The sequence below is a fragment of the Acyrthosiphon pisum genome, chromosome A2 (genome assembly GCF_005508785.2).
Source record: "Acyrthosiphon pisum isolate AL4f chromosome A2, pea_aphid_22Mar2018_4r6ur, whole genome shotgun sequence".
NCBI classification, from domain to species: domain Eukaryota; kingdom Metazoa; phylum Arthropoda; class Insecta; order Hemiptera; family Aphididae; genus Acyrthosiphon; species Acyrthosiphon pisum.
Window position 1 is genome coordinate 52,869,587 of NC_042495.1, and position 116,029 is coordinate 52,985,615.

Here is a 116,029-nt window from a genome sequence, read left to right on the forward strand (position 1 = left end):
GCGCGTTTGAAAACTATTGGAAAAATTTTACTTTTGACCCCCCAAAGTACCAACTAGATTCACTTTCCTATCAGAAAAGGTACTGTTGAAGAAAATCCAAGCACTTTTACTGTCCTAAATCGTGATGACAGACACAAAAATAAAAAAAAAAATAAAAAAAAAAATAAAAAAAAAAACACACATCATTGTAAAATCAATACATTCATCGTTCCACTCAGAATCTAAAATATATTTGTTAAATTATTAATTTAAGATGAGTAGAGTTTAAATTAATAAATAATAGTAAAGTAAAAGTAAAAGTAAATAGTGCACATTATGAAAGTTCAATAAAGTTTATTTTTCTGATTTAAAAAGATAGATTAATTTTTTTTAAACTGAGTTAAGTTAATATTTTTTTCTATATTAACTTTTAACTTATCGATCTTGTGTCCTCTTAACTTAACTTAACTTGAGTTAATTATTTTCATTAACTTGCTCACCTTTGTCCTTATCTACAAAACATTACTGAAACCAATCTGGACTTACAGCATCCAACTATATAGGAAAGTGAAAAAAGACAAATTTAAATTACCTTTCAAAACTTAAGAACATTAATTAATGCCCTCCCCCTTACATATCTAATCATACTCTCCACACAGACCTGAAATTAAAAACAATCTATGAAGAAGCCAAACACTTTTATAAAAGATTCCACAACCGTCTTTGGGTGGCTTCTTTACTCACTTTTTTTTTGTACTCACATGTTATCTGTCTTTTATCATATATACCTATTATGTCATCCAATATAGATGGTATATTTTGACTTGAAATAAAAAAAAAATATAATTTGTTAACAGCTGTCGATGTTGTGTTCTCTTAACTTTAGTTAATTATTTTCATCAACTTGCCCACCTTTGATTGCTATTTAATACCATGGTAAAAAGTCAAATTAACGATATACCTACGAGTGATTTCAAATTTTCAAAAATACCTAAGCTACGAGATTTGTATTATGAATTAACTTTAAAAAAACTTTTATCGCTCTTCGTATGACTTCGCATTTAAATAGCGTCGTTTCAATTTTATAAACATATTTATCCGGCCACCCCGTTGCCATTACCTCTCGGGGAAATCGTATATGAGCCGTTTCTATGGGCTATTCTAAACGCAGTTTTATTTTATATACATATAATATAATATTATTATGTATATGTCTCTGCAGCTATTTTGTGGTCGGAAAGCGACTGAAAAAAAAACACGCACCGCATAATAATAATATTGATATATTTTTCATCCCTTTTGCGCTAGGTTTTAGGATAAAAATATTTTCGGAAGTCGGAAAAAAGAACAGCTTGGCACTCTACCAGATCGTGTGCGTATAAATGCGTCGATAAAATAGAACATTCTGCGACGACAACGGTGGAAATCGATCCGCATAGTACAAAAAGATAAACTTTATTTTTTTTCCAATTTTGTTTCGCTTTTTTTTTTTGTTCGGCCTCGTTTAATTTAAAAGAACAAAAAAAACCCGCAAAAAGAGTCGCAATGAAATAATGCAACGGTCGTTTGTTCAGATGCATCGTCACCGTCCACCGGTTTGGCACCTAAGCCAAATTACACCATTAAAAATAATATCGCCGAATGAACGCAATGGTGCAAATTAAGTAGCCTACAAACGTATTTAGGTGTATTCACACGCAGTGGCGGCGCAAACTTTTTTGCCGGTGAGACGATAAAATTTCAGCTGCACAACCCACATAATAATATATTGCCTCACACCATCATGATTTGTGGCGAATATATTCTATTGCAAATTCTCATTATATAATTCGATAAGAATAATTTTTCATAGCTAACTTCTTTTATTAGTCTTGTAATAACATTATTACTGACGAATAAATTAAAATAACGAACAATTTATAGCTTTTATTATTTTTTTTTTTTTGTTACAATCTGTAACTGTGTTTTTTTTTACAATAAGTACAAGCGCTGTGGGAGATGATGGGTTGGAGGCTTGAAGGAAGAATCCACCCAGTGATGGAACTTCTTGACAGATTAAATAGCTTTTAATTAAAAAAAATATAATATATATCTAACGGTGCTGTAACAATATAGGTAGATATTTTTGTTTTCCACGTGCAAAATTAATTCACAGTATTATTATAGTTTTTGACATTTAAGAAAAACATTTTATGTACAAAATTTATTTTTATTACCCATTGTTTCAGTAGATGGGTACGTAAACAGTTTTTTCGCATAAATATAAACATTTTGTTGTACTCACTGTTTTAACTGGAGTTTTGCATGATGGTCCATTCTTCTAACTTTCGAGTTAAAGTTTCTATAATGTTGGATATTTATGAACTATACAAGAGACAAAAATCTATTATTCAATCTTTGTGTTCGAATCTAATTGTTTCAATGCGAGCCAGTTGTCAACTTGAATGAATAATATATATAATTGGTGGGAAAATGTACAGAGCTTCAGTTCAGAAAACAGTCGGACGTCGATGATTACTTAGAAGTAATATTAGATTCTGAAATTTAATGACCCTGTCGAATGATTTTATTCCAATTTATTTTGTTCTCATCGTCGTATAGTACTAGAAATAACAAAACGCCAACTGTAATAATATAATGAATAATATAATGTACGGCGTTGGTTTTTTGTCACGTATTTTTCACCAGGAACATTTTTCATTAATAAGATTTTTGAAAAATTACTGTGGAAAATTATTACTGTATTCAAGAGCCACAATGATGTAATGTAGTTTTTAGTTTTTCTTGGTCCATCTTAACTTTAAAAATCTTTAACGGCTAATTATATAACTAATTGAAATAAATATTTAAAATGCTAAATTATTAATTTCCATTGGGTATTCAAATAGTTGTGTAAGTTTTAAAGTTTTGGGCATGAAGAGATTACATTTAAGTAGGCAAGCGGGTGTGTTCCAGGGTAAACATGACGAGGCATTCTGCAGTATAACATAAATTATAAAGTACACAAAAAATACAGTTAGTTAAATATTTTAAAATGTTCTCGAAACAGTGAAGTACCTATTTTGCCTATACATTACGCCGCGTCGAGTTCCGACGCACGCTGTGTTACACATAAGATTAGGGAAAACTCCTGTGTAAACTATAAGAGTTGAAAACTCGGATCAACTTGGCCAAGAATGTTTTAAAATAGCTGTTTTAAATGTCTAAAAAATTAAAATTTCGATTAAATAAATTGTTAAATGCCTTAAAATATATTGTATACAGTATAGCGTAATATACAGTGAAAACATCACTGTGAAAATTCTAAATATTTAATTTAAACAATAAAATGATAACAGTTCAATACATTTTGTATTAGTAAAAATTAAGCTTGTCAATTATTTAATTTAATCAAAATTCGAATTCGTTTTGAACTACCCAGTACCTACGATACTTAAACCAGAAAATAATAGCGAGTAAAACACATAAGGTAACCCTGATATTTTAAGAGTTAGAATTTGATTCAACTACATATATTTTATATTAATTTGTTGTCAGCAATGGCGATGGTGATTTTTTCGCAGACAGTTTGATTTTACTTATTAATAATAATTTCAGTTAGGTATTAATCGACGGTAAATGTGGTAGTTTAATGTTCAACGTAAAATTAGTATCTGGCAGCATCGTATTTTTGAGCGATGAATTTAATTTTAAGCATTAAACTGTTAAATTAATAACATTGCACTTCGTTATCCAACATAAGATATTTCAAGTGAATCGTATTTTTATAAGTTATAAAATTTGTATTATTAAATGGTTTTGAGCATTCATGAACAACGAGTTATGCTTTTTATATTATTAATTTGATGCGATTGGTTTATATTTTCGTTAGTCATTACTAATCATCACCTTTGATCCAATCAGTATAATACTGTTTCGTCGTCTTCGAAGATTAAAAACATATCGAACAAGAACTATGTCAATGGCCAAGGTAGGCCAAAGGTACTTTAGTAAGAATCGTTCATGTTGTGAGGTACAACATTTGATATTTCAGGTAGTTTGAAAACCGATTTATTCTTACAACTGTAATATTGATCATCCGTCATTTTCATATTATAGGTCATAGGTACTCGGGGGTACTGAAATATTTGAAAATAATATCGCGTTACCAGTTTGCCGTGTTAAAATATTTTATTATTGAACCGACGCAACAACGTACTCGACGATTAAAAATTGTCGTCGAATTCGGTCTCGAAGATTTACAATATACTGTAGCGAAGTAGTGAAGTACGTATACATGTTATAATATTTTACGAAATCGGTATATTTTGAAAAACCATAATAATAATGTAGATCGTTTATTTGATCAATGATAAAACGGCGACCGATTGATAATTGGGGCCAAAACCATATCTCGAGAATAAGAACGAGTTGATCTGCACAGTAGGTATTTTTTTTTGTAACTTCAAAACAACGGTTAATTATACTGCAGAGAGGAAAGGTACTCGCAGTTGAAGTACCACGACCCGACAATTTTGATAGTTATAATTTTATTTCCGTTGCGGCAAAAGTCTATATTTTCCTCTTACTGCGCACCCGGCTTCGCGCATACAAATGTAAAGCTCCAATAGTCCCGTGACGAATACAATTACACGCGCGCGCACGTTCTTCGTTTTTAAAACTTTTTTCGAGTGGTTTATGCATAGTATACCGTTCGCTATCCGTGACACTCCCCCGCGTGGGCACTCCAGATTTGTTGAATTTAAAACCTCTCGCGATTTCGTCACGATTTATTTACAGAATCACTCGAACCGATTCTTGCGTGTCTTGCAATATTATTATTATTCTACTTGTTGTATAATAGTTATATTGCGAGCACGCAGAATACCCGAAAACGCGTATAGGTATAGGTTGTCACCCACCTACTATGTTATCGTGTTGGACGTCATGTTGCTCAAAAAAATATTATATCTAACTCGAAACGCGTAAGACTTATGCGCGTATGCACAAAAAAACACTCTGGTCACATTTTAAGTGGCTCGTATGCAGTGCCTTGCTAATTTTCATCGGCGTTCCGTGGCAATAATATGTGGTACCCTTATTAAACACACATATTTAAACATTTTCCACCCTTTAAAATGCTACTTCTTCTGACGGCATTGGGACACTTGCCCTATTTGCAACCCCCCTTAGCAAGGCTCTGCTTATAACATGACGTATAAACATGACCGTTATGCACCCCCATATTGCAGCAACATAAAGAAATACGACGGAATATATAAATACGAAACGGTAATTATCTACAAAATATGACTGGTTTAATAGTGAGCATTATAATTATTTCAGAAATTGTTTTTTTCTATTTTCTGAGACGCGTGCGATTTTCACATTTTGTATTGCTTTTAGAGGTTTCACTCTAGTTTGTTAATGTAATACACTATCAACTTTTGATTTTCAAATGGCAACTTATATTTTTTAATAAATATTATCTCTAAGTTGAATAATATTCTTATAACAATGTCGATGTGCATACAATTTAGATAAGATCTGCAATCTTACAGTTTACACATTTTCAATGGTATACCGTATACTGCAATTGGCTTTTTAGTTAGTTCTAAAACTATTGAATGATTATCATTCAATAATATTCGATATCACTAAAAATAAATCATTATTATTTAATACAGAAAAAAGTTGCCGTTAACAAATAAAAAACTGATAGTGGACCCAACAACAAACATAAGGGTGAAAAGAATATCGGCAATCTAAAACACTAGAAGGGTATATTAATACATCTAAAATACCGATTACTAATTCGTTTTCATAAAATAATATTATCGTTTTAGAAATAAATTAGTGTCCATTGTTAACATAATAATTATTAATTAATAACCAAGTAGGTATATGATTTATGATATAAATATATATATTTCTCTATTTGCATCATCAAACGGAGGATAATATGTTTTGAGCATTAAAAATCACCAATAATTTTTATTACTTGTCATCAATAGTATAATATATTATTAGGTTAATTGTCGCGTTGTTTATAATAGATAAAAACATATTAGCATATTTGAAGTGGTGTATAAGGTGGAATGGTATCGATAGATTAAAAAAAATAAATCAACAACCGATTTATTAAGGAACTTTCGATTTTTTTCTTTGATTGTAGTAAATTATTTACGGACAGATGAGATATTAAAATACTCTTTCATATACTATATACATTTTTTTACAATTATTTGTGTGAAAAAAAATTAAAAGTGTAACTTATGGCAATATAATATATATAGTATAACTGTATAAGGTACTCAAAGTTTAAATAAAAAATCAATAATAATAATGATGAAAATATTCTATCGGTTATCAACTCGACGATCTGGTAAAAAAAAAAAGTAACTTCGACCAAGGCTTTGCGGTAAATTGAGAATTGGTGGATATAATTTGAATGCATTATAGCGAGTGGTGTGTGTATACTTTTATTGTAATTTTACAATAATAATCAGAATAATATTGAGTTATTATTGTATTGATTACATTACATAATACTTATTATAATATTACAATAACGATGCAATGCTCAGAAACGGAATTTCGGCATTTTTCATTTAAATGTACCTATATATGTAGTTATTATTCGTGTTGAGGAAAGATATTATGGAAATAAAAGACAAGTACCAAACGTTACAACGTATATAACTTTATTACTTTTCAAATAAATTAAAAATATCATGTCCGTACATTATATTATATTGGCAATTGATTCTTACAAGCAAATTTTTTTTTTTTGACTGGAGCTATACAAATTATTCCTATCGATAAAAATATTATATATCTGCACGTTATTTCGGATAACAATAAAATGGTACGACATCAAATATTAATAATACAATTATTGTTTTAAATATCAAACGGTTACAACTTTTAAAACCTACTATTACGATATTCACGTACCGTGCAGTTATATATTAATATATAGATCTAATATATATTGTATGTAGGCATATGAAAAATTGTTACAAATGCAATCGATTCGGTTATATCGTCGTTGTCAACATCATTGATTAGTCTATAAAAAATAATCTTACAAGCATACGAGAGATCACAATAAAACGTTATAATATCTTCTATACCGTTATACTGATTTTTTCGTAAAATATATATTCATATTTTTTATAATCATAATAATATATTCATATACGTATAGGTAAGTGTACTAATGTGTATAGTCAAAAATTTGATCTGGCATTAACGATAGTCATACTACCAATAAAATAATAATAATATTAATAATAATAATAATACAAATAATAAAAGTATAATATAATGACTGTATATATTATTCTTGTGTGTATATTAAATAACTATTTATCGTACATATTTTTCTTATACGCTAATTAGGTTAACTTAATATGCCTACGTATTTGTTTGACATCATCAATACGTATGCATATAATAATAGATCAGCGATTGATTGGCAAATTATAATTTTATATAATGGCATAAATATTAAATCACAAACTACTTAATGATAGTATAATAATAATAATAATAATAATAATAATGATAATTGTATACAAGAAGGACTTAAAACAATACTTATGATCGCATCGAATAGCATAAACGTTTTGATACTCAAAAATTGACTAAAAAAAAAATAAATAAATAAAAGGGTTCTGACGATTTAAGTGTATGCGCTGAGGGAGAAGGACGAAGGGTGAACGGTTCGATACTAAAAATGTCAATGGAAAATTGTCTAAACGTTTGCAATTGGAGGCGATCCTTTTTATCCCTTTGAAAATATCCCGAACACCAAAATGAAAGAAGTACAATAGTAATAAAATGAAATATATTGCGCGTTTAAGAAGATGTATGATAGAAAAATCAACATAATATAATATAGAAGACGAATGAAAGTGAAAAATAATATTATGTAGCGGAGCATTAGCGTGTCGAGTGGTGTGCTCAGAAAAGTATAATAATTCCGTTTGATTGAAGGCTTCAAATGTACACGTACCTATAAAACTAAAAATTGGCATCTATTTTGTACAGGCGTTAACAAAAAAAAAAAAATTTTAAAAAAAGTACAATTATATTTTTTTGGTTCTCGACAAGAACACATACGATACATAGGTTAGTAGGTACTATTATGTACATCGAGCTATTTTATATGTGTATGGGCTGTGTGATAATTAAAAAAATTTAAATAAACTTATTTTACACGATAATTTTACGATACAATATAATAATAATAATAAAAAAAAAAAGTGACGCGAGAGATAATACCGCGGTGACGCGTATAATTCCTTATCGTATGTCGCTGTCGGAAATGAAACACTCGTCCCAATAAGTACTGTACACCAACCCACATACACACACGCATACACAGCCACCACGTGATTGTACGTATTGAATGATATCCGGAAGGGGGAGGGGGAGAGGGAAAATAAAGGAAGCGTATACATTTAATCTATCAGTCGATGAGTCTATCTGAAAAAGAAAAACAAACGCGTAAATTAGAAAAATAAAACTCGGTTAAATATACGTATATAAGTACATAATAATATTATAATGATATAATTTATTAAGCATGCACCTTGCACAACCTATTTTTAATTTTTATGCGCTTCCGTTGTGCAAAATCATCAAAATGGTGAGAGCAGAGTGTGCCTAAAAAATCATTTTTCACTTTGCATATAATTTTATATTATTATGAATTATATTATTTATATTATAACAATATATAATAATATAATAATTATATGATAATATTATTATGGAAACAAAAGCTAAGTAAAATATTGATGCAATAGTCCGGACGGACATTTCACTGACCTGTGGTCCCTAACGCGCCGAGTGTGCTCGGCGCGACCGTGCGTCCCTATATATAATAGATGTGTGTGTGTGTGTATGTGTGTGTGTGTATATATATTATCATATAATATTATATACAATACGTATGCGTCATACGTATACGCACTACACGGCGCATCCTTTTTTCACGCCGTACAGGACCTTGAGCTCGGGGAGTATGACTTTCTTGATGAGACTGTACGTCTTGGACGCCAGCACCTGTCGGGCAGGGTCCTTTTTCAGCGTCTTGATGCCCGGCTTGTGCGTCAGGAAAGCGTTGTCCAGTATGTGGAACTCATAGTCGAGCACGCACAGCGTGTAACCCTGTGTGCACAGAATAATAGAACGAGACAATGAGAACCAATCGCACTAATTATTATATAGGTACCTAGCTATCATATTATCGTGATGCCTTTTAACCCCCTCTCCGCCCCAATGATAACGGAAGGAGCGCGGACGGAACATTACGATCCCGAGGGCATTACCATGCGGTAAATACATTAATACTCGATATGATAATAATATAATATTATGATATTTTTATGATGGCGAATTAGCATATTATATGTACCTACATTGTGTTATTATTATTTTTATTATTATTAAGAGACGATGATCGATTAATGTTTTATTTTCGTGAAGACGTCCGTCGGGACCAATAAACCCCTTCGGTATAATATAATACGCACAACGATATAATACGTTTATACTTTTATGGGTATAGGCACATAGAAATACTCAGAAAATGGCATAAAATTCTGAAAGATTTTTAAATTGGGACTTGAAAGGTATTTTTTAGTGATTTTTATCAATTTATTGCGAAACAATTGAAAAGGCATTAATAACAATAATATTAGTAATGCGTACGTTTGGTATTGCATAAAATATTTTTAAAATTATAAATTTATCCTGAATATAAAATATGGGACTATCTACTATTATCTAGAAGTATCAGCTGTATAACTTATATTATTAATGTTTACTCGAATATGCAAAAACAAAATATTACCAACTATCGAATCTACGTGTTACAAAACGTCGACATATTCAGTCAGAATTACTTCAAGTTAATAAAAGAAAAATATGCACATATACAAATCCGGATCCTATACTCACTACTGTAAATATTACAATAATTATTAACGTTTTTGCTAGTGACGATCTGTACACACGCTCACATACCTGAGTCATTTTGTCCATTTTACCCTCCCAGCTCAGTCTCTCGTCGTACAACGGATCGTTGTGTGTGCCGATGAATATCGGCTCCCAGTGCAGATGATATCCGGTCCGCTTTCCCGTGTGGAACACACTGACACCAGGTTTGGGCTTGGCACTGGCCCATTCCTTGAACTTGGGCACCGTGTGACAGTCAGGACACACTTTTTTGTGAAAAGTGATGGCCGAACCGTTTTTAAGCATCGACACCTGTTGTAGAAAAAAAAATGATTTAATCAAAAATTGCAAAGGCCGTCGTATGTATGTAAAAAATGAAATTATTGCAATGTATTGGCACGCATAGTATTTTAATATGTTATACTATCACGATTGTATCAGAGAAAACGAGAGACCGGTATAGGACGATCAAAAGCCTGTAAAAACTGCAGAGTGAAAGTTTATAATATCGCAACGTTTGTATTTTGTGCAAACAGACGTGGTTATATAGACGGGCGCCAGCAGCCAGAGGACGAGACATTGACAGTAACAAGGAAGAGGGCAATCGTCTTGGGTCGAGCTCCGAAGAATAAAATTATGTAGATATCGATATTAAATTACGCATACAACATCAAGTTGTAGGTCTTAAAAAAAATTTTTTTTTCTAAAACTAAGTTTAAATACATTTTATTCTTATATATTTCTCATTTTATTTTAGCGGAACGATGTATAAACGGTCGTAAAAGTCGTCTGATTATCAATTTATATAAAAAGGGTGTGATTCTCATCTGAGAAAAAAAGAAGTCGGTTCCTGATTGTTAAATTATTTTATTAAAACAAATTATCTTCCGGTTGTTTTGCGGTCAAATTAATTTCCACCACACTCGTCAGGATTAAAATGTAATAATGTAATCTTGATAAAAGGCGAATACCATGGACTATTATTTCATTAACAATATTATTTTAATGGTACGTCCACCAGGACGAACGATGTCACGGATTAATGCCGAACACCACCGCCTCCACGCCGCCACCTACGACCCCGTCACAGAGCGACTCGGCTTTTGTTTCATTCTATCCGCGTCGACACGTCTCTTCACTTCTCGCCGTGCCATTAATATTATTATAATAACATCGATGGTGGGGGGGGGAGATGAAAATTTTATAATTCTATAGCCGGGTGGGGTGGCAAACCACCAGTAACAACCCACCCCCACCTGACCGGTGGAGTATTAAAAAGCGCTTTATAAGGATTATTACGCCCGGGAACTTCACCGCAGCGTATTATAGTCATTTGGCATTCGCGTTTTCGCGTACGCAAATGTCGTGGTACTCGTGAGTCGCGATAACAGTTTTAATTGTTATTTTTATTATTCCTATAAAATAATAAATAATTAACTAAACAGAACAATAATTTTACATTCGCTCGGCGTTCCAAACTAGTTTTTGTTATTTTTTCTTTCAATAATAATTACAACGAGGCTTTATTAAAAACTATAGAGACAAACGGGTTTCCTTCTCGTGACCGTTGGCTGCACATAGATCGTTTATTATAATATTATCAAGACTATGGCCCCACGGATTCGGGTAGATGGATAACTCTTATAACATAAACACAACCCACAACGACATAAATCATATGCCTTTTGGATAATATTATTATTAATATTTTAATACGAGTTCGGCCGCCTGTTAATATATATATATATTATATAAATGTGTAATAATCGACATCGTCTCATTATTATTATTATGCGCTCGTAATTTACGACGGAATCAATTACGCTCCGGAAACGCGTATTTTCCATGTATTAACCGGTGAATATTCTGTCCCGGGGAGGAATTCATTATGACAATATAATATAGTTAATAGTTATTATCCTACACTATAGGTATGTACGAGAAAATAAAAAAAAAAATAAAAAAGTAAAACGACTAATAAATAATAATAGGACGCGGTAAACGCCAAAGTAATCGTTTTGAATGTCTAAAGATGATATTAATATCCGTTATGCGAGTTACCTATATTATATACGATAAACATAATAATATTATAGTCACGTGGCAGAGTATCTATTTATATCGATCGAAACGTCGTCTGTGGTCTGCAGTCGTGGGAGGGGGTGTGAATAACAAAAAGAAAATAATGCTGTAAAAGTTACGACGCGATGATACATATTATATTATATTATAATTACCTACACGCTTGTGCTTACGATGTAGTATAATATTATCATCATCAACCTTGGAATGTGTTTCACAAACGGCGGCGGCGTTTGTCAATTATTATTATTTTGTAGGTGTAGATATATATACAGCTCTGAACTCATTATAAATATCGTAATAATAATATGTATTATAATTATTAGATATTATTTCGTGGTGTTCCGTCGTTTTTTTTCGGTGGACAATCGCGTTTCACATCCAAGCGAAGACAATACTAACTACATCATAACACGATAAATGAATATTATATTGTTACAATATAGTCGGAAAGTGTAGCGATATGGCAAAAGTGCTGCCTGCCCGTCGACGATCGTAGTAATAACAATAATAATATAAAATATTAATTTTAGTGAAAAGTTTTCCCCACCTCGTTATAATTTTGTATCGGTCCAGAATTGTTTTGAACTAAATCGGTTTCCATCAATCAGAATTATTATTAAAATTAATAACAATTTGTTTGAATTTCAAATCATTATGACAAAACGTGAAAAATGTATTATTAGTGTTTCGTTAATATTTTATGATCAGACTTTTTCAAACAGGTTATTTTTGTCTACTTAAAATTGGATAATACAATTGATGACAAGTAAATTATATACACTTGTCATCTGGCTCTTGCAGGTCGTCGTCGTCGTCGTCGCCGTCCCTCCAACCGGACCCGCGACGAATTTCAAGGCAGCCAATTCCAGAAAACATTCGTTATGGTGTCGTACTAATATAATAATATAATATATATTTTTTTTTCGCATATTATATAAATTATACATATTAAACTTGTGCAATTTCATACATGAAGTCAGGTACCTAATAGTAGTGTTAACAAAAAATATATAATATTTAACTCTAAAAGTTAAATTAAATCACAAAAACAACGCAACAATATGAGAAGTTAAAAAAAAATCTAATTTTCAATGCCTGAAATTTGAACTTCTAGCGTGTACCGAACGAGCACTTACACGAGGAGCTATGGACACTTGAAAGTGCAGTTTTTCGTTCGTATTATATTCTACAATGTCGGCTATAGTGGAAAACCTTAGATCAGCGTATTGTTCCCGTAAAAAACGACTGAAACGAACCGACTGAAGATTTATTGCAAAATATAAAAACGTTTTTACTGGTATTTCTACGGGCAGCGGCGGATACCTGCGCTCACCCGAATTGGTATAATAATAATAATAATAGTGATAATAATATAATGCATCCTTTTCTTTTCTTTATTTTTCACTCTTGCACTCTATTGTGTATCCACAGAGCTACAACCTTGCGGTTCGTCAATGGAACCATAATTCAAATATATACGTATTTGTTTATAAAATTCCTATTGTTCTGCGGACGAGTGTATTTGGTACCCAATGCAGTAGTATTATTATTATTATTAATACAATACACTCGCATAATAAAATATACCTATATAACATCGTTACATTGAGATGCCCGCGGCCGAGATAATATTATATCCGCGTGAGGATGGCGATGACACGATAACGATCAGATTATACACTACTAGGTACTTATAATATACAGGGTGATTCATCTAGCACGCGTACCTCCATTTTAGTCTTTTATTTATTCAAATTTTTATTTTTAAAATTTTCAGGAAGATAACCTTAAAGACAATTGCTTTATAATATACATACACAAGCTTGGTGAATCACCACCCTGTATATACATGATATTATTATAATAGTATGTATAATGTGCCTAATAATATATTAAGCACTCGCTCATATTATTACTATCTGTATTCTGTACCTACATTCTACATATACCCACCCATAATTAATGTGATGCGTATATTCAGCCGCCGCCGTTCTCGTACCGTTAACTGATTGTTTTTACATTTTGATTTTTTTATAATAACATAATATTATTATTTCCTGTAGTCGCGGCCGATAGGCGAACCGTGAAAATATTATACATTATACCTACGCGCGTGTATAGCGTGTGTATTATTATTGTTAATTATTATATATAGGACATAGGTATTGTTAGCTGTGTAGGGTTTCGTTTCTTTGAACTTGAACTTTAGATCCGAATCGAAGACGAGAAGTCGTCGTCGTCGTCGCAGTTGTCATCGTCGTTCTCGCCGCGGTCGCGGTCGGTCGTGTTTTGCAGTGGCGGCGGAGGCCTTGAATGATAATAATAATATAATAACAATATAACATTATATGCTATACTATTATATGTCTATATACATTACAGGCGTAATGTGTCTACGCGTGGTTTTGCCGGAAAATCGTAAAATAAATCCCGCCGCCACCGCTCCAGCGACTTTTAATAATACACCCATATAATATATAGGTACCCGACAAACAGAAATTACACCGCCGGCCGTTGCAACTGGCTATATACGTTGGGCAGTAAAACCGAAATTAGTTTTTCCCGCCGTTAAGGTATATTTTTTTTCCAGCTAATTATTAGGTCCTCGCTCAAGTTTTATGACCGACCTCTGGATTTTATTAATATACGCCGTGGCATTTTCCGAATAATAATAATAATAAAAAAATAATCGTGCATTGTATACAAAACGGTGTATAGTTTTTCCGAGACGGAACTTTTCGTACGAAGAAAATGCTCGATACTCGCGGTGGCGTAGAGCTTTCACGAACATAAAAACGTTTCGGTCGAGAAAAAATCAAGAATTAAGCCAAGTTCTCCAACTACCGATGCTAATATTATATAACACCTATACCTATATAATATTATGCTGTACATAATATTCTATATTGGCCAAACGACCGGAATTGGCCCAATCACCTCAACGTTCTAGGATATACTTCAGAAAATATAATGTTCCCGGAACAATGCGCTGTTACCATTACTTCTGCAAACGCAGTTGATTTATTAATACAATTTTATGAACATAAAAAAAATGTAATATATTTATCCACCTCGAATTCCCGGAATTTTTCTCGGATATGTCGTTGAAAAACTTCTACCGATCGTAAGCGAATTATGACGTGTACAGTGACGCCGAAGTCCAAGTTGTCCTCTTTTTTGAAAAACGTGACCGGCGAGCTACATTTTATTTGCATCATAACCTTATTATGAGTATATTTAAGCCATTGTTATGAGTATATGTTTATTAGGGTACCTATCTCTATTTACTAATATTAAGATGCATCGAGGCCGCAAAGTTTTGAAATTGCCTAACTACATTTTAAAAATTTGGCGCCACTGTAATGGTAGGTAGGTAAGGCGTAGTTAACGCATCTAACCCCTTTAAAACAATCACTGCAGTATGTTTCTAAATCATCTTAAATATATTTCGTCGGTCTCGGATGTCGTCGTACCGAAAAGCTATGTCAGCAGAACACCTTTGACTCAGATAAATCATTATAATGCAGCGTGCGCGGTTTGTGTGCAAATTCATATGGTACACCGAAGACATAATAATATTATAATATTATACGTGTAGCTATATTATATAGGATGATTCACGGAGCATTCTCACCCCGTTTTTCTTTTAACAGTTTTCAAGTTCTGATTTTTTTTTTTTGTATACTCAAAAACAGTTTTTTTTCATATTCTTGAATTTTTTTGTACTAAAGGAATGTCCTACTAGTAGGAACTAACTACTTATGGAATATCCTGTGGCAATACAAACTTCTGTTTTTCAAATGTGAATCCCCTCATTTTTAATGTGAATTATTTAGTGGATAACTTTTTGGTGTACTTAATTCAAAATGTGAATGAGTAGTTTCTTAATTTTTAAGATGTTCATACTAAGGATAATCAGTGGCGCCAAAATATATATTTACCTATGACAATTGTCATAGGTGATTTTAGTAGTCTGGGGGTCACCTTTGTTATTCTATAGTTATTTTATGAAAATTTGTTTAATAGACAACATAAAATAAATTATACTTGGTGTATGGTAATGTAATTATAAGAAATAGGTGGGTGTCAAAATTTTATGTGGAGGTTTCTAATGTCATTGGTGAAATTTTGGACTTCAGCGCCACTGAGGATAATAGTCCTTAAAAAATATAAAATAGAGATACATTGGAACTAGAATATATTATACTTGGGTGATTTTTATAAACTATTAACGTTGCTAGACTAAGATTAATTAATGATGTGGCACTAAGATTTTTAAATCACTATAGCCTTCCTTATCTTATAAACTCATTACAATGGTTCTTTTATCCTTAGAACGCTAAGTTGAATTACTCAAAAACTACGAATTTTAATTTTGATACGTCGAGTTTTTCAGAAAAATTATCCACTGAATAATTTACAGCTGAAAAGAAGAGGCCGTGCTCATTTGAAAAACAAGTTCGTTTCTCCACGGGACACTCCTTAACCAGTACAAAAAAATTTCGAGGATTTGAAAATATGGTCTGTAAGCATATTTAAAAATTCCACAAATCAGATTTTAATAACTGCGTCATTGGTGAGTCACCCTGTAGACACACTGCACCAAGTTTTAATGCCAATCCGGTGCATTGCGCGTTGTAAAACGGTCGGACAATGGCAATATAATAATAATATACGACGTATAAATTACAATAATAATAATATAATGTGCGAGCCAAAATCCCTGTCGTTTTGCGCTTTGTATAATACATTGCAGCGCTTACGTGACTTAATAATGATAAACAATAATAGGTATTATAATGACGATACCGTGAACGCGGTAGGTAAACGTTTTGAACAGAATATGATGTAATATTTTTGAAATTGCGGTCCGCAACCGACCCGATTCGATTTGTATATTAATTTTTCGGAAGTGTGCGATATTGTACGTGAATGGAAATAATATGGGAGAAAAAATAGTTTAAACGAGCCGAACGATGTTTGGTGGTAATAAATACTCGTAATCGTCAATATTGCACCAATCGTTTTCAAAATATACAAATTAATATAATATGTTAATATAATTTCCGAGAAAGTATTATAGTAAGATTATAGAGGAATAGGATGTTTATAGTAGGTAACTATAGGTGAAACTTAAAATATGTGATTTAATTCATATTATTTTCTAATTTAATCAAAATATGCATCATAATCGCATCGTGTATATTTATTTATTAATATGTATTTTTTAAGCGATTCGTTTTTTAATTAACGCCTTAAACGTGTTTTTTTTGTTCTTATCGTTTACTTGATTTTTGTTTTACCGTAAAATATGTATTATAATATTACATAAATGTTGAGATTAACTAAAATTTAAATTCGATCGATTATTTATTCATAATTAACCGTATACGGTGTGATGTGCTATTTTATTTTTATGCATGAAAAAAACTATATTATTTAGGCATAGTCTAAAATATTCAGCACGATTAACGAACGCCTTATTTGCCTGATAATGTTACAAATTTGCACTCGTGTGCTTATCAAAATTATAATGTACTTTAAGATTTTGATTTTAACTTAAATGTATACCCTGCACTGCACGTGCAGGTATCGAATGGTATACTTGGTTTGTTACCGTGGGTACAACACCATAAAACGCATTAACGTGCATATCACAGTCGTGTTCTTTTGTATTTTGTTTTATCGTTAAAGGAAAAAATCGTTAATTTTTGTGTAATAGCTTAATAGGTATACGAGTATAACCCATTAAAAGCGGTCTTATAATTATGTCATTCTTCGATAGAACATGATCAGAGATAACTATTATATATTATTATTCCTAAAATAGACAAAATATCTCGCTCTGATCAGTGGAAAGTCCTGCTATGTCTAGAGATCGGACTTGAATGCCATAAAAATCTATTGAATATATTATATAGGTGCATACAGCTATATGCGCTTAAATAGCAACAAAACGGTCATTTAAATTTTTTTATTCGCGGACTACAATATTTTTACATTTAAAATTAAGGTGAGTGTATTTTAAGTTTGTGTGAATTTTAAATTATTTAAAATATTAACATAAATAATTTAACTCTCTACGCTTGATGTCTATACAATCAACTTACGATATAGATATGGTACATTATACAACAGCTATACAATATTATAAAATATATTGTTAGTCATGAATTCACGAAATAGGTACAAGATTAAAATCTCAAATGAATATATTTATTTTTATTTGCGAAGTTTTAATTCAGTATATTATTATTATAGTACTTCTATATCGACAACAATCAAGTGCTAAAATCTTAAAATGAACAATATAAACCGTAAAATCAGGAAATATAGGCACTTTAAATTTAAAGTCTGAACGTACAATAATCTACTATATTTTTATTTGTAGGTAGTCTTAGAATTAATTTTAAAAAGTCTAACCTACAGTCAGTGGCGCAAATAGGAAACATTTTTAGGAGGGACTCAAGCCCCAACACATTTTTTTTTAAATTATAATTTATAGGTACATACCTTTAAGAATGGTATACTATTATTTTTTGAGGGGGCTTTGAGTGATTTTTAGGGGGGCTAAGCCCCCCTATTTGCGCCACTGCCTACAGTAATAATATATATAATTAATAAAAAAACCACACGGAATTCAAGATAGTTCGAGCCCTATAATCTATGACGTATTTACTTTATTTGAAGAAAATTCTAATTAATATTTTATCCCTTTCAAGATGACAAAAATTATTATTATAATGTCTACGTATACCGTCGCCCGAATCACGGAAGAATATATTTATGATTGGGCAGTGATTATGGCTTTTCGGACAAGCAAAATCGAAATGTCGTACGACGTAATAAGCTATATAGAAAAAAATAAAATAAGAAGCGTTTAAAATTTAAATGCTACCGCAGACTGTTTGTACCTCGCGATATTTAATATGTGCTAGCAGATGTATTATAGTTGTACGCAGACGGAATGAACGCAGTTTGAATAATAAAATCTTCTGTGCGTTATTTTTAATTTACACGAATCTAACTCTCGCGAAAGTAAGTATAGGTGTGCAATGTTTATTATTATACCTTGGCAGCTATTCGGAATCTTAACTCAAACGCACGGATTTCAAAACAAAACGTTTTCATTTTCAGTCGAACCGTATAATATATATATTGATTAATCATATCGTCGTGGATATTCTACATATACTATTTTTTCCCACCTCATATTATTGTGTCTCGCTGATTAGTGATCGGAGATCAGTGGTCAGTGATTACAACGCCATACCGTATATATGTTATATTTAACGCTTAATGCAGACTATAATAGAGATTAATATACCGAATATTGAAATTTAAAGTAATAATAACATACAATATGTCGATAAAGAACTTCGTCAAGACACGGTGGATTGTATTTAAAATTGAACCATAGTACGCATTTGCTTTCACTCGATAATTGCTACTCGTGATGTAACAGTAATAATGCACAGTAATTTTGCATATTATGCGATAATTGGTAAGTAAAATGTATTAAGGTTACTTCGTGTATAAATGCACAATGCACAGGATTGTGTGTCCATTTTCAATATCACCAAAGCGCGTTGTATATAGTATAATAATCGTCACCTTGAAATTTTAATTAAGCTCCTAAATACATGTTATTTATCATAAAACTCAGCCATTTGAAATGTTTGTTTGGACTATATAATTTTTTTTTGCAGTATACCGCTATATACCACCAAAGTACTATGTTTACACTGTAAAATTATTTTTTCCCTCGGTGCCAGTGCACTATAATATTATAACAGAGCGTATTTTTATTGTTCGGCACATGCAAAGAAAAAGTTAAGTTATTTTAACGAGGTTTTCATTCAATAGAAAACTTATACTTTTTAGCTCTTTCAATGATTTAAAAACTCGTTTAAAACCGTAAACTGTTGCGTAAAAGAAATATAATAATTTCTCATATAATATATTGTAGGGTCTTAAACGATTTTCGGATGAATATAATAATATATTATAATATGTTACGCGTATAGCTATGAAAAGACGGCGACGGTCGATCGCGGTAGTAAATCGTCGGTACCGACGCGATATTGGCGTTGAAGATATTGTTATAAGAAATATCAGTTGCGGTGACTCGTCACCACCTAGTACAATGATAGGTATATAATGGTATAACAACAACCACAACTACAACGGTACAACGGTAGTCATAATATAATATAATATGGATCCCTGGTCACTGCAATATAGATGGCAACGAACAAGCAGATACCAAACTCGCCCACTCATCTCCAGATGCTCTCATCTTCTCCTATAACGACTTAAAGAGAATAATTGAAAATGACACGTTACTGCAGCGTGTGAAATGGAATGAAATGAATTGTCCACCAAGCTAGACGAAATTAAAAAATCCGTTCAACCTATTCGCTTCCCTGTCAACACCACAAGAAAATACTAGACTTCCATCGACCGTCTTAGCGCTTGACACACGCGCCTCTCACACACACATGTAATGAAGAAATTAGACCCCCCCCCCATATGTGTTCATGTTGTCCCTTACAGTAAAATATTCAGTATATTCTAACTGAATGTAGATTATACGACAAGGAGAGAAGACAATTCCAAATATCCGATCACCTAGCTGAAAAACTCAACCCAGAACCCGCAACAACGTATCCAATAGCAGCTCATCCAGTTCCCCCTATCTCAGAAACTCAGCTTACAAATAAATTGTATCTTATACTTAATATTTAATCGTTTTTCATTATTCGTTATAATATATATCGTTAGTTAAGCAACAATCATGTAATTTATAAATTTATTTGCAATGTAAAATGTCTACAGCCGAATGCCGCGGACGGTTTGCTTGATGGTCATCTAAATAAATAGATAATATATTCACTCACCAGTTCTTTCTTGTCGGCCGGCAATTTCATGTGGGACGCCAGCTCGAATATCGGTAACGGGAACACCATTGGCTTTGGGCGTCGGAGGGGAGGGTCTTGTCTCCGGACCAGGTCCATGAACCCCTCGATGACGCCCGGGCTGGGGTACAGCTCGATGTCGGACGGTAGCACGTAGTGCGTGGTGGCCGACTCGCGGGCCACGTTCCGGCCCACGTTCACCGGGTACAGCAGCTTCTTCTGCACCTTGTACGCGGCCGACGCGTTCGTCCACGGCGGCGGTGCCGAGCAGTTGGCCACCGGCGCATCGATGTCGTGGTCCGTGTGTGGCACCGACTTGGGCACGTGCCCCGACCCGAAGTACATGTGGAACGTGACGTACTCGGCCACTAGCGGCGAACCGCACTGCCGCAAGTACCGGATCGAGGCCAGCGTGGGCACGAAGTCGTTTCCCGGCGTGTACAGCGCCACCGATATCGGGCCTCGCCACCTGTGGATCATCGGGTATGTGATAGTGATTATCTATAATATTGTTATTATGTACGGCCATAATATACGAGTGAATGTGTGAGTAGCGTCATATCATGGTGTGTGTTACTTCCTGTACGAGGGTATTTCTGAGATGAGATATTTTTTTACTATACACAACTTCGTTTTGGCTCTGTGATTTATAGTGGTATGTTAAAATTTGGCACCTTTAATGTTTTGTAATTAATACCTACGTGTTTTTTGAAAAAGTTTACGACATTTTATTGTTTTAAATATATTATGTGGGGGTTGCAGTTGGTGAGATAAAAGTTCAAAATAAAATCCAAGTGAAAACTTTCGCACGCGTTTGTTCCAAGTATAGATGATGTCCGAAAATCCATTAGCCTATAAATATTTTTACGATAATAATGCCGTGTACGGTGTACAGGAACTATACATTAACACAAATGATAGGGTTAGGAAAATTGATTTTGTTGGTCTGATCGAAAAATCTTTTTTATTATCTTTTGGTGTTGAAATGGAATAACAATGTAAGTACGGAAGAAATGATAAACATCCGTTTAAAATGTTTCCACATCGTGATCATCATCAAAATCGTCATCCCACCCACTGCACTTCCTTCGGCTTTCATCAAAAACTTTCCTCTACAAGCCAAAACCGTTGACCCACGTTTAGGGTCAGGATAGAACCACTTTAATATTTACCTCTCCAACAGCGGTTCCAGGTTGTCGAGGAACGTGAAGTCGGCGTGCGTAGTGTACGTGATAGACTCGTCACACCGGAACCAACGGCGGGCCGGCACATAGTTGTACAGCACCCAATAATCGCCGCGCTGGGCGATCCGCCGGCGGTTGGACTTGTCCTTACAGCCGAGCAGTTCGCGGAGTGGCCTGACCTGCTGTACAACAGCGGCCGAGTTCGCCATCGCCATGGCCACGGCGGCCACAAAGGACGTGCCGGCGGTGGTCGTGGCCGACGTGGTGGTCGTCGTGGTAGACGTCTGCTGCTGTTGTTGGGTGGGCGCGTCTTTTTTCTCGGGCGTCCACGATTCCGCCGGTGCGGCCGCGGCCGATCCACCGCCGCCTGAAGCAGACGAAGTGTCGGCAGCATCCAACGATTCGGCCGCAGCAACCACTGACTTGGGTTTGATGCGCATCACATGACCGTCGTCCCGCAACGTCGTCCCTGTAAACAACGACTTAAATTATAATAATATGTATGGGCATATAGGTATGAACAAGGCCCCACGAGGAGGGGCATTGTTGGACCAAGAGTAAAAGGCCCCGGCTATTATAGGGGCCCGTTGAAATTAACTTATATTTTTAAATGTTGATAAGAATACTTATTTTACGATATAAATGTATACCTATTATAATAATATATTAAGTCGTTATTTTAACCTTTTATTGCCTAGACATCTTGTATGAGACACCGGTATCGCTTGTAATGGGTTATATTTTATCGAAAGTTTTGGATAGGGCCCGACAAAAGCATTTAGTACACTTGATGTGATAGGGTGGCTGGGTATGAACATAGCTGATATAGTGGCGGACACCATTATCATGATGGTCTTAAACGATGACTTTGCCATTTTAACACTAGTACTGCTCGACGCTCGACCCAGAAATAATTCAACCTCCTAATATTATAATTTAAATATTTTAAAACCGAATCGGTCCAACTCACTGAAAAAATTTCAGTCTACTAGTTGGGAATACAACATTTATTTTGGCACCAAAATATGAATAATTACAGTACCGCGGGAGAGCTCGAAAAATGTTTCCTAAAATAATATATTTTTGTTGATTAAGCCGTTTTAGCGCTCTACGCTTCAATGTCATAGGTACGTAAAAAGTTCATTATGTATGTACATTTTTAAATTTAAGTATTTAATAACAATGTTGTTGGTTTTCTTTATTATACCTAACTTATAACAGTTATATGTGTTTGAATAATTAGTTATAAATTTGACTGTTGCAGGAAGACAAGCTCATATTTTTTTGTTTGTGGAGTTTTATGAAAATTATTGGAGAGCCATTTTCGTTTCATATATTTTTAAGTAAAAATTCGAAATGTGCTGAACACTAATAATAATGTTATTAGTTAAAAATCACTAATTATTAATATAAAAATGTTTATTTATTATTATATCAATTTTTGTTTTTATAATATGTCTGTGTATCTATAACGAAGAGAATTGTTCGTAAGTATCTACCTATACAGTTTCTTCTTTAATAATGATGAGTACAGTTCATAATAATGTATTTTATAAAACTGAAATATACTTTTATAGATTCGGGTCACAAATTGGTTTGCAAATAATGATGTCGCGTCTTTGGTACTATATAGGTAAATTATTGATGAGCTGATATCAATTGCACGTACTTTCACGGTGAATGAGTGTCTAAATTATTATCTCCAAAAATCGTTCAAACAACCACTTGTCGATAAACGCGTTTACGAAATGATAAGAAAAATCTCAACGACTGTGACGGAGGGTCAACGGGTTAAATTGTCGGAAAATCATAATACATGAATAGTCCGGAACCTATTAATATACAAAAAAAGACCGTTGAACGGTTAACTGTTAAACGTATTGTCACTACGAAAACAAAATACCAAAAATTAAAAAAAATATATAAAGAATGCTACTTGATATTTTTCGCCTACAAGGAAAATCTACGAAAACCATAAATATTGTTTTGTGAAAAAGTAACCATGACAACGAAAAACCGGTCAGAAACGAAAAATGTGTATCCAGCCAAAAAACGTAAATTTATGTTAGTAGCCTTTATCCAACCCCTCGCCCATCCCCCTCAAAACCAGAAACAGTGGATGTCGCCGACGACGTCGATGAGTGGACGATGCGGCTTGCGATCGAATGTAAATATTACTATCAAAACATTTTTCACAAGGTCGTAATGTGTAGTAATAGTTGTAGCAACAGCTATAGCAACGAACATTACGTTATACAGTGCCTACCTATAATGAATAATAATAATAATAATCGTCGGGGTAATGCGCGCGGCAGAAGGTTGTGTGGTTTTTGGACGCGAGGGAAATCGGTAAATCAGGGCACGCGTCACAATTGAATTCCTTCGCGCACGGTTTTCGTTTTAATTATGCGCTCGTTATACAATTATTATTGCATATTGTGCGATTTCATCGTCGTGGCGGCCGACGAGCTTCTATATAGGTACGTATTGTGATGATCAAACGTCTCATAGTTGTAGTGTAATCGGTCGGTCGAATGTGTGGATGTTTCACGCGAAAACCACAAAACGTTAGCGGTCGGTAGGTGGTAGGAGGGGGAGTTTGAACAAACTGCATGTGTCGTCGTAGTCGGTGACAATTATCATTTTTTCGATTTGTTTTTTAAGTCTGCTGCAGCTCAGTCCGACGAACGCCTGTGATCATGAACCGACGACGTAATAATAGTATTATAATATAGTATAATAGCTCCTCGAAATACGCCATCACGCATGTGACCAAAAGTAATTGTATAAAATTATAATAACGACACGAATTTTCGTAGCTAAAAATAATTATGTTGTATATTATATACATTGCGCATGTACCTATATTATATACGTACTTAAACACTATACCTATACATTGTACCATAATATTATATAGCAATACGACGATTACACGGCCGAGATAACGTACGAAAAGTCATTTTGTTTTGTGGGTTTGTAGCCATGGGGGTGGGGAAATCGCCCTTGACGACGACTGCCGCGTGACAAGTCGCATTCAGTGGTTTTTTTTGTCAGTGCGCCTTTAAACGATGATCTCGATTACTTAGCACCACACGAACGTCGTCCACGCACGTGGGGGGGGGGGGGGAATAGTAGGTATTATACGATGTGTATTTACAGTATACAAAATATAATAGTATAATATATTATCACGGATAGCATACAATACGCGCGCATTGAACAGTCAGTCAAAACAGCACGTAACGAATATACCTACCTACCTACCGTTTACGATAATGTTATGTAAAAACTTTGCGTTTTTTTTTTTTTTTTAATTCGAGGGGGAAACATATCTAACCCTGCGGCCGGGGCCCACGAGGAAAACACAATACAATAACGACGATGGTTTTACTTTGATTAAACGTAAACACACATAACTCGTACCTCCAGCCATATGTATGCATTATATATTATGTAAAATGTGTGCGTAAAACGGATAGTTTTGTGTCGCTAAAACGGTGGTGTATGTACATATTACCTGCGGCGCGGCAGCCAACGCGATACTCGAGTATAAATAATAAATATGTACTTATATGTACTATGTACACCGCGTTTGTGTTGAGCAATTTATACGATGTACATTTTTTTCCTATTCGGTTTCGACGAGCAGCATTTTACAGAGATTAGTTTTTGGTTTGCTCCCACATTATGCGGGACAAAAAAAAAATTTGTGATTTTCGTGTTCGATAAGTATATATTGACTATATATATATATATATAGTCAATCGGTTTAATCAGGTGAACTGCACCGTTAGAATCTGGTACGCATATTTCCATGCTAAATATACATTAGCCACATCGAAGAGTACTGTAAGATGCGTACATGACGTAGGAACCTAACACACACAGTGTCTAACACTATAATATTAAAATATATATAAGTATACATAGTATATATATAACCTAAAACTACTACGCCGCCGTACAATTTATTTAAGAAATAATGATAGACTGCCGTGCAATGGAATCCAATTTACATTATCGGGGATAACACTATGTGGAGTAGAAAAAAGTAATTTCTTTTCGAAGATGCAGTTTTTTTTCTTTTCAATTAGCTAAAATACGGTAAAAATAGCAACGGGCGAGAGTAGACGCATATAAAATGTACCTATATCTTTTGATCACCTCGTCCGTTTAGTATATAATATACTGTACAGTGATTGTGGATTGCCTTGAAGTTCAGTTTTAATTTGTTTAAACTAGTTATGATTTTATAAACATGTTTTTTATATATTATATTCTAATGTTTACGATATGTGTATTAGTGTTACAATACTCCAACAGTGTATAATAATATTTACAGCGTTAATAATATTGTATATTTTGCAAATTGCATGAACAAAATGTGTACTATAAAATCAGAATCTGCAATGGCTTAATTTGTGGATTACCGTATCTGTATCCCGTAGATAATCTACGGATGCATTTATTTTTTTGTACCCATTTTTAATGTAAAGTGTTTTAGAATGTCTAGAGTTTACTGGGACGGTGATGATGCAAGTATACCTAATTCTCTCGGGAATTATTTGGCCACTTGTACGAAATCCTTGAGAAGTTTACCCAATTGTTTTTTTCCTTTTGAAGTTAAGCTATTTATAACTTAAAAGTTAAACACCAGAAGCTCGAATTAAATATGACATTATAACATACTACTATTATTATTTAGTGTCGATTGAACTGAGCATAATACCTACTATGTTTTCTCTTTAGAAATTGGTAGTTATTGTAGCTGAATATTAAGGGAATGCTATGGTAATTAAATGATTATTATTATTCAACATTTATGATGCATATTTTATGATTTATCAATGCAATTATAATGAGTTTTTGTTTTTTAACCGAATTTTGTTTATTTAAGGTTTTTAAATTAATAATAAACTCATTTTACTGTAACCCAATTTTATATCGAGTACTGGAGTTCGGAGGTTATAATATATAGATTTTATATGCATAATTTCACCTGTTGATATATGTAATGCTATTGCAATTTGCAATGTCGTAAATGATAACGGTTTATCGATGAAAAAAAAAATCAGAAATTGATGTTGATAATATATAATATATCGACAAGTTTTCAATGGATAAATAGCTATTTGTAAGTGTATTCTAACCATATATTATTATAATAATCAATCGGAATTATATGATCTAAATTGTCGTATTCTGTTACCGTCGTAAGTTTAATGGTTATCTATACTTGTCTATCACGGTATACCAATATGTGGTATTATTCATTGACTACATCGTACCTATATATATATATATTGCAATGCACACCGTCGTTTCGGTTTTTTCGCATTAGTGATGTCATCCGTTTTCAAGACCTTGCGAAAAATTACACTTCCTATTCAGAATCAAATTATTATTCGGCTTTGCGCATCAATCTTTTAAAAACAAAATAAATCTTATCCCTAGCTGTCGCCTTGGCGGGTGAATGCGTCTGTATACTGTGTGCACTGAGAAGCGCTATCGCTGTAACAAGCGGCCATATTATAGCTGTAACGTGTTTTTTTTCCTCGAAGGCCGACCTCTGGCCAGCAGTGAGTTTTATTAGCACGAGGTAATTTGACAATAAACGTAATTAAAAAACAAACACCGTCCGCCGTTTCAGATAATATTTTCCCCTCGCATCGCGCGCATTACGACAACTACTACGATGGCCGTCCGTCGCGTTTTCGTCATTTTGCGTGGGTACGGCACTTAACCCCCCCCCCCCCCCCCGCCGCCGCTGCCGCCGCGACAGGTATGCCGACGTGATCATGAAATACCATTTTTTTCCCCCACTAAACACCTGCGCCCGTGAGGGTTTTAGGGCACACCGAAAATGCGAAAAATCTTGTTTCCAAACTATCGCATAATATAATACAAGTACAGTATAACATGATGTATAAGCGATATTACGGGGCATATTTTAAATACTATGTATTTGTTTGAAAGTTGTAGTTTAAAATTTAAAAATCATAATCATAAAAATGTTTACCCCCAACACCCCCCTGTACCTAAGTGTCTAATGCGTAATAGCAAAATAAATATTATTCTATCCAGTACCATGTCCAAGTAACTAGTCGTAATAATGATCGTATATTATAATAAAACGATGATATAACATAAAAGCGAAGAATAACGTATATGGTACGTATCATGAAGAACGACATACGAACACGGTAACAATGTAACGTCATATAGGTTGCCTACATGCGTTGAGAAACGCATGGGATTTTTTTTAGTTTAAGCTTATTTTTTTATCCACTAATTTATAATGAAATTCCGAGGTGAATAATATTTAAGAGGATTGGAGTGCCTATATATAAAACGAGTATAATATTGTGGGTGTGTTGCAGCCATTATAAGTGTATCGAGAATATTATTTATCGTACACATTATATTGTTAAGGAAAATGGTGCACACTCCGACACTCGTTACAGTCTGCCACCCAGAATCGCGTAGTATATCGTCTACCATGAATTTATCGCGTTCGTTAAAGTTGCGTGTTAAAAAAAAAAATCTAAATGATATATAGACATCTTAGAGCACGTCCTACCTGCAGGTAAGGGGAGCGGTCGGGGTACGCACGTACATATAATAATATTATATAAAATACAAACGCTTATCGTCGTGGGCAGCAGCTATATTATAATATGATGCTGCTGTCTACAGGAAACCCTGACGTCGTCGGGTCAGGTGGGAGGTTGGTGTATTTGGCATATGTTTGCGAGTTTGTTTGTTTTCTTTTTTTTTTTTTTTGGAGAGGTGCAGAGGGGTGACAAGTAAATATAATGAGTGGGGAAGGTTCGATAGTGTCTATATATGATAATATATCAACCATGATGTTGCTGTATAAAATACACTGAAAGTAGACGCGACTGAAGTGGATATTAAAAGTGATTCAAGACGACAGGCGCACTCGAAACCGAATAAGGTAAGGTATAGAGGTGTTCAGTTGCTCTCGCGGGCAAATACAAACTTAATATAGAAATTATGTACATTATACGATGTCCTGTCGGTGTGATTCGTATAGAAAACTTTTATTATTGTACTTTTAACATAAAAATTATTTTTTTTTTGGGCTGGATACACGATAAAACGTTTCCGATCGATTTTTTGTAAGGTTTTCGTTGTCATGGTTACTTATTGATAAAAACATAATTATGATTTGAAGATTTTCTTTGCAGAGGAAAAATATCGTGTAGCGTGCTATGGGTATATTTTTCTTGGCGTACCTTGGACCGGTGTTTGGACAGATGAACCCTGTTGTTGTTGCTGTGGTTGTCCAGCGATTGGCTGTATGCTGGCCAAAAGCGCTAGCTCAGGATAATTGGCCGATCCACCGGACGCGCTCTGGTAGTAATACGCCGCCGTTTCTTTTTCCCCATTTTGAGAGGCTTCGGCGATGGAGGCCAAGTTTCTTCCGGACATCTGCACCTCCTCCACGATTTCTGAGTTTCCATTTCTATAAAAACAAAACCGTTTCGAAACATTACACGACGGTTGTCGTATATTATTATACAATACTACAAAACAATAAACACGTTGGTCGAAGAGTATAATCACAGATTATAATAAACCAGATGGTGCACTCCCTTTTCAGCTCATGTAATTCTCAAAAATGTAAAAAAATCAAAACCCGCCCCAAATCAGTACCAACACTAATAGAGAAAAATAATTTTTATGAAAAATGATTGATTCTTAACTATACATCACTGATATTTGGCACTCGCTTCAAATTCCTAACAATTGTCATATTATTTGATACAATATATACAATAATAACTATAGTAAAGGTGTTGTACAATAATTATTTTTTATATGATCCTACAGCATTGAGGTAGGTTTTCGTTATCAGCAAATTCAGAAGTACACCATCTAGTTTTATATAATTTGTGGTATAATATTATATTATTTTAATACACTCTACGATCAACGCGTTAATTGAATTCGCGAATTCAATAGAATTAGTATAGTAGAGGTATAATAGATCCGACGAAGGACGACAACGTAAAGAATCTTCGTCATCATCGTTTCACATACCCGATGGTCAAGTAGGACCCGAAATAGAACAATACGGCTACATTCAAAACGACACTCAGTCGTAGTAGCCAGTTGCGTCTTGTCAGCATAATCTAAACTGCTCGCTAGCCACGACGTCTTGTACACCATTACCGAACCTGAAACACACGACATTTACATAAATACCAGATTGCAGACGACGTGTATAGTATTTTATTATTTTCCGGCTATAGGGAGGGGAAAGCGAATCTCCGAATCACACGCGCGCGTGACACCAAAATCTGATGGTAATAACAATCGTTTCCGGAACGTCCACGTGACGGCGGTATATATTATTATAACATCGTGAATCACGTCCCAGTAGACCTGAGGAGCTGGTTTAGTGTCTTAATATATCACAATGTAGGTATATTATTATGACTACCGGCTGCAGTTACTATAACGTTCGTACACCGATCCGACACTGCAGTTGTCGTGGGCGTCGTTTGACTTTCGACGACCGTCGTCCGTCGCGAGTCACTCGTTTCGGTCCAGCTAGGCGTTACGCCAAACCGAACAGCATGCTCTAAGCGTATTACTTATAAGTGTACGATGCCGTGTTTTCAAACAATAAATGGGGATATCCGGAAGATCACATAGTGATTAAAAAATAAACATACCTACCTATATTCATTATTTAGAGAAAAAAAAATATATATATGAGAGATGATTGAGTAGTACACGCGCTTAGTACTCGAATATTATATTTATTATATGATGATAATATTAATATAATATATTGCGTGCGTATACTTTATGAATAGGTTGTCGATATCGGTTGTGTCATATTGTGCGGCCAAATTGGATTTTTTCGTGCACAAAGTGTTTTTTATTGCCCATACTATTTTTATTACTATTATTATTATTATTATTATTTTATTTTACGCGTGACCTAGAGATTAGAATGTTGGTTTGTCGTCGATACATATTTAACGATTGAATTATACCGATCGTTGTATATATAGCGTACAACGATATTATATTAAGCCCACGTACCAAATATTTCTCCCAAAATAGTGATACACAACACAATAATGATATATTATTATATTATGTGCGGTATATTAATAATAATAATAATGCCATGTGCCGTGTGTAGATCGAATGCGACCTGTATAAATCTCGATCGAAATAACAATATAATATAATATCGATTCCGCTAAATATCACATGCGTACATTACACGACGGGGCCGTTAACATTTATTTCGATTGTCCGCCTCTGTGCCATGTCATTTGCATTGAATTATATTCTGATCTCGTCCGAGTTGGGTTGTCTATCCATTTAGACGGCGCCGCCGTTGTTTGAAGAGATTTCTCTTTACGGGTTAATTTTTTTTTTCATACCATTATAGCTGACACGTAGGGATTAAAAGGGTAAAGAGTTGGAACCAGGAATCAGGTGTCCGCTATACCATTATAATTAGAATAGTCCTCAAACACAAAAAAAAAATGTTTAAATTTTCTTTCACTATCGACTTGTGTATTCACTATTCACTCCGTTTTTGCATTTCTCTGAGTTAGTTTGCTTATTAATATGTGTAAACGACATTCGGTCCTTTAGTCAGCTGTTTGCTCAAATCATACGCTGAGGTATATATACTGTACTGAAGACGGGAAAATCAACTTAACAATGGGAGGTCTTAAAACGCCTCACGGCCAGGTTGTATTCAAATTAACTTTCTTCTTGCTCAATTTCCAATAAAAATTCTTAAACTATTTTTACTTTTTATTTGGCACGGGATTCCCACCCCTGAGTACAATCAAACGTGTCACCAATACCAAATCTAAATTCTAGTTTCAGTATAATATTATTAATTTGTACTATTTCTTATTTGTTGAAATGTATGTAAAAAAAGAACAACTTGCAAAAAATGGGTTTTAGTAATTATAGATATCTTCTAATATTAACATGCGCAAAACAACCATGTAACGGTGAGAGTTTATTTCTTTTCAATCAAATTCTAACGAAATATCACTATATTCGTATTACTTATATTAGCTAATATAATATGCAGGGTGTCTAAGGTCTGCTGAAAGTATCTACTTTTATGAGAATTGTTTTCTATTCACCTCAGTCTACAGAGGTTATCCATCTAATTTTTTTTAACAAGTGTACCGTTAAGTCGGAATGACGGAAAATGCAATGCGCACGATCACAGTGCCAAATAATTGCAATACGCCATACGCCAGACGCCACTTGGGAAGTCACGATTTTCTCCCCCCCCCCCCCATATTCCCACTATTTTACTTTGTTGATCGGCTATTATTCTATTTAATAAAATAAAATTTAAATAGTTTATTTGTATGATATTCCTATACCGCAAGTACCTATATAATATTATGTACCTATAACATAAAAATGTTGGTACCTATTCATATTTATATAATGGAGTACCAATATAAAGTTTAGTTACCTATGCATGTTAAATTTTAAATATTAGTTGATTTGAATGTCCTTACTCCTTTGTATAAAATGAGTTTCCTTCAAACACTTCCAAAACGTTTTGAGGTGCTATATTATATTATTATAATATCACCCATTTTACTTTTGTCTATTTGACTAAAAACCATTTAAAACAATACCTAGGATGAGTCATTCAAAATTACTTTAAAAGGGTACTATTAAATTTCGATATATTTCTATGATACTAGTATTATAATATCGTGTAACTAACGAAGTGCATAAATTACAAAAATAGAAGAATATAATATACATAATAATTATTGTTTTGTTTTTTAATGATTTAATTTCTCAACAATCAAAATAAATGCACAACATTAATTAAGTATAAATACCTATACATATTTAGGTCGTGTTACATATTTTTTTCCCATCCAATTTTAATTACTTTTTATAGACAATCATTATCAATTTACTTTAAACGTGTTATAATAATAGATTATGGGGTAATCTTATAGTTTTGATATATTTTTATCATACAACTATGTCAATAAATTATGAACAGATTTGTATAGATAAAATAATCAAGTATTATAGTGTTTATTTCAAATATCTAATATCATAAGGTTTAACGTACCGTACAAGTGTAGAATATAATGGCTAGAAAAAAAACCCGTGGGTAATGATATTCGTTTAAAAACCGTATTCCGTATTGAAATTAGTCACCCCAACGTCCCTAACACCGCAAATATTTCGAAGGTAATTTGATGACTAATATAAACAGAATTCTTCAAAAACCCATTGTCGAAAAAAAAAACTGCAATCGGAATAAATTAATTCATTTAAACAATGCGTCAACATATTTCGACTGGAACGAATAATTCCACTTTATGTACTTTAATCAATGTTTTTACGGATCATCGGAATTTACAATTATCTTAAATAAATATATATATATATCTGCTAATCATCATGCTGCAACCAAGTACCAACTACAGTGGGTACTGGTAAGTGGTTGACATTTAAAACTATAAAGTTACTACTACACGATTACACTGTCATCATAATCCGTGTAACCATGTGGTCCGTGTTCAGAATTTTCTTATAATTCACCAAATTAAACAACGTTGTTTGATTAAAACGATTTCACTAGTCATTAATAACTACATTTAAATAACCACTTAACCTATAGTTGAATAGTTGTACATTTTCAACTATTATTGGTATACTTTGGTAACGGGTTAACTACACGGTTTACAGAGATAGTGTAATAGTACCTATCTATTAAGACGCTGTTAAAATTAGTTCATTTTTAAACACACACACATCACTTAATTCGCTGTTTCAAAATAACTATGTTAACAACCAAGTTGGGTCCCAAATACTATAATCACTGGTAGTATACTAGTTGGGTCCCAGATTTTTTTTCGGTAGGTAACTATTAACCAGATACTTTTTTCTTTGGTTCCAGATTTTTATTTTGGTTAGACTACACTAACATTCTCCAACTTATTTTAACAGACCTAGGGTTGTCCATGATATATTTTAGACCACAAATATGGTTAAATATGTTTTTAGCCAACAAAAATATAGATCATTAGAATCTTACAAAATATAATATAGGTACAAGTTGTACCGTACAACGCAAACGAAAAAATAATAATAATGTTAAAAATCGAATATTAAAAATACATATTTTATAATACGATTTAAAAAAATCATTTTTATGTTGTCAAAATGTATGTAAAAATAAATTTATATTTTTATTGGCAAAAAAAACACTTTTAACCATACATGTGTTCAAAAATAGATTATAGACTCGACTGGACTCAACTCAGGTACAGCCGTTCATTTTTATCGATATCGTAAATCGAAGTGTATTCATTTGAAAATTAATCATTTAAGGGGGCTGCAGCAGATGAAAAAAAGTGACTTTTATACCAATAAGCTAGACAAAATTGGACGAATTTGTTTTGACACATTTAAATTTTGAAAACGGATTATGATTGATCAACAAGTTTATTAGGGAATGATCGAGGCGATTTTGAATATTTTTTTTTTCAGCTGTGATATCCAAGAATAAAAATATCGAAAAAATATGATATTTTTGTATTTATATTATTTACTATGACACTAACAATAATCTGTCAAACCAAATTCTTCCAGTTTTGTCTAGCTTATTGGTCTAAAAGTCACTTTTTTTCATGGACTGGAGCCCCCTCCAGCCCCCTTAAGGTTTATATGGTAAGGAATTTAAATATATTGAAAAATATTATAGCAAACAAAATTAATGTTTAGATTAGTCAAATCAACATTAATTTTGATTTTTGACAAAACCTGCTGCAGCCCCCTTAAGGCATTATTATCATAATATATAAGTCATAAAATGTATGTAAGTCATGTTTATTGTGACAAAATGTAACATATAAGTAATAGTTGCTTATTGATTTGGTTCTTATAGAAACTGTAAGTTTATACTGTTCACATAATATTGAAATGTGACCTTTATTAAGAGTATGGTATGAAACTTTCATTAAAAAAAAAAGTGTTATAGGTCGTCTAAGCGTAATGAAATGGTCATGCGTTCCAATTAATGATATTTTATTTATATAATATCATCGACAAAACGAAAACATTTTTGTTTTTTAAACAATCGTTTTTTAATTTGATACGCTTACGTTTTTTCCCTTTCTTTTATACGAATATTCATATTTTAATATTTAAAGCCATATACATTCATATTATATATTATAAATGCACTCACTCGGTTCAACGATTGCCTTGAACTAGAAAAGCGATTTTTTTTTTCATTATTTCGGGAAAACATTGAAACGCGTGTTAATGACACATTATACACTATCTATACATAAAATACGTTTGTGGTTTTTCACTCGGTGGGGAAAAATGATTTCGATGTTTATCAGTATGATTCACAAATATTAAAAACGGTAAGTATACATAATAATATATACATGACAGAGAAACACATTACATATACAAACACACACACACGTCACACACCCATACTATATATAATATACGTATGATTTATTATATTTTTTGCGAGTGCGAGTCATACACTGCAATTAGGTCAGATGGTCTTGCAGTTGGTCATTGTTATTTGTTATGAATCCGAGAGGAACATCACTTTCATCCGACAACCTTTAAACGCATATGCGGTTATAATATTATATACCCACTGCGGTTATAGGCACCTACGCGCGTTTAATGTCACGGACCGGATTTTTCTTTTCCGCTAAAAAACCTAACTGTATTAGTCCTATCGTACCTATAATATAATATGACGTTTGGTTATTTTTATTCCGTTTTTTGTCACTCGTCCGACCCGTTTGGTGTAAAACTAAATAATATTACAGAAATATCTAAATAAAAACGTATTATTTCACAAACTTCGCGTAATAACGACGTTATGCAAAACTCGGCGGGCGCCGCGCCGGAGAGAAAACTAACTCGTACCTATACCTATATAATACGCATCCATTGTATATTATCCTCGCGCGATGTGTATTATTACTGTATATTATTATTATTATATAGAAGTCCGTGGCAAAAAGCAACGGGATGCGTAAACCTTAAAATCAAACGCGTCTTCGCCGTGCCATATAATAGATAGAATTAATAATAATGATTAATAATACGTATAATCGCCGTGTCGTTACTCAACACGCACACGAAACTAAAACCGTTTCCCGGTAGAATAATAATAATAATAACACTATAGTCGGCTAGTCAGACGACGGTGGGCAATACGTATATTATAAATTATTGTATTATTTAGTCGTACAACTCATACGCAACGTGCAAATATCAGCGGAGACGTGGGGTCGTCTAGTGACATTGGTAAGATTTTTTTTTTAGTAGTGGGGCCAGATTAACCCTAAGCCCTTAAATGGCTACAAGTTATGTTACAAAACTATAATACCAGATGTGGCCTGGTGTGGCTAGGTGGCTGGCCTCAATCATCAACGTGTTCTGAGGTCAAGTATCGGCCGGTGCGGCGTCACTATAAGTTCCCGGATGGATGACCACTCGGGATTTTAGTGACAAATCCTCGCCCCACTTACTCCTCAACCAACCCTAACCCCATACAAAACGCGTATGGTCACGAAGGCGCTGTAACTAAAGTTGCTGATGTTTAAGAATAATTAAAACAAAAAAAAAAACTATACTTATTATAATATATATAGGTACTATTATGGTCGACCATGGAAGAGCTCGTGGCCAAACGAGCACCCCCCCCTCCCAAAAAAATAGTGCCCGAACAACTCGATGTTATTACGCAAACCGGTGTTGTGTCGACGTGTTGTAGAGTGTAGACGGTTGTGGCGATTTCGCGTTTTTATCACCCGTGGCAGAAAGGAGAAACGCGACCAGCAGAGAATATTATAATATAGGTATACAATACGATATATCGTTGTGACGTCGACGTGATCAGCTGCAGTCCGCGTGTTGAAAGGTCTGTCGAGACGGAGACGTGACGTTCGAAATAGATTATATTAGGTATATTTCCTTTTTTTCCTTTCTCGAAAACGCAATTTAACCCGACTTTCAGCGTCCAAACGCGGCGGGAAAACGTGATGGTAAACTCGCGCGCGTATGATGGGAGAGAAAAATATTAAACCCCGTCAATGACATGTTCTGTTTCCGTAGCCGTGGTCATAATAATATACGCATCACATATGCGTTAGGTTTTTTGCCTCCTTAAACTGCATCCGTACACGTTACATTAAGTATACCTATATCTTATATCTGTCCAGATTTTTTGTTTTGAGAAAATATGTTTCCGAGCGTCTCAGATCGCGTCGAAACTTTTTGTCCACGAAGGAAAGTCACAAAAAAAAATTCCACGTTAAATATGCATATACACGACACGGACTGCCTGTGAGACACGATTCATTGACACGGCTGCAGCACACTTTTCACCTTCACAATATTGACGTACATTATTCGTTGTGCCGGCCATCCGATGCAAATGTAATTTTCTATAAATGTTGTTCGATTGTATGCCAAAGGCCACACTACAATGCGGACACCTCGGAAACATACACAAAAATATAGACGTCTGAGACAATATTGTTGTCTATGCTAAAATCTGAATTAAATGGTTTTTGGCATCGGTTTATCGTTTATCCGTTGGAAATTTATAGCGTTTCTCGACATTCGTTTTCAAGCTAACAATAGCAGTACAGTCGTGTAAAAGAATGTGAAAGACAATTTATTATTTTAAGTATGGTTAGAACAATATATTTTGATCTATTTGATTATATTATTATTATATTGAAACCGTTTCAAAACAAGATTTTATTTTACATCATGATTTGTAATACTTATATTATTACTATATCAGTTATCTATTTTATACTAATATGCTGTTAAAACATAATAATATAGTCTACCTATTTAAAATAGGTATATAGTTTTAGTCTAAAATGTGCTATGCACTTATGCATAATTATTATTATTGACTAGGTATCGGTTTACAACGCTATATAATAAAATGTTAAACTGCAGTTGAATTTTTATGTTCATTCTAAACGAATGGATTTCAATTCTATAGGAATGTCCTGTATTTGCAATGCGTATATGTACATTATATTGTATAGTGTGTCTAGAAAGTTAAAATATAGGTTCATTATTACTGCATGCTCGTCAGTATGCAGCGCAGAACGTTTACAAACTTTCTAGACACATAGTACCTACCTGTGTAATGTGTACAATACAGGTAGGTATGTATATTATAGGCTTTTTTATTAAAAAATATATAAAATAATATGTACTAAATAGAACGGTGTATATACTATTCATTTCAGATATTTAATTGGTTTTTCCTAGGTGTAAGATAGTGTAACTATACCGTTGATAATTGATAGTGTTTAGAACAATATGTAATACATTATATACCAGCTACCTACTTCTACATTTCTTTAAACAATTAATTTATACATTTTTAAATCAGTGTCGACACGAACACACAAGCAGTATATTATGATATTCAGCTGTAATATGTATTGTAACTCTGCGGACAATGGGCACTAATGGCTCCTATAGGAGTATACTTTGAGACATCTAGGAGATGTTGATTCCCGTTCGTTTTTGATTGAAGATTTAAATGTGATAAACCGAAGTGTAACTCGAACCAATTTTTAAATCATTTCGGATCAGATGCCAAATTGTGCGAAAAATATCTTCAAATGTATATAGTCGTTAATCAAATCTAAGTAACATAATGATGATATAGTAGTATAGATTATATAGATACGATATCATATCATAATTATTATACATTGACGTTTCAAACGGATTGTTTTTCTGCTCCAAATATATTTCGCACGTGTGTATTATATACTCGGCAGCTCTGTGCTGTGCACAGTGGATACTGCAGCTGGTTCACTGTTTTCAAATTGGTAATTTATTGTAATAAATTGCATCTTGATACGCCCAACGTCAGAATTGTACGTACAATTAATTTGCGTTAAATGTACAGGAAAAAACACGTTTTTATAAAATAATAATTTTATTCGCGTTCCGTAATACTCGATCTGTACGAGGCATAATTGTCATCACTTCACGGACGGTAATATAATATAAAGTTGTAATGTATAGGTACTCGATATCTGTTATGATAAACAGATAACAAACGGCTGCAGTCAATATAATATTACACCGTTTAGCGTTTCCACTCGATTGCCCCACGATGATGGACCGATCACAGCATACGTCTTGGTAAAAAAGAACTAATGTCAAGTAGGATTTTTTGTTTTTCAAAAATAACATAATTTACTGTTTATTAAAATCAAAGTTGCCAATCACATGTATCTTAAGTTTTTCATAATATATAGTGTGTTTCGTTATACGCATAATTTTGGTTTTCAAACAAGTCAATTTACGTTTTCAAATTATCTCACAAAATAAGGAAATTGGCCCTGCAAGTTTTACCGAGCAACAGTAATATTATAAAAGTATACTTATAATATAAGGCACCTATAATGAATAATTATAGCAGACGGTACGGAATATACAATAAACATTCTTCCAGAAGGCCGTAAAAATTCGACGACATTATGTATCCGATTATTATTCTTATTTCTCGCACGAAACAAACTTCGCGTGTTCTGAATGCACGACGGAACGTGTATGGAGATGGTGTACGTATACGTGGAAGTCGCCGTCGGTTCTGAGAGTATATAATGTACAATATTATACGTATAGATTGTACGTCTGAGTATTATATTACTATTATTATAGACGCGGAAGAAGAGTAAGAGAAACGACCACAGCAGCAGCAGCAGCAGAAGATCACGACCCAACGTTTCCACGGCAAACAATTCGCCGAACCGGGTCATCAGGACTCTGCGATCACCGTCGCGAATCAAAGTTGCAGTGGCGAGGGCGACAGCGAAAAGCAGTCTATTCGGAACGACCCGTGTAGGTTATAATCACGGTTATCTACGAGTAAGATAACCGCGGTAATGATGTATACGAATCGAAATTTTAATGACGTTACCGTCGATAATGGTCAGCCCGTCTAATATATTATGACATCAGTTGCGTAGTCAGGGGGCGCCAGGGGTGGTCATAGGACTGAGGGCCGAAGGGACTTCCTCGAAATCTCAGCAATATTGGAAAATGCTTTCAGTGTTTTGTGAACATATCATATTTTTCATGATATCGCCGATGGATAACAGACTAATCGAACTACCACTACAAACTAATCCTACATGGCTACACGTCTCTGTTGTATTAAGGTAATATACAATACACATTAATAAGGATTATTATATAGGTATATTGTAATTTATAATAATATTATGTATTATTGAAACGGCGGTGTATTTAAATGGAACCAGCAGCGACTGATGGGACGTTTTTTTCGGCGAAAACAATGACGATTGACATCGCAACAAAACTATAGATACAATAATACAACCATCTAATGGCGAATACAAAAAAAAAAAATTAAAGAAGTTACGTCAAGAGCGTGTGACTAGAAAAATACTCTCGTCGTGTCTACTTATTTTCACAGAGTAATGAAAATGCGTATATTATATTATTATTGATAAAATTAGAGCTGGGTAATTAGTATTGATTGCGGCACAATAGTTCCACTAAAATAACAATTCAAAAACGCCTTATTAGTTGTAGTTATGTATTAATATTACTTAAAATGTGTAATTTACATGTTTTAATTTTTATTATATCATATTTACACTGTAAATAATTGATTCGTTTCTTTTATTCTAAAAAAAATACCTGAAAGCTACAAAATTATTAGGTAATCACAACCTGAGTCCTGAATACATCTTTTATTTGGTTATTAGCAGAAAAGGCATAATAATTGCATTGGTAGCTTATATTGTGACTCATGTCACAACATCACATGACGAATTAAAACAAAGGTATATAAAAGACAGTAATCTTTATATAAAAGAAACGCTGAGAGTCTTCGTTTACCACCTACACGGTTTCGGCGGCGACGAATTGTAAAATTATTATGACAGCGTCTGCACGCGATGAATATATTATTTTTCATCAAACGGTATATTATTATTATCATTTTACGTACTGTCGACCAGTGCATATGCACGTATAGAGTAATTATAATATTATTATCATCGTAAAGTCGTATAATATATCGCTGAGCTGTATTGACATCCGACGTGGTCGTCGGACAACAAACATATTATATTATTATATAGTCGTCATCGTCGTTTACACGCGGATAATTGAGGACGAGCCGTTCGTCGTCGCTTATAATATACCTACGTGTGCCGTGTGAAGTGTGTGTGTGTGCATACGTTTTCGGTCAAGCACCTCGCTCTGGCGAGCAACAACAACAATAATAATAATGATAAAAAAAAATAAAAAACAATTCGGATTAGACTAAAATAACGACGGTGTACTTGGGAAGAGAAGAAAGAAAAAAACAAACCCGCAGCACTGAAATACGCGCGCGCGTTTAAATTGTTTAAGGTCATCCGTTACAGCGATTTCGTCCGCAAACCGTGCAGTATATTATAATATATACACCGTATACCTATAAGTATATAATATTATTTTACTATTTCACATGATGGGCTTTCTTGTATATATTTTTATTTACTGTAGGATTACAGACCAGAGACACTTTTTTCGCTAATATTATACTACCCGTCGTGAATATCGGAGACGGTTTAGATTTTTTACTCCTTCCCATCCTACGCCTATATTTATATTTGTCCGCCTCTATCTATGTACTGCTACGTGATTATTGACGACCAACTTTTCGTACAATGTTTTCCTTTTAAGTTTTCTAACGAAGAATCGCTACTGATTGGCGTCTCCGAGGTCTCCAAACCACCGACACCACCACTCATACAAGAGAATCGTTGCCGCCTGCCGAAGGCCAAAAGTCTCCACGGCAATGCGCCTATAGTGCATTTGTCGCGTGACCACGAAAATCGTTGCGAAACTATAAATTAGAATATAAAATTATACTGGAGAGTGGCCACAGGTCGCTATTTATGCGTACTAATAATAATATTATATTGTTATAATGTCATATGCAGTATACACGTTAGTGTACGAGACAAATAGACAATACTGTTGTATGGCCTATACACATTGGAGGGACGGGGGAGAGGGCGTTTATAAGTAGGCATACTGTAGTGATAAATTAACACCATAACTGGCCGGCCTATAATATGTAGTGCAATGTATTATTTTCGTTTACCCGTTTACGACTAAGGTATAAGTATATCGGTTCACCTCTTCCCTCAAATGTGTATAATATTAGTACCAAACTCATGAGGGATCCTAGTTAAGCCTCACCTAATAGTCCCCCCTCCCCTTCTCTCAAGCAAAATTCTCGCTATACAAAACCGCACAATATATAATGTTTTGTAGCATGATATTACAGCGAAGCTTCTATATTACGAAGCCTCATGGGAACCAAAAAAAATCCGTATTTTAGAGAATTTTGTTAAATACCATTAAATAAATGTGGTTCTAATTTGATTTGGTCCTCAAAAATATATTGTTAAACAGAACATTTTGTTGATTGGAAGTTCGTTAAATATTGAAGTTTCGCTGTATAACCTAGCTATTATAATATATAGATTTCATAATTCCGGTGCACGCTTTATGTATTATATTATATACTTCAACCATATATGTGGTACGTATGTACAAGTGTATATAACATCATATAGGTTTAAAATCTGGTGTAAGTATGCCAAACTAGTATATGTCGTATATACTTACATACTGTATACACGAATTATCATTACAACAGCATGAATTCGGATTTTAAGAACATGATCATAATAAGTAATAATACCCAGGACGCAATCCACATATTATTATATTGTTCTCCGAGCCAGTTTTGATATATTATTATAAAACTCATATACTTAATGTAAATAATAATTGCACGCGTTTTCGTCACGTCTGCACTTACTTCATTGATCATTAGCTTCGAGACCTCGACGTCTACCGTCTGTAACAAAAACAATACCAATATGCGTTAAAAAAAAACAAAAAAACATAAACACTATTACAATGTAATAATAATAATAATATATTATTATATAGTTGCAGTCGGAACAGTTGGACATAATATATGAATTATATAGATACTGCAGTGAACGACGCGCGCAAGTATCGTTCACTACGGTAGGTCCTGTTATATTATTATTTTTCTCACTGCCTACATAATATTATTACATATTGTACAGAGGTATAGGTAGTAGGTAAACGAGAGAGGACTGAGCGAATTTGTCTCCGTTCAAATCAGCCGGTAGAGGAGATTACAACACGCGCAATAATATATACGCCCCGTTACAAGGTTTTAACGCGACAAACACAATTGTCCTGAAGTGTAATAATAATCGCAACAAAAGTCGTAGACACTGTGCCGATAAAGCAAATGTAGGTGGTAGGTACCTACATAATAAATAATAGGTACATGACGTCGTATACAATAGGTCCTAGTTGCGAAATGTAGTACAAGTGTATATCACGTTTTTACTTTTTTTCAATAACTTTTTAACTCGGTTGATTAACCTCAAAAATACTATACGACAGCAGTTGACTTTTCAAATGAAACAATTATGTAGGTATTACAGTTAGCACTTAGCCGTTGGGTAATGTTGTTTAAGACAGTTACTGCAATACTGCAGTAGCTATAGGTAAAAAATTATATTATGCACCATTAAAACATATATTTTCTACCATTATACGTGCAGTATTTATTTGGAAATTACATATATATGTACCTAAGTAAACAAAATTAAGTGTTTAAAATTATATTATGTACCTATTATATATAATTATAGTAATTAGTAATCACATACATAATATTATTATATATACATAATACTGTTTGTGTTTGGTCACTTTGGAACCTAGTAAATTGTTTAAGAATATAATATAATAAATTATGTACGTGTACAAATAACTAAGTACCTACCTACATATATAATAATAATATGTATATCGTATTATGGGCGAGACCTTGTTATCGATCATGACAAAGATGACCAATCATATTATTGTTGTTTGATGTTTGACGTATATGAGTGTACGAGTATGACTATTGGGTAACTTTAATCAAGGACAGTACCGTATACTCTCCTGTCATATATAATATATATATATATAATAATGTTGTACAGGTATGCGGTCACATTAATATAAAAAGGTTCGTTTGTCTCAGATAGTCAGATCCATTACAAAGGCAAAACTATAGGAACATTGCAGCGATGTTTAAAGTGTGCTATATAGAAGTCATACCGGTCCACTCTATATATGAGGCATTACAAGGTAGACACGAGTGTCGAGTACCTATGTTATACTAACTAGACGTCGTACTTGCATGTTATATGAACTAGACGTCGTTCTTGCATGTTATGTCTCTGTCTTACTAAAGCATAACATATGGAAATGTACGTTCAATAGTTTTAATTTTGTGTGGTCAGCGCGAATTGACCTATTATCAAATTTAAAGGTATATAAGAAAATTAACTGTATCCTCTCGTTGGAGTTTTCCGATATTTTAAGAGGCTTAGGCAAGGGTTGGCAGGGGTAGCAATTGCCCCCTTCCGCGGTTCATGGCTAATAAATATATAAATGTTCAACAAAATTTTAAATTGGTGTAAAAATTTAAAAATACACTTGGTTGCCCTCCCCTAATGAAATTTCTAGCTACGCCCTTGGATATTTTAATTTTTAATTTTTATTGTGGGTTATCACTATCCTGAATATGTAAAATATTAATATTTAAATACGCTCATAGTTCACTTAAAAGTTAAAATATCATCGTATAAAACCAACGAGAGAACACAATATGCGGGTACGACGTTCTCTTAAGCTAAATATTTTTTCAGTGGCTAAACGATGACACGAATCATCCACTACCACACTATCGACTGCCTTTCTCATGACGTTCACATAATCACTTGGATAGTTGTTACGCAATACCTACTGTAATAGTAATTATTATTGTCTGTTGTGGACTACAACTTGTATAGTCGACGAATAAAAATGTATTTGATACGATAGTTTTGACGCATAAATTATTATATTATATTATATACTCATTAGGTATATGAATATCAAAATCCATCGTTTTATAGAACTAGATATCGGATGTAATGTGCCTATCTATAACTATCGTGTTTTTCATCACGAATCCATCTAAAACATCCTGTTGGTGTTATGCAACTGTATAAAATATTATGCCTAAAATAAAGAATATAATTTTATTATGTATACACAAATGTCATTCCTATGTATTAATTATAAAACTAGTTGCATAACCATCAAGTAGACATTATATATACATATTATATATAATATTATAAGTAATAAAATGTTAAGAAAAAACTGCTAAAACCGAATTAATACATATTTTGTTTCGAATGAATTTCTACGTTAGGTATACACGATGACGTGATTTTTTAAACGAAATGTCATTAAATAAAAAAAATCCCGTTTTATCGAAGAACATTATTTAGAAACCAAAAAAAAAAACGTTAGCGTATATTGTATATATAATATGATAATGTAATAATTATTATTATAAATTATCATTTGCGGATATTCCCGCGGAGCTTCCACGCACATCCGGCACCTGCGAGGCCAGCCAAGGACGCGCGGGCGCCACCGTCTGTCCGGCCATTCTAGGACGCGGACCGGTTCGATGCTCCGAAAGTAAAAGAATAATAATATAAAAAAACACTGAAAATCCTAAGCCACTCTGACGCCGCCAAGTCTTCGTCAATGATGTGGATGTCGCTGTATCTGCGCACATTCCAATGACTAGCGGATATAAGTCCCCACCCCCCCCCCCCTCCTCGTCATGTATGCGGTCCTAAATAGTTGCAAATCCTACGCGTGACCTGTCCGCCGAAAAACAAACTAGACCATTCCACACGAACGGTTCTTGCGCGGGCACCCAATCGATATTATAATATATTATGTTAATTCCTTGTAAAATGGCCGTCACATAATCCCACTAACAGCGAAACGAACAATAAAGCTGTAATGACAAAGAATAATGAATGAAAATGTATGTGTACACAGTATAGGTGTAGATTTTTCCGGCAGAAGAAATAACTACATTCAATGGTCGTAAATGTTATATTCTTATATAAAAAAAATATTATTATTATATTGGCATGTATCTAGGGGAAAAATGACGGGCGGTTTGCTGGAGGTTTTCAAGCGAGATACGATCATTTTATTGGAGATGTTTCACATAACCCTAATATCTATCTTTAAAATTAAAATATCTAAAAAAATCACCGACACTTGAACAAAGACAACGGTCTTACCAAAAAGTCTGATAACAGATCAATTGTTATTCACTCCAATATCAAAAATGACAGCACACTATTCAGCAAACTAGTTAACGACAATAATTTTCCATGTCGTACATGACAAATGCATGCGGGTAGCGAGTCCTCTTAAGGTATTATTGCGTTTACGCGTCACTGAGTGCTCTTCTATAATATTATGTATAGTCCTCTTCAAAAAGCGCGTGTCACCGTATAATATTATATAGTAGGTATAAACAATATAATCGTCCGCTTAGTATTTTCTTCTTTGTCGCTCAGTAATGCTGTATAGGTACGCGAGGTTGACTATAATATTATTTCTGGCGACGCCTATTATATGTATACCACCACGTCATTATAATATTATACACACGACGTCCGAGCAAAGTCTACAATACTATAGAATATAATATTATATAAAAATACTATTATTACATATTGCCATGTATCTACGGGTAAAACGACCGGCGATTTTCTAGAGTGTGCATGTGTCGATCTCATATTATTATAACATATAATATCAATATATGAGAGTACGTGAACCGATTTCGTACACACGCACCCACAGACCCACATGTATAGGTAAAACGTACTGTATATTATAATGCTATGTACACTAATGTAGTAATAACAACATCATTGGTCAGAGCGGCGGTTCATTACCATCGGCGGAGGTGTTCCGTTGGAGGTCGATTACGTTTGGGTACTATATTATCGTCGCGTCTTTTTCTATTCACACACTGCGACGCTTTGCGCGGGGGGGGGGGGGCAGCGGGACGAATCGACCGCGCGATGTCCTCCTGCTCCTTCTATATAATTCTCGCCTCGTTCTCTTGTCCCGACATCACACCATAGCGAAACGCGTGTGATTCGCAGGCGCCGCGGCATTCAATGACACAACAATATATGTAGCATATATAATTTTAAATTATTAATATTTAATTATACCTATATGTTTTGTATATTATACGGGGGTTGATGAGTCATTTATCGAACAACACGCGATATCTGGTAGGTACACCCATGCCTATTATACAGGCATATAGTTATAGACTTACGGTGTTACGATAAAGTGTAACACTTCTAAGGTAGTAAGGTTAGGCTAACCTAAAGCGAAATCTTTAACTATAATATGACGGTAAATGTCTTACGCGTGTCTTGGTTATCACTGCGCATGCGTGAATGACTGATAACCCGATCTGAATTAATCGCCCATACAGTCGGGGTTCTAGGTTTATACATAGATCACGTATTTAAGAGTTAGCTCGATGAGTACATATCCATAGTGCTAGTGCAAGATCTAAGAACACTGCTGAGGTTGGGCTAACCGAAATCATTAATTATTACAATGGTAAATTTCTTTCCTGTGCATATAAAGTGTCTCGTGCAACGGTGCAATTTTGATAATACGATATGTATAGGTAGATACCTATAATATTATGCGTGCGTAGAGTATAATAATATATTAATATTATACGGACGGCGGAAAGAGATGGTCGAAGGAAGGGAAAAAAAGTTTGCCTTGGCCGTGCCCGTGCGCTGAACAACTGCTCTCGATTTCTTCTAGACCAGGGTCAGCTTTCTACGCGTGTCGCGGTCGCGCGGCCCCGCGGGCCAAAATTATTTAATGCGCCCGAACGCCGTACATTCCACTCGACGTGTTGTAGTCGTGTGTACAGGAAAGTGCGTGGACAATTTAATTATCACATTATTACGACGTCGGCTGCAGCTATGAAAATAATATATACGTATGGTGTCGATCGTTGGATATACCATAGCTATAATCTGCACGTCAAAAGGTATGTGCAGCTAGCTGCCGATGATATTATGGCTTTCCGCTATTTTCTGATCGGCACGGAAATTCGTGATATACGCGCCTCCGTCTGCCACTAGAAACTTCGCAACGGTCGGTATACACCAGTATCATACCAGTCCTATATTCGCCGTACCTAGGTACGCCATAACTTTGCACGCTGCAACAGGTATAATTCGACACATCATCATTGTGAAAGACCACTCTGTCGGGCGTCGTCTTCGGCGCATATTATATAGGTATAAATATGCAGGTACTCACACCGTCACCCCGGTATCGTTCAGGTCGGGTCGAATATAAAATAATAATATTATTATAATACCTACATGTATATTATACGAGTCTCCGCCACCGCCACTGTAGTCTGCCAAAAAAAAAAAAAAACCGTAACATTTCTTTTTCCACATCGTTCGATTAGCATAAATAGAACGTTTCCGGCGTGAAATGCACGAGGATATTAAAACATACTACCGTATATATCACGCATTATTATACTCTGCAAAAGGTACCTATACGAAGACTTGGCGTGTTTATATACACGCTCGTTTGTGCTGAGGTTATTATAGCCATTCTATTATTTTATTATTAATAGTAAATTTAGGTACGAATATGTACAATAGTAATAATATTGTGGTTCCAGTTTCAGTCGGTGAAAAAGTTGAAAGTTCTGCGCCCAGTGAGAAAAAATCACTGTCTTTGTCGTCCGTCATGGCGTCATATGTATATTAAAATAATAATTATAGTATTATATATGACTCACTATATAGGCGTAGTACCTGGGACGTATATAAAGTACCTGGGACGCTTCGTGTGCGTGTTTTACGGTGTCAACAGATGCACATATAGAGCGTACAAAAATAAAAGAACTTTATACTTTGTTTATATTAATTAGTTTTGACGAAAAAATATCATAAAATGATCAAGTCTAATAACTATCGTATTTATACACCGAGGTGCGAATCTCGATACATTAGAATAATATATCGAAAATGGTTGCAAGCGTTTTTTACAATTAAAATATATGAGTCGATCACAACATAAAATAATTTATTATCTCTATATACATATAAAAGGATAAGGTGACTGACTGATCTATCTATACGCACAGCCCAAACCACTGGACGGATTGGGCTTAAATTCGGCATACCATAGATAGATATTATGACGTCGCTACGTCGCTAGGAGTCAACTAAGATTGGATTTTTTTTTAATTATGAACGTATACTCGATATGTTACCTAATTACCTGAATCTATCTAGAGACGATACTGAAATCAAGATACGACAGTTAAGAATTTTCTAGGGACACATTACGTTGGAGTTCCGTGCAACCCGTCACGATGATCACTAAGATTGGGGACCAGCTTGGGAATATGCAACGAAATCAGTAGACGTCAGTAGCTAGACGACGAGTGCAATTCGACGTGAAAAAACGGAAACAACAAAAAAATTGCTTCGTGACTTATCTGTCTATCTGCAGGTATATTATTATTATAACTATTGTTGTTTTTTTTCTCCTCGAGTTATTGATCAAACTCAAATATTTCATATACCTTTATTATATAAACGCTCTGATTATTAGTCTCGAGATATATAATTGGCGCTGGATACGGTGTGTTCCGCATTTTCTTAGATTTTCTGGAGGGAAAAAAATCCTTTATTATAGGATCGCCGGTACCGTAGATCAAGCGAACCTTCCCCACTCGTATAGTCGTACCTATATAAAAGAAAGAAAACGGTGTAAGCTCCCCTGAGAATAAAGTCCACTCTTCACGGCTGCAGTTTCCGACCTTGAGATATTCTTGTCAATATCAGCAGTTATTGCTTTTTACCCATTGTAAGGACGTTAGCATAATTTACTTTTTTTAATTTACCGTCGTACAGAAAAAAAATAACTCGACGCAATTACCGAACGTTTATTAAAAAAAACATGAACGGGAAAATATCACTGGAATGTATATATATAAGCGCAGATGCATAGAGGTATAAATATCGTAAACAAATTAAACACTGTTTTTTTTTTTTTATTAAGTCTCCTGCTTAGCCGATTTTTGACTTAGCGAGTAATATTGCTTTAGTGGGCATAACCCGAACTTAATACGACGGATTTCCTAAACGAAATAATATGTAATAAGTATAATAACAAAATAAATTACGTACCAATATACAGACCACGTATTTATTAACATTATAATAATTTTTTATTTAAATTGTTAAGCAACCTCGATATATAATAGGTGATAATAATTAGTAAATGTATACCTATGATAAAAAAAATAATTTTTTTTCATTCAGGTGTAAATCAATTGTCTCAATCGGTATAAACTCTCTATTAACAGTTACGCTTTTATTGACTTGTGTAGACGAGCAAATTGATTTTAAGAATGGGCGAGAGGGAGCGAGAGAAAGAGACCATGGTGCACTGTCTGTGCGTGTCCCAAAACGCGTTCTATAATATAAGACTGATGATATAGGCACATTATAATACATTAATACCCGCCGGATAGATTTTTATCGTTTTTACCATTATGAAAAAGAAATAACGAAATAGGACATTATAATATTATATGGGGGACACCCCGCGAGTGCGAAGACGAACGATTGATTTTATTATACCTACCTACATACGCTATTGAAGACTCGGACGGATAGTAAATTATTCAAGCGAATACCGCCGAACAATGAAATGATTCGCTTGATATTCACCAGATTGTTACGCCGAAGAATACCAATATTAATTAGACATACACACAATTAAATTATTATTATATTAATCACAATATGTTATAATACGTCCGGTAGGTACAACAGGTAAATAATATGACTATTTCCAAGCATACATGCGGTACTCACCCTCGGGCCGGTAAAGACAAGACAATCATTACACTTTTTGGTTTGTATACAAAGTACAGGTATAGGTTATACATATATATGTGTGTGTGTGTGTGTGTGTGTATAGGAATACTTACTCGTATGGTATACTATAATATGATTATATTATTAATTATTATTCATTTTTTTGGCAACACTCTCGCGTCGGAATGACATTATTTTACAATGTAAAACAACTAAATATAAAACATACATAATATACCGTACCTATCTACTTATAGTATTAGGTAATTATTATCATAATATAGTACGTTGACTAGACCAGTAAAACCTTGGACCATATTTAAAACTAGTTATATTCCACCCACGCAACGGCACCGCGCCACATTTAATCGAATGGAGTTTTTATAGTTTTAATCACAACAACAACAACAAATGTGGTAAAAGGTATTTGAACCGCTACTGGGCGTTGGTGCAGTTGCGCACTTTTGACGATATTATTTTATAATGAATGTAGTAAACAATTTTTTGAACGCAATTGTTCCTACTAAATTCTACATCAGCTTTTTTTCCCCCGGGAGAAAATTGTTTGTCCGATTTATTCGAGGTTTTTTGAAAAACGTTTCGATTTTCTTAAGTTAGGTTAAACAGCTTTCTAAATCACGCGAAAGTATTTAACCGCTGTATACCTAGTGTTGTAGCTGCAGCAGTGCCTATATAGTTGTATAGGTATTCACCGTATTACATACTTATACACACAGTAATTAACAATAATATAGATATTGGAGAAAATACCTCAAATAATAATAATACATTAATGAGCGATGCCGCTGCCGAGTCGTCGAGACCTCTCAAACACGCACGCTGGATTTAATCTAATATATGTCATTTCGGAGCGGACCTATGCCACTATATCAATGTAGTATATTATTACAGTATACTGTATACATATAACATATACCTTCCGTCGTATAGTGATTTATATTGTTAATTATAATCGTTTTCGGGTGGATTACAATGCATATAACATATCAACATTACATGGCTATATTGTAATATATATATATAAATACTACTAGCTCGCTGATCGTCATTACATCTCTAACACTACAAAACGTATGAACTCGAAATTTGGAATAGTGGTTCCTCTGTAATGATCTAGATGTGCAAAAATAATAAAGGCTTTTCCGACATACGCATTTTAAAGAGGTGCTCAAAAAGGTATTTTGAGATCCACGTTGGATTTTTTTTGTTTATATAATTGGTCGAGGTTACAAATTATAATAGTAGAATCTAAAAATTAGTCCTGACTGACTGATTCATCATGCCGGAACTATGGAAGTTATGAGCATGTCATTTGGTCAGTAGTTTCTTTTTATGATGTAGGTACATACATCCTTAGTCCTTACTAAGAAAGGATTTTACAAAATTCGCATTTCAAAGAGGTCCTCAAACAAGTTTTTAGAGATATCATAAAATTTTAGAGAGTAAGTTAAGTTTAAACCACGTAAAAGAAATATATATATACCAAGTGCTACAACCAATCCGTGACTAGTCCATTTAGGACGAATTATGGCGTCGATTTGTCCGTGAACTGAGGTACACTAAAACTGAGATACACTCATACCAAGAATCAAGATGCACCTATTTATAGCGTATATAATATTATATTATACGCTTTGTCACAAAAAAAATTGTTCACTGTCCTGGATATTCAGCTAGTTTTTTTTTTTTATTAGAAAGCAAGAATTATAAACAATCGGTAATAAATGTATGCAATAGGTAATATGGGGGGGGGGGGGTCCAATTATACATGACTGGAATTCAGCTAGTATATTAATATAGATATCATCTCACCCCATAATCTCGCGGCAGTGGCATACCTGAAATTGGCGATTGATGGACTGTATTTACCGGAATTGGGTACCTATAAGTATTTTTCATACATCCATAATAATAATTGTGTTTATATGTATATTAACAGTAAAATAATAATATTGTCAAACTGGCATCAAACAAATAAAAAATTAATCTTAAAATCACTTTTAAAAATAAAGTTCTAGAAGCTTATTAATGTGGGAAGTCTAGGGAGAGCCCTTATTACGAATTCGTACCAACAGTTGTATTGAAAAATATTGTAATCCCGTTGGTCGAGGTTCAGATATTACGACATAATATTTGCGGAGGCTATGGAATTTTCCGGTAATGCGACAGTGACATCGAAAAACGACTGCGGGGGTTTACCGCGTTCGTATTTTGTTTCTTCGGCAAAATCACAAACAATTCTCCAATAAGTGAATATAATATCTTATTTCATAAAATATTTATACGGTTAATGGGTTTTTCGTATACTCTGCAGATATCACCGATACCACCACCCTTCCAGACGACGGATTATTTTATTTAAATACATAATATTACATTTATAACTTGCACATTTTTTTTTGCGTGCCCGCTTTAAACAGGTTCGAAAAATTACCATACAATGAACTCTTACTCGTGCGTGCGTGTGGGTTGTTGTTGCAAGGTCGGCGCTTAAAACGACACACGTTATCGGAATATATTGTAACGAAATTAAACATGCCCGAGCGACATTTTTTTTTTTTATTGATCCTTAAGCCCGGAATCTATGGCCATTAGCTGTCTGTAGGGTTGTATTGTGTTGGTGATAGGGTTTGGAAAGGTGAGTTTTTACATGTGAGTGTTTGTTGTGTTTGGCAGCATTTTTAAGTTGACACCCGTAGGTATCTTACATGTTCGGGTGGGAGATGGACACCGTGACTGCCAAAAGAAAAATGCCACCCGTAGTCGGGATCGAACCGGTATGACATTTGTTTGTAATTTTTCATAATATTCTCTATAGTTTTTATCGCGCAAGAAACGTATGTTTCATACTTTCATTGATCGACTTCATTCCGGAGGAGCCCACTTTGAAACAATACTATGATCTTATACCATCCGATGAGACGTCACCATAATATTAATATCGTTATACGAGTTATATGGCAGTAGGAAACAATCGTTATCAGGGACATAGTATGGACATTGACTGGGCCAATCGGGGCTGACGTTATAATAACGTGTGATATTTGATGTGAACGATTCCAAATGAATGTAAATATTTGTAAATGTAAGAGTTAATTTGTTTGCACAAATCATCAAAGCTAAAACTTTAAATTAAAGCCACTTCATTATTGACGTCATAAGAGTGTATAGAATATATAATGTTCGTTTATGAGCATTTTATAGTATTAACAATATTTTGTGAAATTTAAAATGATCTTGCCTATATATTGCTTAAAAATTAAAATATTAAAAAATTCAACGTGGGACTCTAGATGATAATATTATTACCTATTTTTAGCTTGCATAATATTTAAATTTATTATAATATTATTAAGAAAGACGATAAAATGGATTACTCTGGATATTTAAAATGTGTGTTAGTAAGACGGAGTCAACACGTCATGCGAGTGCTTATTTTCTTAAAGTCGCGGCGGTGATGTTAGTGGGCATACATCGCAACTGCGAGAATATAATGAAACGATATGCGCGCGCATTACGCAGCAGCATTATTATTATTATATATTATTATTTATTTGTAATCTCAAAACGGTTTGCGAACGGTTAAATTGATGACCGACTGCTCGTAGATTAATACGTCTCGCGTTCACCGGATTCGCGTACAAGGCAATAATAATATACACATATAATATATATATAGGTAAACAAAGACGAAAGAGTTAACTATATAATGAGTATACAGCATATGTAGTTGCCGTATTTGGCGCATACCTGTAAAAACCAGTATCTGGTAGGTACGAGCTGTAATGAATCAACGATATAACGGTATATAGGTATACGCTAGTATGTGTCGGATTTTTTTCTCGCAAACGACCAAACCAATACGACACGACATAAGTCGCTTGCGCATTATAGAATAGATACTAAAATTTCAAACTCATTTATACTGCGTAGGTATCTATACAGTATACATATATTATCATAATATATACCTAGTCGTGTCGCCGTCAAATTTCGATCGTAATTTGAATTTACCACCGATATAACATCATTATGTTGAGATTACTATACGCTGCGAGTATTTAAGATTTTTTTTTGTTTTTACGTTATATATTATAATAATTGAATAGGTAGATAATTTAATTTAGGACCCGTGAAAGGAACCACGGCTGTCGAAATATTATACTGTCACGATCTCATTCTCCGATCGAACCAGCTCACACGCGTCAATACCTTGTCGAAACAATATTGATATAATATCATACGAGTAAAATTATACATAGCTGTTCACTATGCAGTCTACTTTACTTAATTTACGTATCGTGATATAATATCACTATCACCTATATAGGTGCATTCGTCGGTAATTTTAAAGCATTTATCGTTGTCGTCTGCTTCGTGTTAGAAGTATACGTTTTTGTATTTTATTTATTTTTTTGTTTTATTAAAGACCGTTTCTACTTTCTAGACCATTCTAGATTAATAATTAAACAGAAAAAATAAAAAGAGTAGATATATATATGAGTAAACAGTTGACACGTTAATCTATAAAGTTCATACATTTTTACATTTTTAAACCAATATGAATGACGAAAACAAGGACGGCCTTTACGTATTGGATGACGTCATTGGAGTAAAGAACAGCTAGTGTTATAAAAAACCAAGATATGAAAAAAGGTGTTTTAAATTTATTCTAATGAGGGAGAGAGCAGTTAATTATAGTAGGTGATGGAAGTCATATGCGACTATGCGAGGTCCCGCCACAGTTGGGAAAGGAATAAATCGTATTAAAAACCGTTTGATTGAATGACGTCGTTTAGCCACCCACGCCATGGCATCCAAAAACTGACGGTTCTTTGGATTTTCCCCAAAAATTCGTCAAACCATGCGATATGACCGCGATTTGATTTGCTGTCGCGCCAAGACTTCCGGTGTCCCATTTTAAACTTCCGCGTATTAAACTACAGTGATGGTTTGGGTTTCCGCGTCATCGTATACAGTTCTACACCACACACACACACACACACCGATACGTATTTTTATACTTAAACTTTATACAGTGTACTTATATAACATCGCCTCCACCGCGTAGCGGTCCAGGAAAACTGAGTGCCAAAATTGCTGCGGCCAAATTGACCTTTTTATATTAAACCATGGAAGAAACAGAAGAATATGAGCGCTGTGGTTTTAATTCGGGGCCACACTCTACTTTTGACTTATAAATCAAGTCAACAAAAAAGTTACTGTGACTCTAGGCACTCGGCAGTGTGTCCAAGCGAGTAGAAACGTGCCAAAAATAAACGAGTATACAAATATCTACGACCGCTGATTCACCAGTGAAAAGTGAAATAACTGTAACAATATAATAGTATTAGAATAAAAAGAAGGGTTAAAAGTTGAGACAAAAACAAACACCACAGTGTATGCATAATACGAGGTTAATAATAATAACATCTTAAGCAACGATATTTTTATTGTAAATGTAGGCTAATGACCTAGAAGTTGAAGACTTAATTTCTAGTAAAAAATTAAAATATATTAATAGTAAAAAATAAAATAAAATTTTAGAGCATTTAAAAAAAACCGTAAATAATGAATAATTAATGGAATATAATATTATATGATGCCGTTTCGTACTATATATATTGTAATGATATATTATGTATATTATATACCGTATTTGCATAATTATTTTGAGGTGTTTTGTCCTATTTTTAGATTTTACTATTGATCTGTATTCCGTATAGGTATGTGAAAAATATAATAAGTAGGTAGGAGGAGCCTAACTATTTCATAAATTATAATATAGCGTGCAATTCATAAACGTAATTTTGGGCTCTTTACCGCAAACTCCAACGATTCATTATTATTAGAAGTTTCGTTGTCTGCCCTTGACCAGCGTAGTGTGCAATTTAAAACATTAAAGACTTTAAGGGCTGGAATTAAATACTCGCGTTTCACAATAACACGACTATATAGGTATAGTAAAAAATGTATCACAAATCATATTTTTTAATATAAATCAATATATCTTATATTATATAACATAATAGTTATACAACAAATACACATTTCATATAATTATCAGAATATAGTTTTATAGGCTCGTACGATTTGTAATAATTGCATATTATAATATTATATTGATTATGAAAAATCAAAAATGGCTGCTTTAAACGGAACTTATGCGAATAAACGTACAATTTATTATAATTTATAATCTACGAAAATTTTTATCACATCCATAATATTATAGTCATGAGGTTTATTCATAACACATTTGGAAATTGTGTACATTTTTAAAATCGGGGTCAGATGTTATTAAACCATAATAATCTGAAAAACGAAATAAATGTTTATTACCTATATAGATATAGCTTCACAGCCGTCCGTAACAGCTACTATATAAGTTCTTAAAACCATCGTTAAACGCATCATTAAGTCGGAGGTTATATATTTTGGGGCACTAAAATTTAAACGGCTCATTAAAATCAAATCATCGTTAAACTATGTGCTTCACGATAATATACCAACGTTAATATATATCGGTTTACCTGCATTTTAAAAATCGTGCACAGGTACACCTAAGTACGTATTACTTAACACCATTGCTTCGGTAAATATTATGTTAAACATAATAACATAATCAAATATATAGGTATTACAATATGTATAGTTCTAGGTTTGAAATAAAATTAGAGTTTTCAGACGATTCGCTGCGTAATGAAACATAATCGTAGTCATTTTAATCGATTGAAGTTCGTTACCACCGTATGTTTTCAGGCTGTTCCGCGGTATAAAAAAGAAGTTAATTAGAGTCATGCAGTATAGAAGACATCATAACATTGAAAAATATGCCATGTCAATTTATGCTCATGATGATGTCCTGGCATAATGTAGTATTATTATCAAACGACACATTTCTATTTGGTGAATGAATCATTAAGATTAGCATGCATGAAATATTATATGCGGCCATGCTATATTGGTAGGGCGGGTACGAGGGCGTTAGACTGCTGATAAGATATCGCCGGAAATGGTTTTTTAAAACACGTGTGAGCTTGCAGCGCCTCAATTTTAATCGAATTTTCTGACCCGAATGATTATTGCACACAACACACGACGTGGCACCACGACGATTTACCATTATCTCATAGAATATGAGTACATAATATTATAATCTCTAAACACGAGCTCCTCCGTTAAACCTACATAGTCGGTTTATAGTGGTGGCCTCTGCAACGTAGTCTGCAGATACGTTCGGTCATTGTTGATAATATTTCATTCATCGCACTCGTCGCTTGTCGACCCAGATACGACCCGACATCAGTCTTCGTCGTCATCGTCATCGCAGTCATTCTGCACGCGTGAATTATACACGAACTCGAACTGGTCCCATCGTATAGGATTATAACACGCAGTTAATTTAAAATTATAACCGTTAATCCTGCGCACAGTGTCCTGCAGGCGCGTTGTTCAAGTCTTTCTCATCGAACGTCAACACAAAAAAACAAATCACTTTCGCCAGTCATCCGCACTACGTTCATTCATTATTATCCATAATAATATACACGAGTATTCACAATATCGTTTTAAGACGTGTGTTATAATCATAATAATATAGTACATGTTTAGCATCCCTCCATACTTGACATTTACTGAATTATCACTATATTATATCTCTCAAACGAATACTTCAGACTTCTATACTATACATTTACTGAATTATCACTTTATTATATCTATCAAACGAATACTTCAGTATGACTATGCGTGGGTATACGCTCTGTAGTCAGCTGCAATAAACGATACAATTGGCTACAATAATTATTATCCTTTTTTGTTTTTATTGTTGTTACTAGCAATTTAGGATTTGAGTTTTTTACTCGTATACTATTATGCTAACTCATAACTAGAAAAATGAATTAATGAAAAAGCCTAAAATTATGAATTTTTTTGTGAAACCCGAGATATTGAAATCCTGTTATTTTCAACTAAAATGGTAAATGTTGCGGTACATTATGTCGGTTGAGTACTTTACAACAAATATTGTGGTGAAATTAATTTTTTTAAATAGCTAATTAGTTACAAAAAAAAAAAATCTTTCTATACTTACATCAATGAATATAATTACTATTACCTACTCGGAGAATAACAGAAAAAGTGGGTGTATTTTGTTAAATTAATTAACGAAATTAATTTTAGCTCGAGAATATATTAGACAATCCATCCGGTGTGAATTTCGTTGAAAATAATACGAAACCTTATTTTAAGTTTGATCTTAGAATCTATATAACGACAAATTTCATTGGATAGGTTTTATCTATTGAACGCCATTTTATATTGCTTGCAAAGAAAAACTCATAATAAATTCGTTGAATTTGGAAACGGAAAAGAACGGAAAATTGTTCACATTTTCGGCTCTACCTAAATACATTTACACTATATATTATACACTATCTATATTCTATACCTATATATATATAGACGTATACACTTTACATTGGAGCCAAACGACTGAAATATATGCACTAAATAATACATTAATATTATCGATATCATATTATACGCATTATAATATTATTATATTGGATCACGTTGAAATAATATCTGTGTATACAGTCACATGTATATTATAGCTTACACAAAGTGTATAAACATCGGTGCGGAAAGATAATATTATTTGAATTGTGACGTAGCTGTATGGACCGTAAATCGCACGTGGATACTACAATGGGGCATTTTATTATCTCCTCGGTATACGCCCTATTTTCGCGGATTTCGTAATAAAATAGTAATTAGTACCTATATCTGTATATACATTCGCACAGAACACCGTTAAAAATCTTTTATCACAATGCGCACGGCATGCTATCAATTATTATAATATTATAACCAATACAATACCTATGGAAATAATGAGATATATATATATATATATTAATCAGAACAATATTTGATATATTGCATATAAAACTCTGAACGGGATTTAACATTATAATCGTAAAATAATGTTACCGTATAAAATTCAGAAATCACTCCAGACTCAAGCAAATTCCTCGATAGACAATCCAATCACATTATTCTTGAAAGTACTCCAGTCCGCGCCGTCACGAAATTGGTCATTGTGTAAATCTATACGCGGTAGTGACTAAAAACACAACGGTCTTTGGCTTTCATGTAATAATATAAATTATCAAATACGTACCTATTATAGTGAACATGAGCGTTTTCGAAATTGTATAATCCGTTATCGACATATCATTATCATTATTATGAAGATTTACGGGTGTGCGTGTGCAGTTTTTTTTTTTAAATTAGGCACATATATGCGTACACACCGAAGCGTATTACCGCTCAGGCGAAAGTCGTATAAAGGAACTGCAAATGCAATTAACTAAATTTCGGAAGATGTCGTGGATATATAAGAAAAAAAATTATGCGAACATATGCATGCGCGTGCGTGTAATGATTACTAGAAGACGCACCTCGGGGGGAGAAAAAGTCATGTTCCGGTGAAATTGCCGCCGCGTATACTGCAGGTATAAAATGGGGCAAAATATCGAGTCGGTTGTGTCCGCCGAACTGGTGCAGTGTATTACGCATTATAATGTGGGACGAACGATAATCGTTTTTCCTGGCAGCCAGTGGATATAAAAAATAATTTAAAAAAAAAAAAAACAGTTAATAATAACAAGATTTATATTATATTATTGTGTTGCGAATTTTAAAAACGACTGCTGTACAGCACCAAAATATTACCGGTAAATATATTACCTATATAGCAGTTAGTCTATACTGCAGATTCGAATTTTTCACGTTTCAGACTTCACTCAAACCGGGTCGTGGCTAAAACGCGTCTACGGCTATGGTACGAATATACCTACTTTATATATATATATAGTACAATTAAAACCAGCTGTTATCTGTCCGGTACTAACAATAACGCGATTCGAGAGATATAATAATATTATTCCCGTTCTATATACATATATATATGATATAAACCTTATATCGTATAGGGCCATTTATATAATATATGTATGGTTTATGTAGTGGAGCGAACCAGCAATGCGCAACGGCGCCGTGGAAGCTCTGCAGGATCAACGATGGACGACGAGTGCCAAACACCACTCAAATAATTGGCACGCGCGTATATACCACGACCAAGATTTGGTCCTGAGGCGAACGATAATCGAATGATAACATAATAATAATTATTTAATTATGTTAGGTACTGTCAATTCCCTCGAAGTACGTATAGCGTGTTCAATTTGTTCACCCGCTTTTCGTCTATTTTACCTTTAGCCTGCAGCAATGATCGTCGTATAGCCGCGCTGCAACGATCCTATGGGATCCGCTGTAATATATATATATAGATCCTATATGGTCCTATGGGTATAATATCAAATATATATTATATTAGCAAACAGCGATCGCGATAATATTATTATTACGCACGAGTATACCTTGGTCCTGATATAATATAATAATAGTATACGTATATATAGGAACGTGCAGTGTCTATATGTGTGGTGCGAATGTTATTTGTCCGTCTGTCTGCAATGGGCGCGCGCATGCAGCTACGAAACGGATAATGTACGTTATAATAATTATTATATGTCATGTATACAAATTACAAGGTGATACATATTTTACGCGTAAACATATCAGCAAACATATCGTTTCAAATTTTTTTTTTATTAATAATTTGCAGATGTCATCGCAAAAGAATATTATTTTTGAAAAAATTCCATTTTATTCTTTTATTGATTTTTAAGAATTTCAATTTTTTTCCACAACATAATTTATTTTTTATATCATATTCAGCAGTAGAATATTTTACAGTGATTCCGTTACATACTCGAATTTCCAACGAGTTGTTAATTAATTATGATTTATAAGTACATAATCCATAAACTATATAGATGAACGGAGTATAGAATGATGTTACCTTGAATAATGTTGGTCCAATACTTATATCTCGTATAGATTTTAAGTTAAAACTACCCAATAATCACTGTTTGAAAATTCACGTATTAATGAAATCACTGTAAAATATGAGTATGTTTTGAATAATACTATGATATTAAAAATGTACGCGATTAAAAAAACGTTAAAAAACGAATAACGGTAAAAAGGAGGTTTTTCAAAAGTGTTGTTATCCAATGCTATTGAATCGTGTACCTAAAGATAATATTTTCAAAACAGTTAAGACTTCTCGAAGTATAATATAAGCATGGACACTTAAAATGGATCACCCTGTGTGTCTTGGCCGTGTAATACTGCAGCGGCACGCACAGTACGTCATGTGCTGCAGCGGGGAGACCCTAAAAACCTTGACCGTGTCCGCGGGGAACTGGAACAGAGCGTTACATTATTGCTGGAGGTGCACACGAATAATATATGTATAATATACACAGACACGCTCACACGTGTATATGTGCGGTGGAGGTATATAATGAACGTGTGTGTGTGTGTGGTATATAATCGAATTAAATCTGGGTTAAGTGAACGTCGACGAGTGCGCGAGGAGCGCGGTGTGCGGGGGTTTAGCGGCGGACAACCGCACGGTTTGTGTACGAAATAACACAGTTACGTGTTCGGCGACGATTATTGGACGGACAGCGTGGCGGTGGCGGCGGCGGTGTAGAAATACTGAGGGAGAACGAATAATAATATTAATAGCAAAAAAAAAAAGCAACAGTAAATATTTTTCGCGTGCGCGTAAATATAGAGAAAGCCTGTCGCAAAAACGTCTCGATGGGTGCGGGCGCGCGCACTACCCCTGTGGCGCTTACGACGTCAAACACCCGTCTCGAACAAAATTAAATTTTACAATTAAAGTGGTCTACAAGCGGCGTGCGTACATAGTAGAAGTGCGCTCGATTTTCTGGCGTTCGGTCGGAATCGACGAAATAAGTTGTCGACTCCGGCTCGGAAGGTAGTAGTTCATCGATATTATATATACTTTAAAGTAATGCTGGCAGTGAAATTTCGAATTATCTGTATAGTAAAGGCTGTATATTATTAAACTAAATGATCTTTTTTTCAGAACTTTACAGGGGAGGGGTGGCACCCGTCGACTACCCTCGAATGCGCGCATCTTTGTTTGCCAACAATTTAAGTATCTATTCAGTGCTGAAATGTTCGCACTGGAATAATAATTATACTATATTCGGTTACCGTAAAAATTCAAAAATATATTACAATATACTTACACAAATGTGTGCGTCGCGTGCAGGATGTTCGTTCTGAAAAACGTCGCTTGTGTTTTTTGTAAGATAAATAACTACAATAATAATTATATTATTATTATGCACAATGCACCCCACTGCCACGCGATTAATGAATAAAATAAAAAATCATACTACTCTTACACCACCGTCACTATACATAACCTAAGGTGTAACTCTAGGGGCGATTGGGGGGGGGGGGGATGAAGTCCTCCCACAATTGTTTGAATCCCACTTAGATTTTTAGGCAAATGTGCAGTATACGTGTTATTATAAGTTATGTACCTATACTTATAGCTATGTGCACCTATAATATTTTTATTCTTGCTGTACAATTTAAAAAACACCCTTATGATTGATTTATAAACTTACACAAACAATATTCAATTTTAATATTGTTATCGCTGTGTGGAGGTGACTCTTGACTCTGTTCACATTATTCGACTCCAGCCCCCTCTAACTTAAATGATTAGTTATACGCAATACGCATAGGTATTTTTATGTATATGACGAATAACTAATCATATTGCACTCGACCAGCATAAATATAAATTTGCCCAAGCGTCTTATGTGCACTCGCAAGACATCCGATGAACACATATATTAGTTAAGTGTAATTATTTATGCTGTGCAGTAAATCGTTGAGAATATCGCGAATTAAACCGGTCAAGATAATGTTAATAATATAACACTATATACACTGCAAGAGGACCGGACGGACGTGCAGAAAAATGAAACGCGGATACCATGTGTGAATGTGAGTGTGAGTCGGTCAAACAACACGTGGTCGACCTATCATACATTATTACTACTTGGATTTGATTTTTCGTATTTTTATACTCCCGAAATATTGTACCCCGCAGCACTGTACGACCACAGGGTGTGTAAGTATAATTATTGTAACTCAGTGCAGATTTTTATCAGCTTCAGCAGACCACGTGTTATATATTTTTTTTTACATTATATATTATATATCATCGTAGGTACTAAGTTTGACGATAACGTACGATATTTAAACTGCGGTGTACGCCTGTGGTGCCATAATAATAGACAATCACAACATAATACACGTCATGTGTGGGTTACAGAGATTTTTACAATATCGCATTAAATTTACGTTTAAACAACACGTCAAATCTTCGCGATACACGCCCCTTGGTGAACGTTTATGAGCTTTAGTATTTAGTATTTTATATTATAATAATATAAAATAACAGTAGGGTTTTTTGTATCATATAATATAGTAACACGTACTCCAACCGCCTTTGTTAAGGATTTTTTTCCCTCCCGATATTGCTGGCTCATACTGTCTTATCCCGCCCTAATATTGCACCATTCACCTCGTCTCGTTTTATCTCTTTTTCCCTGTTTCACAAGCACATATTAATAATATACAATACATTATATTGACATATTACAGCTATATAAATTACAAAAAATTGTCTATCTCGATGTTTGCGATTTTTATTGTTGACGAACATGTGTTTTATCACTCGGTACAATTTTTTGCAAAGTTTTATTTCAGTGGGTGTATGGAATGTGTACCAGCAAATATTGTCAGAGCTAATAATATTACTAACACATGGATGAATCATCTCACTCGGACTTCGGAGCAATAGAAATACGCATCACAAATCACAATACTATTATATTATTAAGCGGAGGACACTGTTGATAGTGAAAAGTGTGTACATTTTCGTACGTATAATTTTCAATCGAAGCGTATATCTTAGTGGGTGTAATATTATATCGTGCTCAAATATCTTTAAAAGCTTGACCAGTGAAGCACAAAATTCCAATAATATCACCAATAAATATAGCACGCCAACGGGTCGTTGGTGACTTATTGCGTCACTTACATCTAACTAAAAATATTATTGAAGCTGACGTTTTAACGGGATGTGCGATTGGACATGAAATAGTTTTTTTTCCAAAAATACCAATATTCCCAAATGATTTTCTGGTACGATTCCGGAGGTTAGGTACTTATATAGTTTCCAATAAAAGTATGTTTCAATGTGACAAATATAGACAAAATTCGAGGTACATTGCGGTGTTGTTCTGGAAGGCGGAAATAATATTGTTTTTCACATATTCCCGTACTTGCATTGGTCCAAACTAGAGTTTTCCAAACTTTTTACGGTACGATTAATTTTGGAAATCTTGGCGACCCATAAGTCACAACATATTGATGACCGTTTTTTTTTTGTTTTATAGATGTTCGTTTTCTTTGTGATAACTGTTAGTGTGGCAGATCGTTGTGGTGACACAGTAACCCCGTCACTAGTACACTCGTAATCGCGTTTGTGAATAATAATAAAACAATTCAATAGTTACATGGGAGCTAAACTGCATTTATACGAAAGTATAGATTCTATAATAATTTACTAAAATTAATTATTGTAAACTATATAAGATCGCGACATCATATTTTGCACTTTAAGCGTCTGACAGATTACCCAAAATGGTTAAGGACGATAAATCGTATAGATTATGATATAAAAATATTATATGAATATTAACATAAAATTATGTATGAAATACATCGTAGTTTTGTTTCGAACGTGATCAGTGCGTTCTACTCTGTATTCTAAGCAAGTATTCTATCTGTATTCTATTTAGTGCCTATTGTTAATAAATAAATATAATATTCGATAACGACAATCGTTACACTATATAATATTTTGTTCAGTAGGTATATATAAAAACTCGGATTTTATATAAATTATATAATTTTTAGTGATTATTTTTTAAGCATATTTTTAGCAATTTCACACATGTGTTTTTGAGAATATTTCGTAGTCATTTTTTAGTGCATTGACGACTTTTTGGGACGTAAATATAGACCCATTTAAAAACATTGTAATATTATAATTTAGGCCGCGGTAACGATTCCATAAAGGATAGGCATATAACATTATATTGACTCAATCGGTACGTTGGCATGGGAACATTTGGTATATAAAAAAAAAATGGTGAACCGAAGCAGGTATAGATACATTCCCGGTATATACCTGGTGTACGGTTATATATTATTATAATTACACGCAGCTCGAGACGGGGTTCGTAAATTTTCCGTACCGCATGTGGTGCAGAACACGATCGACCACGTTGGCGGACAGCTCACGCGAAACCGTCACTCGATGTGCCGACCGCCATCGCCGCTGCACATAATATTATATTAGGGGATGATTGTGTTCATATAACGCGAGCGACGAAAAAACGTGGTCGAAAACGCGTGTGTTTTTCTGTGCGTGCGGGTTGCTCCGAAACCATAAGTCGTCGTATTATAAATAAATACGTTATATATGTTATATTATTATTAAACTATTTACCTTAGTGTCGTACATACTGCGGATAGCCCCCCCCCCCGTAAGAGAAATTAATAATAAATAATACGAATAATAATAAACCAGATCCTGTATCAATTTAATATTATACCTAATATAATATACTCGAATTTACTCTGCAAATCTTGACGGGAAAGTAGAGTGGAGTAAACTCTATTTGTGTTAGTTTCTTTAGTTTTTTTTTTTATTATATTTTATATAATCACACAGACTTGTTGTAACAGCTGCTGGTCGTCAATTTTGGAATGTTATACGTCGGTTATACGTTAGTAAGACCGGAACAACTGCACATATTATATGCATGCGGGACGACTGTCTTCACCATGTGCGCGTCCCATAGTTCAAGTGACCACTATGTAATATTTTTTCATGTCAATTATTCGATCATCGACGAAGAGGGAAAACAATCGTTAGGGCCGTACAACACAATATAATATAATATTAATCTACAAAAATAAGTGGCGCGTCTTACGATTCCCGGGGACGGACGACCGGATATCCACGCCGCGCCACAAATCGCACACAATTCGCGTACATAAATTGCTGCGTGATGTGCATTATTATAGTATATAATAAGATAAAATACAGATATAATACGACTGCGATAATTACGGGTCTAGGCGCGCGACGATTATCTGTCGAAGGCTTCCCGCGGTGGACGTACTCGTCGTTACGTATTATAGATATAATAATATAATCGCAATTGAGATTTTCAGTATATAATAGTACGCCAAGACTATATATGTGATTCGTGACGGACAACACGACATTCGACTTCCGCGTCCGAGAGTATCAGAGGTATTTACCCATTATTATATAGCGGTAGATATAGTACCTAATATATAATATTATTTAAGTATTATATTGTATAGATGCAATCGATGACTTCGGATGATTGTGCAAGACATTCGATCCGCGATTTTGCGTGAGTGCCTACTCCCGCGATAAATATGACGTATTGGTATAGGTAGGTACTCATGATTAACACCAGCTGAAAGAGTCATTAGTCATTACAATAATATTATTATATGTGGTGCCAATATCCATCATAGCCGCTACTTAATCGATGCACCAAGCCGCGTTGGGTTACACACGTCTGTGTAAAATTAAATAATTATCAGTGAGAACGTCATTGAACATTATCGCGCAACGAATGCTATGCGCCAGTGTTTGGAATAAATACAATCTTGATTAAATTTAACTAATTAGGCACTCATTAAATATTATAATACTGTTGTACCTTACGCGCGTGTCTCAACGTACAAATAATACCCACTCATTTTGATAATGCAACTTAAAGCGATTACAGTACCATTTGAATGAACCTGGAAAAATGCTCTATCGATAAGGGTGATTTATGTATAGAAATGCGGTGCCTGTAGTAAATTATAGCAATTAGTTTATTAACACTCGGCAAACCTCAAGGTTAAGTTAATTGCGAAACAATAGCGATTCAATTATTTTTTTTCAAGTATTAATTTTAACTCGAATATGCAAGAACAAATTATTTCCCCAGTAGAAAGCGTTTTTATATTAAATTATATTATATTATTATTAAAAATACAATAAATGTCATGCATAATAATATTTATAAATTATAATGTACCTACATACTATGTATTATATATTATATTATCTAGGTACCGTTGCCAGATTCACTAACACATCAAAAAGGTGCAGGGTTAAGTTAACATAATGTGACAATTTGTTTATTATATAGACACGAAGTTTCCTATTCGGCTTTCCTGTTCGAATGACGATGGACATTTTATTTAAAAACAAAAATCAATAAATGCCTATGATCAGTTACGATTTATCTAGTAAACCGCATATAATGGGTACCTTTATATATAGCTTATGTATGTGCACCTGTATTGATATTATGATAAACTGTTGTAGTAATATACACAAGCGTATAAGACAAATATTTTGATTTCAATACTTCCTCATATTTGAAGGACAAAAATAATAACATTTAAAAATGTTTTGGTCACGAAACATTTAAGTTTGAGATCCCCTATTCTCGTTTTGACGAATATAATAAGAATTGTATGAAGTAAATCGCGCGTTTATCTTGTTTTCAATAATATACGACGAAAAAAATTTAATTTACAATATGTTTTGAATAAATTATTGTCATTTCAATATTATTTATAATACATAAGCAATGCAAAAAAAATAATTTGAATAAGAAAAATAATATTTTTGTAAAATCTCCAAGCGTTGTATACTCAATACACACACACATGCATATGCGTCCTACATATATTTGCTTGGAACTGATCATAATATTATTTATATCATATTATGATTTAATATTATTTAAGTACCTATATGAATGTATTCAATAGGTATGTGACTTCTTTTCGACACTTTTCAATGAAATAATGGCGAGATGCGTCCCCTCAGGGGATTTGCGGCTTTGCGTCGCATCTATATCTATATTAAGCACGTCAGTTGTGACGTTTTAATAGTATATATTTAAAGAAAAAAACTTAGATAATAACTGAGTAATTTTAGGTTGATCATAATATAAGAAGACATGCCATGAGTAGATCGTTAAGTAGGTACTTATTATGCATCTACCGAGGCATCTACATAAATAAGTATATTATGTTTGGCATAATTGAAATATACAAAAATAATATTTAAACCAGAATCTGAGGTTGTTTAAAATATATAATAATTGGCACTGTTCAGTAAAATACCAAACACAAATGATATTTGGTATATATTATGGGTCAATCAATATTTGATAGTTAATATTACTATATCTAAAACCTAATACACGTATGTCCATTTGTATATAATATATCTTTATAATTTTTGTATACACTGCGTAAATAATTTTTCAAACATTATAATATAGTTTTCGTATTTTAAGGTATAAGAACGAAATTAAGTAGTAATATATAGGGTTATGTATCAGGTTACGACGACTACATATATTATATAATATATATACAAACGTTGATGAAACTTAAATATATACGTGGATATATAGTGTCCTGAAATTTAGAGAATTAGGCCAAGTCGTGAATTCTATGATCTCATAGTTAAATCAAACGATATAATTACAACGGGATAAAATCAAAAAAATTGTCTGAAAAGTAATAATACCTATTGCGTTAGTATGCATATAACGGATTCGTATTGTACACACGTATTAATCATAAGAAGTTCTAGTAAGGCGCATATGCAATAGTAGATACCTATATTATAATAGTGTATTGTCGGTGTATTTGCTTCATAAACTTAACTACCCATACTGCATAAATTACGTAGGTATTTAAAAGTTATTCGCTAAAACGTATTTGTGCTACATAATAACATTATATGGGTAGGTACTATATTATAATTGAATTCACAAATCTCTATTTAATTAGTCTTTACATTAAAAGCTTCGAAACTGAACAAAACTTATCATAAATGTATAGTACGAATAGGACTATAGGAGTATTATTTAAAAAATATAATACCATCTAGATGATTCTAATCTGTATCGTCTCGATTGAAGATAAACTTTGACGGAAATCCGACTAGTGTTGACTGTTGACGACCGAACTGATTATTATAAATTGCAATAAAGCTTTGTAGCCGCCAGCGTCTTCCACCAGACGATCCACGTGACACATTCAAAACGGTTACCTATCATTATTGGACATACAAAATTAATAGTTTCGTACGGCATTCGCTTACAACGAAAATCCCATTTGCATTGCTTTGAGGACGAAGTTATAATTGTACAAAGTATAATATTTTTCGTTAATGCAATCGGCGTGCTACATAGGCAATATGATCGGATATGAAACCGTCCAATGTTTACACTTCTTCTACATGCTCATAATAAAATGTAGGTGCTCGCATGACCGAAAATTATGAAAAAATTAGTGAGTGTGTAATGTTTATATCATAGGCTTATAAGTACAAGTACATTGATTGTATAAAATATACCAAAAACTTGAGACCATCTAGAGAGAGAAAGAGAGAAAGAGAGAAAGAAGTTCAACGACATTTTTATAAAAATATAGCCGTGTATACTTTAGGTATGCACAGGTATATCCGGGTATATCTTTTATTCTAACAATGTTGACTCTTAGCTCTTAAAAATACTTGAGATTTTGAAATAAACATATTTGAAGTTTGAAGTTTCACCTAAAGACTAAAGTCACCAAACATATAGGTACATACTTTTTTAAATGCATTAATTTATGGGTGTATATTGGAAACGATCGATATTGATAGAAGTATATGTACCTATATAATCTATATCCTTTTTTTTAAATTTTGTTTTTTACCTGCGTTTTTTATGCATCACATTATTTTATGTAATATAATTCAAAAAAACTGCCGAGCCCTTGAACTTTGACACAGTAGCCTTTCGGTGGGCCACACTAAAATGGCAACGTGTTTATGTGTATATAAATTGATGTTTTATACAGTGCACGTGTATTATGTATACTGTATACCTATACACTCTACAGTATACTTCTACATTATAATAATGCAATATCATAATAAATGTATTTGCAAATAAATATGTACAAAATGTTCCGTATAATGTATCAGTATGCGGTCGTGTGCTTAATATTCTATGGGGATGTGGATGGTGCTGGGGTAAGACGATATGGTAGCCGTTATGTGCTTATAATATTTACCTAGGTGCCCTTTCCCGCCGTCGAAGGGAAGCCAAAATAACTTCCCCCGTTCGCGCCTTTTGGTCTTAGTAGTGTGCTACCTACCTCATTATAGTGTATTCTTTATGTGGAAGAGTCTTTAAAAAAATAAAACCGTATAGGTATATAGTAGAGACGTGTTTGGACGTCGTACACCAAACAGCATAATCGAACGGGCACGCCTATAATATAGTGCCATTTTAAGTGCGGTATATATATTATATGATATACCTAACGCCACACCGGTACTATACAGAGGTATAATAATGCAGGTTATAGTTGTTGCTGTTTATGATTGATCTAAGGACGTATCCGTTCTATTTGTATAATATTATTCCAATCTCAATGCAAAAATTCGTTAATCGTAACAACCGTCAAAAAGTTCATGTTTTGGAAATTTAATAATATTGCTGCCCTTAAAATTAGAATTCAATGAGTATTCAGCAATTAAATTAACAATTTTTATACATTATTTTAATTAACTTCCAAAAAGTTAAATGATTTTATCCAACCATATTTGAAATACTTGGTTCCAACTTTTACATTAAGTGTGTATACCTACGTGAAAAGTAGATTTCATCTTTTTATTTAATTTTCCACACCCAACCTATTATAATATAGTGTGATTATTTAAGTTTTTTTTTTTTTAATGAGACTTTTTTCCGTTCCTCGGGAAAACATGAATCAATTTCGTACAATTGTTGTAATGTATAAAATAATAGATATCTATAGGTAACTTCTCACTTTGATAAATTATAATATTCCTATATAAACCGTTATGTAATTTGGTAAGTCATCCTTGAGACGTTATAATATTGTCGAACTGTTATATAATAATATATAATAGATAGATAGTAATATTATATATTATATTATAATATCTGAATGTGGCAGTATACGTAGGTATATTATAATATTTCCTAGAAAATGAACTATATTCCCGGTATTGTTATGTAGCATTGTACCAGGGTGTCAGATACATCGTATCTAATTACCACTTTGGATGCCAATTGAACTTTAAATATTATCTCCAACGTGTAAGCAAAATATGTAATTTATTATTTAATCAGACTGTACAAGATGTATAGTGTAGGTATGTATAATGTAATAATATACGTTGTACATAACACACATTTAAATATATATATATCTATATTTGTATTTTGTATGTATACCAAGTAAAAACTAAAAACCTGTCTAGACGACTTAAATGTAAAAACCTTGTTTATTGTTATTCCTTAAAGGCCTGTGTAAATTGATTAAATATATGATACACTGCCTTGGCAACATTACCTGCGGCTCGTGGGTGGGGATGTGGTACTGTTTCTAACATTTCAGAGAAATACTCCGTAATCAATTTATATTATTTATTATAGGTGCATAGTGTATTACCTATTATATATTATGTATAAACTTGATTACGACCAACACGTACGTATGGTTAAGGTGTCGATGAAGGGTAATTATTTCTTAGACGCGCGCGAGCCAGAACTCTTTATAGTGACGTTGATTTTAATTGAAAGAATGTTATCGCTCATAACTGCATAATATTGTACAAATATGTTATTAAGTGTATGTACAAGGAAATGGTTATTTTTGTATTGTGCGGGTGTGTATTATAGGTAACGAAGTGAGTAGTATATGGGACTCGTGAAAATAAATTCCTTTCGAGTGTAACCATAATAGGTTATACATTTTATATTCGCGTTATCATCCCACGGGTTTTATTTTAACACCCGATATGCAGAAAAAAACGATAAAAAGGAAAATATTGTAATGATCTTTACATTTTTTTGTATGAACATCGATAAAGTGGACTACGGGTTCATTCGGACATTTTTTTCCTTAAATAATATCAGTTTTTGGTACCTACAGCGTTCAATTTTGATCAAAAAATCTAATAATAAATATAGATGTAAACTTTTTATATGATGGAGCTAATAAAATATAATCAACTAAGGATAAAGTGTGCACATTTTATTACTATGCATTTCACGTTGGAAAAATTTAAAAGTGTAGGTATTCTGTGTGACCTATATCATCATGGCCGACAGGTGTTCGTTTCGCGGACAACTTTACCTAATTCGCCGTAGGAATATAGACGGCTATATTATTATATTATACTATTGAACTATTCACAGCAGCTACAGTGATTGAGGATTTATAGTAGTTATAATGAAAATATTAATAATAGTGTTTAAAATAATATTTTATAGTAGTAATAAATGATATTCGTAAAGCATTTATATATTACTTCATTATTCAATATCTATCTCTATATTAATGATTTAAAAATACCGAACAAACTTTTTACAATTTATTTTAAACATTGGAAGCTTTTTATATACCTGCCCAAGTAGCTGTTATTATATTTTAAGGTGTTTACTTTTAGTAATATTAGATATTCAATTCTCGTGTTATATTTATGAATGTCTAATAATTGGATTGTATTGTAATGTCTGATTTTGTTTAATTACTTATATGCTAGATTATGTAGGTAATATGATATATATATTTTCATAGTATAGTGTTTATTGCTCAACAGTTAATTTTTTTATTTCAGAGTATAATTTATTGTTTGCTTGGGAAATATCAAATTTTAGTGTAATTTGGTCGTCATAACCTGCCCGGTCAGAAGTTACAGAAATACTATGACTTACTGCTGTGACGTATTAAATATTATACAAACAGAAAAATATTAATATCCTCTACGATAAAATATACTGGAACAACCACAATATTGCGTATAGCGCCGGTTTAGTCTGGTATCGAGTATTGTGCGTGGGCGTGCGTGTGTCAGTGTGCCCAGTGGTGACATAACACGTATTATACATTACGCGCACTGGACGGAATACGATAACAATGAGACTGGACGTCTGGACCGGACGAGACAGAAATACGGCGTGAGGCGGGGTGAGAGCGCTGGAGATTTAGACAACAAAAACGCAAGCATAATAATATACATATATTGTGTAGGTAATTATTAGTTAAATAATATTATAATATAATGCGTCTACGAATAATATAATAATCAGGCCATTTCGCAAACGCTTTATAGGCTTATATATTATTATAATCCAAATAACGATGATAGTTGTACCTAGTATGTGACGGTCGTCGAAATAATATAACAAAAGCGAATCGCGGCCGGATGCATCTGAGACGCGAAAATCTGTATAAAGACCCGGGTTTGAGAAAACATCACGGTCGGCACCGATAATAATAATAAAATATGCATAAATTTATGTAACGGAAATGTTTTCTCGTTTTATAATACAGCAGGTAGGTATTGTATGGATGATGTGTATTGTAATGAAAACGGTGGATAGAAGAATGTTTGTTTATGTGCATCATATTATATGTGTTGTTATTATTACTATAGTATATACATGCATATATATAAAATCATAAGGAGAGAGAGAGAGGGTGATCACGGCAACCGGTTTTCGGAAACACAGAGTACACCTATGGTGTATACCAAAGACATGTATATGATATTATGTTTAGGTATAATATGCCGACCACGTGATATACACTTTCTACGCACTGCGCACCCGGACAAGGAATTTTCGAATTTCCTATCCGTCCGGCGCAGACGATAACTAAGAAGTCGTGGATGAACGCCGGAGTACATACGGGTCATTGTCAAATGTTTACGCCCTCGGCACAACGGTCAGAAAAATTATTTGTTAAATAGTTTTTGCTAGTGTCGGATAATATATCGAATATTCTACCTTTTCGTACGTGGTGTACCATGTGCAAAAAAAAATAAACCGACTCTGTGGACTCCGACTCGCATTGAATAAAAGACGACCCATAAAAATTAAATTTTCTGTTCTTTTCAAAAAGGTAAAATTGAATTCGACGAACCCATCGCCGTTTGTAAAATGTGTATCATATATGTTAACTTAGTAAAAGACACTATACCCTTCGGACGCCAAAACCGTACGTACAGTTTATTATTATAAGAATCGAAAAAAACACCCACGGCGGCCGGCGGAATACTAAAAATTTAACTGCGATCAAACATTTTACGATGTCGGAATTAATTATTTTATAGGTATAATACCGTTTAATATATTCCAAGACGTTCGCATATTTATGTTAATCGCGATATATTATAAACGATAATGTAATTCGTTTGATCTATTGCCAGCAAGTTCGTTATTAATTTCTACTATGATAATACACACAATACGCTCAATAAACAACACACAATATAGGTATTTGTGTGTATAGGTAGGTTTAGTACGGGTGAGAAACAAAATCGTTGAATTGTTTCGATCATATTATTATCGTAGGTACCTACTTATGTCATGTGCATAGATATAAACTGTAAGGACTAAAAAATGTATGTAATGAAATGTATAGCTTCTCCTTCGTTAGAAAAACACCCCCTCGCTCAGTATTTGTATTTGCATGCCTACTCAATACTTGTCAAGGACACTGGGGCAATTGGAAAAAAAAATAAAAACCGTCCTGTTAAAAAAAGTACGTCTGGTCACCAATGTCACCATAATAATATTGTATAATATTATACGAATAACTAACGACTGTAGTCTGTAAGCGGTGTTGCCGTGTTGGTGCGGGCGGTGACTGAACGGGCTCGTTTATCGAGACGGGTTGCTTCGGAGTGCGTATAATGTGTGCTGTGTGTAGTGTGTACACGTGGTAGCCGCCGATCGAATCGTTTGACAAAACAGAGTATAATAATAATATTGTACCGAATGTTGGCAGACGGTCACAATATATTACGCACGGCTGAAGAGTTATTTTAGAACGGTGCACTATAATAAAATAACGCGAGTACCGCGGCTGGTCTTTGGGTTCGATTGCTGGAGTGGAGAGACCGGTCGCGCCGGAAAGGGATATATTAATATCATATATATTATATTATACATATACGCGTACAGACGTACTACAATATATTATGTTTTATGTAGTATACGTGTGTGTGTGTGTGTGTGTGTGTGTCTCGCTTTATTTGTTCTTGCTGCCGCATTGAGAAGTCTGCAGAAATGTATATAGACAGAAATCCGGGCTGTGAACGACATCTTTCTCAAGTAGGTATAGGATATTATTATTATTACTGCAGTTTCGTGCGATGAATTTGTTTCCGAACGGCGCTCTCTTGCGCCACATAAATACTAATGCATAATAATGTATTAATGTATTATATATACAATGTACGTGCGTATTATCAAATGTCTGTTTGCACGTCGTCTTATACTGCAGCAGAGTCCTGTGTATATAGGATCGATAAGTTATAATACGATATATATTGCGTATTTATGTTACGTATAGGACGTATAGGATGTGTCCTACTCCTACTGTACCACATCTACACTCGAGTGGCGTTTTTCTGTTATTATTTTCTTAAGATTAGCCGAGTGAAAAATATGCCTTTTGATGTCAGCCTTCATCCACACCGCCACAAATGACGCTACTCCCTACACTCGTATATAAATGTTAGTATTGTGTGCAGCCGAGGTTATATATTATACTATGTTAAATTTCGATTTTTATTATAGTTAGGTACATACGACATATCATTTGTTGATATATATACCTGATATATACAAGTGTATAGGGCCTGTCCGATGGCGTAAACCTATAAATATAATAATAATAATAATATACTATATAATACATATTATGTACGTATATATTGACGATACTTATGAAATCCACCCCCTAGGTGACAGCTTGCTTCTCGTCGAATAAGAATATACCGTCATATACACACACAATCACACGACACATAGCAACCAACGACAGCAAACCGATTGTTGTGCGCGCGTTTGTAATATTATTATTATTATTATTATTTAGGTACAGCTAGGTTGGTTGCGCGTATAATACAGTCGATCGATTGTTGTCCACGCGCGGCCAACTAAAGGTCTCTCATACATATTATTATTGTTATACCCATAGTCTATACATAATATGCAACTTGGGGTCGATTTTTGTATTTACATATGTCAGTAGGCTCGTAAATAATATCCGCTCAGTTTGTTTATATAGGTATATAGCATGTACCGTGTGCGACGCATTATGGAAATGCGGTAAAATCGTAAAAAATATAGCTAGGCATTGTATGCAAAACGCTAATGCACGCGTATAAAAACTCACCTGGAGCGCTTTATTGTTCGTTAAAAAAATATATATATATTATATTACATTATATACATTTTTAATGGAAAAAACTCGAATATTTTGAAAAAGACTTATTGCTATTCTCTCCGGCACTGCGGTGGTTGTTAGAAGTGTGGAGGGGTCAGAGGTTCAGATGACGGTGAGGTAGTATTGGCGCCATGGCAAACGGTTACCGGACAGCTGACATATCGCAAGAAGTCCGCAATGCGTGAATTTCCGCGTCGATTTCCGCGCGTGTCGTCCAGCGATCTCTCGCCCGCTCCTCGGCTACCACAGCGGTATTCGAAGGCACGTGTACCTCTATACGCATTCGCAAACCATCGCGTAGGTACATAAGCTACGACGATGTCGTTTGCAATATACAACTATATATATATATATACGATACTACATAAACACATTAGGCCGATTACGGGATTTTTATAACTACAGACCATCGCTGGGACGAGGATTACCACGCGCCGCACTAACACAACTCATAATATATATTATATCAAGGCGCTCTGCGTTGTAATTAATATTCCGAGCGCAGCGCCACGATATAATTAAAGTCGACGAATTCGCGTGCGAACCGAATAGCCACCAGGGCTGGGTGTCACGCGATTTGCTGATCCGCTGTGGGGGAGAAAATGGCCTTTTGCCCTTTAGTCTGTACGTCCGATGCCGCAGACTTGGCGTTAAAAAAAAAATCGTTGAAAACATTAAACTTTATATAACCAATATTATTTTATTATACGTATAACACCCGGTATTCAACGAATAATAAATAAAGCGTCAGCGAGTTATCAAATAAACGAGATATCGTGTTTTATGTATAAATTATACATTAAAGTGTGTTTTGATTAGGTAAGTATATTATGAGTGACGGAATACGAAATTTTAAAATTTATACCTATATAAAAATGTACATGTGACAAAAAAAGGCTATATAATCCGTTGATCTTATTAGAATTTAGAATATGACGGTTTTCTGATGAAACTAAAATTTTTGATCGTCCAAAACAATGTTCAAAATATATATTTTTAGGACAACCGAGTAAACCGTATTTCACCTATTATTAAAAATCGAGTGATTGGAATTTGGAACACACAAGTGAAATCGAGTAATCTGCACCACTGCATCCATTCAAATATAATCAATTCAAAAGTTAATTTCCAATTTTGCTCAAACGAAATTTACAAAACAATACGTTTTAGATATGTGCCTATAATTAAACGAGTGTGGGTATGTAAAAAAAACAATTGACAATAATGATTAGACGTAAAAAGAGTTGGAATTTTATACGCGAAAAAAATAAAAATAGTTCAGCAACAATTTATTTAATTAATCCAAAATGAGTATAATAAATTACGACAAACTAGAAAACGACGTGCCTACATAATACGGCGATGTGGGTAGGTAAACATCTGAAGATGAGTTTATATTATCGGCGACTAGATAACAAGTATTCGTATTATAAATACCTATATAGTACGTTGCGGGGAATCTTAGTGAATGATATTTTCGAAAATTTATTACAACTGGTTTTTAACTTACCGACGACGTATACTGCTGCGTTCGTTTCTAGCACATAAAAAAAAAAACCACAGAAATTGAAAGAAAAATATGACGATAAAAAATTCGCACCGATCCGCGTGATCGAGACGACACTTGCACAAAAACCGAAAATACTATATTTATACCGTTGATTTTATTATTGAAATATTTTAAGTTGTATTATTATTATTTTATTGGCGCTGCGACACTTGATGGTTGTCGGGTCTCCGATAGCGACGCACTACGACTGACGACCGTGTCGTGTGTGAGAGCTACAGACGAGACGCGCGCTCGTTCCGTGACGGTGTGTCGGCGACTGTCGACTGTCGAGTGTCTGCGGCACTTGGGCACTCGGTGGCGGCGGCGGCGGCGGAGAACGAGGACGCCGGCCATGTGTTGAATACGGTTCCGCCGCCGCCGTCGCGGTCGTCCTCGGGCTGCGCCGATCGCGCTGCAGTTGCTCCTCTCCGGCCGCCGCCGCAGCAGCCACCGGCCACCGCACCACCCTTTGACGATGCACCGGCCGTAAAATAATATTATTATAATATAATAATAGTAACAATATGTACCAGTGGTAATAGTAGCGTGTAACGCCTCCCCCCTCCCCCCCAACCAACGCTTATCGATGTTCAACCCTTTGGCTAGTAGTTGCCGCTCAAGCATTATAATATTATATAATACTACATATATATGTTATAATTTACGGTCGTATATTATAATACCTGCGTACCTAGGTATTATTATTTATCGTTATAATGTCTGGTCCCGACCAGCGGTTATCACACCTCGTATGCTGCTATACAGCTGAATAGTGTCGTATCTAGAAATCTGACGCTGCTGCATTAGTTTGATAAGCTACCATTATATTGTATGCACCTCCCCTCCACCGCAAGAATATTAATGAAGATTCATATTGTATAAATATTATATTAATGTTTAGCGTACAGTATTATACATTATGGTTTTTTGGATGGATTTTCGAGACAGTTTTATACGGTATTTACCTTGTGATTACAATTATTTATATTGTAATGCGATAGAACGAGACAGCGAGAACATAATAATTAGAGTTACGATGCTGATGACCTACAAAAGTAAAAAAACACACAAAAATGCCATAAAAAAATTCTATATGCCATAAAAAATCCAAAAAATTCTACTTGAAAAGGTAAAAAAAAATTTAATTTAAAAATAATAATTTTTATTAGAGATATGGATGTGATAATGGGTGTCAGAGTAAATTAAAACATGAATTGTAATATTAATAGACAATATTATACTTACCTACATTTAAATTTTAAGAACTATATAAAATTATTAAAATGTATATCATCGTATGTGTGAAAAAGCACTTGTTTTATAAAATATGTATAACACGCAAACGGTAAATCTTATAGGTATGCTATAAATGTAATCACAATAAAATCCCAACAATAATAATAATAAAATTATTTTTTTGAATATTTTACAAATTTCCTTTAAAATCTAAAATTTGAGGAGAAATACCCCCCACATTGTTCAAAAATTATATAAAATTACCTAAAATATGAAAAAATGTAAAGACATAAAAAAATTACATTAAAAAATCAAAAATTGCATTTATAGCTAAAAATGACTAAAAATGCAAAAAAATTGCAAAATAAAATTTATATATTATGAATCAAGGAATCATGAAACCAATTTTTAACTAAGATAGTATTGTATAGGATCATAGGAAGAAAATGCAAAAGTCATCAACATCCTAATTCTAATAATAATCTATTTATACGTCAATCCTCCCAAACCTGTATACTTTTATAGGGGTTTTGTGTTATAGTAATGTACAATATTTTTTAAATTATCGCATAAACTTGTTCAGCTTGTAAACTTAAGTCTGATATATTATCTGAAGGTTCTTCATTCGACGAGTATGGGGTTAGGTGAGGGACATTAATGTATTATTTCCTTCAAAGAAGTAAAAACTATTAACCTGAGTTGTGCCGATCTTATAATAATTGACGTAATAATTATGTAAATATTAATTTGTCCATTACTAATAACTCTACCTTAGGTTTTGGTATCTCCGTAATAAATAATAAGTAACGTATTTTTTGGGTCGACAATAGCATAATAAGTATTGCCAAAACGATATAATCAATGAACTCGTTATCGTTATCGTGGTTAAAACATTGAACAGTAAAAATATTTTTACGAGATAGGGAGATGGGTATAGGTGGGTGAAATGGTCAAATGGTCTGATATTTGAAATACAATAATATATCATACTTGAAATGCTCGATAAATTATTCTAAATACGCTTTTTTGGCATTCAGTAACTATTAACTAACTCATATTAATTTGTTTCATTAACATCTGCCCACTTCTAATTTGTATTCGTATTTTAATTCTCAACGAATCACAAAATGTGATGGTTTGATTATTTTTATTTTTTCTGATATTGTTAAAATCTTTTTAGTAGAATTCAGAAGGGCCTCCCACCTGTAAACATTAAAAAACAAACATAAAATATTAGGTATGTGGTAATTTTTAGTTAATTTTGGATTTCCCATAGTTGTTCAATGGATAAAAAAAAGGGCGGGTACATTTTCCTCCAAAAACGAGATATCGTTTTCCTCCACTGTCCATTTTCCTCCACAAAAAAAAGGTTGGTTTCCATTTTCCTCCAAATTATTTTAAACTATAATTTTGTCTATTTTCCTCCAATATTTTAGCCAGTGTTGTAGTATTACTTTCCGTCTTATAAATATATAGATTAAAGCTAGGATCACATTTTGCGCTTATCGGTTGATGATTACCTACACTCTGGTATCGGCTATCTATATCAGCTATCGGTTAAAGATACACACATATAACGTGTATATACGGCATATACGTATATACTTATTTATGTTATATTGTGTATCAGTTGTCACTTATTATTATGATTACACACAAAACGTTTGTTAATTTGTGATGGTTACAAATATTTTTTAGCATATGAGTTAAAATCTGAATTATCACGTTGGCGATGTTTTTTGACTACTTGTCAAGCAGTTATATTATACACTAATAAAACTGATGAAATAGTAGCCGATGAATTACACAAAAATAAATCACCAAAAAAAATTAATCGATTTCTTTTGCTATGCATAAATTATTTGTATTAACTATTTCATTATTTTTTGGAGGAAAATGGACAGTGGAGGAAAACGGTATCTCGTTTTTGGAGGAAAATGGCTACGGCCAAAAAAAAATATCCTAGCTGTTTACAGTTCGTTTTGCTATTTAGATTCTTATATTTACCCAGATGTATTGTGGTGAATAATGAATAAATGTGTAAAAAATTATTGTTTATTCATTAAAATCGAGTTAATTGTTGGGAGGTTAGTTATACCTATCATCCGTTATTATATTTAAAAATGAAAGATATAGGAAGTAGAAACATTTCAATACTTAGTTCAACTATTATACCTTAATTGTGTATTCCGAATATTTAGGGTATTGTAATCTATTTATTTTTTGTTTATTAACTAACCAGCGGCAAAATAGATTTTTGGATGATGGTTATTATTTTTTAGGTTGAATTTTATTGTGTATATGTGGCGAGGATTTGTCACTAAAGACCCGGGAGGTAACCCAACCGGGAACTTGCACTCAGAACACGTTTTATGCGTCACATCGGGCCACTAAACTCTAATGACTAGAGCATTAGGTATTCAAATAAATTTATGAAAACACTGAGATGAGATTTTAATATTAAGAGCGCTTATATTTTTTAAACTTTTTAAACTTTTTGCAATTTATTATTCTCCATTATACTTTACATTTCGTGTCATAGGTATACTAATTACCAACTGACGAAATTAAGTTCAACATGTTGAATAATATATACAATTTCGGTTGGCTCTTAAGAATTAAATTATGAATTATCCAGGGGCGGAGGAGACATGGTTGGGGGAGGGCTAAGTCATAATTTTCAGAAAACTTTTGATATTATGTTTTTTTTTTTGTTATTTTATTCTTAACAACACGCAATTTTTTAGAAATAAGGGCTTAGGATGGGCTGTGGCTCTTAGGGCCCCCCTATAGAGCCCCCTGAAATTATCATTGTTTTAACGATTAAAAAATACATTGATTGTAGAATTAATATTTAATGTAGAATAATGTAAGATTTTTGCAAACTGTTGTGAAACGTAAGTCGATCGCATATCTGTATATTGTAATGCAGTTTGTTTTTCTACGTGATGTGCATATAGCGTAATATTATAATATAGTCTAATCATAGTCGAACACGACTGGAGGCCAGTGGCGTATTTAGGAATTTTGATAGGGGGGGGGATGAAATATATAATAATAGGTACACTCAATAAATACGAATATAATAAACATTTTTAAAATCTTCTAACTTGTGTGGATCAAGGTGAAATAAGAATTAACACAAATTGTATAGTATACCTAATAGCATTTATTATAAATTCATACTAACGACAATCCCGTATTTAATACGATAAACAAAAAAAATAGTTATAATACAAAATCCTGTTTTCTATTTTTTTGGATGCTCAGTTCATCAATAAGCTTAACTGGCATGATTATTGTATTGACCGGTGACATGCAAATAAAGCCAACACATTAAGAGGACGCTACACCCGTATGTGTTGTCTCCGTCTTACACAAGCACGATAGGGTGAAATGACCTATTATCAAACTTTTAGTTAAGAACATTATCTGGGTCTTAGCGTGGGCGATTTTTTGATATTTTAATTTTCAAGCGAGATATGAGCATTTTTAATTTTTGATATTTCACATAACCTTATTGTTCTCGAAAATGAAAATATCGAAAAATCGCCCACTCTAAGACCCAAATAATGTTCTTATCTAAAAGTTTGATAATAGGTCGATTCACTCTAGTATTAAAACTAACAGCTCACTATATTGAGAATAGTGAACGACAATTTCTTATGTCATGCGTGTGTAAGGCAGAAAACACACACGGGTGTAGCGTCCTCTTATAAGGGTCCGTATTACAATAGTTAAACTAATGTTAAACCGCGGAATTCGACTGGTAAAATTTAAACTATGATTTTAAAACGGGCACTAAGTGTCTAAGTCGGTTATAATAAACAAAGTATATAAAAATTACTATTTAATTTATAGTTATTATTCAATATTAAATAGGAAAATTGATAAAATATTTACTTCTGTCATACTATTTATTAAGTAAGACTTAATACTTAATAAAAAGTTGAAAAACATCGTTCAGGTGTATAGCAGTTGATACAGGCAAAATACAAAATATTTTCAAGAGTTCATGAATATTTAGATAAACCTCTTTATCACAAACATCTAAAACATGTAACCCAGAGGTGAATACAATGTTTTCAGTCACTAAAAATAAACTCATGCCCTATGGTCTTCATAGTAATTTTGTTTTATTTACCGACTATTTATCGGGTTTATTATAAACACTCATGCATGAAAAATAATTCGCAGAGAATTCAAAAATATAGTATACCATACCACCATAAAGATATATGTTATTATTTTCCGATACTTATGCCACGAACGACTAGTGGCGTATTATAGTACCTATATCAAAGGGGACAAATTACCACGACTAGAACATTTAGAAAACAGATATAGGTTGAATCTACTTAAAACTTAAAAGTCATCCTCATTTATCATATTGAGAAATACAGAAAATAAGTAAACTTAATTTTACAAAAAAAAAGGTCAAGGGGGGATCTATCCCCCATATCCCTCCCCGTAAATACGCCACTGCTGGAGGCGTTGTAATATGTTGCTGTAGTAGCGATCGGGGAAATAGATTTGATTCGATGGTCGTACCTACGTATAATTTTCATGTTATCGTCGTTTGTATTTTGTTCATATATTTTGTAATATTATGATTAAAATATGACGTATTGGTCGAAAATTAAGCATTGACATAAACACGTAAATCGATAAATGACATTGACGAAATGCACGCCAGTCGACAATTCGCCGGAAACGCATTTACATTAACGTCAACCGATTACGAATAATATAATATTATATACAATTTTATATTTTCAAACATTATATAGGTGCCATGGCCGCTCGTTACTATACCGAGTTTCGTATTTATATTCATCAAATTCTTCATCAAAACTGTGTTGTAACTTGTAGAAATCTTTTTTTTATTGATTCATATAAATGCATAATCATTTTGTTTATTTGTACATGAATTGACGCCATTTGGATTTTATTAAACAGTATTGCATAAAAGAGGTACAACGGGAAAACAAATCTATAACAGTATCACAAATTGAATAAATGAAAACATTATTTATAAGCAAAGATTAGAGTGCGGCCTTGGTAAGAATGATTAGTTGGCTCAGAACATCATTCTTAGTGTCGGGACACTTTTTGCGAAATTGGTCCAAATCACCGGTAAATAAAAGGGTCCCTGCTGTAAACTGGCGATACTCGGGACACGATTGCTAAGTCGTTCCAACAAACGGAGTGCATCAGTGTCCCACAATCAATATCCGAGCAAAATTACGACAAAATATAATACGACGTTCTGGTATGTAATATTTTTATATTTTTATAAATATATACGTTTATTTTAGCCATTGTGTTTGATACTTCTCATTACCAATCTCCAATGCGTTATCGTCTACTATTATACTATACTTATCACAAATACACCAAATCATTTTTTAAACATTTTTAATAAAAGTTATATCTGCAAAATAACAAATAAACAAATAACTGTTGTAGATGTAACCAAATACAATATACATAATAGGCCATTTAGGCGTATCACGATATACAGTATACATTATAAATTATGACTAAGTTTTGGATAAGAATATGAAATACAATATTATTGATTGCCAACCTTAATGACTATTTTTTTTACTAAAATCTGAATAGGAAAAAAATGTGTAGAATTTACTGTATTTATTAATACTATTGTGTTTGGATCGAATTTTATAGCTAAATACTTCATAGTATATATATTGTGTATAGTGAATACATCTATTATAAGTTATAACATAAAATAACTAGTGTTGAAATTAAACTACTTATGTATTGTTTTCAAGATTTGTTCATTTGAAGATCCACTTTTTATACATGAGAACATTTCTCACGAGCAATATTGCTTAAAAAATTAATTGTACCTTGAAGTGATTATATTTATCACAATGATTATCAAATGTATACAATTTGTAATTGTTTAAGGTGTTTTTAAAAATAGTGGGAATTTGTCAAATTTTGAAAATGAGTAGGCAATTAGAAACGTATAATTTTATTATTATTATATTGTTTAGTATATATCTGTATGAATTTGTTACTCAATATCGAGCTGGTTTAAAGTGAATTAAACGTGAAACGATGATCGATCAATATATTATACGTTTTTATATATTGCTCGATTACATTACATAACCATGTGACTTTATATAAGCAATATATTTTTGCTGTTAAGATGAAATACAATTAATAATTGATTACCTACCGTTGGAAAACTTACGGAAAATACAGAAAATGAAATATTCTTGTAGAATACCTAACCCTTTACGAAATCATATCGCAGGTAACCTATAGCTTATATCTAAATATAGCATTTTGAATTTAGGTATTTGTCGTACAACGTCAATGATCATCGATTTTTTTGTTAAGTTATAAAAAAGAGAAACCGACCAATTCTTTAACTCCTCGAAAAAAAGAGATACATGTTATATTATGTTTAGGCATTCGGTAGGTAATCAATGGTAGGTGCGCAGTGCACCACTGCAGTCTGTGCTTTCTTTTGTACGCAGTCTAGGTACACAAAACACGGATTTATTCACAGAACAGTGAACCATGGTGAAAACTTTGCGAATCTCCTAGTATTGGATATTATTATACATAGATAATATTATAAGTGTATACGATGGAGATTATGTTAAGCGCGTATAAAGGTACATACGCATACAATATACTATTATATATCAAACAGAAAATAATAATGGAGTTCCTCGAACGACGACAGTTGTTGCAGAATGGCGTTCATGTCATACTCTATATTCTATATATTATTATATTACGTTTAAAACCAAGACGCCCTCGGGTGGCTAGCGATTTTCAAATTACATTTTTCCATGAATTATTGGAAGAAAAAAAAAACTTAAATAGGTAATAAAAATAACATTTATAGTAGCTATAGATCAGACGTATACATACAGTTTATAATCCGGTAGCAGTTATATACCATTAATATACGATTATTAAGAAATCAATAATCATCAGTTGCTTTTCTCTTTACTTATCAACATTTCAAATCTCATTAATTATACTGTAGGTACCTATTATAAATACCTCTTGCATTTCATTCTGAACCACATTTACTAATTATAACATATATTATACACTATAATTGCACGAAATTTTTTCTTCCAATCTATAATTATTATGTTTTCGGTGCAGCACGAGTATAATAGGTATAATATTATGCTTAGTTTGATTTAGTTTTCTATTATTACATAATAGAAAATTTAAAAAAAAATGTTATTTACAAAGTATAATTTTATTTGTTGATTAAAAGCCCGTCCACGTAACCTAACTGTGAAACGAAGATATTCACTGAAAGAAATTTAAGTGATTACAAGCCATCACAATAATGCTACTTGTTACGTATCTATGTTTATTTTAGGCAAGCCCGGATTAAGGTATGTTGAGGCCCAGGGGCCAAAGTTTTAAATGAGGCCCCTGTACGAAAAAAAAAATAATAATGTATATAGGTATTATTTAATATTAGGTACCTGATATAATAAATATATATAGGTATTAGGTACATAACAAAAAATAATGAATAATGTATCACTTTATATTTTATAAATTATAATTTACAAGCTATTTACCTCGCTAAATGATCATCGATTTTTTTTAGATGATTTATGCAGTGTATAGGCTATCTATAACGAAAAAATTAGTGGACAACTCTGAGGCCTCTAAACAAACTCTAGCTATCGATGACCGATGGCCATGCCCCCGCCCCCGGACCACCCTTAAACCGGGCTTGATTTTAGGTATTATATAGAATTGCATTGTATATTTGTTGTTTGATAATTTATAATTACCGTTACACTATTAATAATATACCAAGTTATCAAATTATTTGTTTGTTTAAATAGGTTCGTTGGAGTTGATAAGGTGCCAAACCGTAAAAAAAATATTAAACAATACCAGTAACCGCGTTATTTTAACTTGGTCTGCCATAGTGCCATTGATATTCAGTTTTGAAACATTTATTCACAATATAACTACTTATACATTTATGATAACAATGTTATTATTATCAATAATGTTTAAATTATTATAGTATTCGATTGATTAAATATCAAACATTTTCTATGTATAATTAGTTGAATTATATTAGTTTTCTATAATATGATAGTGGTATAATAGGTATATTATATTCATACCAATAACTTTTATAAAAATAATGTTTATTTAAATTGTTCACGTTTATTTGCAGTTCAAAACGAGGTTATTTTTTTGTTTAAAGAAAAACAATAGGACCGCATTAATTACTTTAAATTGTTAAGATTTTTTTAGAATTTATAAAGATTGTGTTAGGCGATATTGTACGCAAGTAGGCACAGTTAATGATTTTTTATATTGCAATTAGATTCAACGAGCAAACCGTATACACCTTATAAAAGAGCGATAAAATTTAAATTTTTAGACCATTAAAATATAAAATATATATTAATAATTCATGTGTGATAATTATATTAAGAGATCGTAATTGGCGATTTTCTCGTTGAATACAATGCGGCGTGTTGTGTTGAGGAAATCCGCTTTTATACGCTTCCTATTCCTATAGTTATATTTATATTGCGTTGAAGTAATATAAAATTATAGATTATAATATTAAATTAGCCATTTAGTGTATACGCGTTAAAAAGCGTGCAATACGTTTGCATTTTTTTCTGTTCATAAAATCTCCGTAACCGCCTCCTTTGCATAAGACATAGGTACCTACAAATTATAATAACGATGGTACAATTTGGTCTAATCGACGATCGTACTATGAAATATAATCATCTTATAATATTATGGGGTTGCCTTTTCGCCGTGGTATTCATAAATCGTTAATCTTTTAAATTTCAACGTTTATCTTCACATTAAAATATCACGGCGCTTTTTTAAGATACCGAACGACGAGAAACATAATATACCCGACATATTATTTTATTGGTTTTATAATATGGCTTTTATTTTCTCAGGTGGAAGCCACTATATATAGTAGCTGAAGTGCTGAAAGAAGTTTATTTAAACATGATTAATATAATAGTATAATATATGTATTTATGGACGTGATATCCATGTATAATGCAGATAATAACTAATAATAATATAAGCGCAGTTTCCACTTATCAAAAAGCGATATATTAAAATAATTGTAATTGAAATATATCAAAAGTTTAAAATTATTTTTCAAAGTATGGACAGAAGAATATTTTTGTAAAATGACATACCTATTGTTTTTATAAAATATTTTCAAAGTCACGACGTTTTTACGTATTCTTATGATTTAAATAATAATTATATTAGTATTGTAACACGCTGCAGTTTGTCGGACCATATATCGACTGTTCATATCTTACAAAAAATTATGTTTCGAAAATATTCAAATTTCAAATTTGGTAAAAGCGGTATTTAAACTCTAATAGCAACCTGCATGCCATAATTTAAAATGTTATACTTTGTCCGTTAGATAGACGGAGACAGCCATATGGGTATATAATATTATTGGTATGTTATACACAGGTATCACGTGTCATCTTATGATAATATAATATGATATCTATAATAGTATGCCTGTTAATATTGCCCATTTGACCTGATGACAAAACTTTGTCGAAATAATTTTAAATAGTGCGGATATCTGCATAATTTTACCGGAGTTATTTTCAGAATTTGATATATCCCCAGTTTTTGTTACAAACCGGAAACAAACACGCTGCCCCTGTATTATTTTAACGTTGTACCGGCACATAAGAAATTGTTATATATAATAATAAATAATTTAAATTTGGTATCAACAATTTGTAACAACATATTTTGGAATTTTCTACCCTTGAAATATTCCGATTTCACAATGAAACATTCGATATTGCAATATTACTTGATTACTATCTGGCAATAATTAATTGACATAGATGTTCATTAATTCCTTACATATTTACTATGTTTTTGTGTATAGTTGTATTTAATAACATTTGCTTTTATTTTATAGTTTTATCCATAATATACCTAATCAATGGGTTTTTCCTATAAATAAGTGTATGATTTTTTTCATAAATTCAGAAAAAATATTATTGTTCGTCGTTGATTGTGCGGATTTTTTAAACGCTCACATAATATCATACACGTTCAAACCTTTCATGATATAAGCATGTAAAGAAGTCGCAGGAGCCATAAGAGTTGCTGAAAAAGCTGGCACCACATTCGCTATTCCGCTGCCGTTTTGAGTTTATTCGTGAATAGTTAGGTATAGCTACAGAACAGGATCATCATTCTTATTAGATAGTATAGTATATATAGTACGATTTACGTCTAGCACTACACATAATGACTGAACAAATTACAAACTATTGTTAACGTTGACTTTAAGAATATTTAAATAAACATTAAAACATAGCATTTTCATTTTCCCCGATGACATGTAGGTTAGGTTATTTAGTATACCTATATATTATATTATTATAAATTATAATACACACCTAACAATTATTAACAATGCACTATCAATATTTACTGTAAACTATTTACGATTATTAAAAATCATATGACAACGGTCTTCGTTGTCGTCAACTAACAACGATTATATTGCATTCGCCATCGCCATTTGCGTGGGAAGAATTTGTGACTATACAGTGTGATTATATTACGACTATATTATATAATATAGTGTAGTCATTATTCCAAAAAGTATTAACTTATGTTTTGAAAGTTTAGGTTGTACGAAATTATTCTAAAATTTTGTATTTATATAATTTTTTACTATTATAATTGTTGATGAACCTATAATGCCTATAATATATATCAACAATGGATATGTCAACATGTATTTTTATTTTGTAATCTAAATCATAGTACTTTTCATAAAATGTTTATGGATACAATATATTGTATATCGTATCAATAGGTAGTTACTTTTATTCGGACTTTACAATGATACAATTATATATTGTAGGTAGGTACCTATTATATCTAAGTACCATAGATGCTTATTAATATTTTCCAAAAATAAAATGATATAGAAAAAACATAATGTTTTAATAAAAATTAGCAAATTCGTATAATTATATTTTAATATCATTTTGAAGTTATTCAGCTTAAACGACGGTGCTCGAAGTTTTATATTATCCGGGATTGTGCAGAAAAAGCCAGATAAATAATGGCTTATTAAAACCTAACCAATAACAACCACACAATCTCTGTATTCCTTTCGCAATATTTTTCAGATTTATTTTCATAGAATTTTTATATATTCTTCTGTATTAATATTTTGATTTTGATAAGCTTTTCCTATTCAATAATATGTAAATTCGAATAGGTATTCAATAATTAATATCGAAAATCTCTATTCATTATTGTTCCTCCGTTTTATTATGAATCTAAAAATTGTTCTCATAGGATTGATCTTATCTGTAGATTATAGAACATGAATAGTTATTTTACATCAAACTCTGCTTAGAATCTAACACGACATATACATTTTAAATTTATAATTTCTTTCGAATTAACTATAGTTACACTATACTATCCAATATCAAGCATAAGCTGATGTGAATTAAGTGAGACTGTGTCCTATTTGTATTGTTTTACAATAAATTCCAATATAATTCATGAATTTCAATTTACCTTTTAAAGATGGAAACTATAATGGTTGATCGACTACATTGTCTACATTTTAATAACTGAAAAACTATTCGTTCGAATCATTCTTAACATATTTTACAGTTAAAAGGGGAGGTTCTCAATTTATTGAAGTTTTTAATTTTTATCACTACAGGACACTTCTTAAGTAGAACTTAAAATCTCAAGAAGTTGAAACTATGATATGAAGTATATTTAAAAATTTTAAAAATCGGAATTTGAATATTATTATTAAATGAAAAAAGGGGGGGGGGGTGAACATGCTTGGTGAATCACACTGTATATTATATACTTTTTCAATGAGAGAACTTAAATTATTTTTATATTTTATCCATTAAATTGTACAAGAAATTAATTATGTAAATTATAAAGCGTCGATGATAAAATTCAAAAGAAGCTTTATTATATAGTTACCTACGTTATTAAAAGTTAATGAATTGACATAGAAGATAGTTTTTTTTAAATAAAGTTTGATTACTGAAATTGTTAATCATTAGATATACGATATAAATATAATATAATAGATGATTAATTTTGTATTAATTAATGAAAAGGTGGGGATTTTCAGTATTATTCATGGCAGTCACCACCAGACTATTGGGGATAATCAATTTGAACCTATATCCATTATAAAAGCGTAAATCGTGTCTTCACAGCTGACACACTCCTAGGCCCACATAGAGAGGAGGGTTCTTGTGGGTACTAAACATACTATGATCGATATACGAAGATGTTTTTATTAGAAAATACCAATTACAAGTGGCGCTTGTCGACATTTATATAATCATCAATTCATAAAACAACCAATAATGAATAAACCCGTAATTATCGTTATTCTGTTACAGCAAAAACTAGATGATAACGTGCGATTTTGGTATTGTTGTAACTTGTAGTTGTTCATGGATGGCTGTGCGTGTAAATATAAACCGAATAAGTAAAAATGTTTAATGTGGCCTGTCACTTTTCACGCGCAACAAGGACGTTTCATACGGACGCCGGCAGACGGTTGCCTTGACTTTCGCACTTATTTTATTTGAATTAATTCAAACACAATTGTGTTGTTTTCATTCCGATTCTGGTTGAAAGAATTATTCCACCTGGAATTTTCTGTTTGACTTAATGTGTATAATACTATAGTATTGTATATATTATGTTTGTGTAAGTTATGTACCAAGTACTTATAGGTTACTATAGTATAGTATAGTATACTATACCTATATCATTTAGTAACAAAAATTAGCTTGGTTAGCAACTTATTGATTAGTGATTACAATAAATTATAATATGACCATAATTTCATAAACTGCTAATCAAGCTGACTTTTGGGGCGTGTACAAGTTGCCCTCAAAAGTATCTTTTTTTGTATCAATTCTCTCTAAACTACCTAGAGAAAAATGCCAACTCCCTCAACCAAATGTACCAATTTGACCTAACACATTATACATACGATGTACATGTCCCCAGCCCCACACATCTAACTTTTCGCAATTTTTTTTTAATTCATAAAATCAATATAGAATAATAATGAAATAATAAATTACGCCATTCCTATAAGAATTCCTATGATAGGTTTCAAAATACCTACGAAAAAATTCCATCCGCAAGAGAAAAATTCCCGTGGGTGGGGCTGGGAACACGTTTCTCCACCCTCACCCATGAATAAAAATGGAATTTGTTGAATTTCCAAAAATCTTTTCTTAGCGGACGCCTACATCATAATAAATATCTGCATTCCAAATTTCAGCCAGATCCGTCCAGTGGTTTGAGCTGTGCGTTGATAGATCAATCAGTCAGTCACCATATCGTTTTCTTACTATAAGTCATCTTATCGATTATTCAAAAAAAAAATTATTCTAAAAAAAAATAAGATCCTTCGGTTATTCAAAAAATTATTTAAGGATCTTATATTTTTTTATTATTATTTCACAAACGCACATACACAATTTATACAATTTTGTTCAATAAGCATATAGGTTAAGGGTTAAAAAAAACATGGATTTCTTGAATAAAATTTAAGTTTTGTTTATAATAAAATCATTTAATGTAATTTTTATCTTATGTTATCTGAATATAAAAATAAATATTCATATTTATAGAACATTGTTATAAACAAAATGTTTTTTTTCTACAATGGAAAAATACAATTAACCACCCTGATAGGTGTGAGTAAATATATATATATATATATATATTTATGCGTGTGCTTAATGTCTGTATAAAATAAAATAATTATACTTTTCGATTACGTAGGTATTTTATTTTGGTATATCTTTTTATTAAATCGCAGTTTTCGAATAACCGATTAATAGCGATATGCATCATGAATAAATTGTTTTCAGTCAATGATCACTAATTATTTCAGTAACATTTTTTTACTTCGTTTTCGCCATGCACATTTTTTTTATTCAGATGTTTACTGTTGCGTAAAACAAACAATTACAACAAACGTTGTGGTTAATTTCATTTCATAGGAGGTCTTGGACCTTCAAAATTTCAGTTGAAATGTATAAAAAAAAAATCTTAAAATTTATCACGTCGAATCTGAAATCATTGCTGTAGACATATGGTTACACCAATGCATTTTCTTATTTTGTTTTTATCGCTTTAAGAATTGGTTCAAATTTCAAAACTTGCCCTTCTTCCATAAATTAAAAATGTAATGATATAATTGAAAATCTGTGTGCTAAACTACTAAAGGATACATTATATTATATAAAGTATACGCGTGGTATTTTTAGGACCAATGTACACTCCTGCTATGCGATAGTTGTTTATATGTTTTATATATTTTTAATGTTATATAATATATCAGCAAAGTTATATTTTTATTATTTCACCAGCAGAACTAGATATATCAGAAAACTTTATGATGTATAAATTATTTAAAAAATGAAAGTGAATTTTAGATCGCAATTTACAATAGAGTAATATTATAAGTATCTACCTACTTGTTTTAGAAAAAATATTACAGTTGGCAAATGTTGTGCAAATACATCATAATATGCTTACGTATCAAAAGACACTTAAACACTATAGGTGCACCTTTTCAATAGTACAGAGTACTATATTATAATACTAATATACTATATCACTATATTATGATATGACGAAATTCATTATTAAACATCGTAGTTAAAAAAAAAACACAAATACTTTTTAGTTATTAAAATAAATAATAATGATTAAATACTTTAATCTATACCTATTTTTTGGAATAATAAAAATATACACATTAATACTTGTATAATATAATACTGAACATCATATTACATTTTATTTTATGAAAACTGAATCGATGATTAATACGATTACAGAATTCAAATATGTTTTTATTCCAAGAATAACACTAGATTCTATGTGCGTAATGTACTTACTTATGAATTGGGTTATATTATTCAATAATAATTTCTGTGAAATATTTTGAATAGGTTGGTGAGCAACATAGCCCATAATACTAATGCCCACTCGTAATAATTAAAGTATATTTATTTAATGTCCAATGCACACGTGGTTTAAGATAATTCAATTTGGTACGAAGCTTAATAGTTAATGTACCTAGTAATTAATAACTAAACTATAATCGACCGTGTTAGTTTTCAAAGTACTTAGCGTTTTTAACTGTAACAAAGTAGGTAAATTAAGATACTTAACCAGCGATGCCTCTGATAATAAAATATGCTAAAAGAGTAAAATACTAAAACGTTAATAGTAAAATATATTATATTCACCTCTTCAGTCGTCATAACTGTGAATAACTCATAATAGATAGGTACTCAATAAGTATGGCATGTACATTGTACGTACACACAATTAAGTTCAGATAGAAGATAATAAATTATAGCAAGGGATTAGTTCAGCCGGGTGTTTTGCTTATAATTTTGAAAAACAAAACAATTTAAATCTTTTGAAGTTGATGATTTTAAATACGTTCCATGTTTATGGCTGAAACTATAAAATATAAAATGATACGTACACACTAAATATAATATAATAACGATATTGTATGACTGTAATATTGTATGTGGACTGTATTGGTTATAACGCCACTGATTAGGCGATTTTGTGGAAATCAATAACTCATATAAAGGATTTAAATATTACTAAGTATATTATTGTTAAATTGTACAGTTAATTTAAATATTGTATTTTTATTTTTAAGCCTTTGATATACATAATATCAATTGTATTGTTGTCACTTGTCATTGGCCATCGCTATATATTTCATAACAAAAAAAAACGTTGACGTTATAAACACAATCATCCTGAAACTAGTTGGATAATAATTATTATTGTTAAGTTGAAATGATTTCAGCAATTCAAATTTAAAAAATACAACGTAGAATAATGTTTACTTTTATTTTATTTGACATGATTTATATTGACGAATAACCATTACATTAACATAAAATATAGAACTATATGAGCTTAAAAAAAATAAATTTAACCTTCAATATTATTTCATTGTATAAAAAATGAATTTCCCACAATGATTTTTTATGAATTTGTTTATATTAGGTAAGTATGCTATATGTCTATATTATTAATTATTGATAGAGTGATATTAATGGATAAGAAAAGATGATCGGTAAACAACGTAATTTATTGACTTAAGTAAACATCAGCTGTGAGTTATGATTTCTGACTATTAAAGTTTATAATATAACGTTTTTTTTTTTTATTATTATTCATCATATTTCTTCTAAATAGTAATTGTCTGACATATTTCGTATGAAGTTATCTACTTCAAACGTAAAAATCCGTATACTGTATGAAAGGTGGGAGAAGGCTGCAAGGTGGATCGCTTCCCATAAACGTTTTTGCGTATATATAGTATATACCCAGTATTCACTAAATTGAAGAAAATCATAATTTTAAATGAAACAAAAATAGGCTTGTAATAATTGTAACAGTGGATATTATTATATTTTTACACAAATATTACAAAATATATTACATATCAGATCGTTAAGATTTTATGGAAAGGTCAGAGAGGTGAGTTAGGCATAGATTGGGAGACATCATACTGTTCTTAAGAAATTCACATTACTTTGGAATCATGAATGTTTCTAATCACCTCGAGTACGTGTAACTTTTTACTCACACTAAATACGTTGATTGTTATAGTTACTGCGATAGTTTTTTCGAACACTTAGAATTCAGACATTTTCTATTAAAAAATAATATAATATAGGTAATAATTATTAATAGTACCTATGTATTATACATTAGTGATTTAAAAAAAAAATTGTAATTTAAAGATTCTCGTGTAAGTACTTAGATATTAACCTCGTTTCGTATACCACATATAATTACTAAGAGTACCATATTACATGATTATTATATTAACCATATTCGTTTAAGTATAAAAGATAAGACTTATGCAAATAAAACACTTATCTATATTAGTTTACTAATGTAGTTTATTTTATTTACGTTTATTTCTTTATTTCGGTAATAATATAATATTATAATATTATATACAATAAAAAAAGCAATGTATTGATTGTGTGCTAGATTAGCTTAAATTTTAATAATCATTATGACCATTTATAATTCTTTTAATATTAATAAAACATAAAAGACGTTTATAGAGAATAATAAAAGTTATAGGTATTTGATAATATATTATTCTTAATTATCTATCCCTAGACACTCCGGCCTACTATACATTAATACTTACATAAAATCAACCATATCTTTAGATTTTAAACAAATTAGTTTAATTACATTTTGTTTATTTATAAGATAAATAAATTAATTGAGATATTTTAATAAAAAATTTCCGGGTAACGCCCTACATGTATATTATTATAATATTTAGCAAAATTAGCCATTTACAGGCAACCTGATACCTATAAGTATTCAAACTATTTAACAACAATTAAGCTAACCCGTGGTAGTCATAAATCATTGCAGTACATATGCAATTCTTTAATATAACTTGACGTACATTATATTTATACAATTATCATAACTTATTATTATGAATAATATTAACCAAATATATGTCATATTTACAGTGTTAGCTGTTTGGTTATGTAGTTGATGATTTAAGTAATATTACTACAGTAAGAACCTATACTATATAGTTCGTTAATACAAAAAAAAAAATTGTAGACTCATTATTTTTATTTCTCATAATGTTGTACCCTAGTACCACTGTATATTTAATATATATCGTAGTTACCTAATAATTATACATTTTTTTTAAAATCAGAGGTTATGTTTAAAAACAAAATAAATTAGTAATAATATCAATAATTGTTTACAATTTCCTGTATATGCGTGTTAATTAAATTAACTACGATGGATAATGCAGTAGTGGATCCAGGGCTTAATTTTTTTTTTGTGGGGGGGGGCTGCTAAAAAAAATACTTCTAAGCTATAAATACAATAATAATAATATAATTTGCAATTATATATAAATGTTCTCATTCCAATAACATTCCCAATGGTTTCCAAAATAGATAAATATATTGTGTAATTTATTATAATGCATTACATTACACACTTTAAAATATTTCTGTAAGTAAAAAGAGGAGTTTGTTTAAGATGTATGGGGGGGGGGGGGCCTCGATCCGCCACTGGGATACCGGATAATGATTAACGTTAAACTATTTTTGTGTTTATAGTTTTATACTTTAGCTGATTTAATTTAATCTACAATAATTTTAATTTATAGACTATAAATTACGTCTTATAAGTACTCTTATAATACATGCACCCACATATAAACTAAATAATGTGTTTCTAATAAAAAAAAAAATATTTGATTTTAATAAGTTATTTATTTAAATTGGTAACCTGTAAACACTTTGGTTGATGATTTATTGATTAGGAATTTGTATTTGGCTGTAAATCATTTGTAAATTTTAGTTATTTTTAATTATTCTTAGCTTATACCTAATATTACGAGCTAATTAAAATGTTTATTAATGAAAGATTATAAGTCAATCATGTCAATCATTTTCAGAATATTACATTTTTTTTTCACATTCACTTATTGCTATATAAAAATGTATGTGTAACAGAACAGTAACCAACTGCATTCAATTTGAACTCTTTTATGTAGTGTGAATGACTATGTCGTTGTAGTACATATTATTATAATGTATTAATGATTTTGCATAAACTTAGACAGGTTTTTTTTCAATGATGGATTGTAATTATTTATTTTGGAGATCTTAATAATAACCCATATAATTGATACTCTGATTTGAATACCATATATACCTAATATGTTAATATTATTTTAAAAAAAATTCAAATAAAATACAAGAATATTGTATTTTATGCGTGTGTGTATAATATTATCATCTATTTTGCAACAAGATAGATTTTATGTTCGCAGAAAGACAGGACGTGTTTACTATTTATATAGTTGTAACCTATCAGATAAAATGATAATTTTCCCTAAGTAAAATGTTCTACGGTGATTGACATTCGCACAAAAGAAACTCTCTCAATTTATTAACAGAAGCGCTTGTTTGTGTTATATCATTATATCAAATATATAATTATTGTGTGAAACTAAGAGTGAAATAATAATTGCGACGCCCCTGACATTGCAAAAAATTTTTACAAGGAAAAACGTTTTTCCATATAATAATATGTAAATGCATAACGTGGTTACGGTTGGTTGTGGCATGAATTTAATAATCCTATAATATATATTTCGCACAACAACTTGGTCGACTTGAAGTGATCTATATTACCTACCAAGAAACAAATGTAGACAATTGCGTGCAAAACGCTAACAATTTATATAAGTTCCAGCATTTACGAATTTTCTGAGTTTATAATTATACATATATATATATATTGAGTTTTTTTTGTATATTATTAGTTATTAATGTCGAGTAAAAATCGATTTACGAAGTAAGTATAGGTATGTAGGTTTAATTTGTAGCTATATGTATATTATCAATCTCTGAACTAATTTATTGTAAAATTATATTAAATTTAAATATAAGATAGAATTGTTTTTAAATGTGACACCGATATGAGATATGAGACGTTCACAAAATGACAACATAAACCATTATTAATTATTATGATTCATTTTAAAAATTAATATTATACCAACAGCAGATTTTCATTTTAAATAGTTGTGTAACAATTAACATACCACAGACGGTTAATTTAACTCAGCATATTTACTTTTTTTAAATCAATATGATTTTATTATTGTGATACCTACGTGTATATATAATATTTTATTGAAATAAGTGCATTGGTATATAGGTAATTATAAGAAACATAATACGTCAATTTAGACAATTGAACAATGTCTTATAATGCATTTTTGCAGATTCAATGAAAATAGCGCAAACATCTTTAAAATTGCATATTTATTTAAAACCAAATACTCAATAGTTTTTATTATTCAAACCTTTAAAACTATAAACAGAATACACATTCCAAACCCACTATAAGGCGTTTTTTTTTTTAACAATAATTAGTGACCTACATTACTCGAACACTCATTTTCATAGAATTCTTCAATGACAATGTATACGTAACTGCGAATGGACCTAGTTTGCTTCATAAACATGTATATCAAATACTATGTATAATGATTAATCATTAATGAACTGATGGTGGTAAATATCACAGTACCAGTATAGTAAAGCTGCGGTAAAACCAAAGCCTAAACCACAAAAAATATAATTAATTTGTGATTTTTACTTACACAATATAAAATTTAATACGTATTTATTTTACACATTTTTTTGTTAATAATTATTTTAACTTCAAACAATGCATATAATATTATATTATACCTTTATACATTTGATAGGCATGCATTATTTTATATTTTAGTAAGCGCAATGTCTAATAATATGTGCTGTTAATTAGACATTTTTTTTCTTGTACATAGAACGTTAATATATTTAATTTATATATATTTTTGATGTATAAGTTTAATAGTTTGTATTAAAATAATTTTTTATAGTGTATCTTGATAAGAAAATTGTTGAATACGCATACTGGATTTTTAATATAGGTAGATGCATTTGATGACTGATTAGTGTATTATCTACAGTGTTGGAAATACATAACAAATAAAACATAAAAAAATTTTAATAATACGGCATTGTACGTAATATAACTATATATTTACGTTATATTTTTAAAAGATATACTTGTTACGTCATTTCTACGTCATAATATGAATAATTTAATGTACAAAATTATATTATTAACTATTGTTTGATGGTTCATTTATTTAAGATTTGATTGAAAAATGCCAAGTTTTGTAATTAGAAACTTCATAAATATTATAATATACAAAACGATGTGTCAAAATACTCAAAATATGAATGCATGTAATACCTAATAATCGTGGAGTGCATAACATTATAATATTTCGTATATAGTACCGAATAGTATTTCAAAGAGACGACACGTGCAGTAGTTATGTGTAATTGAAAATTAACATAAAAAAAAATGATGATCCGTACACATAATACGACATATAATATGTACAAATTATAAATTCTAGTTGATGGCGTCGGTAAAGAATTTAGGGTTAGGGGTTAGGTATCTAACTCGAAAAAACCAAATTGCAATATTATTAAATAATAATTTTGTTTTATTAGTTACCTACGTAGTTTTTTTTCGTATGCACTGCTATAATATATTACTATGTGGGTATTTGATTAAACCTGACATATTTATAATAATTATCATCATCATATTATATGTGATTATAATAATACAGGGCGGTGTCGTAACCAGGATTATTTTTTTAGAGGATAATGCGTTTACACAGAGTTTTTTTTAACTAGGGTCTAACATAAGTTTAGCAAACTAATGTCGAGATTTTATTTTAGGTGTCGGTTCTTTTACGGCTATAAGAATTTGTATTTGCAGTAACTTCTATAGACCATAGAAATTATTTTTTTAATTTCCTTAAAATGTCAGCGAATTTACAACCTTACCGCCCAGAACCCCCTGGCCACGCCACTGATACATTGCATTTTTTAAATAATAAATACTAGTTAATCTTTAAACGGCAACGTATATTTTTCATTTCATATTTATTTTTTATTCATCGAAATTCTCGAACAATTATTCTATTTTGGATTGAAAACTAAAAATAAATGTTAAACAATCTGAAACACAATTATAACGATATAAATAAATAAAAAAGCGGGTAAGTGGATATCACTCTGCTATACAGTAGGTTACAAGTGGCCAATGGGTCAATGTGTAAGGAATTGCATTAAGCTCGAATTCAATGATATAATAGCATTGTATAAGAAAAAGAGCGGTGACGGTTTGTCAGTCTGGATTTTTATATTGTTAATATTAATTATAGCCAGTTAGTTGAATTAATATTATAATATTATTTTTTTTTATACGCTGCTATGCTAAACAAAGCGTTAGAGATTAAAATCCAATTTTTAGAGGTTTTTCATAATTTGTCAGTAGTTTTTCTCAACGCTTTCTAAAACTACTTGGAATTTTCAATTTTGACCTCCCAAAAGTACCAACTAGGTTCACTTTTGTATCAGAAAATGTGCTGATCTCAAAAATTGAAGCATGGTTACTGTCCAAAATGTTGCTGACAGACAGAAAGACAGATACACATCATTGTAAATCCAATACATTCTTTCGCTCCGCTCAGAAACTAAAATATAAGACAATACAAGCCAACTGTAAACTCTGGCTTATTTGACAAAAATGACTGGAAAAAAGTCAGTACCTACTCTTAGTGGAGACTAATGCAATATGTGACCTACTGGCTACTGGCTTCAGCCAATTTTAATTCATGCAATTCTTAATTATTTATAAATCGTTAGTACTATGAGTTATGACAATATTATTAAACAAAATTCGATTTTACACATTAGAACGTTAAAGTGTTAAACTATTATAATTTTATGTAAAATATTTAACTGTATAGGATGTATATTATTATTATTGTACATAATACAATTTTGAATAAGTCGAAAATTATATTTTTATTTTTATTCTTATATTACTATATTTACTATATTGTTTTCTATAAAGATTCAGTTTATATAATATATTAATATAAGATGGACTAATAGTAAATAATATTTTAATTAGTTATGTAATTAAATGTTTTAAGTGAACGGCGGTTCCGCTCGCTGATTGCTAGATGGATAAGTAAAATTTGGGGTACGTTACATATATTGGTACCTACAAATGTTGAAAGGTATAGGTACCATATTGGACCAGTTCCCTTTTCGTAACATAGGGTGTTTTCTTTCAAAAGAATCTCTCAGTATGCCGTGCCTATAGACGGACAAGTATTTAGTACAACATAATATAAGGGCGGCGAATATATATGTTATGCGTGATCCTTATATTATAATCCGTGCAGGTCGTACGATGAACCCGTCTGCGGAAACGCACGTGTTACCTAAAGATCCCCTGTAAAAAAATATGGATATTTATTTTTAAATCTAATTTTTTCCAGATAATAGTCGGACTTTGCTGGTGGAGCGCGGTGCGAGCGGTGATGGGGCGTGTTTGATCACGAAATGCCCAAGAAAGCAATAATCGCCGTAATCACGTATATATACGTATATAATATAAATACGCCATATTGCTCCCGATAAAATTATTATTATATACATTATACGTAATATGCGCATGCACATGTACAGCGTGTCATCGATGCAATGCGCGTTGCTGTGCATAAAAATCAAAAAAAAAAAAAATGGGTTTATCGACCTCTCCCCTGCGCCTCTGTAAAGTCAACGCCGTTCACCACCTCCCCTTACCACTACTGCACACGAACATAAAAACATATGTGCAACCCCAGATAACAGACCGCGAACCTTGACCGCTGTTTATGCACGACAAACACACTAATAATCCAAATGGAAACAAAAACCCGAGTAGAGTCCGAATAGAGAGCAAACGATGTTCATAGAAAGTAAAAGAAGCTGGCGTTAAGAATGTTTATAGATGTTTCAACAACTGTTAAATGCGCAATATGAATACAGAATACTTCTATAATGTTGTAAATGAAACTAAAACAATATCATAATATTGTTCAAATTATCGGTAGGTATAGTATGTTACTTGGTAAATGGTAATTGGTAGATCTACCCAAATATTATTAGACACTATACCAATACTGTTGAAGAAAATCTAAGCATTTTTACTGCCCTAAAAGTGACATACACAAAAATAAAAAAATAAAAAAAACACTCATTATTGTAAAATCAACACATTCATCGTTCCACTCATAATCTAATTTAATGACCAAACCTTTAGGCATTGGTTAATACAAGACAGTAATTTTTAAGATAACTGTCTAATTTATTTTAAATTTTTTAAAGTACGGGACTGGTATTACAAATACCGTAGGATAATTGAAGGGTTGGACAATGTTGCTGCCCCTCACCTAATTTTCCATATAGGACTACGAAATGGATGCCAAATTATTTTTCTAAAATTACTTTCAATTTTGGAACTCTCAAACTGAAAGTATACAACAAGAAAACTATAAAACTACTTATAATACATATTAAGAAATTTGATAATCATTTGAAAAAAAAACTATAGTAAAACTACTATTCGTATAGACGTATATAGTATATAGTACGTATAGACGTATATAGTATATAGTACGTATAGACGTATATAGTATATAGTACGTATAGACGTATATAGTTACCAACCATTGTGACTAACACGGTCCTATAAGGAAAATATTCTAAATACTAATCAGTAAATACATCATACGACTTCTCGCAATAGAAATATTACAATAAATATTTAGAATACACGTATAGTTAATAGTCTAAGCAGAGGCGTGCTGAACAGTAATTTCTTGAGGCAATTGCCTCAAGGGAAATTTGGGTGGGTGGGTGGGTGTGTTAGTATAGATGTACAAATTATACCTAAAAAAACTTAATAATATTTATTATTTTGAATAATAAAAAAAATAGTGAAAAAACTGTTGGTGGTGGGGAGGGGGATCAAATTGTATAGTTTGCCTCAGGTCTGCTTGTCAGTTCGGCACGCCACTGAGTCTAAGTGATATAAATATACAATAATAGATTCACTAATAACTGATAATAATTAATAATAAGGATACGTTTTCATGCTTGGAACATGGAAGTTCCACACTTCCACTATATTCTTAGAAATAAATGTAGATACTTACTGAATAGTTTATTTTTTTATTATTGCATGAAGGGTTTGATGTACAGATCATATATATATTGTGTTGCTGGTTTTCATATTAATACTTACATTTTCATTAATACTGCAATAATAAATAGTATTATACATATTTAAATGACTTAAACTAGTTATTATAAAACGAGACTTCTGAAGAAAAAAAATGTTTTTCATTTTTGTTTAACATAATAGTTATATTATTAAGTTATTGATATTCTATAATCGATTAGATACTTTCGAGTTTTCCAAACATAATTCATAATTTTGGCTTGGAGCGACGCGGTGGTTACAATCAATCTGGCAACGTGCGCTGCTACTAGTTCCCGGATGGGTGACCACTCGGGTTCATCGTGGCAAAAGCTTTGCAACACATACACGTATAATTGCTAACCAACCGTACCAAGCATCCCAATCATGCCAACCATCCCAACTCAACCAACTACCTTACAGGCTAATGACCTCAGGCGTCGAAGCTTTAATCTAATAAATAAAAAAAAAAAATCATAATTGGTAGATCCATATTTATATTGAATGTAAAAACAGTATCTAAAAGTGCTATAGTCTTAGTTAGTACGAAATCCTGGAATAAGGGTTTCATTCTTAACTAGTTTTAAAAATAATAATATAATCATCGATCAAACGTTCATTAAGAGAGAAGGAGTAGGATGTAATTTAGGTAAATACTCGTCTTAGGAGCCTATTACTTGATGAGAGAAATGCATACAAAATAAAAGAAAAATATCAGATATAACATGGCTAAAATGAAAAGGTTAAAACAAACAGTGGACTAGGCGATGGTCGCGAATCGCAATGCTCATTCAAATACGCCCTTGGATCCGCTCAGAAGTTGTATTTAAAATGTATAGTTACGTCTTCAAATAATATTAAGGTAGCTATACGTACGTATAATAATACGCTCATGTTGATAGCATCATTGATTATAAATACTAGTATTTTATATAATCAATAACATTAGGTATTATATTATATTATTATGTTTGCATCTATTACATAATATATAATATTGTGTCTAACCAATTGGAACGGATCGGGTATATAATCATCAGATTTGATGACCCGCTTCTCGTAAAGACAATTAATGTGCAGTATATTTTTATTTTCTTCTTGTTATTATTGTCACTATAATATTATATACTTAGCATTTTATTTAATTGACAAATCTAAAAATTATCCGTTCTATTCGTGCGAGGCAAACAATTGAATTGTTATAACTTATAAGTTATAAAGTTGTAGGTACCTACCTTGTAACTTGTATAGTATTTCCGGCCTGCATGATATTTAAAAAATGTCGTATATATTTTGAGACATTGTGGAATTAAGTGCATACTGCATAATAATATAATATTATGCGTATTATAAGATGTGCAGCTCTGCGCAATGTTCATTCATAGTAGTCTTAGTACTTATATCCTACATACTCTATTAATTGCATACGTGTGTCCAATTACGCGCGTCCAATTAAATAAATAATACGCAGCAAAAAAAAAAAAAAATGTTTTTCATTTTTATATTTATATTATATACTACATAGTTACATTCATAATTAATATTATTCGAATCAATGATCCACGACACTAATTATGAATAAAATATTTTAAATTTATATTTATATACAAATATTGTAGAATATAATATTATAAAAGAAGATAGAAGTAGCTTTATTTTCAAGATTACATTTTAATATACAAATACAATATAGGTAAGTACAATAGAAGTACAATAGTTTATTTACAAAAATTTCGGTGTGAATATCATAAATTCAAGGGACTGATGAGTTAATTTATTAGATAATCAGATCACGGCACCAGTTCCGTTTGATTCGTCTGCAGGTTAGATCCTTCAGAAGCGCGTTTAAAATAAGTGGTGAGATGAGTTGATTGGGATTTGGATAAGTCGGAAGAGTTAATAAAAAAAAGTGATGCGGTTTCATTGATTGAACTGATTTTAAGATCAGATAGAAAAGTTCAAAAGATTGATTCATATAGGTATCTATGTAGGGTGCTCCCGCAGCTCAGGTGAGGACGCAAATGTCATCCCAAAGATTTCCTGAAGATCTTGAATTGTTTTCAAATTATTCTTGGCAGGACCCCAGATAACAATTTCGTACAACAACCAAGTGGTTGAAAAATAAATTTATGTTAGCAAATATGGTAAGTTTTACCAAAGGAGTGACCTAAGCAGGTGAAGTCTGAAACTCAGCACCTTATTAACTACATTTGTCAAAAAAGATGCCCAGGTTATGCTTCGGTCCAATTTTAAGTCAAGATGATTATCTCTGCAGGATACCCCCGATGAGTACGGAGTGATGATATTATTAATATTTTTAGGACAGTCACGAGTTATGAGTAAATATCATAAAAAAAAGACTTTGATTCATCAATAAATATTTTAATTTGATAAATAGTAATTAATATATTAGTCAACAGGTAGATTAAACATATAGATGTCGACATATGTTCACTATTATATTAGTGCTGTCTGCCAACAAGATCGAATTCACAAGAAATTAAAGTACTGTTTGTGTATGTATTTTTATTTTTTTAGTTGTTTTAAGACATTCATATATTATTTCATTTGCTTCATTTAAATAAAAAATTATTTCTCGGTACGACGGTACCTATAGGTAAATAGTTTTTATTTATAGTTTCCTTCCTTCATATTTTTTTGAAATATTTTTATGAGAAAAAATAACCTATACACATAATATACACATTTTGTGTAACCTATCGTATTTATGGCTACATCTAACACGTAAAAAAAACTTTATTTTAAATTAAATTTGATTATTCATAATGTTATGATTTAAAAAAACGAAAATTAATGCACGCATGATAAATTTTATGCCAGCCATTATTTACAAAATAAAAAAAATGGACAGTATAATATGTACCTAGGTTTTATATGGCGTATTTAATTATTTTGTGATTGATTAATTTAATCAGTTAAAATTAAATGGTGATACTGCGGTCTGTGTTGATAAATTAGATATAAAAATGGTTTACCACATTTTAATTTTTAAAAATAAAAACATAAAAATTGTAGTTTACCGCTATAATGTTTCGACATTTGTGGGATAAATTCCCTATATAATGTTTTATTATACGACTTTATCACTTATAAAATATCTTAATGCATAATTTTTTTAATCAACATTATAATAATAGATGCATTACACAAGTGGTAATATAAACACTATTTTGTTAAGAAATAGCCAATAGGTCACTTAAATATTTTTTGTCCAAATATTTAAATGAGTATATATAAAATATAATGTGATCCTTGCAGATCTATACTTTTATATATGACTGGTAATCGTTTAAATAAGTCGTAAGGTTAAAATAAAAAAATCACACCTATTACTACTGTTTACCATTTAACAAAAATAAGGCACACAGGAATACTTATTTTTTTTTTGCATACTCAACAACCATTATAGGTCTATAAACTACTATAGTCTAACTACCTGACTAGTTTATTGAAATGTAATTACCTATAATGACGATGTTTGTATAATGCCCAGGGAAAAAAATCAATAGGAAAATAAGTATATGTATACGTGTTTTAATTATTAATTTTATCTTGATTATTGTATATATTATGTATTATGTTATATGTTATGAACTATTCATCATTCCATAAATTAATTAATACAATAGGGTTTTTTTCAACACAAAAAAAAATAAAAATAAATGTAATTAAGTTAAACGACATATATAAATCATATTAAATGTGTTTGAAAATAATCGGACTGAATAAAATAATGATTTTTTATTATTACAATAACCTTCGTTCAGTTCAACGGCGTTTTCGTTACATTTGGACGGAATTCGCTAGGCGGATGCTACCAGTGCGCATTTTTTGGTAAATTGACTTTCTCGAAACCACAGCCAAACGGGGCTTTGGACTTCACCCAAATTGGAATGAACGTGACTTGATGGCACCCAAGAATATGTGTGACACCTCTATGATATACATTCTATAATATATTTTATACAAATTATCCGTATCTATGCGTTCCTATTACATACGCGTTTAAATGTTTGATTAGGTACGTGTTCTAAACGGTGAGAAATGAAATAAAAATAACAAAACAGATTAATTAAGCAATAGATATAGGTGATATTGTTATACGGAATGTTTAATGACATTTAAATGCACGAGAAATTGTTTCGAAAAATTGAAACTTAATCAATATAATATTAGGCACATCGTCGCAGCTCAGTTTAAAAAATACAAAAGCTAAAATATATACAAAATACAGGCGTGGATGTATAAATTTAAAAAAGGGGAGGAGGCTAGATGAAAAAAATTACGTTTATCGATGTGCTTAAATGTCAATATGTAATATAATATTATAATAATACATTTTAGTAATAATACCTATCGCTCCTCTATAACTTCTTTACTGAAAAACTGAAAACGAAGGTAATCTTGCAAGATTTCCATGGAAATATTTTAAATACCTAAGAGCTAAGGGGAGGGGATTCAGCCTTCATAGCCCCCTCCCCCTTGGATCTGGGACTAACGAAATACAACTTATTGTTTTTAATGATTAACATCGAGGCGTATAAAAGTAATAATATTATTACTTAAGTAAAAAATTTATTTTTTTTTAAATCAACTACCTATATATATACAATAATATTATTTTGTCCGTAATTATTATTATTTCCGTTTGATGGAGAACTGAAACGTTTCATTGCGGTTGTTCTAAATGAATAATAATATAAATTTAATCCAAACCTATTTTTATTGTTTATTATTGCTTCGTGTACGGGTTTATACTTTATATTGTTTGGCGGACTCATTCGATTGGCGCGGGCATGTTACCAGCATAGAAACTCCGAGTGTGAAAACCGTGGGACATTCTGCACTTAGCACCGCATAAACATAATAATATGATGGATTTCATGTAGGTAGATACCTTACCAATGTTTAGTTGATAAATTGTTCGTACGCACAGTGTCGCACAGAAACAGCATAATCAATAAGCACGTGTGTTTTATATGAGAACCGAAGGAATTCGTTCAATTGATCCGATTGGAATTTGGCGCGAGAGAATCGTATAATATAACCATTGAATTTATTTACAACGTACTATGTCTGCGTGTGTACGTCAATTTTATACACATATCTCGGCTTCGTAGAACCCTCAATATGATTAAACGGACAAACGTAAATTATTGCGTCCAGCGAAGAGAAAAAATTGTAAATTGCGCCAAGCAGAGATATCATTTGTAGGCGGATATCCATATTTAGCATTACACAGAGTACACCATATGAGGAGGTGACTGCTATAACTGTCCTCCAAAAATGATTTTTTGGTTTGGTTAAAATTGATTAGTTAATATATCAATTAAAAATTGGCAAAATTAAATTTGTTTTTAAATTAAATATAATACGGGTGGGTATATTAAGTTGTAAAAAATATTTTTTGTTAGGTTAGTATATGTAGATTAAATAATAATGAAAATAAATTTGTTTTGTTAGTTCAATAATAGTATTGTGATTTATTTTCTTATATCAGCATCATTTTTACATATTCAGCCCCAATTTTTATTAAATTGGTGAACCATTTTTTTCGATCTTTTTAAATGTACACCTATACCTAAATGAACAACAGCATTAAAAATATATACCTATGAATTCAAGGCCACTTGGATACTATGGACGCAATTTAATACCACAGTTTTATTAAATATGCTGTAAAATTGTGCACGTATTTGGGTTTCGTATGAAATTTCCATTTATAATAGGTGTTCCTCAGAAATCGATTCATCGATTTTTTTTTCAGAACGACGCATTTATTAGTCAATATAATATATAATTTTTGAAGTGGTTTAGAGTGAATAGCGATTGGAAGGGGTTCACGGCCTCCTGTGTAGAAATGTTGCATCGAATTTGTTAGATGAATAATCCGATCCGTTCGGTTTTAGTGTATTATCGGATATGGTTGCGAGGAATGTAACCAAAACCATTAAGTCTTAACAAGGATTTCGCCATTAATATAATATATAGCAGCTAGGTCATAGGTGTAGGTACCTGATGTGTGTTCGAGATAATACTTAATTATTATAAGCAGTAAATCTCAAACATAAATATTTCAACGACGAAATACGTATATTATGATAAATGTGTTTTTCTCGATTTTTTCCTATAAAATTCGTCATCGGTCGTCATCGAATACATTATTTTTGAATATAAGTAAGTATATGTAATAAAATAATAGATAATAATTATGTACAACGCAATTATTGATCTGATCAAATAAATGTGAAATTATACGATGTTTTATTTTTTCAAATTGCATTTTATTTTTTTGTATGTGGACTGTTGAGCATAAAATATTAATAGGATAAACAAAATGTACCTAATAATTATGGTACACCAATAAAAACAAAATCATTTTTATTGTTCCAATATAAAAAAAAAAAATAGATTTTTTTTGGTATACACTCCCCATATTATTACAGTTATTATTTTAATTTGTGTGAAAATATTTAATTTATATAATATATCCTTCGTGCATTGATTTAAATTATTTGTTATTTTATTTATTATTTTGAATATTGTTGAATAACTCGTTAAAATATAATAATATTATGTCGACGTCATTATTTTGTTGATAATTGTTGTAGATTAGTCATTGTTGAATAAATCATGTATCTATGGCGACTACCGTGTAGCTTATTTGTTGACACAATAAATGCTAAGCGGTGTACACAAATTACATACATACAAACAATTATACAACATACATTATAATTTATATACTAAGGGTACACTATAATATGATGTACCTACTTAATATTATATCTGTGACGAAATCTACATAATATTTTTTTGATTTTGATTTGTAAAAATTGTTTTAATCGGAGTAATAAAAAACGTACCAGTATAATATACAGTTGAATTTTCTATCGTACAAAAATATCGTAATAACAATTTTAAATTATAGTTAAGTCTATGTCACATTTTTGAATTAAGGTAAGAAAAAACTACTTCGAAAAATATGTACAAACTTAAACGCATATTGTGAATAGGGTATTCCCATTCCCGGGAATTCCTGACAACACCGGGAACGGAAATTCCCGAAATTTTCAAAAATTGCCAAGAATGAAAATTTTACGAGCAATTATTCTTGGTTACTATTGGCAACATGTTTTGATATCTGTACTGATTCCGTCTCTCAATTCACAAAGTCACATGTTGCACTTCAGTATTTTATTACTGTTAAAACGTATGAAATCAAATTCAAAGCTCCTACAAATTACAATTAATAATTAATTTAAGAATAATAATATATATTAATTTAAATTACAATAAAATTAAAAATGTATTGCTATATCAATATATTATATATTTATAGATTATCATAACATGGTCTGTAAATTGTAGTAGAAGTTTTTACGGTAATAAAATCTATGAACAGTTTATTAAAAACATTTTGACGTTTAGGTTTCAATATACAGCTTATAAAATTTATATACACACTTTTAAAATGAAGATGAAAGTTTTAGTTCTTCTGGTGACTCCGATATAAATAATTCAACTAATAGCGATAATTCAGATAGTGATAGTACTATAGTCTATAGAAGATCTATACTGCAGAAATTCAAATGGTTCAGCTTCAGATAATGATAATGTAAATTATGTTCATATAACAGAAAATGATATAAACACGGAAGAGGAGGTTGATGATACAACAATTAACAACAATTCATTTGTCTCGGTCAATTTCTTTGGGAATACTTTTTCGACTAAAAATCAAGTTTTTAAATATGTGTGTTTAATCAAAAGTATTCTGAAAACAGGATTTAAAGTTCAGGGTCCAAAATCAGTTGGTGGATCTAAAAAACATTTTATAGTTATTGATGGAGATGTATCAGTGGTAAAAATTACATTTATAATTTCCAAACTTGATTTTTTGAAGAAAACTTATGATTAAAAAAATAAATGTATGATATATATTTTCTTTAAATATTTATATAAACGAACAGTGAATGTTAAAAATTATTTTTATGTATTTGAAGTTTGAACTACTAAAATAAATAAGGATTTATTTGGTTTAATAATTATAACTATTATTACTTAGTTTGTTTTTGACATGTTTAATAAATGTTGGTTAATACATTTTTTAATAATTTTATGCAAAAAGGGTGTTTTATACATTTTATTAAATTGTTATTTGCTATTTATTATAAGATTAAGAGTGGTTAAGGGCTTATAGTTAAACTAAAATTTACCAAAAATCATGATAATGTATATGCAATACATTATGATATAGTCATATGGTGAGTATACTATAATTCGTTCTCGCAACTTATTTAAAGTTCCCGTAAATTCCCACGTGTTCCCGGGAATTCCCGAGAATTCCCGTCGAATAACGTTCTCGGGAATTACCCATCCCTAATTGTGAATATTCATTGAAGGAAAAGTATTATAATATGTTAATCAAAAATCAACAAAATATACATATTTTATTTATTTTTTTTTTGTATTGAATAAAATGCTTCAATGGCCAATGGTTATATATATTTGTAATAATAAATACATATGCTCATATTCTACAATATGAATTTTTTTAGAAGTATTACTGTTCTTTATGAATTAAATGCATGAAAACAAATATGACTTCAAACAAATCTTGAGTAAAATCAAATTCTTGATATTATAATGATTTTTGCGAAACTTGTTTGTCATGTGTAATATTTTCAACGGTATTGCCATTACCACAATTCAATGGTTGGATATTTTTATAATTTATAAGTTGGCTATTTATGAAGATTAAAAAAAAAACAATCACACTTGTTTCATTTTGAGACATTCTTTATTTAATTAGTAAGAAAACTTAAGAACTAGATTAAGTATACTTTTTAAAATTTTATATATGCGCCCGGAATAAATCTTACCATACCCAGTGGAGTATAATATGTATAATATAGGAAATACGATACGTGATTTCGTATGGTTTCTTGAACAACGTAAGTTATAGGCTATAGTCAATTAATTTTATTGAAACGACGTCCTCGCTTCGAACAATATTACCTATTAAACTTAATTTATGGAATAAATAATTATAGGTATGTTTGACGTACGTTCGAACGATCGGCCCCGTTGATAATCATAAAAAGGGGAAATATTAAAAAAAAAAAAAAAAAAAAAAAAATACAGCACCGAAAACTGCTATTGGAATTTTTGAAAATGTGGTCAAAAAGCGATTTTATTATAATATAAGTTTGTCGTTATCTAGTATTTAAAATAATGAATTTCATGACCAGGCACGCAGTATATTTGCTGATGTGCACATTTGTCAACAGCGTTACATAAACTTTTATATGACACTTAGAGAATTTGGTTATCATTTGTGCATATCACAAGACTTGGAGTAACGGAAAAGTACTTAACGTACAAGAAATCTTAATTCTTATATCTACAACCAAAATTGAAAATGGTCAAAACATAGTTCACGCGGATAAATAAAATAATTATTAAGATGACTCGAGGCTCGAGTAAGTTGTCTCAGCATCTTACAACAGAATTACACAGCAAATTGTATCTTCTGAATATTATTCATTCAACTATGCCATGTTAAATATTATAGTGGATTGACCTATTATCATATTTATAAGTAAGAATATTATATAATCCAGCAGTGCTCGAATTGGGAATTATTAAGTAGAGAAGCTCAATCCGACATTTTATAAATTGCATTCCAAGTGCAAAATTAGTCAACTCAGACTTGTGGGGGGCTTTGCCCCCCACACCACCCCAACTAATTTCTAGTTTTTTCAATACTATTTCACCTTAGTTACACAATTTTCTATTCCAAATTTCCAAATATAACATATTATTTAACTATATGGACCTATGTAACATGTAAGTAAATATGGATTTATATTTTATATTCATATTATTTTTCGAAATTTTTATTAATAGAAATAACACCTACCTATATATTTTGGTAGGAAATAAAAAATTAATAATTATCAGTTATAATATCTTAATAATTATACTTTGTGCTACTACAGACGCATATACCTATGTCAATTGTGAACACTAGTTCACAGATATTACACAGATATACAAAACTGCTCACACACGACTATCTATGTGACAATCTATCGTAATCAGATTATACATTTGTCGATTAAGATTAAACGTTTGGAGTATGAACTTGGAGTATGAGTTTATGTACGATACACGATTTTGGCGCTTTTGTACGATACGACTTTTTTTTTCTTATCACATTTTGGCGCTTATGTCTTCCACCGGAAAATAACTATATTTAGTAGGCAATGATAATCATCGATAAAGAGTACGGAAATGTTATTAAATTCCTTACAATCAGTACGTCTCGAGAACTTATAGTGTGTGTACATAGAATTTGTGACTCTAACCTATATTTACTGAACATAGATTTAGAAATTAGTGAAGTTTTTGAATCGCGACGTGGAAATATTTGTATTAGTGTAAATAATTTTAAATTCATCAAATACCGTGTTTTAAAAAGTGGTGATTTTTATTTTCGTTGTACCAATAAAAAATACAACGGTTTGTATGTTGTAAATAAACTATACAACAAAGTTATTCGAGTTATAAATGATCATAGTAAACATAGTGAGTATTCAGAAAATGAAATTGAAAAGGAGATGATTCGCAGTGTTGTGAAACGTAAAGCTGAAACACAACTACACATACAACCGAGTAAGATAATAAGACAAACTCTTCATTTAAACCAAGGTAATAATCTAAAACATAGTGATATTCATTTACTAAGAAATTCTATGTACGCCGCCAGAAAAAAACAGTTTCCAACGCTTCCAAAAAATGTAAATGAAGCATTAATCAGATTAGGGAAATGCAGAAAATTTG

At 32.0% G+C, this 116,029-nt stretch overlaps 1 protein-coding gene across 2 annotated transcripts; it reads right to left on the bottom strand.

The window, feature by feature from the left end:
• Window positions 1-7,278: 7,278 nt before the first annotated feature.
• Window positions 7,279-79,409, bottom strand: LOC100159373 (beta-1,4-glucuronyltransferase 1). Of its 2 annotated transcripts, none has more exons than XM_001942626.5 (9): window positions 79,064-79,409; window positions 43,062-43,100; window positions 30,185-30,321; window positions 29,377-29,606; window positions 22,103-22,583; window positions 20,913-21,399; window positions 9,997-10,239; window positions 8,797-9,138; window positions 7,279-8,451 (listed from the first exon to the last, which is right to left on the bottom strand). In XM_001942626.5, the coding sequence occupies exons 3-8, from the start codon at window positions 30,271-30,273 to the stop codon at window positions 8,941-8,943; spliced, it is 1,728 nt and encodes a 575-aa protein (XP_001942661.1). In that variant the 5' UTR covers window positions 30,274-30,321; window positions 43,062-43,100; window positions 79,064-79,409; the 3' UTR covers window positions 7,279-8,451; window positions 8,797-8,940. The 2 variants fall into 2 exon arrangements, with proteins under 2 accessions (XP_001942661.1, XP_029346655.1); XM_029490795.1 differs by lacking the exon at window positions 7,279-8,451 and adding an exon at window positions 70,174-70,342 and having other exon boundaries at window positions 8,941-9,138; window positions 79,064-79,407.
• Between the last annotated feature and the right edge of the window lie 36,620 nt (window positions 79,410-116,029).

Excerpts from the sequence above, each read along its gene's own strand:
- LOC100159373 (XM_001942626.5), bottom strand. The coding sequence starts at position 30,273 with ATGCTGACAAGACGCAACTGGCTACTACGACTGAGTGTCGTTTTGAAT. Across the intron at positions 10,240-20,912 it reads CGGCCGACAAGAAAGAACTG|GTGTCGATGCTTAAAAACGG; the intron begins GTGAGTGAATAT and ends TTTCTACAACAG. Across the intron at positions 9,139-9,996 it reads AAATGGACAAAATGACTCAG|GGTTACACGCTGTGCGTGCT; the intron begins GTATGTGAGCGT and ends CTGTGCACACAG.